The following is a 144,179-nucleotide window of genomic DNA, read 5'->3' as shown; positions in this document are numbered from 1 at the left end:
CCATTCTTCAGCATGTGCAAGACACCCTGGCTGTTCCAATATCGACCAGAAGACCAGAACAATTTCCCGTCGATTGGTTGAAGGAGGCCTGCACTCCCGGCGTCCGCTCAGAAGACTACCATTGACTCCACAGCATAGACGTGCACGCCTGGCATGGTGCCGGGCTAGAGCGACTTGGATGAGGGAATGGCGGAACATCGTGTTCTCCGATGAGTCACGCTTCTTTTCTGTCAGTGATAGTCACCGCAGACGAGTGTGGCGTCGGCGTGGAGAAAGGTCAAATCCGGCAGTAACTGTGGAGCGCCCTACCGCTAGACAACGCGGCATCATGGTTTGGGGCGCTATTGCGTATGATTCCACGTCACCTCTAGTGCGTATTCAAGGCACGTTAAATGCCCACCGCTACGTGCAGCATGTGCTGCGGCCGGTGGCACTCCCGTACATTCAGGGGCTGCCCAATGCTCTGTTTCAGCAGGATAATGCCCGCCCACACACTGCTCGCATCTCCCAACAGGCTCTACGAGGTGTACAGATGCTTTCGTGGCCAGCGTACTCTCCGGATCTCTCACCAATCGAACACGTGTGGGATCTCATTGGACGCCGTTTGCAAACTCTGCCCCAGCCTCGTACGGACGACCAACTGTGGCAAATGGTTGACAGAGAATGGAGAACCATCCCTCAGGACACCATCCGCACTCTTATTGACTCTGTACCTCGACGTGTTTCTGCGTGCATCGCCGCTCGCGGTGGTCCTACATCCTACTGAGTCGATGCCGTGCGCATTGTGTAACCTGCATATCGGTTTGAAATAAACATCAATTATTCATCCGTGCCGTCTCTGTTTTTTCCCCAACTTTCATCCCTTTCGAACCACTCCTCCTTGGTGTTGCATTTGCTCTGTCAGTCAGTGTATGTATGTATGTTTGTATGTATGTATGTATGTATGTATGTATGTATGTATGTATGTATGTATGTATGTATCGCATCTCCTCCTATACCACTCGAGCGATTTCAACCAAACTTGGTACACTTATGACTTAGTATCAGGAAAAAAAACATCGTGGGGGAAAGACATCACAAGCACCCTTAAAGGGAGGCCTTGGGGGACAAGTTAAAAAATAATCGAAAATAGTGTTGAAATCATAGTTTTCGGGGTCGCTGCGATAAATAGTGGCACTCCGGATTTTAAAGTCCAATTTCAGTCCCCTTCAGGGCGGGAGCGAGGGGGAGTGAGAAATAATAATAATAATAAGAAGAAGAAGAAGAAGAATAGAAAATAGAGGCGAATTCATCATTTTCAGGGTGGCTGAGATGAATAGTGATACTCCGGAATTTGTTGAAGTCCCAAGTTCATCAGCCTTTGGGGTGGTAGGGACGAGGGGGGAATGGTATATAAAAATAATCGGAAATAGTGACGAATCTATAGTGTTCGGCGTCGCTGAGATGTATAGTGACACTCCGGATTTTTAAAAGTGCAATACTGTTACAGTAACTGTCGAGTCATCGCTCTGTCATGGTATGCATTTAAAATATGAGATAATTTCGGAAGTTCTTACTTTGCTTGAGGCTATTTCATCACAGTCTGTAATACTTTGGAGCTGGGCGGAAGTGACATCATGGCGGTTTTTAACTGTGGCATGTGTGTTATACCATATGACAACTAGTGTGTATATATAGAGGAGTATCCTATAGTTGGGAGTCAGTTGGAAGGAGAGGTTTGCCATGAAGTATTGTAGTCAGATGGATGGAGCCTTGGTCGATGGATAGTCATTTGGAGACTGAGGCCACAGTTGGTCAGTCAGTCAGTTGAAGATAGAACAGTGACATGGATACATAGTCGTCAGTGACCAAATGGATTATATGTTCGGAATGTGTTTCGTGTATCTGTTCGGTCGAGTTCTTGTGTCAATTCGGTGACAGCAGAATATTGAGTCGTCGTAATGCAGAGTAACAGTTAATCAGTGAATTACTTGTAAAGTTGATTGTGAAGTGTGAATATAATTTTAAGCCATGCTATATCTCGTTTGTGAAACTAAAAGGATACATAACCAAATTAGGTTTGAGATACCTACAGCTGATACCATTTCAAAGGAATACGTCGTAATAACACTCCAAGGCCCGGTTTCATCAACACATGTTAAATATATACTAACAAGTAGTTAGTTAATACGGAGTTAGAAATTTAACATCTTGTTAGGTTTCTTGCGTTTCATCAAACTTTTCTTGTGAAATGTTAACTAATCGACTGTTAACTCTCCCAATATTGCGAACTGGTGCGAATCAAGGAGGCAGTGGTACGAACATGCTGTTTTACAGCGCGCTCCGATGCGCTTTTGTTTGAGCACAGCTGTAAAATATGGCGCGTGAACTGAAACGGAATCGTAGTTCTAATTTTTCCTCCTTCGAAAAAGAGTTGTTAATTGAATTAGTTAGTAAATATATATGTTATTGAGTGCAAGCGCACTGATGGCTTGACGATAAAAGGAAAGGACGAGGCGCGGGGAAAGTCCGCGAGGGTTTCAATGGGGTAAACAGACACTTTTTTAGCGGGTAACCGCTGTCACCTAACAAAATCACTTCGTTAATTGTCCCACTTCAAACTGTGCTCCGATATGGGAGTTATTAAATATTGTATTGTCGTGTGCAGAACCAGACCACCTAGCAAGTATATCCCTGATTTGGTGGTTAGGCTCACTAATCACCTGAACATTAACAGAGAAATATCCCTTTCGATTACGATATATTTCAGCCCGATTGCCTCCAGGTGTTTGGATTCTTACATGTGTGCAATCTATTGCACGTAGAACAAACACCAGGAAAACGACTTATTTCATAGAAGTCGCGGATAATTTGCTGACACTCTTCTACTGAAGGGAATGTTATATACCTCCTTCTCATGGATGCTATTGCTGCAGACACTCAACAAACAACTCTATTAACAGTGGCTTTAGAAATCCTAGCATTGTCTCCGGCCATTATGTGAAAATAACCTGTAGCAAAAACTCGTAATATTATCAGTACCTGCAACATTGGAGAAAGAGGTAAGTTTCTCTTCGTAGGATATTCTAACCTCACTTGAATTTCGTCAACAACCTTAGCAATGACTGTTTTCGATAACCTGTATCTATGAAGAAATTTCGGATCCGTCAAATTTTCAAAGTCATTACGTCGCTGAACTCTTCTTCGATCAGGATTGTTTTGTAAAAGATCTAAATAGAGCAAATCCGCCTCGAAAGCGAGATTCACAGCAGCCATTTTGGAACAGGTTGCTAAATGCTAATGTTAGCCATTTAACATTGGAAATGGCTGATGTTAACTTTAATACGCAGTTTAACATTTGTTAATGTTAACATTTGTTGATGAAACGCAAATTTTCTTAAATCGTATGTTAAAATGATTTAACACCATGTTAAGTACTAACATGTGTTGATGAAACCGGGCCCAAGTGTTGAAGGTACTGTAAAGTGAACCAGTGAGGGAAAACATTTCTTGTGAAACTTTTAAATGTCCGGTCATGAGGATTTAAAATTTTTTGCCTAGAGTTTCTTTCAGTTTTTATTTCAGAGTTTTATATTATCATTGATATTACCGCAGCAAATCTTATCATTTAAATTATAAATTTAAAGAATATATTTTATTTAGTATCAAATACAATTAATTGTTTTATTTCAATGGTAGATCAGATAACCTCAAATTTTAATTGGGAAACCAAACGACAAAGTCCTTTTCCCAGAACCTATATGTTATGATGTCAAAGTAAGCTTATTACTCTACACCCTAGAAATATTCAAGATTCTCATTCTATTAACGTTACATTTATTTGTAGCTGGCGCCCATCAACAGTTGTATGTGTAAGTAATCAGGTAAGTAGTAAGTGAGACTACATAGCTCGACGATTGAGTATTTTATTTCATCATCATCATCATCTCTTTACCCTCCAGGTTCGGTTTTTCCCTCGGACTTAGCGAGGGATCCCACCTCTACCGCCTAAAGGGCAGTGTCCTGGAGCTTCAGACTCTTGGTCGGGGGATACAACTGAGGAGTATGACCAGTACCTCGCCCAGGCGGCCTCACCTGCTATGCTGAACAGGGGCCTTGTGGAGGGATGGGAAGATTGGAAGGGATAGGCAAGGAAGAGGAAAGGAAGCGGCCGTGGCCTTAAGTGAGGTACCTTCCCGGCATTCGCCTGGAGGAGAAGTGGGAAACCACGGAAAACCACTTCCAGGATGGCTGAGGTGGGAATCGAACCCACCTCTACTCAGTTGACCTCCCGAGGCTGAGTGGACCCCGTTCCAACCCTCGTACCACTTTTCAAATTTCGTGGCAGAGCCGGGAATCGAACCCGAACCTCCGGGGGTGGCAGCTAATCACGCTAACCACTACACCACGGAGGCGGACGAGTATTTTATTTCATGAATTTTAATTCCGTTTCATTTGAAATAAGAGTACTAACCACACTGCGTAATTCCCATTGACAAAATGTTACTCTAGCATCAAAATCACGTCCGTGGAGGTGCCGGTGCAGCTGTAGATGGTATGGGTGAAATTTATTGTTATGCAGTATACGCATAAATGATGACCGACTGATTTTTGTCTGTTGTGTAAGTGCCCGTGTACTAATATGACGATTGTTCTGGACAGCGTGCAATCGCAATCTTCGTTCAAGGTTTCGGAACGTAGTGGTACGCGGTAGTCTTCTGTCAGGAAAACGTTCGTGATAGAGAGACTAGACTGCGTTCTGTCTTGTTTCCCCATAACCGAGGAACATATCAACGTACTCGTCGGCAGAATACATCATGAGTGAATGAATACGTGATGTGATGTGACTCGCTAAGTGAGCATAAACATTGTGTCCGTTAAAATGGGGCAAGATCTGTCGGTCAAAAAGAAAAAGAAAATGCATAAGGTTGGAATCGAACCACTACATTAAATGTATTCAAACACATTCTGTCAGCGGGCCTTAACCGACTTAGCCACAAAGACTACGATGGACTATAAGGATCCTAGAGGATTATTACTTAAGAATGGCCGTTCCGCATCAAAAGTTAATATCCGTGTCAAAGTCATCAATAAAGCTTTACAGTATTCATTTAACTTTTTACCATTACGGAGTACGTGGCATACATATTAATTCGACCGTACTTTCTCCATAAATTATCAACAATTCAACGTACTCTTCATACATGGTGAGGAAGTGAGTAAGTGCTGTGATATGACCTCGTAGATGTGGATTATTATTTGTGTGCGTTGGACTCGGGAGGTTTTGGATTCGAATCCCATGCTGGCCGTCCAGAAAATGGTTTCCCTCGGTTTCCCATTTTCACCACCAGGCAAATGCCGGGACGGTACGTTAATAAAAGACCAAGGCCGATTTCCTTCCTAATCCTTCCCCCACCTACCCTTAGGGAAAAGAAGCCAAATAAGAGCACACCCCTAAAAACCGATAACAAAGTAATATTGATTATTATTCTATCTCCGCTAAAATGGAGCACTTTTGTCGTTCAAAAAAATTGTCTCATGTTGTACTCCTACCATTACGCTGACGATATCCACACACACCTTGTGTTCCAGCCCTTAGCAGCCTTAGCCACGCAGTCAACACACAGAATAGTTGTTAGAGGTTTAGTACTTAAGTATGGCTGTTCCACCTCGAAAGTTAATATCCATGTTAAAGTCTTCAATTATGGTTTACCGTGTTCATTTAACTTCTTTACATTACAGAGTACGTGGCATAACCTATTAATTCGATCGTATTACGGGTGTCTGTGTTATTTCAAGGCGCAATAAATCACATGTTTTCAGAATGGTCCTTAGTATTTGGCGCGGAATTGTGCATGGTAGTTTTTCCTTTGCTAGGTCCATGGATCAATTTTCAGTGAGGACACTCGGTAGGGGAGAGCCTTATCGACCATAAGGAGAAATTTTGAGTTATTTGGTGATCATAAGACTAAATTATAAGTATCTTTAGGTTATACGACTTTATCTCCGATATAATAAGGGGCTGGTAAGCCCCGGTATGTATATGAAGTGTTCGTGCAATACCACCAGGAAGAAGTGCCTTTATATATGCAAAGCCCTTGAAGATTGTAAAGCTGGGAATATGCAGCGTGATTCAGCCGCTGCACTCATTCCGTCCTGAAAACATCTGCCCTGCCGGTATGCTCAGACAACACAACCGGATATCTTGGTGTATACCGCCTCACCATGATAGGACGCCGTGATGTTATACTTGTATTAAACACTGGAAGACATGCGCGTGCCTTCTAGATCATATGAACCTGACACGCCGACGAAACACTAAATTGATATTGTGACCGCCACCCCCTGGAGGCCCGGGTTCGATTCCCGGCTCTGCCACGAAATTTGAAAGTTGGTACGAGGGCTGGAACGGGGTCCACTCAGCCTAGGGAGGTCAACTGAGTAGAGGTGGGTTCGATTCCCACCTCAGACATCCTGGAAGTGGTTTTCCGTGGTTTCCCACTTCTACTCCAGGCAAATGTCGGGACGGTACTTAACTTAAGGCCGCGGCCGCTTCCTTCCCTCTTCCTTGTCTAGCCCTTCCAATCTTTCCATCCCCACGCAAGGCCCCTGCTCAGCATAGCAGGTGAGGTACTGGTCATCCTCTCCAGTTGTATCCCCGAACCAGTCTGAAGCTCCAGGACACTGCCCTTGAGGCTTTAGAGGTGGGATCCTTCGCTGAGTCCGAGGGAAAAACCGGCCCTGGAGGGTAAAAAGATAAAGAAGAAGACGAACTGGGGGTCATCCGACACCTTGTGTAAAGGAAATAGTGTATGTTACAAACTATGTGACGTAAGTGTAGGCTATGCCTTAAAGCTGGCGGTCATCTGAAATTAAGCAACCGTCCATATTTAAGATCATTTGATTTTCCCATAAGGAAATTAAGAGGCTGCCTGTCTGAGGCAGTAAAGGCGTGCTCGATTCTCGAAGTCGTAAAATTTAAGAAACGAGATTTCCACTTCGGGAGCTGCAGATGGCCCTAAGGTTCACTCAGCCTACACCAAAAATAAATACCAGGTTAGTTCCTGGGAGCAAAGGCAAAAGCTAACCACTCTAGCCCATCAAATGCCGAGGTTACGGTTTACCTTCCACACCTCCAAGGGCCTTCGTGGCCTGTACAGAGATGACTTTGCTTTGCTTTTATAGGGAAATTAAACACCATTTTATGGCTACATTCCTTCAACAGGCTAATTTATTTATCTCTATATATAAAAATATATATATATAATTGTATGTTGGTATGTTTGAAGCTAATAGACTCAAAAACTACTGGACCGATTTCGCTGAAATTTTCACAGTTTGTTCTTACTACATCTGAGAGGGATTATGAAGTGGTTTGAACGAAATCTGATTGGTAGTTCGGCACTAAGGGGTGAAAAATAAAATAAGGGAAGATAAGCAAAACGCAAGACAAGTCCGATCAGCAGTTTGCCTACCCAACAGTATGTGAAGATTATGATGTGTTCCTTAAAACTAACTTCTGCTTTTATCTGGAAAAATTACTGCAGGGGCAAGAAACCCATAGCACCCCTAAAGGAAGGGGGTGAAACTTAAAAATCCGAAAATGACGATATTAATGACGAATTCATAGTCTGTGGGGTAGCTGAGATGAACTGTGACACTCTGAATGCCGTTTAAGTCAAAGTTCGTTCCCAATCGGTATGGTAAACATATTATGACTTACTGTTTGGGAAAGAAAACTGTAGGGTAAGACACACATACGGGCGGGATCGTACAACTGAAGATGTTACAGACGTTAACATTGGTATTTGGAACCTTCTTTAAAAATAAACAATTTTTTTTATTTTTGGAAAATCCATAAACTATATTATCAGTATTAAATGTTCATAAAAGTATTGAAATGGGCAGGAAAAACAATATGACTACGACAGGCATATGAAGGTGAGTTATATGACCTATTTATGCTGTGGAGCAGTGCACGGGTCTACTAGTTTATCTATAATTAAATAAGAAAGCTTGTAGTTTTACGTAACTGTTGATATCGCGATCATAACTACGGGACATCCAACTCTACTGGAATGCGATCAGCAGGGAAATGAATTTGCATTTCGAAAGTTGCTTTACATTGGCTGATATTCAAACTTTCTTAGAGTTCACACTTTCTTAGAGTTTGTGTTAAAAATTAACATGGAATTTCACGAAACTTTGAAAATAAAAGAAACCTATGTCTTCGCTGTGTAAAAAGGTCTCCAACTGGGTATAACATTTTTACGTTTACATATGTTTTTTTTTATATTTTGAGCCTCAATTTCGAATCCCGACCAGCTCAACCCGCTCGGGAAGTTTTCGGTGTTTTCTATTTTTACAAGGTTGTTGGGGATTGATTGGTTTTTAAGGTGCCTGGAAGTGCCTCATTTATATACGTGCATAGCTACACTTTGAATTCCATTTATTAGTACGTATTAAAGGTGTATGTCTTTGCTGGCGAGATGTAGTGTTTACAGTGTACTGCGTCTTCTTGTATAGGCTAGAATCAATTTGTTACTTTCACTGACCTGTCTGAGTCTCATCATTGGCTTCGACAACATAAAAGTGACTGAGGTATGAACGATGCTAGTATTGTCCAGCTCCGTGGCTAAATGGGTAGCGTGCTGGCCTTTGGCTCAAGGAGCCCCGGGTTCGATTCCCGGCCGGGTCGGGGATTTTTAACCTTAATTGGTTATTTCCACTGGCCCGGGGACTGGGTGTTTGTGTCGTCCTTAAACAGAAAAATACAAGACAAACAAAGAGAGAATTAGAAAAATAAGAAAAATATGTCAGTAAAGAAAAGTCTAAAAAAAAAAAAAAGTAACACCATTCCTTATGCAGCCTGTCCCTATTATGAATTGTGCTAAAATATCGCTCATAGGGTCGGTTGGTGTGTGCATTTCAGTGGGATTGGCAGTCTGATATATAATAGCAACTTTTGGCTCGATGAGGAAAGCAACGGGAAACTACCTCACTCCTCATTTCCATTGACTTTCAATGACGCCTAGACTATCTATGACAGATGTTGTTGGAGCTTTGAAGGATCAAACCAGCCTTCGGGATGAATACCCAACATACATTAAGTGTGTATTCCTTTTCCTTCTTTTTACAGAGTTCCGTTGGTCATAACTTCCTCATGAAATAATCCGTCGTCTTTCTCGAGAGATTTCATAACGACACAAATACCCAGATCGTCGAATCTACGCGTAAAGTTTGCCCTCGACTTTTACAATCTGCTTTCCAGTTTAACTCGTTAAAAACGAAATAAATTATATAATAAGTGTTGTCATACCTCTACTTTCAAAAATTAGCTAAGGTGACATGACTTCGTATGCAAGCAAGCTTGTTGTTTTACGTGACTGTCGATATCATGATCATAGCCGCCGGACCTCCAATTTTACTTGGAATCCGAATCACAGGAACGTGACTTATCATTTAAAAAGTTCCTCGTGCATTGGCCGAGGTTCGGACCATGGTCTACTTGGTGAGAAGCGAAGCCAGTGACATTGCCACTCCGCTATCGCGCTCTCTAGGATTTCATATCCCAAACATAATCTCATATTCAATTCTTTCTCATGATGTACATTCTAAAATTCCTGCTGAGTCTAACCTTTTACAAACGGGAAATAATCCAGCCTGGCTAATGTGACTCATCGTCATCACCAAAAGAAACGGAAGAGACTCATCCGAACGGATGGAAATATCAGTTTTCATCCTGTCCTCTTCACTTTAGATTGACTTAGCGAAAAGTACGTCAGAGTGACAATTTCCTTTTCCCCTCAACTATTTCCATAGGACAGCACTTCCCAAGCGGTCGTGCGCGTGCCCCTAGAACTACGCGGTGAGCCGTTCAGGGGTACGCAAAAAAAAAAAAAATTATGGAAAAAATACAAACTCTACAAATCATATCCACGAAAATTAGAGGAAATTTGGAACAACAAAAGGGGAAGTAGCAACCAACATTTCGGAAACAGACTTACGTGTTAGCACTACATGGGAGTGAAGGTGAACATTTTTAGCATTTTCTTTGAAAGGTAAGAGATGTGTAGGTTAGATTTTAAAAATAAACATCTTATTTACTTTTGGATAGATTTTGGTGAGGAATACTAACAGCTCCGTGAGAAGGTATTCAATTATTCTTGCTGTTTACTAGTACTGAACTAAGTTAGTGGAGATACTTTTTTTCCTTACACTTTCATCTATAAGAATTGGCCCGACAAATTTACAGAGGTTGCATAGGAACTTTTTATAATGCCATTTTGCCCTGCGAGACTTGCTTAATGAGGATGAGAGTAGTCTAACAAATTTACTACATTACATATCATACATTTAATTTTCCTTTATATTAGGCCTACAATGCCTTTGCAGAAGAGGTTCAAAACCACCTCCATTAACCAGGAGATAAAGCTCACATCGCCGAATGAAGGACGTTCACCAAAGTAATGGCAAATGTTCGGCCATCAAGTGGCAAAACTGCATCTTCCACAGACACACAAAAAAGTTAACTTAAAAAGTTGTTAGTTTCATGTCCTATACAACATCTGCAAGTCTGTCGATCTATTTCGTATACACCTTGTATAAATAAAATAAGAGTTGCGTCTGTAGTTCGGTCAGAACTTTCAAAAGTTGATTTTTCACTGAGGGTCATGTTCAGAATCAGAAGAAAATGTAATTTTTGATTGCCTGCCTGCCTGCCTGCCTGCCTGCCTGCCTGCCTGTACGTGCATCACGAGGAAATGGCTGAACAAAATTTAATGAAAATCGTTAAAGTTCAGGAGAGAAACCACTACGATCAATGCTATAAATACTGTAATTGTATTCACTCTGGGTGAAATACGAGTTTAGCGGAAGGTCTAAAGTAAATGTTCATATTTATCCATCAATACTGGTGCTATCGATAAATGATACGTAAGAAAAGTTTTAGATAATAAAACGTCCTTGTGTCAGCATTCTTATAGGGCAGGACATATAAATATATATTTTTTACAATCTGCTTTATGTCGCACCGACACAGATAGGTCTGTCCGGCCTTTGGTCACAGGGATCCCGGATTCGATTCCCGGCAGGGTCGGGAATTTTAACCATCGTGGGTTAATTTCGCTGGCACAGGGCTGGGTGTATGTGTTGTCTTCATCATCATCTCATCCTCATCACGACACGCAGGTCTTCTACGGCGTCAAATCGAAAGACCTGCAGCTGGCGAGCCGAACTTGTCCTCGGACACTCCCGGCACCAAAAGCCATACGCCATTTCATTACAGATAGGTCTTATGGCGACGATGAGATAGGGAAGGACGAGGAGTGGGAAGGAAGCGGCCGTGGCGATAATTAAGGTACAGCCCGATCATTTGCCTGGTATGAAAATGGGAAACTACGGAAAACCATCTCCAGGGTTGCCGACAGTGGGATTCGAACCCACTATCTTCCGAATGCAAACTCACGGTTACGTGGCCCGAACTACACATCCACTTGCTCGGTGATAAATAAATACAATTCCATCTGCTACCATGTTCAGGAATTTTGATTGGATTCCATTTAGGCTGCCTCAGTGCTAATTCTGACGTTGGGATACTATGTTGGGCGACCTAGGCTGAGTTTCTAGATTATTTTTGGGGGGGGGGGTAAATAACGAATATGTCACCAAATATCTTTTACTTGGCGAATCGTACGACATGGACTGTCGAAAGGACATTTTTAAAACCCAACTACGTTCGCCGGTTTGAAGTCGAACACGTAATCCTGAGATCCGGAGGCCTACACTCTACCACTGCTCCAGAGAGGGAGCTAAAATTTCCAGTATGTGCAAGAACACAAAATACAATCGTGTCTTAATCATTTGGGATGATTTGTATCAGCATTTAGAATCATTCTGCACCTTCACAGGAACCAACCATTCCTTTTAATTTGAAGAATCTGCTACCGTCGTATCTGGCTCGCACAGTGTTGCCAAGAGGTGAAACCTATTGCTGCGGTATTTAAGAAATCAATATTTGTAGAGTTTGGTGGCTTAGGGCCATTCTCCCAATCCATGCGTTTTTAGTCGCTCCACCGTGCGTGTTACACCTGGTGTTCACGCATGACAACTCCGGAGTGTTTCCCTCCCCCGTAGGAATAATTCTCTCTTCCACTTGATCTTCTTGCAGAAACTTTCAGAATTACTGCATATGGCTAATTCTTTCTTATACGTAAATTCCTATTCCAACGTCAGCAAATACTAGTCTGTTTCTCTATATCCCTTGCGTGTGAATGATAGAGTGAAGATTAGTAATATGTCATATCTTTCTGTTGTTCGTTCGTGTTATTTTTATGCCAATGAATGAACAATAATTGATTGTAAATTACAGAAGACGCTCTAGCAGGCCTGTATGATATACACATTGCAATTACCAAAACCGATTTGAATGATTAAGATTAACGACAACTTATCATAATAAATATAGGGCCTACGTGGTATATTAGTAATTCCGTGATTGATAAAGGATTCGTATGTAAACTCAGTAGCGTAGCCAGGATCGACCGATAGGGGGGGGGGGGAATAGTTACAAAATTATGATAGAACATAATGAAGGTGCTTGTGCGTATGAGGTGCGTGCATTCATGAGTGCCATTATAAGGACACTGATAAAATACAGGTAAATTATGTTGATATTCACATTGCAGTACCGATACACTAGAAAGTCTTACATAAAGTCTTACATCAAGGTCGACAGTTTTACAGCGAACACAATGTTCAGATGACAATCTAAAATCCAACTTTCGAGGCTTCTTAGAAAATAGATTCAAGAGATCTGTTGGTTTTACAATTATGTTTCTGTGAATGTTCAAAAGAGCCAACCCATTGAGTAAACTTTCACTTGTTTATGGTCAGTTTATGCTTATTGTCTTTTGTAAAAGTTCCAGGTGGGGGGGGGGGGGATTCTAACCCCCTAGTAACTCCCCCAGTAACCCATATACCAGCCCTCCTGCCATTTTTAAATCTTTGGTAGTACCGCGAATCGAACCCGGGTCACCGAGGACGGAAGCTAATAACACTAAACGTTAAGCTACGGAGGCGGACTCTCAGATTAGGTGCAAATGTCGAAAGTGAATTCACTTCCATTTTTGTCTCTCTGTCCATCTCTAAATTCGTGTGAATATTACGAGAAAACGGCTCCGCCAGAATTCCTTGAAACTCTATATTAAAGTTCAGAAATATCCGAAGAGTGCACTAGGCTATAATGGTATACAGTGGCGTAGCAATATTATGGGGACCAAAATAGGAAAAGTAAAATATCTCCGTTAATGCTAGCTGTATCGGAAACACTGTACATTATAAAAGTTGGTGTACAATATTTTGTGTAATCTTACTTTACGAATGATAATAATAATAATAATAATAATAATAATAATAATAATAATAATAATAATAATAATAATAATAATACCGGGCGAGTTGGCCGTGCTGTTAGGGGCGCACAGATGTGTGGTCCGAGTGGGACCATGGCGCCCTACCTGAGTCTGACTCTGCTTTCACTTCTGCAAGTCTCTTCACTTTCCTTGACGGACTGAGTGCCTCAGACGGAAGTGCATTGTCTTCTGATCCGCAGTGGATGGGTGCAGTTTGAAATTCAAATACCGAGCGAGATGGGAGTGCGGATAAGGGGTGCAGCTGTGAGCTTGCATTCGTTAGATAGTGAGCTTGAACCCCGCTGTCGGCAGCCCTGAAGATGGTTTTCCGTGGTTTTCTATTCCCCCACCGGTCCTTCCCTATCCCATCGTCGTCGTAAGACCTACCTGTGTCAGTGCGACGTGAAAGCAAATTGCAAAAATTGCTTTCCACTTCTAGTCCTTTCCTATTCCATCGTCGCCATAAGACCTATCTGTGTCGGTGTGATATAAAGCAACTTATAAAAATCTTCTGACACCTCGGCATCTCCAAAATCTGTGTAAGTAGCTAGTAGAACGTAAGACCAATAAAATCATTACTTTCCAATCCCCAACCTTCCATGTGCAAATCTTTTGCCTTTCGAACACACCGGTATTAAGTTTGCAAATCCCACAGCGTATTTGTATTTTTCCTTCTTCTTCTCCTTCTTCTTTGAATCTGCTTGATCAGCTGTCGTCCCTCGCTAACTCGATCTAGCACATCTTCCTACCGAGCTCGCTTTCTCAAAATGACGCCAGCACTAAATCCCTGCCCTTTTCACAGTTATCTGGGGTCAGCAGTTATGTGATTAAGTCCAGTTTGTAATTTGTTGATCATAATAATAATAATAAATAAATAAAAATATATAAATAAAATTACTCAAAAACTTAATAAAATTAATAAGCATAATTAACCGAAATGTCCGTAGTATGGGCGCCAGAGTTCACCAGAATGGATCCCTCGAATTTAGATAAGAGCATGATAAACTTTATATCCCAGGGCGTGTACATAATGCTGCGTACTGGTACATCTGCTGCAGGCCTTACCTAACCTCCTGAAAACGACTAATCAGGTAGGAACTGCACCTAGGTTCATCAATAACACTGATTATAAAATAGCTAACTATATTCTGAACAAATTCCGTGCATGAGCACCTCATCAACATACAACATTATACATATAATACACACATAAAATATTGCTGGAAGACCCCATATTTACAACAACAACAATAATGAAAACCGTGGGAAAACGAAAGCGAGAACTAAGCTACCATTTGTAGATAGTCCGATGAACAAGGTACATGTATGAAGATAAATACCCTTCACTGTCTCTATATCAATTCGACTTACCGATTCTCATAATCGGCAGTTATCACATCACACAGATACTGTACCTTGTACTACTGTGTTCACATATTTTAACACTTGTTGTAAAGATATATACACACGTCTGTCGATCCTCAACATAAATTTATGGAAAGTCTGAGATAGCTTTCACCAACATATAATGCTAGGCCGCCACAAGTGCTACAATACATAATGCGCAAGCACTCTCCACAATCAGCCACTTTCCACGAACATAACACGACTAAGCTCCACGAACGTTTGAAGTCCAGTCCATTGCAGCCATGTCACTCCAGTACCGTGTATCAGCACCACTTCCTTCCCGTACAGTGCCTCAGTTGTAGTTGTAGTTGTAGTTATCTTCCTTCTCTTTCCTTTACAATCACCTCTACAATCACCCTTACAATGTTCCTTACAATGTCACTTAATGTTTCTCATAATGTCCTGGTTGCCGCCGTATGATCAACCTTTATAGACATCAACATCCCCCTCCTCTCAGATGAGACGTCTTGATTGGTGCTTGCCAGCCAATCATGGGTGAACCTCTTGTCAAGACATGCCCTGAACTTCTCCTTTCTCCCAAGAGATAAACAAACACTCGGGAGTTTTACATGAATCACCAAATTTTCCCTGGTACAACAACAAGCTTATCTCATCAGGCTGGGATATATACATGAGTAATGGAATTTCCTGACACAAGTACATCACAACAGACACTGGGGCAGCCATATGACTCATTCAAATTACCAGAGTAATTAAAGCAATGTTTTCCCACTCATGCAAAACATATTACTCATACCTACATATGTGGATGTCTTCCAGCTTACCAATATAAACGGCAAAATATACAAATGAAATACTGATAATAATAATAATAATAATAATAATAATAAAAAATCAAATACTGACAATAATATCTCTAACTTCTACATATAATTCGGGGGTGTGATATTTGTACTATCACAAGTTTTACGGCCGGATGCCGTTCCTGACGTCAAACCTATGAGGAGGGATGTGTTCACTATTGCGTGTTTCTGTGATGGTTAATAGTGTGATGTGTAATAAGATGCTCAGAAATACCCACCTTCGAGCTAGAGAAATTAACCAACCGTGTCTAAAATCGCCGGCCCGGCCAGTTATCGAACCCGGGACCTTATGACCGACAATATGGGTGTGAAAGTTGGAGGAACCATTATTCATCATAAAATTTACCGATGATCTCGCTTTGATGGCAGGACGTTCAAACGCTCTAAGAAAAATATTCATTGTCTGAATGGTGAAAATTACTTTTTCTTGTTGCCTTTGCCTCGCTTCTCTATATGCATGTTTCTGGTTTTGCTTCTCAATCTATTTCAGTTCACCTCCATATTTCCATCCATTTAGTAGCTTTGAAACTTTAATCAAAATACACTAATTACCTCTAATGTACCCAGTTTGTATTTAAAAATACTGAAATGCAAGCTGAATAAACTGCGTGACCTGCTTAATACACAATGCATGCGCTGATTGACTGCTAGACGCAAAATACTTCTAGCAGGAAAAAGCACGAGAGAATTCACCTAACACATATTACAAGTTGCTTTACGTTGCACCGGCACAGATAGGTCTTGTGGCGACGATGGGATAAGATAGGGCTAAGCGTGGGAAGGAAGCGGCCGTGGCCTTAAGGTACAGCCTCAGCATTTGCCTGGTGGGAAAACCATCTTCAAGGCTGCTGACAGTGGGGTTCGAACCCAATATCTACCGAATGCAAGCTTACAACTGGGCGCCCCTAACCGCACGGCCAACTCGCTTGATTCACCGAGCACACATCTCCGCATATGATGAGGTCATTCCTATCAGCGAACCCACATAAACGCAGTATATAGTTGGACTTGTACAGTGAAATGTGTTTATTCTTTATTTCATAATTGTTGGTCTCATTATCTGGCCAAACTTCCTACGCTATCAGGAGGATTTAAAAATCCCGTCTCCCCGGCCCTATACTTCAGTAAAAGAGTCCTTACGTTTGGCAACACTGTCACCAGTGGTTCTTGAGTTGTACAGTGGCACGTAATGAGGCGGATGGGTAAAATTTTAAAACAAGAATCAAATCTTGAAATGATACCAGAAAGAAGTTTTTATCGAGCTAATTTAAATACTTTACTGCCTATTTCTCTAAAAATATTGACTCTCATGATTGGAACAAGTGTCCATTTGCTGGTCGAGACGCTTTGCTAGCAGTGTTGACAGATCGAGAATTGAACTTTCATGCGATACTGCACTAAGAATGTCTTTTCTAAATATCCTCTCTCTGAATTTCGGGATTAAAGATGATGTGACTACATCGAACTTGCTGAGAGTGCAATCAAGTACTTTTTTTGTTTTTGTTTATACAAGGTTCTTTACGTCGCACCGACACAGATAGGGTCTTATGGCGGCGATGGGACAGGAAAGGGATAGGAGTGGGAAGGAAACGGTCGTGGCCTTAATTGAAATTAAGTACTTGGTGCCCTTTTCGACGACATACTTATCTGAACAAGGAATTTCAAAACTTATATGAATTCAAGACAAATACCGTAAAAGACTACATGTGGAAACCGGCCTAACGTCTACCCGTTATCCCCCGTTTTTCGATACGGTGTCGGAGATGAAGTGAGATGAATTTACATAGCGCGTTATTACGGCCGGGTGCCCTTCCTGTCGCCAACCTCAGTTGAAGAGCTAATGAGGATCAAATAAATGATGGTGAATGAAACTGGGTAAAGAGATGGAAGGAATCGGCTGTGGTCTATGAATAGGAATTGTCCCGACATTTGCCTTGAAGTGAAAATGGGAATCCACAGAAAACCATTCTCAAGACAGCTGACGGCGGGGGTCGAACCCACGCGTCACCCGAATACAGAGCTTGGCTTCATAGCCTTAGCGCGTTAATACGCTTGGCCACTCCGCTCGGCGCCGACCTAAAGCTAATACTGAGCAAAATTCAGCTTGATATAAGTAAACAGGTATTATTGAACCAAGCTCTAATATCTTATTAGTATTAGGCCTTCTGTGGTGTAGTGGTAAGCGTGATTAGCTGCCACCCCCGGATGGCCGGGTTCGATTCCCGGCTCTGCCACGAAATTTGAAAAGTGGTACGAGGGCTGGAACGGGGTCCACTCAGCCTCGGGAGGTCAACTGAGTAGAGGTGGGTTCGATTCCCACCTCAGCCATCCTTGAAGTGGTTTTCCGTGGTTTCCCACTTCTCCTTCAGGCAAATGCCGGGATGGTACCTAACTTAAGGCCACGGCCGCTTCCTTCCCTCTTCCTTGTCTATCCCTTCCAATCTTCCCATCCCCCACCAAGGTCCCTGTTCAGCATAGCAGGTGAGGCTGTCTGGGCGAGGTACTGGTCATCCTCCCCAGTTGTATCCCTGGCCCATGTCTCACGCTCCAGGACACTTCCCTTGAGGCGGTAGAGGTGGGATCCCTCGCTGAGTCCGAGGGAAAAACAAATCCTAGAGGGTAAACAGATTAAGAAAGAAAGTATTAGGCCTACTCTTTGCTCAACCTAATATACTCGCTTTTAGACATTACAGTGTTTGTTACTATTTACTTACATAGCCATTAACAAAGAATATATTAGTTTTCAGGATACTATTTTGTCTTATTGCCTTTAGAATAAATAATAATAATAATAATAATAATAATAATAATAATAATAATAATAATAATAATAATAATAATAATAATAATAATAATTTTTTACGTCCCACCATCTGCTTTTTGACGATTTTCAGAGACGCCGAGGTGCCGGAATTTAGTCCCGTGGGAGTGCTTGTACATGCCAGTAAATCTACAGACACGAGGCTGACGTATTTGAGCACCTTCAAATACCACTAGTGTGAGCCAGGATCGAACCTGCCGAGTTGGGGTCAGAAGGCCAGCGCCTCAACCGTCTGAACCACTCAGCCCGGCTGCCTTTAAAATTGAGGTATTCTTAATGGTGATGGTTAATGTTTGTTTTATATTATCTTCTATATAAATAAAATCGTAACGACCGTGTGTCTGTGCATTGACTATTTTGGCGAAATTTCCGCACAGTTATCCGTTTCAGGTGTAATAATGACCTTATGCATATTTTTTAGCTTTTGGTGTCTGTTTGTTTGTCGGTTTGTCTATAACTTGAAAACTACCGGATATATTTTTACCAAACTTCATATTTGGAATCCACCTGTGCTTGGGTAGGTTTTAAGGCCAATACTGGTTTTAAATCCCTGAACTGACTGGGAGTTTATACGAAACTGAAACCGTGATTTTGCACCCCCATGAAAAATACACAACCAAACATCATGGAAATCTACCTACCTTAATGGAAATCAATTTCTAAACCTTTTTTCTCATGTGCGTCATTTCGATACGAGAATTAATAAGAGAGATGTCATTAACGGACCGTTTTTCGGTACAAGTCCACCGGACTTAACTCAAGAGCGGGTGCGTGTAGAGCATATTTCTTATAACTTGAAAACTACTGAAAATATTTCAACCAAACTTTATATTTAGCATCCACCTGTTCAAAGGTAGGTTTGAAGGCCCATACCATTTTAAATTCCCGGAATTAACTGGGGGTTTATAGGGAATCGAAATAGTGATTTTACTCTCCCACAATGTATACAAGATTAACTTGACTGGACATCGACCAACCTCGATGGAAATCCATTTATAAAACTTGTTTTTCCTCATGTGCATTTTTTCGACAGGAAGATTAATAAGGGAGATATCATGAACGGTCGGTTTTGCAGGCTAAGTCCAGCCGACATAGCCCAAAAGGTGTTGTACGTGGGGCAGAGTCCTTATCTATACCTTCTTCTTCTATATAAATACAATCACAACGACCGTGTGTCTGTGCATTGACTATTTTGGCGAAATTTTCGTACAGCTATCCGTTTAAGGGGTAATAATGACCATTTGCATACTTTTTAGCTATAGTTTTCTGGAAGTCCTAAATTTGACCCCTATCCTATCACAAAACGGATGGCGCAATCTCCGTTCAATTTAGAGTGATCTACAACTTTGGTCATATGACTTCTTGCCGTCTCTCTCTCCCTTATACGTTAGATTTGGCTGTATTTCTCGATTGTTCGTAAATTTTGTGCTTTTTACACGTATATTACATAGTTTGACACACGTATAAGAAAGATAGAGTCATCATATTTGGTGCGCATATGGACACGATTGAAGGCCATATGTGATCAAAATTTCATGATTCTAGCTTATACATAAGTATGCAAAAAATAATGTAAAGCGTTAAAAAATGTACCCAAATTTCACCCTATTCAAATTTTCGAATTCAGTATAACCCATAAATATGAGAGATGTTTTAGAACAAAACATGTAGAGGGAGAAAGGGGGAGTCTGATTCTGCAAACCGTTTGTTGATATGATGTACTGTTTAGGAGTAGTAAATCTAGAAGTGGAGGTCTGCACTTTTAAACGTGCTCATGCTTATCTGTCATCTATATAAATATAAAAGCAAGTCGGTCTGGAGCGATCTATGTATAAAGGTATAACAATGAGAATAGACCTGAATTAATGAGGCACTTTTAGAAATCTCTGAAATTTGAAACTTTGTACCAGAGATCCCTAGAAAAATCGAAAATCTCAAAATTCTCCGAAGGGGGCACCGAGGGGTCTTCAAATTTTGGGCTTAGCATAAGAACGCAGTCACATAACTTATCCAAAGCGACAACTTTTAGGTTTCGTGGGCTTAAACAATTTTCAGGAATTTCCTAATTTTTATCCCCCTTACCCCCAAATCAAGATGGCGGCACTATCTGCCAGACGAGCTAGGAAATCGAAATTTTAGCCTGTAACCGATGGAAAAATTCCAAGATGTTCAAATTTTTCACTTTTTACCCCCTAAAAATATAGAAATATGGTGGCAGTTTTAATGACTGTTCATGGATTCCTTTTGAGGTATTTTTTTGGCTAAACGGTAAGTTGTATCACAAAACTGACGGCGCAAAACTCGTTCAATGTGGAGTGATCTACAACTTTGGTCCTATGACTTTTTGTCGTATCTCTCCCCCTTGCATTGTACGTTAGATTCGGCTGTATTTCTGGATTGTTCGTAAATTTGGTGATTTTTACACGTATATTTCATTGTTTGACACACTTATAGGAAAGATAGAGTCATCAAGTTTGGTCCACATATTATCACGATCGATTGCCATACGGGAACCAACTTTTATTATTCTAGCTTGCACATAAGTATTCGAAAAATAATGTATAGTGTTTAAAATGTACCCAAATTTCACCCTATTCAAACGCTCTAACTCATTCTAACCAGTAAATATGGAAGATACGAGAAAATGTTTTAGAACCAAACACGTAGAGCTATAAAAGCGGCATCTGATGACGCAAACCGCGATATGATGTACCCTGCTGTATTGTAAGTATGCATATACCTTCGTATATGGATTTACTGTAGGCTATATTCATTCAAGTCGATTTGTACCGATCTAGAAAGGTGTGGCTGTCATTAATATTAATACTTCAGAAATTGATAGTGACTGTCAGTAGGAGGGCGTCTCCTGTTGTAATCAATTCTCCCCATATCTACTTTGACTGGCAGTAGGAATGGGGTCCTTTTCCAACTCCTGTGTAACTGGCATTAGTAAGGAGGGCCTACCATTTTTTACTAACAGAAGGCAATGGAGCATGCAATTTTGTCCAAATCTCCCCTACCCGATTCTGCCTGGCAGTAGGCAAGGGTGCCCGCCATTATAAACAAGTTTACCCATTTCAAATGTGACTGGCATTAGGCAAAGTGGCCTGCTATTATAATCGAAACTCACCAACTCGAGTTTTACTGGCAGCGAGTTGACTGGCATTAGGAAAAAGGGCCTGTCATTATAATGATAACACCCCCCCCCCATGGCGCAACAGCCCCGAAGGACCATGGCCTACCAAGCGACCGCTGCTCAGCCCGAAGGCCTGCATATTACGAGGTGTCGTGTGGTCAGCACGATGAATCCTCTCGACCGTTATTCTTGGCTTTCTAGACCGGGGCCGCCATCTCACCGTCAGATAGCTCCTCAATTGTAATTACGTAAGCTGAGTGGACCTCGAACCAGCCCTCATATATAATGATAACAGCATAACTCAACTTTGACTGGCAGTCGCGAATGTGCCAGCCGTTATAATGATAGCTCCTCAACTGGAATGTGTCTGGAAGTAGCAAAGGTGGCCTGCCATTTTAAGGAAATCTCACCAAATCGATTTTGACCGGCAGTAGGCAAGGCAGGCTCACTTGCCGACTGAAATTCACAATCAAGTTGGGAGGTTTCATTAAAATGGCAGGCCTGCCGTTGTCATCACAGCTCTACAACTCGCACCTTACACGGGAAAGAATGTATGAGAACCTCGCCACGGTGTTTCTCCGATAACGCTAAGTGGTATGCAATTTAATAAAATCTCAATCACCACATGTAAAGTAATTTACGTAGAAATACGTATACGATGTAGAAAACCATTTGCTAGTCTTAACTACATCCGTATTAAACGACTCCTAAAATTTCATATAATTAGGACTTACATTACAGAAAATATTGCCGGGCTGAGTTGCTCAGACGGTTGAGGCACCGGCCTTCACCCCAAGTTGGCAGGTTCGATCCTGGCTCAGTACGGTAGTATTTGAAGGTCCTATGACATTTTGTCGTATCTTTCCCCCTTGTACTGTACGTTAGATTCGGCTGTATTTCTAGATTGTTCGTAAATTTGGTGATTTTTACACGTATATTTCATTGTTTGACACACTTATAGGTAGATTTACTGGCATGTAAAAGTACTCCTGCGGGACTAAATTCCGGCACCTTGGCGTCTCCGAAAACCGTAGTTAGTGGAACGTAAAGCCAATTACATTATTATTACAAAAAATATTAATGTCAGTGGGGTCTCCCCACAAAACGGGTTGCCTAAACGAGACAGTAAAGGCGTGTTCGGTTCACCCGGAAGGACATGGGTTAGACTGCCATAAGAAAGTTGAACAATTTAGAAACGAGGTTTCTATATTTGAATAGGCACTTGGCCCGCATGTTCACTCAGCCTACACCAAAAATGAGTGCCAGGTTTAATTTCTGGGAGCCAAGGTAGTCGGAGAATAGCATTAATCACTCCACTCCACTTAGCGGCGAGGTTACGTTTAGTGAAACCATTTACCTTTCATTCCTCCGCGGGCTTTCGTGGCCTGTATTGAGCTGACTTTGCTTTTCATTTGCTCCCCTAAACAGAAGAATCTAGGGAACACTGTGGGGTAGGAGTAAGCGAGGTTTGATAGTAGATGCTTGGAGACGAGTTCCTGGTGTAGAATTGGCCATTATTTTACTGTTATGGGGAAAATCAAAAGAATTTTAGGTTTTAAAAGACGACGCTTGAATTGAATTGAACTGAATTTAATTGAATTGAAACACTGTATTGACCTGGATTATTTAGTAAGAGCAGTTTGAATAACCATCTCCTTCGAGAACGATAGACGCTTAAAATCTTGAATCTCGGAGAGAAAAAAAAACCTGCAACTGTCTCTAGTTAAACAATTTACTGTCAGAAACGATCTCCATATCAATAAAACAGCCTGCAAGTGGGAATACAATAGTTGAGTTTTAATAAGATATATTTGCTAAACAAAGTTATTATAAAAGAGATACAATCACAATTCAGTTCATAACATTAGTGGTAAGAGAATTGTTCACATATTTTAGTAAAGAGTAAAGATTATTAACGGAAAAGAAACTGGTTTATTCGTATTCGTAAAACTGGGCCCAATCCACACGAATTGCTGACCGCAAGATATTTGGAGAACACAATGAAGAAGAAGAAGAAGAAGAAGAAGAAGAAGAAGAGATGAAATATAATTACTGAATAATTAATGAATAATTATTGAATGAAACTTACTTGAATTTAGTTTCAAACTGACACAGCAATTAGACAAACCATAATGATATTCAAACATAAGGTTGAGTAAGTTCTGTGATATTTGTAATCGTTGATCATACCTGGAGACTTTTGTTGAACAGGAAAATTCTGAAAAATTCTCCACTTTACAGTATAAAGTATTCAGGGTGGGGACACACACCTTCGTTCATTTGTAACTTCGAAAAATCAGTTACGTAGATACGGAGATTGAAGCCATGACCTTCATAAACGCAAAAGTCCATTTTTGGCACTGGGTCATACATCGTTTCATTCGTTTCACTGAAATCTATCGCACCGCACTCAAAACAACATATGTTTAGGGTTTTTTGTACTTACTATTGAGTTGGTGAGATTGAATTGTGTAGCTAGGGAACTCAAAAAGGCATCGTGCAGTAGATGAATATTGTTACTTGGGTAGTAAAATAACTAACGATGGCAGAAGTAAGGAGGACATAAAATGCAGACTAGCACAAGCAAGGAAGAGCTTTCTTAAGAAAAGAAATTTGCTCACTTCAAACATTGATATCGGAATTAGAAAGATGTTTTTGAAGACTTTCGTGTGGAGCGTGGCATTGTATGGAAGTGAAGCCTGGACGATAACTGGCTCAGAAAGAAAGAGAATAGAAGCTTTTGAAATGTGGTGTTACAGAAGAATGCTGAAGGTGAGATGGATAGATCGAATCACGAATGAAGAGATACTGAATCGAATTGGTGAGAGGAGATCGATTTGGCTAAATTTGACGAGAAGAAGAGATAGAATGATAGGACACATCTTAAGACACCCAGGACTTGTTCAGTTGGTTTTTGAAGGAAGTGTAGGGGGTAAGAACGGTAGGGGTAGACCAAGATATGAATATGACAAGCAGATTAGAGCAGATGTAGGATGCAATAGTTACGAAGAAATGAAAAGGTTAGCACATGATAGGGTGGCATGGAGAGCTGCATCAAACCAGTCTATGGACTGATGACTCAAACACATCCGGAATTACGTACAATAGGGTTACGGATAAGAATTTCAACTGTAGTTCCTGCGCTGATTTACAGTGGTGTGAACAATGAATGAAGGGGCAAGGAAGTCCTAAATATTGTTAATTGTTCCAGTCAAAAACTGAATTTAAAAGGTACCAGCCAACTCTATGAAAGGCTGGATTTATCGGTACAACATATAAAGCAGACTGAAGTCGGGAAACATATTGATACACCTACACGATCAATTTTTAGGTGCCGCAGTAGTGATAGCCTCCAGCTCCCGACAAGCAAGTGTAGAAATTGGGCTCGCTCGCTTAGCTGCTGCCGGTAGTACAAGCTTCTCCCACCAGAGAGGGTAACGTATCAATACGCGAAATCAGCACTGCTTGTCCCCGCTGGTGTTCCACTGTATGCAGTTCTGGCTGGTTCATGTTCCCTGCATATCGTTGAGAAAATGGCCCTGTTGCAGGAATAAAGGCACTTTCAATACAAATAGAAGCTTTAAACTCGAAGTAAAAATAGTTTAGTAGTAAATTATCCTGGCATGACTGATGAAAGAAATAAACGAGTATTTATGAGGTGAAGGGTAGTGGTGAAACTTTGCAAACTTCGTTGTGCATAGTTGTCGTTCTGCGACCGCTGCAGTAACAATATTCAGGTATGGCATATTACTGTTTAACTAACGACCCTTTTTTATTTTATAAAATTCTCATTTCATGGCCTTTTAACATTTACTAGTAATAATGAAAAGTACTTATTTTCCTTCTTGGCCTTTTTTCCTAATTGATTGGGTCTGCACCAATGTGGATTAAGCCCAGTTATACGACCGGTTACCCTACCTGATATATTCTCTATTGCGTGTGTCTGTGGTGGTAGGTAGTGTTGTGTATGTGAAGAAGAAAATTAGAAACTCCTAGCGCCATGCTAGAGGAATTAACCGGATGTGGCTAAAATCCCCGTCCCAGCCGGGAATCAAGCCCGAAGTCCTCTCGACTGAAGGCCGCTACATTGACCATCCAGCCAATGAGCCACCGACAGGAGGATACCTATCAAATTCTATTGCAGTTTGAAAAGAACAGAGAAGTGTATCCTATTTCACATTTATCAGTAGATGATTACACTAGAGGTAAATATTCTGCGTAAAGCATTATGACATTACCATTCAATACATTCTCTTTCTGTGTAAAAGAGTTATTTTATATTTCAATATCATGCGAAATATTTGAACCTGAAAAAGAAAGTGAAAGGCGTGTTGAGCACGTTTCTTCTGTAAATGATAAAATGCTCCAGTGTCTTGACTAACTCTGTGTTTTCTCAATATGAAAAATAAATTAAATATATTCCGCCATTTTATAAAGAAAATATTTTCGACACTTTTTCACTTATGTACTAATTCATCGCGTACCCAATTTCTTCCTTACCGGCGTCACATTATTCATAATGATGGAGTAATTTCTGAAGTGAGATTTCTGTCAAAATATTAAATGCTTACATGAAATAGGAACATTTAACTTTTTTATGTAAACCTTTAATGGTTGAAATCGCGCTAATAATAACTTGTTGATTACAAAACGTTCTATGGATAGATACAATAATAATAAGAACAACAACAGCAACAACAATACTTCATCATCATCATAACTACTTAAGTACTAGACAGTTTAATTTTATACTTAATTATTATATTGTGCAATTTATTTATATTTAAACTCGTCACCCTCATCGATGTTTCCAAGAACAACTCCCTCAGTTTTATTCTGGAGTTGCGATTTCTTTCTCTCATATATATATTATAATGCTGGATGAATGATTTAACCGATGTTATATTTCTTAATGCAGGAGGCTATAGCTATCCTTTATTCTTAGTGTTGCTGTCAGAAGTGTACGCATAAATTCGTCAAAGGGAAATGCGAGGGAGATGGATTACCTAACAAAACCATTCACTTTCACACTTGGCATTATTATTATTATTATTATTATTATTATTATTATTATTATTATTATTATTATTACAACCTACGTGTGTGTGTTTTTTACCTGTATTATCGAGCGTTCTATGGTAGCGCATGTTGATATAATAATTTTACCGTTTGATTTCAAGTCCCAAGGTCTTGAAATATGTACGATCCCATCATACTCCTGTTGTGAGTTTGGACAGAACTTTGGACCGGGGATCGAATCCTGGATTTCTTGTCTTCAGCAAACTTCAGTCACTCATCAATGATCTGCATTTAGGACTGTCGCCCAGGTGACAGATTCCCTATCAATTGTTTACCTAACCTTTTCTTAAATATTTTCAAAGAACTTGGAAATTCACCATTTACTTAGGATAATACGTTTTATTTCTGGCACGTTGCTCCAAAAGCTAGGTACAGTAGGCCTACAGTATCAACACTAAGTTCTGCCAGAATCTAGATTAATCATAGTTGTTATTCAAAGAACAAAATCGCCTGACTGACGAAACCCTTATGAACAGTCCTGTTGGTTCATGTTCGAAGATAATAAATAAATAAGTAAATAAATAAATAAATAAATAAATAAATAAATAAATAAATAAATAAATAAATAAAAGTAATGCTAATGTTATTCAACATCCTTTTAATTGCTATGGTATTTAAATCAATCCACTTTGTTGCAATTTTGTTCCATAGATCTTCCTTAAGGCGCTAGAAGTAGGCCTAGAAGTAGGCCTAGTTGAATTTAAGCACCCTTAAATTTCATTGACTTCACTCGGAATCGAACTCAATATCTTGGGAACAGAAGTACTACAACTGACTGCGCCACTTATTGCAGCTACAAGAGAGCATTGTTTGCTCAAGACTAGAAAGATGAAAATTACAGATCTTGTTCTAAATACAGCAGTTAGGGACTGCCCTTCCCGCCTTCACTAGCCATCCGATAGCGGCATTGGAACACCTAGTTTTACTTTTAGACAATATCGTGTTAGAAGATTCCGTTTTTCGTTCAATCCTCAAATCTAGGGGAAAATAGTAAAAAGATTTCTTCTCTTGCTATATAGTCTACGAATATTTGTTGATAGGATAATAAGATAATAATAATAATAATAATAATAATAATAATAATAATAATAATAATAATAATAATAATTGTTCATGGCGTAGAATAAGATATAACTTATATACCCTACTGTTATATTAACCAGATATGCGATACAATAGAAAAGGCGATCCGCTTTTGTAGCCACTGTTGTAGTATTTCAGAGGTAACTCCAAAGTCTTCAATAAGTAGATTTTCTGGAACGTTAAGGAATATCTTTTCCGATAATCTGATAATCCGGAGCTGTTAGGAAAGGATAAATGCCTATTTAGGGCGCACTTGGACAGTGGTTTGATCACTTGACTCCCAACCCGCGTGTCATGGGTTCGAATCCCAGTGATTTAAACCTGGTCAAGACCTAAACAGTGCCTGGGTGCTCCATCGACACTACAGGAATGTGGGATAGTGGCGCTGAAAGAAATACCGATTTCATAACATATATAAAATTTATTTTATAAGTAAGATATTCGTGGTATGAAAATAATCCTAGGTAGTCTGCTGTATAGAATAACGTTAATATCCATTAAAAACTCAATAATCCATCCCCATGTTTAACTCTTTATTTAAATGATAATAGAAACAGCGTACTTTTCCGATCTTCTCTAAACAAAGGAGTATACGATACCATTATACAGTCGGCTTGGGGAACCTGCCTCAACCCTTCATCTATTTCGTACTTAACCTCTTTTAAAGTTGATCTCTTTTGGTTTCGTTTGCATGGCCCAGAGAGGAGTTAGTGCCATAACTACGCATACACAGTTAATTAAAAATGTATCTTCTTCGGCTTCTTTTTAAGGCGCAGTCTATGAGGTATGTCCTGTTCACTTCCCTGCTTCAAGTGTACTATGTTCCATAGCAGATTCATAAATTTAACCAGTATAGAATAAATTAAAGATGAGAACATATTTTTATGAAGATTTATTGCATAAGAATAGAGGTCAAGAAAAGAAAGGAAGGACCCCTTTTTTTAACATTTTAAAATAGTATTTCATGTAATTTTACGTGGTTATTGGGTAGGATTGTTGTTAATAGCATTAAGCACTATATTGTGGTTCAACTATGAAGTTCTTCTTTGGAATAAGTCATCTTCCCCAGCCCCCACCCCCTTCCTCCCAAGTCACTTAGCACCATAAAATCTGAGCGTGTGAACAAATGAAAAATACTCATTGTCAACCTGACCCAAAACGCAGAGGATTTTGCCAAAGCCTCCATGCTGGCACCTTCACTATGTGCATGCATCTTTACCACCATCCTTCGCTACAACTGAGCACTGGAAGAAGGTATGTTCCATGAAGGGATTTGTAAAGCCGAAGTTGAATGATTCGTCGTCGGTTTTCTGTAGGCTTATTTTTCATCAGTGCTGTTTTCCTCATTTATTTCTACATTCACACCAGGGAAATGCTTAAATATTGCCTTACTTTGAGAGGTGGAGCTCCTAAACAAATCCCACATTCAAATAATTACAGTTATATCCCACTCGAGGCCCACCGCAATAGCTCAGATTTACCCGAGTCCCGCTCTCTCAAGTTCTCGGTTATCAATCATGGTGATAGTCCCCAAAGTTAACCAACAATTCTTGATTGGAAATGAACTTCGAAAGAGTGATGTTCATTAATGACGGCTTATGTGTAGGATAACAGCATTGGTATACCAGTCTGGCTACCTAATTCTCATTCTCTTTTCCATTAGTTGAATTTGAATGTTTTTTGAAGTTCATTATTTTAATAACATGTTTAGTTCATTTAGTATATTTGGAAAATTCAGTATCGTCACTTTGTTTAGTTCTAAATCGCAGAGCTTATTGCTATCTGTTGGGGTTTTAATAATCCTATAACTTAAATATTAGAAATCAGGCTATGAATATTTGTAATTGCGAAGGGTTAGGCGATGTAGGAGGACTTTTAGAACCCCACGTCCCCATTCGAAAAGTTATTTATTATCTCTTCTATAGTGACAAATATTTTGTAACGTCTTTCTAAAATACAATGTTTAACCATCAGTATTTTTTACAAGAATGTGTAGGCCTACGAAAGTACGAAAGCTTGTTTAGGAAATTCGCACCGCCACACACCATCGTCACAAGGGCACAGGAATCATTTAGTGAGACTGTTTTGTTATTAGAATTAATTCTTATTCTTGCCGAAAATGTAGCATATTTAATGTTTCCCCTAAACCTGTAGCAGAACAACTGTACCTACCCGGGACTCAAACTCACACCTATAGAGAAGCTTTCATTTACTTCGTAAAAAAAAAAAAAAAAAAGATATTCGCATCTCAAAATAATTGATAAATTCTAATTATTACTAAATATGGGGCGATTTGAATTCACAATCAAAAAAAAAAAAAAAAAAAAGGTTCATGTTGCTGGAAGAGAAACCAGGTATGGACAGTTAGGAAAAAAATATTATCCTAGTCAAGGACAGACATGAGTGTTCAATACACCTGACGGGAAAGAAATACTTCAGGTTTGTGCTTATGTAATGTTTTAGTACAAGGAAATAGATGCCTTATAAAAATAGATAAATTAGGGAAAATCTTAAGGTAATTTGTATCCAAGTTCTACTTGAAACTTACAGACCGCATGAGTTATCCTTTATAATAAAGTAAGACTAAATAAGACACGTGAAAAGATAAAATTTCGATTGCACTTTACAAAGTTCGACAAGTTTGTCACAGAACGCTCATATGTACACGTTAATGCGGGTTTGACGTTAGGTATAACTCAACAGTATCAGAAAGTAGTATGTCGACCTCAATAATCTGTAATGATTCAGGATAAATACAAAAATACGTACGTGTTTTGTTTTCCCAATAAATTCACAATGCAGCTTAACAAGAATACTCCCGAAAAACAGGTTTGGGCGTGGCGTTGCGAAATATTTTGTACTGCAATGTGGTGGTGAGTGTATGTGAGAGAGTGTGTATGTATGTGTGTGTGTGTGCACACTGTGTATAAAAAACAAAAATAATAAAATAAGTACAAAAAGTGTCAGGGTCAGATTCGATAGCATTCGGTTCCGGTGCTTGCAGCTCACTAGTTGTTCGCGGGCTGTCTCAGTAGCCTGACGGAGGGAGGCCCTCTCAAAGTCGGCCGGCTGCTTGCCACTTCTCTCACTCGGACAACTTCGGGCCGATCCGTTGCGCCCCGATCCATATCCGAAAAGGTCATTAGTGGAGTAGCGGAAGTGAATACAAGGGTAGGGCCTACAATATTTTTTGGTCGGGGAGGGGTGGTAGCGCTGTGGGTGGGGGGGAAAGTCGGAAGGGAGAGGGATTCAACCGGGTCGATCGTGGTGAAGAAGAAGGAGAAAAATCATCACCGCGAAGAGATTTGCTCTAAAATTCTTTACTCCAAATGTAAGTGTATTTGTGTTATTAGAAATACTTCTTCTTATGCGTGTGCGTATTCTGGTGATTGATTTCTTTTGATTATTAACGAATTAATTTGTTCATATTGGGGTGGGGAGGGGCGGCACAATATTCTCTCCCCACCAACCTCGAAATCCCCCCTTCGCGCTCTCTAGCCGTTCCGCTAAAGATCGCATCGAAGACGCGGCAAAAGGCGGTGCAACGTGTTGCGTCATGAGGGACGTGACGTCACACGAGTAGGGTGAAGGCAAAAATGGCGGAGTGCTCCTATGCTCGTTGCGTCCAGGAGCGCCGAGCAATCAAAAAAGAGCTGCAAAGATGGACGAAGAATATGGTTTTCGTTGTAGGTGAGTGAAATAAGTGTTGTAGAATCATATGAGGATTTGTCTGTTATATTATTCATGCAGTATTAGTGCGAAATAATTAACGTATTTGCGACCTGTTGCCAAAAAATCCCTAAAACAAGATTCAGTAATTCGGCAAGGGGTCATGATTGCAATTACTCGAACCCCCGGTGCATGAACTTATGTTATGAGTGGAATAGTTGTTCTGGTAAGGTGTACCAGGTAACTTCTGTGTTATAAATCGTAGATAACCGTGTTCTTTATCGATTTGTGCACGTGTATTGTGGAAATTGGTTAGTGTTTGTGCATGGCGACGAGTTAAATATCAGCTGGCATGGGGGGTTGAGCTTTCTACATGGAACAGCGGGGGCCTACTTGTCATCGACTTAGTACGTAACTGCCGCTGCCATGACCCACCACAATATTCGTGAGGTAAATACTAGGTGAAAATGGAAAAGTAGGTGAAGTTATTTTGGCAGTGTTTGATGTTCGAATTTATAAAAAGTGCTCTGTTATAGTGTGTTACGCTATATTATTAAAATTATTACTCTGAAAGAAGATATAATGAAACGTTATCATTGAAATACTCTGCACTGAAGTGTGGCTGGTTCACGGAATGCATTGCGGTTGCAGTTATCCGTGCATAGGAGTAGCCTGTGCAATTTTTCGCTGCATATTGCAGTTATTCGCGAAGGACACGAACGTTCTGTTTGCTTTTAAGAAGATTGATAGTTGATTTATCACGAAATACGAGAGAAGATACAATTAATATGTTTTGTTAAGAAGTTATATCATTTTAAAACAAAAATCGTGTGTTGATAATATTTATACGCTTGATGTTGATTAATGTTAAAATGAATATTAAGAACGAAGATTGAAACATGGATATTTATTTTTGTTAGAAAATTAAATTCTTCAAGTTTGCATGCGTTCAAGTGTGTTATATGTATGTGCATTTCGAATTCTGATGGTAAATAATGTCAGACTTATTGGACTTGCATCAGTGGTGACTGAAGGTAAGTCATTGTGTTTATTTAATACAGTATTGAAGAAAACATTGTAGGAAAGTAATCGTCGTCTATGCATCTTGTAATTATTGCAGTTCATGTTTTTATGATTACGGATACGCAAGAGTGTATTAGAATTAAATTAGGGTCGCGGAAATGAAGCGGAACAGTTAATATTTTTTGTTTCAGAATTAAGTTCTGTTATGACATCTTCTGTACCGTGTTACACCATCAGAATACCGTGAATAATGCCTTGCGACGTCAATTAGTGTTCGGTTGATCTTAAAATTTATTTGCAAAATTATACGAAAAGTGCAGGCGGAACTGAAAAATATTCATGGAGGGCAGTAACGTGGGAGCCTAGAGGGATACTGTATATCTGTTTCCTTTTTCTGGTATCACACATGCCCCAAAACAATACAGCTAGTTATGTTTTGTTCTGTTCCAGATTTATACTTATTTAATACTTGTCGTGGCTTTATCGTGGGCCCTTTGTGGTGTGTGATGAATTTTCTCAGTGATCCATAGGTTTGTTTTTCTGCACGCGGTGTTATTATTTTTGTTTTTCTGATAGAAACGTTACATTTCCATGAAATTATTTGGTCCACATTAGAGTAAACCGATTTATGTTTGTTGTCAATTTGTGTAGTCAATATTGAATGGCATCTGTTGCTCTTCTTTTTGGATAATTATTGTATTTCGCTTCTGTGTTATTAGTAGATACGTTGCTACAAAATACTTTCAACTTGTTGAGCAGTACCGGTAGTCTCATCTAAAATATTAAATCATTAAGTTAATGATATTCTGTATTTTTAATGCGAGATAGGGGGATTAGTTTTGGTTTTAAAATACTTATGTAGGCCTATGTATGTAAATGGGTCTCGTGTAGATATTATAATCTGTTAATGATCATGCTGGTAAAATTTATAGCAGGGTTACTTTTGATGTGAAATAACTACCTGTTAGGTCTAGCTAAAAAGTACTGTTAACTCTTGTTAGTTACTGCTTAATAACTTCTTTAAAATTAGACTTTCTTACTGTATTTGAATGCTTTGTGCACTTTTCAGTAGGTAATTTGTTGTGATGTTTCATTTGGAGTACATAAAATGCAGTCAATTTTTAAGATAGTTGCAGATGGATAGTTTTAGATAGCCATTGTAGTTTAGAGTCAGCGTTTAGGAAGGCTCTTTACAGTTAGGAGTCTAGTTTGTAAAGAAATGGAAGAGAAAAAAAGGGATTTTTTGAGAAGAGACTTGTGTACCAACATATTTTTATTTTGTTCTTGCAGCATCACTGATTTAAGGATCCATGTAAGACCATCTTTTGAATTTTGATCATTCATGAAGAATATTGGAGACCTCAAACTTGATATTCTTCTTGTGAAATATTTTTTTAAAAATTTATATGGATATTCTTTTTTTTATGATTGGTAATGTATATGGTAACTTAAGAGAAGGTATAGGGAAGTGCTGAAATTGTTATTGTATCTTAATAGTTCCCCCACTTCTGCAGGTTATAGAATGAAGTTTGATAATATACTATTTTTTGGCATATATGAGGTAGAATTATACTTTGATGAGAAGGGTTAATTCAAGTGCAGCTAAGGGCAGCTGTGTATGTCTACCAGGTTTGAAATTTCATCAGAAATAACTTCTACACCTGTTGCTTAATTAGGGCCCTGTTTTCATAATGGAAGCGAGTACATATTTTGTTATACTCTTTTTTCTTTTTTTTTCACTCGATACTGATCTGCATGTAGGGCAGTCACGCAGGTAGCAGATTCCCTATCTGTTGTTTACCTAGCCTTTTCTTAAATGATTTCAAAGAAATTGGAAATTTACTGAACATCTCTCTTGGTAAGTTATTCCAATCTGTAACTCCCCTTCCTATAAACAAATATTTGCCCCAATTTGTCCTCTTGAATTCCAACTTTTATTTTCATATTGTGATCTTTCCTACCTTTAAAGATACCACTCAAATTTATTTGCCTACTTATGTCATTCCACGCCATCTCTCAGTTGGCAGCTCGGAACATTTCAGGTTTCCAATGGGAATCAACATCTTTATCACATACCACTTATATAATAGAGTTTTAGGAATGTTCCACCATTCAACCCATTGTAAACTATTTAAAATTTTATCGAGTTAATTTTGCAGTGAATGTTTAGCGGTGGATAAGGTGCATGGAGATTTGTTGATGAGATTGTGTTTATACAATTTAAAGGCTTATTGCAGTTGGTTAATGATTGATATTGACACATTTACAGTAATTGCTAATCTGGGAGGTGAGGGTTGGGGTGATCTCCGTTGGTATGTGAATGTATTGAAGCTTACTTCTCCATGGACTGCATGAACGGTGTAAATAAGCTCATAGTATCAGTTTAGAATCTTAAAATTTTGTCAGAATGATCAGTGTACAGACAAATGACTTTTGGCCATTTTATTAATATAGGATTATTTTTGTGAGGGTGCCAACTGATTAGGCCTACCAATTACTCGCAAATGTAACAATTTGTGTGGGAGTGAGCAATATAATTTGTAAATGTAGTGCCATCAGATTGTACTATATGATACCATAATCATTTTTACTAAATTTGGGTATGCTGTGTCAAGTATAGTGGCACAGGTGTTTACATTCAGGAGGTACTATTGAACATTCGATTATAGTTCAGGGAGAGTAGTTTAGGTTGTTTAAATCTACCCATCTCATCTTAGTCAATGTGCTCTCAGATAAATAAACTCCTTTAAAATTAAATTCAGGTTTCTTGGCATCTCTACACTTAATGGAATATTGAGGCAACTTTTATCATTAAAGCATTACTGAATCTATGAACTTGTCTCTGGTAAGACCCCAACTAGAGTATGGTTCCAGTGTATGGGACCCTCACCAGGATTACTTGATTCAAGGACTGGAAAAAATCCAAAGAAAAGCAGTTCGATTTGTTCTGGGTGATTTCCGATAAAAGAGTAGCGTTACAAAAATGTTGCAAAGTCTGGGCTGGGAAGACTTGGGAGAAAAGAGACGAGCTGCTCGACTAAGTGGTATGTTAATTCAACAATGTTACAAAATTTTATTGAGATCCACCTATTCAATACACATTAGGTTCTTAAAAGTGAGATTTACATCTTGTCATCTTAATGTGTATTGAGTGAGTGGACCTCAATAAGCTTTTGTAATATTGTTGAATTAATGTACATTTCAATACAGACCAGTCATGATCTTTTTAACATGTAAGTGGTATGTTCCGAGCTGTCAGTGGGGAGATGGCATGGAATGACATCAGTGGAGTTTGAGTGCTGTATTTAAAAGTAGAAAAGATTACAGTATGAATTCAAGAGGACAAATTGGGGCAAATATTTGTTTGTAGGAAGGGGAGTTAGGGATTGGAATATTTTACCAAGCGAGATGTTCGATAAATTTCCAATTTCTTTGCGACCGTTTAAGAAAAGGCTAGGAAAACAACAGATAGGGAATCTGCCACCTGGGTGACTGCCCTAAATACAGATCAGTAGTGACTGATTGATTGTTTGTAATGTATTAATCTGATAAAGAAAGGTATTCTGACTCAAGTAATTCTTTGGATTGTATAGAAATAGCTCGACTATCTGTATAAATGGACAGAAAGACAATTTGGCTGTTGTTTAGGGTATAAGTGGCAAGAGGCTTAAGATTAAAATATGAAACCAAAGCAAAGGAAATATCCAGATGTGTATACTTACAAGAAGGGTTTGACTTGTATGAGTGAATAACTGGAGATTGCCTATCTGAAAGAATAACGACTGAGAGGATTCGTTGTGCTGACCACATGACACCTCGTAATCTGCAGGCCTTTGGGCTGAGCAGCGGTCGCTTGGTAGGCCAAGACCCTTCAAGGGCTGTAGTACCACGGGGTTTGGTTTGGTAGACCTACAGACTAACAATTCGTAGACTTAACAAGTAGCGACTGATAAGTAACGGAAGGTGTTTAATTTTGTGTACAAGTCTTGTAGATGTATTTACGGTGGACAATATTTTTCAAGAAATGACCTAAATATAATTTGTTTTTAACATAACAACTAGAGCAGTTTATTTCTACATAGTTTTTTAAGATAGGAAAGTTTATTCAGAAAACTGTAGTTGAGCAATGTTTTGGTATCAAAATATTAAAACACCCCCAGTTTTTTTTATGATGAGGGGCTGTTGTATGTATCAACCCATGCTATTGTTTGGAGAGAATGCTACCATTTATCTCTTGTTTACAAAAGGATGGTTGAAAGAGTAACAGGTGTTAAACTTTCTTATTCCTGTCGGTAAATGTCGGAAACTTCTTTCACAATAAATTATTCTATATTTTATTACTGAAAGAAATTTTAATCATTTCTGTGGAGTAATTTTTATTACTAAATTTTCAAGACCATTCATTTTAATGAATGGAGGTTTCTTTAAAGAATACTTTTTAAATTCTCCTCCGTTGATGTAGAGGCCAATGAATATAGGATAAACGGATGTGATAAATATGTATGATAAATAATTCAGTGACACACTAAGACAAACTTGGATATTCTTGTAACTTTTCCATGAACTAGAGCACTTTTAGTCGGGCAAATCCATCGATTGTTCCGTATTTTGAAACTCAGTTTACCTATCTCCATCACTTCAAATTGAAGAACAGAAGACTTATATGCAGTTAACAGAGAATCGGTATCAAATTGGTGTTTAAATTGAACTTCTCTATTATAAAAGTCTGACTTGCGTATCTTGTAGGTCTGTCTTTTTTCCTATTATTTCTTATGACGGTTTGACAGTCAGTGAGCTATCTCATAATAGTAGTCTAGTTTTATGGAGCCTGCCTGGTATCCATGATCGTTAAGGTATAAAGTCTATATGGTCTGACACCGTGGTTAGCCAGTCAGAGTCCCATTGGTTGAAAAAAATTTCTCCATCAGAATGTTGGCCGGCACGGTAGGAGAGATGTTGGTATAAAATTTCTAATCATTAGATTGCGTGCCTATAGCCTGAATTAAATTCCAAACCTCTCTGCTGTGTTCATATGGCGTGAGGGCATATGATGCTGTTTATGGTGATCCAACCGTCGGATGGAGACATAAAGCCTTAAGCGACCCCTTGGTGCTGTTCGACAAGAGTAGGCTATGTGCTGGCACCAGGTTTTACCCTCTCCCGTCTTGCTATCATCTATCACTTATTTCATTTCATCTCATTAACTCCTCTGATGAGGTTGGTGCCTGGAAGGGTATGCGATCATGAAACTTGCTACGAAGGTATATCTCACTTCATACCTGATTCCATAGACAAACAGGACAAGGGTTGAACATGCAATGGTCAAGTTTTATGGGTGGTATTGAGAACTTCTTGCTTAGAAGTAACTGGACCTTCCGTTTTCTCTGTCATCGCAGAACAGTATTAGAACAAGTATCATAATTTGCTCTATGATGGGAACCAAGAAAATTTACAGTGGCATGCTCTTTTCTTTCATTTCTTGATTACTTCTAATTAATTAACTCTGATTGCAAGATGTAATAATGTATTTTACATGTACCGGTACAGGTTTTCAAATTCTGTAATTAACTTGGAAGAAAATGAAATGCTTTAAAAGGTGACCAACCAGCATTGAAAGCATTAACGATGGGAAGATCTTTAGTTCCTTTAGTTGCTCAAAGAGTAGAGGAAGGAAAAGTTGAAGTGCTGAACTTCATCGCAAGGCTTGTGAACATTCCAACAACACACAGTTTGGTCAGATAGGTCTAGATAGGTCTAGTCCTTACCTAGCAGCTGTCACTTTGCTAGTTCAAATTCATGTATCTTATAAGACCACACTATAGCCTATGGACAGCTAGCTAGCCCTCGCTCGACTTGCAACTACCACTAATTATCAGAAGGTTCTGCTGTACAGAAACTATCTGAATCCACAGTAAAATAATTAACTTATGGTATTATGGTTAAAAATAGTGCCCATACAGGAGATGTTGCAAAGCATTGTTTCATTTTAGCAGGGTTGCCTAACCTTTTCATGTACCGGGGCGCACCTAATGCTTGGCTATGGAGGCGCAGGTGTCTTTTAATGATTACAGTAGTAGTTGTAATAGTAGAAAATAATAATACAGGAACATGTGGGCTAATATTTGACAAATTTAAAACATATTGTACTTAGATAATTAGTGTGAAATCTGGCACTGGATGTTTGCTGCAAATTGACAAAAATCAGGTGTGTAGCTGGAACAGGCTGCTCGTAATACATCATCCAGATGAGAGTCGGTCAAGCAGGAATTTAAAACAAATTTGTGATGATGTTCATTGATGAGGACGAGACTTTGCATAGATATATATTGAACCAAAGCACGAATATATTTTCAGAGCCACACTACGAATCTTATGATATCTATTTCTGTCCACTAAATCCCAGAAATTGAAACATGCAGTATAGGAGGATTTCAAAGCAGTCTCCTCTTTTCTCTTGGGAGATGTAAAATTTCTAGTTGTACTCCTTCATTATTAGGGTAGCCTACAAGTTCACTAACTTTGACAGCATTGAATGGATTTTTGATGAGCATTGCCACTGGTTCTGAATATGAAAAGTGGTTAGATCTTTTGTCAAATTCCATGAAAGGTGCTGGATGAATGGAAACAGATCACATTCATTGCTGCTGATAGTTTCCACAATTGATTGCAAGCATGGAAAGAGTGGAAGAAAACTCCTGTATAAATGTGCAATCCATACTTGAATTTTCTTTTGAAAAGCGTTTATTGTACTATCATTCCCTTGTGATTCGAGATTTAATTTCGAAGTGATACCTTCCAGGAAAGCTAAATCTAGCAGCCATGCTGTATTATCAAGTTCCTCGTAATACGGACCATGACATGATTTAAGAAGTTCTTTGAAATCATCTAGGGGACTGCAGGTCTTCCTAGTTTTTCCTCTGACAAGCCACCTCACTTCTTTAGAAACAATCTCTCTTTTTTTCATCTTGCTTGTTCAAAAGCTTCTTGATCAATCGATGACAAGTGGAGGATGATCTGCTGTAGGGTAGTTAAAAACGTGTGTGTGGCCACTTTCGCAATATGCTCAAGCTTCAACACCTTAGCGCATAAAGCTTCCTGGTGAATAATGCAATGGTGTGAAAGAAACTGTGGAAATGATTCATCTTTAGCACAAAGAGCAAGAAATCCATTGGTTTTGCCATTCATTGCAGGCACTCTAAGTTGTTGTACCAACAAGTATTGAAAGATGCAAGTTACTATCCTTCACAAATTTTAGGGATGAATGAAAAACACAATCTTGCCTAGCACTTTCTTGAAGGACAAATAGTTTAAGAAACTCTTTGTTCACTGTAAAATTAGAAAATACCATTGTAATACATATTACACAACCGTGCTACGTCTGACATGCCCATACTTTCATCGAACTGAAGTGAAAAATGTTCACATGACCATAAATCACTAACTTATATAACTGAGATTCCATATCATCAGAAGTATGCTGATTCCATCTATAAACAGTTTGGTGGGACAACTTAATATTTTTGATGGAAGAAACTAGTTCATATTTATCTTTGCGAACTTCAAACAGAGATTCACCAGCACCGATAATTGCTGCTTTAACTACTACACCATCGCTGAAAGGCTTCTTTCACTTAGCTTTTTTACAAAATTTGCTCTATTTGTGTTACTTGATTGCTGAATGGGCTTTATAAATTGTTGCAATGTTAATTTGGATGTAAGATTCTTCACTCTGTCTCTCCTCAGTTCTGAATTGATTGGGAATTCATTATCGAAGTTCTTATGTTTAGTTAAAAAATGTTGCTGTACATTACATTTTTTGGAATACAAACACTAGCATTATGAAGTAAACATGGGTACCGATTTGCCTTTGAACTAAACATAACAGTATTGCTCCTCTCATTCACTATTAACATTGTAGGTTCCTTAATGATTTACTCACAGTTAGAATCACTGCATAAAATATTGTGAATTAATAACTGATGTATACTTTTCACAGCCAATATAAATAAAAATTGAGGTTGTGAAAATTCAGTCTTAATTGAATATAATTAAAAGTTTAAATATATAAGTTGAAGTGAAGAGCAAATTAAAGCCATTTATAGATAACTAGCACACTGCTTGTTTTCACAGTACAGTCGAAATTCAACTGATGATCCTTGAAGCTACTTGTTCCACAGCCATGAATAGCAGATGCTTTGTAAGAATGGTGAGAAGGAAGGATTTAACTTATGAAACATTCTCAGTGTGATAGTTTCCTGGAAGGTGTTCTTACTACAAAATACCAAATGTTATCATCCTTCAGCCTGTCCACATTCATAGCGTAATGGTTAGTGTTATTGGCTGTCGTCCTTGGGGGCCAAGGTTCGATTCCCGGTACTGCCAGAAATTTAATATTGGCAGGAAGGCTGGTATGTGATTGAAATGGTACATGCAGCTCACCTCCACTGGGGGTATGCCTGAAAAGAGCTGCACCATGAGGACGCGAGTGTACTTTACTTTAGCCCCCAGCCTTTCTCTACAATGCCTGGCACTCAACAGGAAGCAAGGATTAAAATGTACAGAGGTATCACAGTACCTGGTGCACTTCAAAAGCACATGGTACCTGAGAGAATAAATATCAGAGGGGGTGGTGTGTAGAATGAGTACAGCCAAAACTAAGAAGAAAGAGGTGAATCATAATTCTGAGAATGTCAGGAGAAAATTTAACCATTACATGTTAAAAAATAATCCTAAACTCTTAGCTAATGTTAAAGTTGGCTGGTTTTTTGGGCACTGTAAAAAGTATCCACAGGTTCTGCAGTATATCATAAAAAGGAAACTCATTGCTGACCAGGCAAGGACCTTTCTTGGTTGAGGAGTAAAAGAATATCTTTCCAGCTCCGGTCTACCCATATAAACTACCTTTTCACAAAGAACTAGCTTTTGTCGTTTGAATGTTGGAAGTTATAACAAAAGATGCTTTAATTCTGTAGACTTTTTGAAGAAGAGCCTGTTGTTTTGTTTGTAGCAGTTTGTTCCCTCTGGGGATCATTCAGAATCTTACTTTTTTTTAAAATCATGTTTGCTATATCAAGTACTTTGTTACTTACACCAAGGGAGTTGGCCGTGCTGTTAGGGCCATACAGCAGTGAGCTTTCATTCGGGAGATAGTGGGTTCGAACCCCACTCTCGGCAGCCCTGAACATGGTTTTCTGTGGTTTCCCATTTTCACACCAGGCAAATGCTGGGGCTGTACCTTAATACCACAGCCGCTTCCTTCCCACTCCTTGACTTTTCCTATCATCGCCATAAGACCTATTGGTGCGATGTAAGGCAGATTGTAAGAACTAGTGTGATGCAAATACATAGCATAAAGCTCTGCTGTTAGTAAAAGATCAGTGGTCCTTGATTTGTATCTTGTTGATATTCTGTGAAAATGAAGAAGAATCTCTATGTTTATTATCTCCTTCTGGTTTCAGGAGTAATATTTCTTTCTTGAGTATTGTTGCTTTCAGTTAATGACCCATTTTAAGGAGCATTTGCTCGGTGGTCATCAACCTCATGACTGATAAATGAAGGAGAAGAGTTTGATTTTTTTTTAACTAGAGTTAATAAAGAACATGAAAGGCAGTAATCAGTGAGATAATATAACTAACTAGCTGGTACAAAAAATAACAAGGGTGGTGGGGAAGATCAGATCGTAAAATGCTTGGGAGTATATCCTGGGAAAAGCAGTTTGAAGGAATGCTGGGCTTTTGTAAAGGTCCGTGGTCACCAGATGCATTTCAGAAGTTGTCAGCTCCAGAACAAGGATAATATAACTTTTAAAAAATCATGTTTACTGTATCGAGTGCTTTATTACTTACCCCTCATTGAACTAGTGTAATGATAACTTAAGAACTGTTCGCTTTTAACTGGGATCTTGGCAGATTTTCTATCACTGAAACAAGGGTTCTGACCTGTTGGTTCATGCTTTGGTTTGAGAGATTTGCAAAATTCTTAAGAATATTGACTAATTGTCATATACAGTGAAAATGAAATAGTTATTGGTTGTGATATAAAAAAAACTTTTAGATATAGGCATCATTGATATTTTTTTCATTGGAATATTTGCTTTGTAAAACTTATGCTCAGTTAGTATACAGTTTAACTCCCAGGATTGGAGAAAATATATAGGACTAACAATGCCCTGGATGCATAAAAAACAGGCCATTAACACTCAATATATCTTTGGATCACGTGATTCTCTTGGAAAACTCATTCATTCCAAAAGTGCATTGTATTAAAGGGGCTTCTTATTCGGGAGATAGTGGGTTTGAACCCCACTGTCGGCAGCCCTGAAGATGGTTTTCCGTGGTTTCCCATTTTCACACCTGGCAAATGCTGGGGCTGTACCTTAATTATGGCCACGGCTGTTTCCTTCCCACTCCTAGCCCTTTCCTGTCCCATCGTCGCCATAAGACCTTCTGTGTCGGTGCGACGTGAAGCCAATAGCAAAAAAACAGCTTCTTATTCCTGATGATTCAAAGGTTTTGTTCCTCTTAAATGAATATAAACTCTTGATGTTCTGTTTTCTTTTTTAGACAACCATTGGTTATCTTTCACTGTAGCCTATCTCAGTCATAATACAATAATTTGAATTCTGAGTTGCCCTGTGAGCAGTATCATTTGCTAAATTTTCCACTCTTGTGGTTGGCACACGGCAAATGCTACTGCTGTAATATATTTCCATTTGAATTCTCTGATAAGGGTATGCAGATTTAAATAGCAGTCTGTGAATGTCTACAGCAGATTGTGTAATTTATCTTCAGAGATATGGTATTACCATCTGGTGGGCCCTTGCATATCAGTAGGCCTATGCACTAAACTGCATATTATATTAAAACCTGTAATACTGCTTTGTAAGAATGCATGGGTACTCTTTCTCTATACCTGTTGCAGCTTGTGTTGTATGCACCCCTGCTCTGTTATAATTCCCTGTAAGTTACCATCTGTATGCAGTTCAGTTTACTGCTGAAAGCAATAATCCTCTCGTTAGAAGCAACTTACTTTTTAATGCTTATTTCTTCTAGTAACATTATGACTATCAGTTTGGTGGATTGTCAGGAATATACTTTATTCAGGCAAAAATGAAGCAAAGGTATGTTAAATACAAGTCACTGTTGCAGTTCTTATGTTTAATTCATATCAGCCCCTCCAGAGTTTTATGACTGGCAAACCAGGAGACTTCGGTTGTACACTTATCCCAGACTTTCCTTCACTAACAGTTTCCCAGATCAACTCATGGTCTATTCTAACCCCAACGGTATTAGGTTAGTCTGGCTTAGGTGATCAATTCACAGTGTTGGTCCGACTCGTTGGCTGAATGGTGAGCGTACTGGCCTTCGGTTCAGAGGGTCCCAGGTTCGATTCCCGGCCGGGTCGGATATTTTAACCTTCATTGGTTAATTCCATTGGCCCGAGGGCTGGGTGTTTGTGCTGTCCCCAACATCCCTGCAACTCACACTCCACACATAATACTGTCCTTCACTACAATAACACATGGCAGATACCGCCCACCCTCATCGGAGCGTCTGCCTAGAAATAGCCACACGAAATTATTATTTACAGTGTTAAGTGTCACCAGAGGCTGATATTCCCTTTGTTTTGTTCCATAAAAACAATCGCGATCACTAACACAGGGTTCATCTCAAACAGCGGATATTGTATAATAACTTGGTGACTTGGAATCTAACTCACATAGCAAGGCGGCTGCAGTTCGAATCTGGACGTGCGCATGTTTAAACTTAGACGAGAAATCATGTTCTCGAAGCTTGCATACAACAGAGGTCCAAATACACTCACATTTTGTATTGTTTTATAAAATTAATTTTAAGTGCAAGTTTTGTATTTCATCCTTTTTCTTGTTTGCTTTCTCTGTAGTGATGAAGATTAAAGCGTGATATTTCAAGGAAGTTAATCGAGAAAATTGCATGGTTAGATCGCACTGGTAGAAACGGATACTTCTATAATCTGCTTTACGTCGTACTGACATAGATAGGTCTTTTGGCGACGATGGGATGGCAAAGAGCTAGGAGTGGGAAGGAAGCGACTGTGGCCTTAATTAAGGTACAGTGCCAGCATTTTCCTGGTGAGAAAATGGGAAGCCACGGAAAACCATCTTCAGGGCTGCCGGCAGTGGGGTTCGAACCTACTATCTCCCGAATGCAAGCTGATAACTGCGTGACCCTAACCGCACAGCCACTTGCTCGGTACGGATACCTCTAATCCAACGGTGTCCGAAAAATTAACTTTTCGAGCGGCTGCGAATTGGTGAAAGATTCTTTCGAAAACAAACCTTGCGAGATCGAGATAGTGTCAACAAGTGACGCGATTCAGACTCTGCGGATCCTGATTGAGAAACACCGTGAACTACGTAAAGACATCCGTATTTTTTGTATTCAACGATCCGGAGAAAACCTTTGATCGTGTTCATAGAGATACTGTCTGGCAGCACTACGACATCGTTAAGGCCCTGAGGTGTATGCGAAGATGATTCAAGACATACACCTACGTCCATCTACTAAGTGAAAACCACTGCAAGTGTTTCGGGCAGTTTTCATGTTGATTTCTGTGTCTCAACCACCTGACGGGAGTAGTTGATGACAGACCTGCCGTAGATCATATTTAGCGCAGACGACATTGTTTTGGTTGGTGAGGAGGTCTTGGAACGATGGCGAGCAATGTTAGAGGCAAATGGATTCAGAATAAGTCGTAAGATGACAGAGTACATGTTCGTCAGTTTTGTGCAGCCCGGGCAAGCGGGCCCACGAATTCTTTTTTGCTGGAGAACCGCTGATGATCGACAAGTTCAAGTATCTCGTATCAAGCAGCATCTCAGAGATATGTTACCTGCAGTGTCTTTCTTCCTAATCTTAGACCAACTTAATTGAAAAATGAAAGATTTTTAGTACAGTAGGCCCTTTCGATTGAAAAATATTCTCTTGAGACTAGCTCGTTACAAGGGATTTTTATTTCAGAGTATTTTTTAACTATACAGTAGGTGTTACTGACAAATTACCGTCATCATAAAGATTTTTTCTTTGTTAAAATAACAGCTCATAACCCCACGAATCGTCCAGTTGCTTACTAGTTCATAGTTCTATTTTTCCTAATATTCTTCGAACGATGTTTGATTCTTATGTCCATATTTGAATTTTAGAAAGTCTGTGGGGAACAAGGAAAGAATGTATTCTTACATTTCTGTGATTGAGAGTATTTGTAGAAGAGAGGCTAGGGAGTTGAGAGTAATTCATGTATTTTGGAGATGTGCGGTTGGGAAGGAGTCTTTTAATATGACTTGGAAGTTCTCGTAATGCAGAAATTACATAACTTTTCGAAGCCCCGCGTAGAAACGTGGGAGTAGTACCAATATTCTATATACACCAGAGAATAAATGTGAAAGTATAACCAGAAATTACTTTCTTGTTTTTAAGAAGAAATTCTGTTTGATCACGGTAATTTGACAATAATTTATTTTTGTCGTTCACATGAGCTTTTTTAGGAGCCCGCCTGGTGGCCATGATCGTTAAGGCGCTGAAGTCTAAAAACGGTCTAACACCGAGGTTAGCCGGTTCGAGTCCCGTTGGTCGAAAAAATTTTCACCATCAGAATGTTGGCCGGCAGGGTAGGGGAGGTGGTGGTATACAATTTCTAATCACTAGATTGCGTGCCAAAAGCCTGGATTAAATTCCAAAAACCTCTCCGCAGTGCTCATATGGAGTGAGGGCATATGACGCTGTTGATGGTGATTCGTCCGTCGGATGGGGACGTTAAGCCTTGAGCAGACCCCTTGGTGCTATTCGACAGGAGTAGGCTATGTGCCGGCACCGGGTTTCACCCTCTCCCTACTATCATATATCACGTCATTCATTTCATCTCTCATTAACTCCTCTGATGAGGTTGACGTCAGGAAGGGCATCCGGTCATAAAAAACCGCCACGACAAATTCATCTCACCTCATACCCGACCCCGTAGGGAAACGGGACAAGGGTTGGACAAAGGGTTGGACAAACATGAGCTTTTTTAGGACATTTGTAAGATTATACCCGTCTTCCATAATCGTGGAAATCATAGATCCTGGAGAGGGTATTGTTTATTGTAATCTCACATTTCGATGCATGCAATTTACAGGAGTTAATATCCTATAGCATAATTGGAAAACATCCAATAAAAGCACAAATAAAGAGTAAGGTGTCCGGAAAACATAATTACCCTACATTTGTTGTTGCTAGTTGCTTTTACGTCGCACCGACACAGATAGGTCTTATGGCGACGATGGAACAGGAAAGGCCTGGGAATGAGAAGGAAGCGGCCGTGGCCTTAATTAACGTACAGCCCCGGCATTTCCCTGGTGTGAAAATGGGAAACCACGAAAATCCATCTTCAGGGCTGCCGACAGTGGGGTTCGAACCCACTATCTCCCGAATGGGAACTCTCAGCTGCGCGCTCCTAACCGCACGGCCAACTCGCCCCGTTACCCTAAATTTAACGCTATCTTGTAAGTGGTTTAGAAATTGAACAAAGAAAGACTGGCCTGAAAGGAGATTTAGAAACATTATTGTAAGAAATGAAACTTCTCAGACATGCTATATAGGTCCATCAGATACTCTGGAAACATGATCCCACCAAAAAGGTCACCAGAGTAGTCATCTTCAGTCCCTCCTTACTATCTCCGACTCCTGAAGTAAATATTAGTATTGACTGTCAAAAAAAAAAAAAAAAAAAAACGTGCGGACTAATTAGACTACGACCGAGCTCGATAGCTGCAGTCGCTTAAGTGCGGCCAGTATCCAGTATTTGGGAGATAGTAGGTTCGAATCCAACCGTCGGCAGCCCTGAAAATGGTTTTCCGTGGTTTCCCATTTTCACACCAGGCAAATGCTGGGGCTGTACCTTAATTAAGGCCACGGCCGCTTCCTTCCCACTCCTAGTCCTTTCCTGTCCTATCGTCGCCATAAGACCTATCTGTGTCGGTGCGACGTAAAGCAACTAGCAAAAAAAAATTAGACTACGATGATAAATTAATGATATGCTGTAACTATAATCTACGTATGTAATTGCTCTAGACTTCAACGACGTTATATTGTCTAGGTTGCCTCAGGTACAATTCTGTTACTAACTAGCGCGTATCAATTTTTTTCCTTCCATCAGTTTACTACCCCCACATTCCCCTAATAATTATGAATAATTTTGCAGTTCTTCCCGGATGCATCCACTCTCTGTTTAATAATTGTATAGTTTTATGTAGTTCATTTTCGTTGTTAGTTTTTCTCGTATTCTCCTCTCTCTTATTTCCCTGGTCTCTAAACAGTCTTTTACAAGATGGGCCCATCCCATTTCTTTATTTTCATCCCTAGTTTGACTTATGCTTTATTTTTGTGTACCCCCCATGCCCCTCATTTTCCTTTTTGTAATATTACCTATATTCGTGCTTGTTCTCCCAATTACATTACAAAATTCCCCTTGTATCTTTATTTTTACACTGCGAGGCTAATTTTTGTTTTTCAATAAATATTCTTAACCATTAGAAATACTTTTTTATACATTATTTGCTGATCTAAGCAATACATTTCCGAGTAGTGTCCCCTTTCTACCGTTTCCAAAATGTTCCGTACCCCATCCACCCAAGATCATTGGTTCTGATATTTCATTTGGTATTGGTATTTTGCCACCTGATCTCACGTGCAGTCTCAGCCAATACTTGATTATTTTTTAACAGACTTACATCATTGCACATCATTCTCACTCAACAGTTAGCTGTACAACTGGTTAGTCCCTAAATATTGCCAGATTTAGTCTTGCATGCATAAAGTGTTGAAACTTTTCCTTCAACTCCCCAAACCTCTGCTTCGTACAATGCCGGTACCCTGCATTTGACTAATGCATTAAAAACAATTTTATACACTCTGTATCAGTGTTGGGCATATTTTTATCTAAAATATTAATAGCTAATGGGTTTGCCCATTGTATTTGTTCTGACCTTTTTCCATATTCACTTTATGTCGTACCCAAATACACTATTTTCTTAACAACTAATTTTGTCTCACCCGTATAACCTTTTTGGTTTTCTGTGCATTCATTTTTTAAATTCCAATATTTACAGTCATTTGCCACTTCATTTATACTACCCTGCATGCTCACGGGAGCCAGTTTGAGCATAAGGATGTCATCCGCAAAAATGAGAGAATATCCTGATGCTTAAGACTTGGGTAAACAGACTTGATTAAAAAATATAATTTTTGAACAGTAGAACATATGTGCGTACATCTGTCTTATGTGTACACTAAGGTGCCTTTCAGCGTTCAGTCCGCAAGTCACTGTGAATGAGCTAAGCAACTTCAGTAGCCCTCCAATTGCAGTCAACAATCTAGTGTCTCCTACGAGTATTTCTACACCGCATACCTTACAGTAATGTATGTCCGTCTTCTACTTCTCTTTCCCTCCATGATTGAGTCAATTTGTCCGGCTTCTCATTCCGGTCACTGCTCGTGCATTTAGGGCAATCGCCCAGATGACAGATTCCCTATCTGTTGTTTTCCTGGCCTTTTCTTAAATGATCGCAAATAATTTGGAAATTTATTGACCCTATGGTTCGCATTCCACCTAAAATTGGAGGTCCCGTGGCTGTGACCACGAGATCAGTAGTCGCGTAGAAATGTTTGCTTTTTTTATTTGTTTTTGTTTTGAAGATGATATAGACAGGCTTTTTGAGACTACATTGCTTTACGCAGTAGTCAGGGACACTAGTGAAGATAATATAGTGCTAACGGGGTGATTTTAGTGCAAATATGACTATGAATAGATGCTACGAGATGAATGGGCGCTTATGCGTATATTTCGCTGATGGTGGATGTCAGAGTACCAGTGGAAGAAAGTGGCCAAGGGTGGGTTTTATTACAGACAATCAAAGGCATTTATGTTGTCCAACAGCCTGCAGTGTTAATTGGCGGTAGAGTTACGGTGGCGAGGGAAAGTTCTAATCTTACACCTTTATTGTGCCTCGTTTGCGTGGATCTTTTACTGTTTGGTATAAAATAACTAGCCGGCCCCGTGGTGTAGGGGCAACGTGCCTGGTCAGGGATTTTTTACCTGGACCTGAGGGCTGGTTCGAGGTCCACTCAGCCTACGTGATTAGAATTGAGGAGCTATCTGACGGTGAGATAGCGGCCCCGGTCTAGAAAGCCAAGATAACGGCCGAGAGGATTCGTCGTGCTGACGACACGACACCTCGTAATCTGCAGGCCTTCGGGCTGAGCAGCGGTCGCTTAGTAGGCCAAGACCCTTCAGGGGCTGTAGTGCCATGGGGTTTTGGTTTGTATAAAATAATTGAGTGGAATTGGTTTGCGCTTACTACAAGTCAGTACTGTAGATATAGTTTAGTTTCTATTTTATGGTATAGTGTGTTGAAAACTTGCAATCTAATGTTTTGGACCGTCTTATGAAACACAGCGATTTGATATGAAAATTGGTATTTTGTGACTAAAGTGGTATCATTTAGGACGAAACCTAACAGGATGAATGCCAGGTAGGGAATTCGAAATTGGAATTTGTGGACCATTTTAGACAGTATGCTTAGGATGTGTATTCTCCTAGGATGGTAGTCTAGCAAGTGCCATCGAATCAAGGTTTAGCAGAGCTAATGCAGTGAGTTGCAGTTGCAGTCCAATATTTTGTAAGAAGGAAGCGAGTTCACTGATTAAATTACCCTTACATCGCTCTGTTTTCAGGGTGACCTTGCTGTACGAGAGTGAATGCATACTGTGCCATTCCTAAGCTGGAGGTAACAGTCATGAACATTGCTACAGTGACTGCTGATTCAAACAGATGGGAACAATGCCAGGAGGACCATTACATTGAGGACGCTTCCGGCCATCGGTACATTTGCCATTTTGTCTACTTGATGGCAACTTCGACAAAGGCAGAGATATCACTGATTATGTCTGTCACAGATGCAGCCAACGCATCCAGAAGTTTCTTTCGAACACGTTTCTACAGTCCAGAAGATTTTACCCCCATTATCACCGGCCGTTGAGACATTCTTTTATTGCTAAAGAAAATTAACGACTGTTAAGACTTACATTCTTTTATAAATTGCACTAAGGTAATTGTGAACGCGTGTTTATGTATAATTAATTTATATTGGTTAATGAAGATATTCCTAACTCATTACATGAACTTTGGAAAGTATGGGTAAATAAATATATTGTTTTGTAAATGTCGAAGTATGAATCTGTTTACCCACAAACCCAGAATTATGGATGAGAAACGTGTCTGATTCAGTTGTATTTGATTTTTAACTCTGTGCCGATTCCTCAGCACCTCGGAAAACCATAACCAGTTGATAGCATGTTAAACGGCCTGTAGTTATTGTGATTTTGTTGTTAAGAAAGTGAAACCATACAGAACTAGGGAATCAGTGTTAAGAAAAATTCGGTCTCTAAGGTACCCTGCAATCATTCCTAGTGATAGCTCCAGCTCTGAAAAACATTTTGAGGACGGAAATATGCCAGTCATTATAAAAAATTTAAGTCGTTGTAAACAGTCTTGATGGTTTGATATGCCTTCTAAAATTAAAAGCATCTCATACTCATTTGGACTCTGCCATTGGTTTTTGCGGTTTCCCTATAACTGCATGCGGGGCTGAGTGGCTCTGACGGTTAAGGCGCTGGCCTTCTAACCCCAACTTGGCAGGTTCGATCCTGGCTCAGTCCGGTGGTATTTGAAGGTGCTCAAATACGACAGCCTCGTGTCGGTAGATTTACAGGCACGTTAAAGAACTCCTGCGGGACTAAATTCCGGCACATCGGCGTTTCCGAAGACCGTAAAAGTAGTTAGTGGGACGTAAATCAAATAACATTATTATTATTCCTCCTAATGAGACCGCATTGATGCGCTGCATTTGCCACTTAAGTGGGTTTCTTCTTGTGCTTTCGCAATCCATCGTAATGATTGATGTCACCGAAGCGACAGTTTTGTGTGAGAACAAGTCTCAGGTAGACCCCAAGGCACCGGACTCCCCCAACTGCATAGCCTTTGGTGGTGCTATTTGAGGATCCAACCAGCCTCTAGGCTGATGACCTGACAGACAGATATCAGAAAACATTAAAATAATTTCATTCATAACCAGTTTTAGGAAATATAGTTCCGCCATCAGTCGAATTATTAAAATTCACATAATTGTGTCGTCTTTTAAAATGCAGAGGGCAGTTGTGCTTGTATTAAATAGGAATGACCTATCATACCGACTCAGCTGTTACAAGAATTTTATTTCATTTTAATGATTCACTGATGAAACCAAAATTCTGAAAGTCGGTTATGAATTAAATCATTTTAATGTGTGGTGATGTAGATCGTTTTTAATTTTAGTAAGTATAGTAAGGGTTGAAATATATATGTATGTTTAAAAACAACTAGCCAATATACTGTATAGGAGTTTTTCGAAGTCGTTCATATACATGATATTCTTAATGTATCTTCGAACCTTGTATCTTAAACCGTCAGTTTTCTTAATGAACGTGTTCGCTTATTACATCAGGACATCAAACGTTCTGAGGCATAACACTTACTAAAATGCACGAGAGTCAACAATTTATTGGTCGTTAATGCTTCGGTTCATAAGAGTTCACAGGCGATCCTTACTGGCCTCATTAAGGTTGCATCTAATAGGTGCATAATCTTCACGTATCGTTTTTGTACCTGACAAACCGTATGCGTTGTTTAGAAAGTTGTGTTAAGTATTATGTAATGGAACGATATAGTCTACAATAATAAAATCATATTGAATTGAACTCGATAGATTGTCACGCAGGACAGGGAGAGGTGGACTTGCGTTCTGAATTAATATCGATAAACCGGGAGAAGCTATAACATTTCACTCGTCGCTGGCCGTTTTAACGGGGAACAAGATTCGACCTCTGGTGATTGTTGGTTTGTTTTAAGTTGAACTTTATCTCATTGGATATCAGATGTAAATTTTGTTCATTCTAAAATAAATTTGAATATATAGCCGGGCTGATTAACTCTGACAGATGAGGCGCTGGCCTTTTGACTCTAACTTGGCAGGTTCGATCGTGGCTCTGTCCGGTGGTATTTGAAGGTGTTCAGATACGTCAGCCTCGTGTCGGTAGATTTACTGGCACGTAAAAGAACTGCGGAACTAAATTCCGGCACTTCGACGTCTCCGAAAACCGTAAAAGTAGTTAGTGGGATGTATAGCTATTATTATTATTATTATTATTATTATTATTATTATTATTTGAATACATCTAGTCCGCCTCTGTGGTGTAGTGGTTAGTGTGATTAGTTGCCAGCCCCAGAGGCCCGGGTTCGATTCCCGGCTCTGCCACGAAATTTGAAAAGTGGTACGAGGGCTGGAACGGGGTACACTCAGCCTCTGGAGGTCACCTGAGTAGAGGGGGGCTCGATTCCCTCCTCAGCCGTCCTGGAAGTGGTTTTCCGTGGTTTCCCACTACTCCTCCAGGCAAATGCCGGTATAGTACCTAACTTAAGGCCAAGGCCGCTTCCTTCCCTCTTCCTTCTCTATCCCTTCCAATCTTCCCATCCCTCCACAAGGCCCCTGTTCAGCATAGCAGGTAAGGCCGCCTGGGCGAGGTACTGGTCATCCTCCCCAGTTGTATCCCCAGAGTCTGAAGCTCCAGGACACTGCCCTTGAGGCGGTAGAGGTGGGATCCCTCGATGAGTCCGAGGGAAAAACCGACCCTGGCGGGAAAACAGATTACGAACGAATACATCTTGTTTGTAACATTCATATGTCCAAACTTGAGAATGACGTATACTCTGTATCAGACCACTATAGTTCGCTTGCAATAAGATAAACTAAACCCCATGGCACTACAGCTCTTGAAGGGCCTTGGCCTACCAAGCGACCGCTTCTCAGCCCGAAGGCCTGCAGGTTACGATGTGTCGTGTGGTCAGCACAACGAATCATCTCGGCCGTTATTCTTGTCTTTCTAGACCGGGGCCGCTATCTCACCGTCAGATAGCTCCTCAGTTATAATCACTAAGGCTGAGTGGACCTCGAACAAGCCCTCAGGTCCTGGTAAAAATCCCTGACCTGGCCGGGAATCGAACCCGGGGCCTCCGGTTGAGAGGCAGGCACGCTACCTTACCAAGCACGCTACCTTACACCACAGGGCCGACTTGAAAGAAGATAACGATGAAATATAATTATTTTCTTAAGACAGCAACAATTCCATTGTTGTGGTGCGGGATAGTTCCATGCTTTTGAGTTTTCTGGGAAATTTTTGTTGTTTTCTAAGGTGATGAAACAAATAAAATGCCTTAAAGAAATACTATTTTATTCGTGAAAGAATAGCCCTTTTAGTAGCTTTAAAATATTCACCAGGCCGAAGTGTACTGGCATCGATACAAAGTGGGCATCCACGTGCTCCTTGACAACTTTGATAACACTTAAGTCGTCAAAGAATTCTGCAAAGGTCAAAACAAGATGGGCCAAGCTGGTGAGTAAGGTATCTAAGCAAGGTCTCCTGTTGCTGCACTAGAAAATAGACGCATTTTGTTAACATTTTATGGCCTCTTCTTATGAATGATTATGGTGTAATTTCTCGTACTAGTGGTGTTCGCTTCGTTTTTGGGCGCTCGATTGCGTAGAATTAACCCATTGTAATGAATGGCTTTGAGATTCCAAAAGGGACAGTTCAGTTACCTTTTGGATGAATATTCCATGTTTTTATTAATTTTTATTTATACTTTATGTAACTGTTACGTTTTTCAGTCTGCCACAACTAATTTTGAATAAATAAATTTATAAACTACCTGAAAAAATATGGTAACAGAATTATACCTGAAAAAGTTAATTAAAATAGAAAGCCATGTTTCGTTATTGAAAGAACATCAGATTCTATCAAATCACACTCAAAATAAAATTTGTTTATTTCTGTTTAAACCTTTAAAAACCTTGAAATTTAGAACTTGTCTTAATGAAGACCTCGCTTTTTTCCACTGTCAACTTTAAATTGTTTCTTTTTCAGGTATAATTCTGTTGGCATAGTTTTTTTCAGGTAGTTTATAAATGTATTTATTCAAAATTCGTTCGGCAGACTGAAGAACCTAACAGTTATATATTAACTTAGTCGAAACTGAGAAGGGGTGGCTTCAGATTAATCCGTGTATCATCTCTGAACCGTTTGTTCTCATCAAATATATAATTTTCTTCATACACTTCCCATATGTTCTTGATGTAGTTTTGGAACTATACCTGAGCGCCAGTGAGCGATACAAAACCAGGGACGGAGCGAGTTGACCGTGCGGTTAGGGGCGCGCAGCTGTGAGCATGCATTCGGGAGATAGTGGTTTTGAACACCTCTGTCGGCACCCCTGAAGATGGTTTTGTGTGATTTCCCATTTTCACACCAGGCAAATGCCGGGGCTGTACCTTAATTAAGGCCACGGGCGCTTCCTTCCCACTCCTCGCCTTTCCTATCCCATCGTCGCCATAAGACCTATCTGTGTCGGTGCGACGTAAAGCCCCTAGCAAAAAAAAAAAAAAATATAGAGAGTCAAAATTCTTATCGAGTGTGTCTCAAATATAATGCTGTCGAGCGTCATTAGGCCAGCTACGCGCTGCTGGAGCCCAGTGGTGGAAAATGTTTGGAACTAATGGCCTTAGAGATGTGTAAATATATTTACAATTAAAAAGTAAAATGTAAAATATGTCATTTTGAAACTAATACTGATTAGGTACTTCATTTCGACAAAACTTATCGCGCTGTACGTATAGCCTACCACGTCAGAATTTGCGACCGTAACCACAACACAGGCCCCTTCGATTTTTTTACCCGGCTATGAAGTCCCCCCACTTCCTCATTTTATGGAAAATAACCAAATCGCATATCAACAATGCAACTTTTGGCAGTATATAATATAAAATTGGTTAAAGGAAAATTATTGCAATTGAATTGTTCCGAGATAGTAAAGCAACTTACTTCCGTGGGTAAAGCGACAGTGTACCACATGCCTTGAAACGTTATTACTGCAGTCAGATTGTTCCCCCAAGAGATCACAAGTTGAGACGTGGTGTTATGTTTTCTTGCCAGGCTTCTGTCTGGCCTCCCGTAGTCATATTTTGATTTCTTCCTATCCTTATGTTATTAGATTTCGAACGTCTAGGGCAGTGTTTCCCAAACTCTGAATCGCGACTCCAAGGAAGGGATGGTATTTAGGGGTCGGGATGGATATTTGAAATTATTACTTTTATATTCCATTATTACATTTAAACAGATCCATGCTTAACTTTTAACAAACATAACTGCTATTTCAGAGAAATGTACAGTATGTTTGTGAACAGTTTGCTTTCTTGGTGTTGGGTGATCGACTCGTGTCAATATTAATATTAAAAATTAATATTAATTAATATTATTATATTATATTATTAAATTAATATTAATATAAAAAAATTAATATTGACACGAGTCGATCACCCAACAGCGAGAAAGCAAACTGTCTGTAAGTAACTTTCAAAAGTTTTACGTGACTTCGCTTGAGAGCAGCTGTTGGAAGTTAATAACTTATGAACGTACGTTCTTAAGTGAGAATATGTAATTAACTAATTGTTGCATTATGATTATTTTGATCAGTTCTACAGCAATGCAACAATGGTTAGTGCGATAGAATAACGTTGTATTGGTTGTCGCATTGTTGAAATATGCGTGCGAACTTTCAAGTTAATGATTATTAATCAGCGCAGCGGAGATGAGTAAGAGTAGTTCACGAGAAGGTGTGGTGTCTGAACTGCTCAGTCCCTGAAATGAATAGTTCTTTTAGTTCCTACTCTTCTCGCTCGCAAGTCCCCAGGCGGCTGGGCTGCCGACAGTGGCCTGTGACCAGCACGTGGGTATGTTCCCTGCTCGCGCTTCACACCGCAGCAGCCGAATGCAACTCTAAAAATGATTGTTTTGAAGGCATAGCAATGAGATTCGGTGATTCCACGATATTCATATTTTGGCTATGATTTCAAACCCTCTATACAGCGCGTAACGTGCGTTTGAATTAGGCCTTATTAGCTTTGAGTACTTTACATCACGAACACAAAAATGAAAAAAAATTGTGTCGATAATTACATAAATTTAGGCCAAGTTTTATGATTTCCCTACTGGTGTTTCGTACTGCAATCAATCTGTACATGTATATTTGCATTTCACCAATTACTGTCCAGTCTTCCGTTCTGATTAGTATCACTCCTACTCTTAGTTCCACCACGTCCCGCTGATATCGCATGTAAGCGTCTCATTGGTCGGTTGGGACTTAAAAAAGAAATACAAGAAATACAACTCCGTACGTATTTTTCCTTGAAGAGTTAATCATCCCGAGGAGCAGTTCAGTCAGGAACGGCACATCTCTACAGCGCGGAAGGTGTCGTCAATAAAAGGGACGCGAAATCGGGAGGTTGTGGGTTCGGATCCCACTGGTGTCCGGTTGGCCATTTTTGTTCTGTACTTAACATCTTTTCAGTGTGTACTAAATGTACGGAACACGTCCTAATAGGTTGAAAGTCGGTTTTGATTACAATGCGGTCGTGAAAATTCAATATTCATTATAAACAATTTTATTGGGCCCTGGTTGAAATAGTAGTTTAGGGGTAGGCGCCTAAAATTTAATTTTTAAATACCTATGTTATTGGTCGTATAGAAAAGTACTAGATAACAGAAGTTATAGAGAATACATTTTCCGATCATTTATGTTTTATTTAGTTTTACCGTACCGACTATGATATGAATGGTATTTCAGAGTCGGAAGAAAACTAAATGTGAAGGCCTACTATATCGAAAGTGCATAACATTGAACAACAGTAACATTACATTGACCATTGTTGTGCCGGCCCCGTGGTGTAGGGGTTGCATGCCTGCCTCTTACCCGGAGGCCCCGGGTTCGATTCCCGGCCAGGTCAGGGATTTTTACCTGGTTCTGAGGACTGGTTCGAGGTCCTCTCAGCCTACGTGATTAGAATTGAGGAGCTACGGTGAGATAGCGGCCCCGGTATAGAAAGCCAAGAATAACGGCCGAGAGGATTCGTCGTGCTGACCACACGACACCTCGTAATCTGCAGGCCTTCGGGCTGAGCAGCGGTCGCTTGGTAGGCCAAGGCCCTTCAAGGGCTGTAGTGCCGTTGGGGTTGGGGAGATTGTTTGTTGTGATGTTCTTTGCCTCTTACGGTGCCCTCAACTCCTATAGATGGGATTACTGCTGCGTACCGAGTATAACAGCCTGACTGAATATTGGCGGGAAATAGCTGGGGAGTTGGAAAACTTTTTTCTTTAGCATGCCATTTCTCTGGTTCATACATTTTCTGATACCGTACTGCTGGTACGTAAAACAATGGTTCATCATAGTACTCTGACGCGCTGTTTTGAATGAGCAGAGTGCACATTTGGCAGAGGCTCACTTAGTAGTGGTAGTAGTAGTAATATGACCTGGTCTAGAATTACAATGTAGGCCTATTCCAAATTATAGCACCACAATTCACTAAATAATTCAAAATTCAACCCTGAAAAGAGCCGTTTTTTAAGAAAAGCGTCTTCTTCTTCACTTTTATGAAATTCTACATTCATATTCTTGGAAATTAGCAGTGAAGAGCGGCTTTCTCCTCTGGCTTGGAGATTTTTCCGCCGCCAGTGTAGTGAAATGAGATTTTCCGACTCAACCTGTACTCCTAGTAAACAGATTAGTAAAAGGGCATAGATTTGCCCTGGGACTCTCCACTAAACACCCCCCCCCCCCCCGATAAAGGACGAAGAGTGTTCACGGATCACGGCTGTCTGCGACTTGGTCATTCTGGAAGTTTGGGCTGTTAGATCGGCAGCGTAGTACTGTTCATTAAAAGTGAGAAAATGCGTGGTTTTTCATTTGATCGAGTATTTCATATTACTTTTGATCGCGCCATTCGTACTGACGTCATTGTAATGACTATGCTCATTTCACTTGGGAAAACCACTAAGACAGTCTTTCTGAGGATGTAAAAAAGTAGGTGGAAAGTGAGTATCCGCCATTATAATGAAAACTCCCCAACCTGATTGTGACTGATGGTAGGCCGGCCGGCCTACCATTACAATGAAAATTCCCTAACCCAGTCTTCATATGAGATAAGACGTTTGGTGAATTCCCCGTCGCGTTTCTAGGGTAACTTTTTTTTTTTTTGCTAGGGGCTTTACGTCGCTCCGACACAGATAGGTCTTGTGGCGACGATAGGGTAACGTTAAGAGCTATGCAATATAATACAATCTTGCTCGCAAGGTGTGCACTACTTAACCTAGAATTCTGTATACAATGTAGAATTCCGTAGCGAAGCACGGGTACATCAGCTAGTAATCAATAAATTTAGTTCTCTCCTTCCGACTTGGAATACTTTCTAGGGAAAACCGAATGAGTTGGCTGCGTGGTTCCGGTCGCATGGCTGTGAGCTTGCATTCGCGATGTGGTGGGTTTGAATTCCACCGTTGGTAGCCCTAAAAATGGTTTTCCGTGGTTTCCTGTTTTCATTCATGACAAATGCTGTGGTTGCACCTTAAGGCCACGACCCCTAACTTCCCATTATTAGCCTCCATCTCTTCCATGCGTCTTCAAAAACTTTGCGTTTTTGCGTTGTTAAACCGCTAGTGGAAAAATATAATGAAAACTAGATTATCTCACAGTCTAATAATGTTATTGATTTTACGTCCCACTAACTACTTTTGAGGGTTTTCGAAGACGCCGAGTTGCCGGAATTTTGTACCGCACGAGTTCTTGTACGTGCCAGTAAATTACTGACACAAGGCTGACGTATTTGAGCGCCTTCAAATACCACCGGACTGAGCCAGGATCGAACCTGCCAAGTTGGGGTCAGAAGGCCAGCGCCTTAGCCACCCAGTCACTCAGCCCGGCATCAGGCTTGAGATTGGTTCTCTCTTTTATAAGCACAAGAGAAAACTCAAGTAGATATCTTGAGCAAAGAACATAGACCGAGCGAGCTGACCGTGCGGTTAGGGGCGCTCAGCTGTGAGCTTGCATTCGGGAGATAGTGGGTACGAACCCCACTGTCGACAGCCCTGATGATGGTTTTCCGTTGTTTCCCATTTTCACACCGGGAAAATGCTGGGCCTGTACCTTCATTAAGGCCACGGACACTTCCGTTCCTATCCCGTCGTCGCGATAAGACTTACCTGTGTCGGTGCGACGTTAAACCAGTTGAAAAACAAACTGAGAATATATTGTAAAATAGGAGAGTCGTGACAGTCAGTTCACAGGCTGTGACTTCAGAAGGGTTCCTCAGAATCTCGAACCTGTTGATATAGATAGATGTAAAAACGAGAGAAAATCAATGTTTGTTTGCATTAGAAAGGATGCTCTGTTTATTTCTTTCCACTTAATTTGTTCAGAGATCAGTATGTGAAGGTGGTGGTTTTTTTTACGCAACTACCGGGCCGAGGTGCTTAGACGGTTAGTGCTGGCTCTCTGAGCCCAAGTTAGGCCTAGCTTATTCGACCCTGCTCACTCATGGCCATGGCTCACTCCGGTGGTATTTGAAGGTGCTCAGATACGTCAGCCCCGTGTCGGTACATTTACTGGCACGTATAAGAACTCCTGGACAAAATTCCGGCACCTCGGCGTCTCCGAAAACTGTAAATGTGGTTAGGGTGTATACAATTATTATTATTATTATTATTATTATTATTATTATTATTATTATTATAAGAAAATAACTCCTGCTGAAAAGAATAAAAAATTAATTACGCTTTGCGTCGGAGATTTGGAATACCGTATCTTAGCCTTCCTTGGCCTAATTGACTGCATCACGCAGGGGTTGATCAGTAGGCGGGGGGGGGGGGGGAGTTGTTGAGGGAGAGGATCTATAACAAAATAGAACAGGTTTTTATTAAACGTGGGATGAATGAAGAGAATCGCTTTGCGTTAGGTGTTGATCAGCCCCACCTCGTGTGGGGAATTGCTATACGTTAGGTGTTCTGGTCCACCCCTGTGTAAAAGCACGCTGTTTAGTGGTTGAACTCAGTGAGTTACAAAACGGCACTGAACCACAGGAGTCTCTCTCTCTCTCTCTCTCGTTGATAAAGCCCGCCCAACTTCTGATTAATCGCCTGAGATAACGCAACATCTGCGAGGTGTCGGGTTTTATCACCTTCACCAAAATTCGATTTAATCCATGAAACGATCTTGGTTTTGAAATGTCTGTGTTTAGCCAGGGCTGTGGGTGACAAAACGGCACAATAGCTGTATTTTATTTAAAGGAAAAATGAGTGAGTTATGAATGTTTGAGCGATTGAGTGGAAAAGTGGTAGATTTTTTAGGAAGTCCATTGAATTAATTTGTCTGATCTGTTTTATATGGTAGTTTATTCTTAATTGCAGTACGACGTAATATGCAGCATTAGTCGCTTATTTCGTCTGGGCCAATGCCAATTTGAGGTGTTTCTGTTCTTGTTTTTGTGTTTTACTTGCTTTCCATGTTTCGTCAAACGCCTTTTCTGATGCAGTAATTTTTAACGCTTCCTAAAGACAGTATAAGGGCTGGTAGGCCTAATTCGCTCAGTTTTACAGTGTTTAATCTGCCTGTGGTATTATATGGTACGTAATATCCATATGAAATGTATTTGCTGATCTTTCGATTCGATTTTTCTACTTTCAGATAATACAAGGTATTCAGAAAATTTGGAGGTTTTACTTCAATTAAAATCGTAGTTTTTGAAAGCGAAATTTCATCTTTGTACATCCTGCCACGTACTGTAAATAGAGAAATGGGAGATTCTACAATTTTGAATATGGAGTTAAGCGTGGCACTTACAATCACGATTGTTTAAATTATTTAATTCAAAACCCAAATGTCTCAGTGAACTTGAAAAATTGCTACAGACATTTCGAAATCTTGTAAGATTCCCTTGGCCATAGTATTTATTGTACCTATTTACTTTCGCTGGAACAGAGTCTTTGTCGACCTTGGTTGTCGGTATGAGAGGAATATGTTTGAAATACATCATTATTGATGGAAAAAACTGCATTTTTTGACTTTCATGGGGAATATTGATTTCACGAGTTTCGTATTTGCAAAGATTCCTATATTTAGTTTGTAAATGAGTGCCTATCTGTATGCTACTAAACTACATGTAGAGCAAGTTTGAAGTTTTACTAGACTGGCATCTCGTCTTCAGAAGCCAAAGTATTCGGTTCTTAGAATGCAAAGTATTATATTTTGATTTTCCATTTCGAACATTTTATATACATCGGACCAGGCTTCGAACCACAGCCGTAGGATTATGCCATTGAGATTTCACGTGCCAAGATATGTTTAATTGACTTGCTGTTGATTACGAGTGGTTCTTATTTTAAGATTTGAATGTTATGATTTCTATCGATCTTTTATATGACGACCTGGCTAAGTGGCTCATATGGTTGAGTCACGGGTCTCTTGACTCCTACTTGGCAGGTTCGATCCTGTCTCAGTCCGGTGGTATTTGAAGGTCCTCAAAACGTCAGCCTCGTGTAGGTAGATTTACTGACACGTAAAATAGCTCCTGCGGGGCTAAATTCCGGCATCTCGGCATCTCCGAAAAGCGTAAAAGTAATTAGTGGGACGTAAAGTCAATAACATCGTTGTTGTTGTTGTTGTTATTATTATTACTATTATTATTATTATTATTATTATTATTATTATTATCATCATTATTATTACTTTTATGTAAGTTCGTCCATTTAGAAATGTGGCCTCTTGATCAACTACTTTATTTCATAATTTGATAGATTTAACTGATAACAAGTAAGTAAAGTTTTACTAATATTAAAAAACCGTGGCGCAAAAGGCGATCAGGGCCCTGACCTGCCAAGGTGACTGCTACGCAGCCAGATGGCCTGCAGGTATTAGAGTACCACGTGGTTAGCGTGTCCTCAGCCGCATTGCTTGGCATTCTTGACCGGGTCCGTAATCGCTCGTGTCAGACAGCTCCTCAGTTGGTCTCATGAGGATAAATGAAACGTGTTCCAGTGTCAGTTCAGAACTGAAATCCCGCGACTAGCTGGAAAAAGAACTCGGGACATCTAGAAAAAAGAGGAATGCTCGCTGCGGCTACACCACAGTATTGGCTTTGGTAAGCTAAAGCTATTGTTGTATTACTTTCCTCTATTGTTGAAAAAGGTTATATGATTATAAACAATGTTATCACATTTGAATGATCAATCATTTACATGCATCTTTATTTTTCGAAATGTTAGGATTTGGTTGTCATACTTTATGTAGAGTGGATAATACGACTTAAATGCCTTTGCCCATGTAAAGAAATGCTTCGCTTTCAGATGTTTAAGGGGTGAAAATATGATGATTCTAACTGACTGCTGTTTCAAGAAATCAATGTGTAAATTTTATATTTGAGCAAAAAATTGTAGTTTTTACTGTATTTGACAAATATGTATACAAACTCAAATAATTAAGACCCTGTCACTGTTCGATATGTGCCTCTTTTGTTATTGTACTAATATCAACTCAAATCAAGTTCATTTCACACCCACTGCAACATGTCTGTCAGTTCTGGCGAAAATATTTGTTGTTGCTGAGTATCTATATTTGTAGGACGACCGAAGAATCATTCACGTGCCATTTAAACAAAATTACTAAATGGGGTTAAGTTAGGAGAACGTGGAAGCCAGGAAATGTTCTGTGATAGCTCCGTCCCTGGATCAATGGTAGTGTTTCGGCCTCCGGATCCGAAATTCATGGTTTCAAACCCGGCAGAGGTCGTCTGATTTTGGAAGGACGAAAAAAAAATTGTCCATTCGACACTACATGTCATACGATGTGGGCATGCAAAGGATCTCTGGTGATAGGCCTACCTTTATTTCTTACCCGACAAAATTAATTGTGACTTAGGCATTGACGCCAAGCGAGATCTGGTGTACTTTGCAATCTACACTAGTGTCCAAAAGTTAAGCATAATCACTCAACGAGGCCATACCGTCTGATAGGAATGTCAGACAGGTTGTTGAACAAACGGAAGCTGAATCACACACCATATGTCACACAACTTGTCCAAAAAAACTGTGTCAGAAAGGTTTTGACAGCTAAGGTACGCATTTGACAACAACTAACAAAACTTGGCAATTTCTTCCACAACAAAATACTCTGTTAATAGGGTGTATTGTTGCCCTTAATGGCCGCACATGCTTCGCAGCGACGTGGCAAGCTCTTGTGGCAGTCGATCCCATTCCTCCGAAAGGGCAATGCGAAGGTCTCGGTGGTCCTTGGTGGAGGCTGACGGGATGTAGTTCGCCTCCCTAATGCATCCCAGGCATGTTCTATAGGATTCAGTTCCGCAGACCTTGCCGGCCAGTCCATGCGATGAATTTCTTCCCCAGCCACAAATGCATCCACCAGAGCAGCGCGGTGTGGTCGGGCATTATCGTCCATTAAGAGGAAGTCTGGACCAACCGCACCTCTGATGAGTCGAACATGTGGTCTCAGTACATCATCCCTGCATCTCCGAGCGTTAACAGTGTTCCTCGGACCACCCATGAAGTTATGCAGGTCCATACGGCCATTCAGCATGATGCCGCTCCACATCATGATACCACCACCACCATACTGGTCCCGTTCCACGATGTTCCTGTGGTTGTATCGGCTACCCATATCTCTCCAGATTAATGTGAGACGAGAATCATTCTGCAAACTGAAGCGGGATTCATCTGTGAAGAGCACATGCCTGCATTCATTCATGGTCCAGTTTCGATGTTGACGGCTCCACAGTAAATGGGCCCGTCTCTGTGCTGGAGTGAGCGGGACGCACACCGCTGGACGTCGGGCAAACAGCCCTGCTGTTCTAAGCCTCCGGTACACAGTTTGCCGGGAAACGGCAATGCCTGAGACGGCTGCAGGCTCCGCCGACAAATTGTCTTGCAGGTGCACTCCGATTTCGTCGGGCGGTTAAGGCCAGATATCGGTCCTGCTGTGAGGTGGCTACCCTTGGTCGACCTGGTACTGGCCTACGACTAACATCTCCTGTGTCTCGAAATCGTCTCCAAAGCCTGGAAATGACACATTGTGGCACATTCAAGGATACGGCGACTTCGGTCTGGCCTGCTGTGCTACCCTGCAAAACGGGGTCCAAATGGCGTCGTCGTGCCATTATGCTGTTACGTTCACCGCGGGGCTACACTCCGCACACTATAACAGGGCAAACACGACTGAGGGAATATGGGGCGCAGGCACTGGCTGTGTTTACCTTGTGGTTACGCCGCCGTTGGTAGGTGCATATGTCGTGCGATTTGCTGTCTATTTCCTGTTGCCCTCCTTACTCGTAACTTATCCGTAATTTTTGGACACTAGTGTAGTAGGAACTTCCATGAACTATCATCATTGTGTACGATCATATTTCCCGACACGTCCAGTTGACCGGTTTGGTGTTCAAAGAGTCCCGGCGAAAATAAAGCATCATCCTGTTGATCGATCACATTCCAGCTGTTTATGAGCCGACTATATAGCATCTTTAGATAGGCACGTCTTGTTACTGTTTCTGCAGCGAAGCAAATTGGCGCCATTAACTCGCGATTTTTGAAATTTTACAAAGAAAACGAAGTACGAACACCGAGATGGGGCCTTTGGACTCCCTAAATTGAAACTGTATTTGTTCATAATGTTATAAAAACAAAGGTAGTCTCATCACGAAAAACTGACGTATTACGGAACTCTTACTTTTCCAAGAACTGCAAACATTGGAACAGTGTTCGTGGTCCTCAGATGTAGGTGCTTGCAGAATCTGCTGGCATAATACTTTAAGCTTAAGGCGCTTACGCAACACACCAAACTGTCGTTTGCATATAATTCATTTCTCGACTTCCTGGGGGTATGCTGGAAACTGCTGCGTGTATGTTGGACGACCTTTACATGGACAGGATGACGACCCGTTAATTTCCCTTTACATGTAGTTTATTTATATTCGTACAATCATATGGAGTGTGACATTCTGGCGCCTTGTGGATTATCATTCGAAAGTGTCACTGGACCGTTGTAACCAGTTGACCAGAGTGAAACTCAGTGAAGAAATACGCTTTCTCACTGTCTGCTATTTTAAAACTCTTACATCCTCTAACGGCACTAGGCTGAAGCTTCTGGACAAAACTTTAAGGGTGTAGTACGTTGTAAAATAATGCAAAACTTAAAATAGAGGCCTTAAACAAAGAAACGCAACTGTGGTTTCCGCTTAAGAATCTGATCATGCGTTTCGGAGATAAACTGTCGACAGTCAAACGTGGTGACGTCTCTTCCACTATTCACTAGCTCAGCAGCATCGCATGCTCAACCAGATTAATGCTGCTCCTAAAACATTTAGTGACAGTTGCAAGGTGTATGCCCAGGAGGGTTACCAGATGCTCTGAGGGAAATATACGACTAAATACTCTAAAATGTAGGACATTGGGAAATTATACCGTGAAAGCAAAAATATATGGAAAAAGTCATACTTAACGCATGTTATTCTCATACTAAATATACCACAACAACATCAGTTCTAGTTTTACTGTAAAACAGCATTCATATTTTAAGAGAGACACTGATTTGTTGCAAAATATCTGGCCTGTAACAATCAGAGCTGAGAGCAGTTTGAGTTTGAAGATAAGTAAAAGTATTTATTTCATAGAATCTACCAATAATCTGTTTCTCTCTATCTATTGAACGGAAATCAATTTAAAAATCCGCTCTATATTAACATTAAGTGCAGTAGTGAAAACATATTCTGCAATTTTCAAAAGCTCAGAATGGCAGGTTTCGTTCTTACTGGCCCTAAAGTATCTCATCCATTTGTCGTTGAATTATATCATTTCAAGGCTTGAGGTGTTTGGAACGGAAACTTAAGACTGGCACCGTTGGTCACTTTGACTTAAAGTTTACCACCTTAACCACAATAATCACCTCCAAAAGCTATTGTCCATGCAGTCAAGTTGCGCACACATTTATTCTTTCTTCCAAGACTCGAAAATACATTTTTAAACCACTGGATGTTTCTAAAATACGAAGTATATTTAGGAATTTTAAGAAATTTCTCTCGGAAGCCGGCATGTCGGAGATTTTTCGGACGTCTGGTAACCCTACCAGTGCCTTTAGTATTTCATGCACTTGTATTTGATTACTACGGATATTAGAGTTCAATGGAAACGCGTGTTTACGTCTCAGGAGCGGTAATACAGAGTTTATTCATTTAACCTATTTTTGCTAGATGGAAAATTCCATATTTATGAATATCCAAATGATATTTACGTTTATGAAGAAAAAAAAAAACTCTTTCACGTAACCATTGACTGGCAAGGAAGTACTTAGTACTTGCAGGCGGGAAAATTTATAACGTACACATGTTTTAGTTGCTGGAGATAGTGAAGTTTCTGACTTATCGTTATTCAACTCACTGGTAACCAGCGCCGAGCACATATTGCTGTAAAAACCGACAGCCAGTTTTATTGGGATTTTGGGATCATATGTGTATTTGGAAATATCTGGGCAGGAAATAGGGGTAGGTCCCGAAAAGTCTTGGAGGCAAAACCATACTCCGAACAAACACTGACAGAGGTTTACATTCGAATTGCGAATCTTCAGTCGGTACAGCTTCCCGGTCCTGACCTTTAAAACACGCATAGAAAGTCAGATGGCGGTGATATTGTTTTAAGAGGAAGTATATCTGGGCAACTATCCTCTATTAACACTAACTTGTAAAAGGGAAAAATGGAAGGGGTCCAGTACTTCGAAAAATGAAGGTGTCTGCAAAATAAAGACAAGTGCCACGAAGGGCGTGAAATGAAAGGTTCCCTAGGCCTCCCATACGTAATATCGTCGGGGTCTGTAAAGAACAATAGTTGACCAAGGAGATCGGATACGATACATGAAACTGAGGAGCCTGGCACAAGTAAATGGAAGCAATGCCAGGACTCAGCTAAGGGCGCCGTGGTCGCCAACCCACGCTCCCAAGTTAAGAGCCCTTGGGGCCCCTTTCAGTCCCTCCTTACCGGGCGAGTTGGCCGTGCGTGTAGAGGCGCGCGGCTGTGAGCTTGCATCCGGGAGATACTAGGTTCGATTCCCACTATCGGCAGCCCTGAAAATGGTTTTCCGTGGTTTCCCATTTTCACACCAGGCAAATGCTGGGGCTGTACCTTAATTAAGGCTACGGCCGCTTCCTTCCCATTCCTAGGCCTTTCCTATCCCATCGTCGCCATAAAACCTATCTGTGTCGGTGCGACGCAAAGCCCCTAGCAAAAAAAAAAAAATAGCAGTCCCTTCTTACAACAGGCAGGGGACACCGTGGATGTTATTCTACCGCTCCCATCCTTGGTGGGTACGGAAAGAATGTATATGATGCGTTGAACCCACAAGAACTTCACACAGTCAGATAGCGACGAGGAATTCCCATTCCCTAAAGAAATCGTTGATTTTTTTTTTTTTTTTTTTTTTTTTTACAACTTGCTTTACGTCGTACCGACACAGATAGGTCTTATGGAGACGATGGGATAGGACTGGGAAGGAAGCGGCCGTGGCCTTAATTAAGGTACAGCCCCAGCATTTGCCTGGTGTTAACATAGGAAACCAGGAAAACTATCTTCAGGGCTGCCGACAGTGGGATTTGAACCTACTATCGCCCGAATGCAAGGTTACAGCTGCGCGATCCTAACCGCTCGGTCACCTGCTCGGTCGTTGAAATTAGACAGTAGCAATGGTATATCATGGTGAAAATGTGAACATTGTATTCCTATGCGTATCTGTCAGAAGTTTCACAACATAGTCTAAGAGAGGTAAAGGGGCGTGTAACTGATGTTCGTTCATTCACTCTGTAACCTAATTCTTGATACTGAGGTGCTTAATATAATACTACTTAGCCGTAAAAACAAACATTAGAAGCATGACAACCCGGAATATCCCAGTTCCTTAACAGCGGAGGTCCGTAGCATATAAATAGTTTGAAATTTGGATTAGTTCATGAACTGCATTTGGTTGTAAAAAATGTTATATCTTTATGTAGGCTATTGTAGTGAATGAGATAGGAAACAAGTTCAATCATCAATGATCTGCCTTTAGGTCTGTCGCCCAGGTGGCAGATTTCCTATCAATTGGTTCCCTAGACTTTCCTTAAATATTTTCAAAGAACTTTGAAATGTATTGAGTATTTCCCTTGATAAATTGTTCCGTTCTTTTACTCCTCGTCCAGTAAATTAATATTTGCTCCAATGTGTCCTCTGGAATTCCAACTTTATTTTCATATTATGTTCTTTCCTACTTTTAAAAGCTCCGCTCAAGCTTATTCGTCTACTGATATCATTCCACGCCAACTCTCCACTGACAGCTCGGAACATACGGTACCACTTAGTCGAGCATCTCGTCTCCTTACTCCCAAGTTTTTCCAGCACAAAGTTTGCAACATTTTCGGAACATTGTTTCTTTCTCGGAACTCGCCCAGAACAAATCGTGCTGCTTTCCTTAGGATCTTTTCCATTTCTCGTAGTCCTAGTGTGGGTCCCTGCATCTGATGGAATTTGTCAAGGATTTAGGACTGCTGTGGATGTTTTTCGGTCTAAGTTGCTGCTTTTTTACAAAGCTGAGTAAGTAATACCGTATCAATCTATATATGTAAAATAAGAGTTTTGTCTGAACATTGCTCAGAATTTAAAAAGGATGGTATTTCTGTATCAGTCGTGTCCTCAGTAACAAGGAAGTGCACTTTTTACTTTTCCGTATGTATGTACACGCATCACGAGAAAACGGCTGAAGAGAATTTAATAAAAATGGGTATGCAAAGTCGGGTAATAAGTCGCTACAATCTAGGCCATAAATAATTTTTTTCACGCTGACTGAAATTGTAGTTTAGGAGAAGGCCTAAAATTTAATTCTCAAATATGTATGTTATTAGTGGCCATATCTTAATTAAAATCGGTATACAAAGTCGGGGAATAAGTCGCTATAACGTAGACCAAAAATAAGTTTTTCACGCTGAGTGAAATGGTAGTTTAGGGGAAGGCCTAAAATTTAATTCTCGAATATTTGTTATTAATTGTCGTATCTTAACGAAAATCGGTAGGGGAGGTCGAGGAATAAGTCGCTAAAATCTAGACTATAAATAATTGTATTCACGCTGAAAAACTGATAGTTTAGGGGAAGGCCTACAATGGAATTCTCAAATATTTATGTTATTAGTGGTCCTGTGCAAAGTCGGGGAACAAGTCGCTACAATCTAGGCTATAAATAGTTTTATTCACCCTGAATGAAATGGTAGTTTAGGGGTAGGCCTAACATTTAATTCCCAAATAATTACGTTATTAGTGGTCGTATCGATAAATACTACTTTAAGTTATGTAGTTATATTTCCGATTATTTATGTCTTATACATTGTTACCATACCGGCTATGATCAGAGATATTCATGAATTTGGATTTTTGTTACCAAGTCCTTATCAGCGCCGAGTCACGAGAAAATCGGTAAACAGGATTTAATAAAAATCGGTGTGTAAAGTTGGAGAATAAGGAATAAGAATAAGGAACTACAGTCTACGCTATAAATAATGTTATAAGACGCCCTAATATCACACAGTCTAAAGAAAACTAAATGTGAAGAACTACAATATAGAAAGCTCATAAAATTGATCAACACTAACATTACATTGACCATCGTTCGTTGTGATGTGCTTTGTCTTCTGTTGCCATTCATCTACGATAGATAGGATTACTGAGGCGTACCGAGTATTTTTTAAAATTTGCTTTACGTCGCACCGATACAGTTAGGTCTTATGGCGACGATGGGATAGGAAAGGACAATGAGTGTGAAGGAAGCAGCCTTGGCCTTAATTAAGGTACAGCCCTAGCATTTCCCTGGTGTGAAAATGGGAATCCACTATCTCCCGCATGCAAGCTGCGCGCCCCTAATCACAAGGCCAACTCGCCCAGTCGTACAAGTGCAACATTCTGCCTAAATATTGACGGGAAGTAGCTGGGGAGTTAGGTTTCTTCTTTAGCATGCCATTCCTCTGTTTTATAAATTTTCCGATACTACTGGTACATAGCACACTGGTTCATCATAGCATTCGAGTTATTCATATCCTACTCTGAGAAACTGATTGAAATGAGATGTGTGCATATTTAACGGAATAATGGCAGAGAAGCGTTTACGGCTGTCTGCGGCCTGGGCATTCCAGCTCTGGAACTTTGGACTGTTGGATCGGCACCGTAGTACTGTTCGTTAAAAGTGAGAAAATGTGAAGTTTTTCATTTGATCGAGAATTTTATGTGATAACATTGCTTTTAATCGCTACTTTCCTACTGACGTTTTTGTAATGACCTATGTTGACTTCAGTTAGGAAAACCACAGTCTTTCTGAGAATCCCGTAGCGAAGCACGGGTACATCAGCTAGTAGTATGTATATATTAGACTTTCATACGCCAGTTGTTATACTGGTATTTTTAACGCTCGAGTTTACAATATTAAATGTCTCTTAGTATGTCTTCAGTGTCATCTCATAAGCCTCTAAAAATTATTCAACAGTAACCGTACAATGGCTATTAATTTGATTTCTTCTGCTGCCAGCCGTCGCTGATAGATGACAGTACAGTTGCAGAATAACTAATCAGTCGACGACGGATATAACAGCTAATCTGTTATAATGCGCATGGTGATGATGATCGTATGGCCTCAGCAACTGTTTGCAGGCAATTTTAACGTCATTTAGGCTGCCTGTCCGTCAATTTCTACTTTATTTCTGTTGAGCTGTCTTAATTAATTTTGTCGGGTAAACACCAAAATGTATTTCCAGAGTGTTTTGATTTGCAGTCATCTTACGACATGGAGTGTCGAATGAAAGACCGCTCTTCAAAATTTTGAGTACCTATGCCGGGTTTGAACTCGCGATCATGGGATCAGAAGGTCGACACTCTACCACAGATTCTCCGGGGTAGCTATACGTTTGCTAACAATTTACGACGACCGGGCGAGTTGGCCGTGCGCGTAGAGGCGCGGGGCTGTGAGCTTGCATCCGGGAGATAGTAGGTTCGAATCCCACTATCGGCAGCCCTGAAGATGGTTTTCCGTGGTTTCCCATTTTCACACCAGGCAAATGCTGGGGCTGTACCTTAATTAAGGCCACGGCCGCTTCCCTCCAACTCCTAGGCCTTTCCCATCCCATCGTCGCCATAAGACCTATCTGTGTCGGTGCGACGTCAAGCCCATAGCCAAAAAAAAAAAAAAAAAAAAAAATTTACGAGGGCCGATGACCTTCGATGTTAGGCCCCTTTAAACAAGCAAGCATCAACAATTTACGAAGCCTCGGCAAACAATTGCAATTGCAATGAGATGGAAAATAGATTTATTTGATTTATATATCCTTATCTTAACCACTTAAAAGGCCATGGATCTTTTGAATTAAGGCAGATTTGCACCTACCTATTTCACTGTCTTGTATTGATTGTGGAATTAGAAGGTTGGACATACTTAACTCTGGTCTGATGTAGTACTGATAATAGCTGACGTAAGGTAATGTTACGGGCAGAAACTATTTCACGTCGATTAGAGACGGTTTAATTTTATATACAAGAAAACGCGTATGTAACGTGATCTATACGCCGGAAGAAGGCCTATTAGGAAGGCTGTTTTCTTGCCATAGCCAGCTCCATGGTGTGGAGGTGGAGCGTCTACCTATTACCCCGAAGTCTTGGGTTCGATGTCCTACCAGTCCTGGGGTTTTAATTCTGGAATGAGGGCTGGGATAGGGTTCAGTCAGCTTCGTGAGAAACTGTTTGCTACGAGAGGCAACGAGCCCGTTCAAGAAAGCCAAGCAGTACGTACCCTTGTGGATTTCGTTTCGCTGACCACGTAACACTCCCATATCCGTAGGCCATCTGGTTGAGTAGCAGTCGTCTTGACAAACCAAACACATAATGGGCTGTTGTGCCACGGGTTTTGTTTTGTTTCATTGCCCCTCTGTTGATTTGTGTGATGCTCTTCTCTATGCCAAACGTATCTTATAATTTGGCTTTACGTCGCATCAACATAGATAGGTCTTATGGTGACGATGGGATCGGAAAGGGTTAGGTGTGGGAAGGAAGCGGCGGTGGCCTTAAGGTACAGCCCCAGCATTTGCCTCGTGTGAAAACGAGAAACCACGGAAAAGCATCTTCAGGGCTGCCGACAGTGGTTCGAACTCACTATCTTCCGGATTCAAGCGCACAGTTGCGCGCCCCTAACCGCACGGCCAACTCGCTCGGTCCACTCGTATACTGTACCAGATGTTGCACAACGCATTTACTGCTCTATGTTGGTCTTGTTATTGCTTTAGTTTTCTACTGCCATTCTTACCCCCCTATTAAGACGTAAGTTATGGACGTCTCAAGATGTATCAATTTATATATTTTTTCCTGGCAAAGTTCTCACATCTGTCTCTCTCGGAAGATTCAATATCTCGCGATTTGGGATCCAGTCTTCGGATCACACCTTCAACATTCTTTTGCAGCACATTTCAAAACCTTTACGAAATTGAAATGGTTTCACGATAAACGACATATTTTGCTGATGAATGCGGTTTGATCGCATTGAAGCATCGAGCTACAGTATTCGAAGAAGGTAAAATTGTTTTGTTAGTCGGTGGTATGAGGACACGTATGTCTGCAGTATAAAGAGATACCGTGCGAGTTGGCTACGCGGTTTGGGTTACGTAGCTGTGGGCTTGCATTCGGGAAGTGGTGGGTAGGAATCCCACCGTCGATAGCTCTAAAGATCCTTTTTTATGGTTTCCCATTTTCATAGCAGGCAAATTCTGGTGATGTATCTTGGCCACGGCCGCTTCCTTCCCAATCCCATCCCCTTCCCATCCTTGCGTCGCCGAAAGCCTTCAATTATTAATACACCTTCTTCTGTTCTCCAGGCATTTATGCTCACTGATTCATTTTCATTATATCTGTCCGGCTCCATGGCTAAATGGTTAGCGTGCTGACCTTTGGTTACAGAGGTCCCGCGTTCGATTCCCGGCAGGGTCGGGAATTTTAAACATCATTGGTAATTCTGCTGGCAAGGGGGGCTGGGTGTATGTCGCAGGTCGCCTTCGGGTGTCAAATCAAAAGACCTGCACCTGGCGAGCCGAATCCCTCGGACACATCGCGGCACTAAAAACCATACGCCAGTTCATTTTATCTAGCTTATGAATGACACCAAAGGTTTTATTTTATCATGATATAGAATTTGGTGCATCATACTTACAGGAAAAATTCTTTCTTGAAATGTGTGGGTGTTTTATTTCATTACAACAAATTAAACAAACCTGTGGCACATGGAGTCCATTATATAATAATTTTGTGTGGCTATTTCTAGCCGAGTGCAGCCCTTGTAAGGCAGACCCTCCGATGAGGGTGGGCGGCATCTGCCATGTGTAGGTAACTGCGTGTTATTGTGATGGAGGATAGTGTAACGTGTTGTGTGTGAGTTGCAGGGATGTTGGAGACAGCACAAACACTCAGCTCCCGGGCCATTGGAATTAACCAATGAAGGTTAAAATCCCCGACCCAGCCGGGAATCGAACCCGGGACCCTCTGAACCGAAGGCCAGTACGCTGACAATTCAGCCAACGAGTCAGACATGGAGTCTATTAATGGACTTGGATTGTCAAGTCGATTGCTGGCTAGCCAGATGGTCTGCAAATATTGGAGGGCCACTTGGCCATTGTGTTGACATCCTCAGTCGAATTACTTAGCTTTTATTGCTGGGCTGTTTGCCTCCCATATGAGACATATCCTCAGTTGCTCTCACGAGGCTGTGTTCAGTCCCAATTTACAGTCTTTGGATTAGCTTGGAATTGAACCTGGAGCCTCAAGATAAGAGGCAGGCATGCTAGTCCTATGATACTCAGCGTTTATTTGAAAGTTGTAGGTTATGCATTTTGTTGCAATACTTTTTTTATTATCCATCTTTAGTATTATTACTATTATTTTTTTTGTAATATTCTCATAGCCTAAACTGAAATATATGAAGTAAGTCTTGATGAAATCACCAAATGAGGTTGCAACTTAAGTGTACATACATATTTACCTGGAAGTTTGTTGAGTGGTTTATCCAAATTTGCTGTTGTTTCTTTGTGGTCCTAAGGAATCTTACACAATTGCACCTCCATATAATCACGATTGAGCACACTAGAATAGCCATAGCATATTATGTATATCAAACAGTATTGCCAAACATTACTGTAATGATAATGGCTCTGATGACCACATTTCTCTTGTGCATTAGTTTACAAGATTAAGCAGGGTGCTGTGCACTTCCCAAAATGAATTAAAACTTTAAAGATGTTTCTGAGATTTTTGTAAATTAATGATATCACTCAAAAATTATTTTTGCATGCAAAAACAAAAAGGATTTGGAGGAACGGAAGGAAAACGTATTCATTTTGTGACCTCTGTGAGATGCAAAGGAAGAAAAGGTTATTAAAACAGCATTCTCACATAGAAATACTCCATGTTTAATTGGTACTAATGAAATAATTAATTGTAGTTAGAACTCCTGTCTTTCTTTTGTTTTAGGTTTGGAAAGGGTCGCTGAAGAATTGATGGGCAGACGAAAATGGAAACAATATCAAGACGTAATGTTAAGGAGTCCTCTCACGGTGGAGGTTGAAGACTGGGAGCCACAGGACAAGTGCTGCTTCTGTGATGGCAGAGCATTGTTAGGCCCTGCACCAGTAGTAAGTAGAAACTTGTTTATATCTTGTATCATATTATTGTATACTGTACTAGCTGTAGTACTCATCGTTGACAGGACAATCGCATAGCATGTGCATAATTACATATTTGTCCACTCCTCACATTGTTCCCCACATTCTGAGGCACTTAAGTGGGCATGCCCTCTCCCTGTCTGCAGTTTGTCGTGATGTACTCGCTTCCTTGCTCTGTTGGGCCCTGTGCAGTTTTCTTACTTTTTTTTTTTTTCAGTATCACAGATCTTGATTTGATCTCTTCCATCTGGTATAAAAGAAAGCCTAGTTTCAGGTTAATATTAAAAAATACTGACAGGTAGACAGACAAAGCCTTTAAAATGTTGCCAAAATGATCTCTATAGTGACTCTTTACAGTGTGTAGTGTTAGTTGTGGTTCCTGGACTTAAATATGACCGCCACTGATATTTACCTGATTTCTCACTGTATCGGAAAATGTTATAGGCCTAGTACAAAAGTTCGCCATGAGCTATTTTTGCGTAAAACCAACCGTAAGAGAGACACAGAGTTTTCTTTAGGCCCCTTCTGAAGCACACCCTTGTGGTGAAAGTTTTGGACAGCTTAGAGCTAAGATCATACTCGACTTGTAATACCAAGTTTCATTAAGAACTACCCATCCCCTGATGCTGTAACAGACAGACAAATATTGAACTAAACTCGACTTACGTAATTACAATGACGGCAATATTCTTGTCAGAATACAATAATAACCGACTGGGGTGCCGTGGGTAAAAGCAAAGCTGTTATATGAAATGCTTGATCAAATTAAAAACGGCAAATTTTCTCACTTTTAATGAACAGTATTACACTGCCGTTCTCGCAGTCCTAAAATCCAGAGCTGGAGTATTCTGTTCTGCTTATTCCAATCAGCGCCTCAGAGTAGGGATCGATTAATGGGAATACTATGATGAAACATTGGTCAATGTAATATTATTGTTCATCCATTTTTATGTACTTTTGATATTGTAGGCCTTCACATTTAATCTGTGATATTAGGGCATTTAATATGAAGGGAATCCTTCCTTCTTTCATGACTCCTTCTCTTATTCTTCAAGTGATCGTTCCTTCACAATTTTTTTCTCATTTTTATAATAATCATGGAAAAAAAGAAGAAACACGACTGAATACTATTTACATGTTAGCAATGTTTGGCATTGATATGGACAAAGCAACAACAGTCTAAATTCATGAATTCTGTTATAGTCTGTACATTAAAACTGTATAAGACATACGTGATTAGAAATTGTATTCTGTAACTTTTGTTATATAATACTTTAAGATAGGACCAATAACATAGGTATTTAAAAATTACATTTTAGTCACCTTCCCCTAAACTACGTTTCAAAATTATTTATAGCCTGGACTGTAGTGCTTTATTTCCTCACTTTACATACCGATTTTCATTAAATACTGCTCACCTAATTTCTTGTGGCTCTGTGATGATATGTACTTAGCAACAAAAATCAAAATTCATGAATATCTAGGCAGAGATGATGGTAAATTAAAAAGTGCATTTTCTTATTACTGCGAACACGACCAATACAGAAATACCATTCATTTTAAATTCTAAACAATGCACAGGCAAAACTCAACTAAATACTGTATATATATATTGATATCTTCCCACACCCAGATTTTAAAAATACTGTTAATTTATAAATTCAGAACTGAAAAATGGCAGATAGTTTTGAAGCTCAGGATTCTGTTTTTTCCCAGCGATATTGTGTATAAGTTCCTGGTTTTAATGTGTTAGAATTACAATCCTGTTCTGATTTCTTGAATTTTGCTGTGGATGGCTGCTTTGCCTGAACAAAATTCAATACACTCAAATTTCTTGTCATTTGTAACTGCTTATTCTTATACATGAAAAACAAAATCCTGTCGTTATTGTTCCTTCACCCAAATTGTAGTCTGATATGTCACATTTTTCTTTCTTACCTTCCAGTTATTTAATACAGAGATTATATTGTAGTTTGCAACTTTCTGTATTCATTCTTATATTATGTACCATGAAGTGTTGATGTGAGTATTTGGTGGAGGATAGAGATTATAATCATTTATTTTGGGTTTCAGCCTTAACTTAATTTTGACCAGGTGTACAATGTTATCTTATTTTTAGAACCCATTATGAATTACTGCACTGTTATATTTTTATTTCAATTTTTATTGCAGAGTCCCAGTTCCGACAGTGGCAGTAGTACTAACAGTCGTAGCAGTTTCCGAGAGACTCCTCCAGTCACGTTGTCCGAAGGTCACTCCGCAGCAGCTCATCATAATCCCTCCCCTTCGGTAACAGCAATGACTACATTGGAATCGGTCACGTCAATGGCCGCTTCCCTCGCGGCCGTTGCCGCCCTTAGCGTAAACTCGAATCATTCCGCAAACACAAATTCCTCATCAGGTGCTTTGCCACCTGGTGCTGGGGCCATGCCATTTTACCCACCTTCGCATCATCATAGTGGTCTCTTCCCTCCTTGGTACCTGTCTCCCTCACCTCCACACCTAACACCTGGCGGGCGGAACGTACTCCCTTCAGCCCTGGCGGACGGACTCAGACTGGAGAGTGTACCTTCTGCCAAACAAGATACACCAGTGCCACCTATTGTGATGTCTCTCCCTGCATCAGCCAGTACAGAGCAACCCTTGGATCTCAGTGCCAAGGCAAGCAGCTGCCCTCCATCTGGGGAGAGTAGTAGTGGATTGTGCAGCAGGATACCTACACCGGATCAATCTCTCAAGGTGCCCAGCCTCGATCCCAAACACATTTTTAAGTAAGTACTGAAGTATTTTTACTCTTTTCAGATTTCAGATGGTTTTGTGGTGGAGATGATATGTATGTGATCTGGAAGATTTTTTATTGTTTGCTTGCTCCTGAAATAGTTTTGTTTCTAATAACAGGCCTTTTTCTGTCTCTGTAGGACTATTGTAAGCTTTCATACAGTGAGAATTTGAAGTAAATTCAGAACTTCAAGAAGATGGTTGGAGGTATTATTCTCTTAAAATAGGGACATTTCCTAGTTTGAGTTATAGTTTTTGAGTAATTGGTCCTATGTTAAAAGTGGTCTTGCATACGTACCTTCTTCTTACAAAGATGCTTTGCTCACTCAGACGTTTCTTTGTGCCAGTACAGAGAATTACTTATAAATTAATTTTCTGCTACTGGCCATATTCAGACCTTCACTTTGAAACACTTTCAGAATATCAGTTCCTGAATGCCTTGACCTGGCTGGAGCTGGAAAAGAGAAATTGAGAATCAGAATGCATCTTGCCTTTGTAGATACTTTAAAGTTTTATCCTCGGTGGAGAGTCCTCATAAATGTCAGTATCACTACACAGCATGTGAGGCTCTTGAAACATATTTATGAGCAGGCAGTATTAACCATCAAAATTGGTAGCTCATATCTGTATCGTTTTCAGTTTGTTGATGATATTGTGATATTATACTTATAACTGAAGACTTGCAAGAACTGAAGGTTATAGCCCAAGAGCTATAGGCTGCTTCTGCGGTGTTTGACTTGGAAGTAAATAGTGGAGTAACTAAAAGTCTTCAGGTCGAAAGATCAACAAATTTGCTAACCAAACGATTGAAACTGTTGAAGAGAAATTGCTAGATGACATCAAGCTGGCAGTTGGAACAGGATTGTATCACTTGCTGACGACAGGAGTGCTTGGAAAATTATGGAAGTGTTCTACATTCAGCTTCAAAATCCAGTCTAGGAAGAACAAGCAAATCACCGAAATTTCTCGCTAAAATAGGGCTGAGCATTATAGCTTAGATATATATCTACAAGTAGATTCCATTTACAGTAGAACCTCGATAATTCAAAATCGGTTAATTCAAAATCTCGCCTAATTCGAAGCAGCTCCCATTCCCCGAAACATGAGGTACGGTTTTGCATGTTATTTAATTCGAAATATGGATAGTTCGTAATTCAAAGAACAATGTCGGTCACCTTAGCGAAATTCAGACTTTTAATTTGAAACTGTCTTTACATTTTGAAAAAAAAATTGTATTTTACAGAGTAATTTAAAATCAAAATTTCTCCGTGTTATGAAAGAACACGTCTTCTGGAACAAGCAGGGGTAACTTTGCACACTTTCACCTACTTCCGCGTGTCTACAGTGTGTTTCACATCTGCTATGTTAGGGCGGAATCATAATTATTTTTTATTCGCCGTTTTAAGTAACGCCAAAATATCGTGTAGCAGGCAGTGTGCAGAGAGGTAGAATCCGCGAACACTGGCACTGCCGATAGTTGGCGAAAAAGCGTGGCTTATAGCCTATATTCAATTTGTACGCATCAAAAATTATTGTCAATGCCGATGAAACAGTATTGTTTGTTGCATTTTTTAAAATGCTGAGGCCAAACGGACATATGGTTTTAAAGGAGAGAATTGCCAGCCGGGACATGTACTGTGTTGCTATGCAGTGCACACGGAAGCGAGAGACTTCTTCGCCCAACATAGGAAAGTTCGAAAAGCCACTATGTTTTAAGGGCGCCAGGCACTTTCCTTGCCAGTACAAGGCATCTAAAAATGCAAACAGTGTAGTAATCCAAGAGAAAGCGTTTGCACAGGGGAGCCAGCATAATTTTTCCTTGTCTTTGTATCGTGTTTTTCTTCTTTTCGTTGTGTGAGGTTATGTTTGCCATTGTTTTATACAAGTGCATTATTTGAATAATGTAAATGCACCTTGTTAGATACATTTCTGAAATGGTTCTTTTCACGGCCTTTGAAAAGTTTAAACTGAGATTGAAGGTGATTGTATGCATTAATGGTTCTTAGAAGTGCCATGGCGGGAAATCGCACAAATATAGTAGAAGTACTGTTGTTGTAATGTGGATAGAAGCGAGAGACCTTCTCCCATCGCCATAGGAAAATTCGATAAGCCGCAATGTTTAACACTATGAGCCCGGACGTTTCAAGACGACGTCCCTACCTTGTGCCGGCGTAATTTAGACTCTCAGAAAAAAATCACAGTTTTGTCAGTTTTCGCATTATAAATTAACAAATGTATATACATATTGTACAAAGAGTGGGCTATCCCACGAAATTAAATAAAAATGCTTACCTTCAGCATTGGAAAGAAACTTAAGCTACAATATTGGTCCATTCTGATGTCCTTGTTCACGCACTTGAATTTCTAATTCACTAGAAAAGTTCAATAATTTTTGGTCACTGAATAACAGAATTACACATTGTTATTCCCAATATTTAGCTTTGGTATGGTAACACTCAAAACATTCTACTATGCGAAGACCTACGTCACATTTAAGACAATATTTGGTTGTCATTTTCTTCACAGCACGACCGGTGTTATATTTGGACATGTCGTAGCAAACCTTGCACGTACGCTGCGCGTGTCCTTTCTTCGCGCCTACTGCAGGTATTCTGTGTGGAAAATGATCTCTGCCTACTAGCCTTCCCGTAGGCCTGTTCACAGGAGTAATATCTTGTTTCCATTGTGTTCCCGTGCTTCTCACATCCCTTCGTCTTTTTGCGACTGGTTCTTCTAGTGATGAATCTAATGATTCAGCATCCTGAGGGACTTGTATATTTTCATTTTCTTCTTCATGATCACTTTCATACAGATCAGAATCTGAATTGTTCACAAGTTCCGTAATAATCTGTTCACTTATCCGTGGGCTGTATGCGCGCGTAGGATTTATTTTACTTGTACAAGGTCTGGGATCCATATCTCAATAATTATATAGTATAAATCGACTACTTGAGAGATGATTGCAGACTGTTGCCTCACTACACTTTCATTCTAAATCTGTGAAGTTATATAATCTATCATTAGAACACATGCACATAAATTTGAGCTTATCTAACCGGAGCGTGCAAGGAGTACGTATGTCAGCAATTACGTAAGATCTGAGCACACGTGGCTACGAAGCATCGTCCCTAAGTTGCATCACCAATCACTATTGATCGACAACACCACCTAACGATAGTAAAGGAAATTGACAACACGTCAAAGCAAAAACTAATTCGATAACTTGAATAGCTTTCGAGTGGCTGAATTTCAAAGATCGTGGTAGTAGTATTACTAACAGCGGCACTTAGGCGCACGCTGCATGGTAGTAATATTACTACTGGCGGGCGCATAGTGTTAAGGGCATCGAGTACTTTCCGTGCAAGCACAAGGCATCTAGAATGCATACAGTACAGTAATCCAATGAATAAAGCACTTGCACAGGGGAGCCAGTATAGATTTCTCATTGTCTTTGAATCATGTTTTCTTTCTTTTGATTTCATTGTGTGAGGTTATGTTTGCCGGTGAGTAGTCCAGGTGCATTATTTGAATACTGTAAATGCACCTTTTGGATACATTTTGGAAGTAGTTTTTTTCCGTGGTATTTGAGAGCTTTAAACTGTGAATCAAGGGTAATTGCATGCAGTAAGGGATCTTAGAATATATTGTGACGCCGCAAGGGTTGGCATTTCCGAACTATGTGTTGGCGGTTAATTCAAAATCACGTAATTTGAAGTCTGATTTTTGTGTCCCAAGGATTTCAAATTAATGAGGTTTTACTGTATTTTATTGGCCAAGTTATACAACATGTCCATTCTTCCAGTAAAATTTTATGGCCTAAAAACTGAAATCTAATGTAGGCTAGTGCTCATAACTGCTATCCACACGACAAGCAACAGAGAGACGCATGTTGGGTATTAGCCTCTGAAACAAGATCTGGTTAGAACAGACATGAAAAAGACCACACATGATAGACATTCTGGGGAGAGCTGCCAAATAACATTACAGTGAGTTGTAATGTGGCCCGACAAGACCCTTGAAACAGATGCCCCTCCCCTTAGGATTTTTTGCTATAGAATCTGGAAGTGTCAGAGGAATTTTGTAAGGCCCCAGAACAGATGGCTGGATGACATCAAGCAGCCAATTAGAACACAATGGTTTCAATTGCTTGGAAAGATGTGGAAGAGGGCTATGTTTGGTAGTCGATTGATAAATATAGTGGTGGTGGTGGATAGTGTGTAAGAAAAATAATTATAAATGCTGGTACACAAATATTTTAAATGTACTTAATTTCAAATGTAAGACACACTTTACTGGTATTCTTTTCTCAAACTTTTGCTGATATTGGGAGAGTCTGTATACTTTATCAAAGGAATAACATCTCCAACCACCTTCTGAAAAGCTTGGTGGTCACCTTAACGGCATTGAACATTTATACACCTCAAGTGTAACAATTGCCTAGATTGGTGAGAATTAGTGAATCTACTTCATATCTAGTTGAATAAATCCTGAGGATAATATCCTGCTTTCTGTAGGAAGAAATGGTGACATGTTGTGTGATATTCTGTCATGCAATTAGCCATGGAATGTCCAATTAGTGAACATTTATGCTGAAGATTTCTTGAGAGATATGACAGAAAATGAAATTTTGGTTTATTATTTGATTGAACCTCCACGGCTACTGCCCTACAACTTGTCCTGAATAGTCAACATACTGGATCCCTCATCTATTAATATTGTATTTTCAACCTTGGGTGCTACATTTCATGTTGTACAACTTCTCAGATTGTCTTCACGAGACTGGATCAACACCATTCCAGACCATCTACAATACTTAAATCAGGACTCAGTCCAGGAATAAAATCTGGGATCACCAGGACAACAACCGGCAGAATTAGCTGCCCCATCTACTTGACCATGATGACAGATTTCAATGAAATAACTGTAAATATTTAGGGGTCTGTTTATGCATGAAAATATTCACAAGTAATGGGAAAATCATGTTATGATTTGCTTCATCAAGAAACAAATTTTGCTGTAAAGTAGGGTTGGGCACTGTGTCCCTGTTTCGGCACACTGTGCCGGTGCACAGTTATGTTCCGCTGTTCCAGATCACAGTGTGTCAATTGTTCCGAAACATTCTCAAGCGATTACAAGTTGTCCATTTCATGACCGTATCGATGTTTAATCAAGAAGTAAGTATAAATAACCACCTAATCGATACTTTATTAATGCCTCAGGCAAAATTGAATAAAATTAAAACTTACAGGACATGTTTCGACCACTTAGTGGTCCTCTTCAGCTGTATAAATAAAGAACTGAAAAGGAAAACATTGACAATAAGCACAAATAAAAGTTCTTTGGAGACTCCTTTTATTTGTGCTTATTGTCAATGTTTTTCTTTTCAGTTCTTTATTTATACAGCTGAAGAGGACCACTAAGTGGTCGAAACATGTCCTGTAAGTTTTAATTTTATTCAATTTTGCCTGAGGCATTAATAAAGTATCGATTAGGTGGTTATTTATACTTACTTCTTGATTCTCAAGCGAGACGGAAACACTGACTTGCTGTCCTGTCATAAGCGCCACTATGCACTCTCCTTCGCCTACTAGCTGAACTGTGCAGTGGGCGCACCGGACACGGGACTGTAACTGCACAGTGTAGAGAGAACTTCGAAAGGCAACATTACATGCTCCGCGCCAGCGGGAATGTGCCTGTACGGAATGTGCTGTGTGGAGAGTGCCAGTGTGTAGTTATGGACATGTCCATCATAAAGCTGCACGGAACGTGAACGAACAGTCGGAACACTGAAATTCGCGCCCGATAATCATGTTTAAAGGCTGCTTTTAGGTTAAGATTTTTCCGGTCAGTATGAAATACACGTAACATGGTTATAATGGCAGTGCAGCAAGTAACTAATTCAAGAATATTTTCACCAGTTGAATGTATTGGCCTGTATTGTGAGTAATTAGGGCCAGGATAAAACTTCATGGCATGTGAGAAAGCAGTCAGAACTCTGAATGAAATACTCACCCAAACAATCATGTCTTAATTTTCTTTTTAGGATGAGAATATTTTCATTCATTCTGAAATACACCTGTCATGATTCACTGGCAGTACAGGTGTTTACAAATGTCACAATGTTATTTTCACCAGTTAAAAGTATACTCGCACAGTTGAAGAAACATTCGTCAGTGCTCTATTCACATACGCAATATACAAGCGGAACACGAAAATAAAAACTGTGGGATGTTTAAGTTTGAAATGTCTTGTCATTGTGCCGGTTGAAGGTCCCTTTGCAGACAAAATAGAACATAAATTGCATTTCACTCTGTCCGGTTTTCTTCTAGTAAAAAAGTCCTGAACAGGACTCCGATGCGACATTATGCAAAGTTTACAATCTTTCGTACAGTTTAATTACTTTTGTGCTCTTTGCACTTCGAATTTCTACCCTCTCAACTTCCATTTACTTTCTTTAATATCTCAAAAATTTCCCTCAACACCTTCTTGGGGATTGACATTAAAAAATTAATTTGGATTTTAAGGAAACTTTTAAGCCCAAGAAAAATATAGGTCATCGCTTTGGAATTAAAGATATAACTGGATGAAAAAATGTTTACACTCCAGCACAGGGCGGCACACAGCCAGTATTGACAGTCACACAGCCAAGGCCAACTAATCTATCTAGTGCGGCCTTGACACAGCACGTTCGGTACAGGCACATTTCAGCTGACGCGGAGCATGTCATGTTGCCTCTCGAAGTTCTTTCTACGACGCAGTCACAGTCCTGTGTCCCATGTCCCGGCACTCTGTACCGAAACACTCCGCCTCAAGCTCCTAATGTTGCGGAACAACTGAATGTTCTGGTCTGCCCAACCCTACTGTAAAGTGAATGGTTCCAAATTATTATTGTTTGTTGATATCTTCCATGAATCAACACAAGAATTCAAGGAATTTTTAATTTAGGGAAATTTGCATTTACTATTATTTTGATCTGAAGGGCATATTTTTTAAAAATTTCTATATAGCAAGCCAGGACAGGCCATATTAGTATTCTCTTTAGTAAAACATAAATTATTACTGTTCTGGTGTGGTATGACATTCAGTTCACTGTTTTCTGAAGTGTTATATATACTGATGATTTGAAAATAATTATTTTAATCTTTCTATATATTTTGTTTACATAGATTTGAAATGCTTTGTGAAAACAGATTTTTGTTGGGAGTCAAAACCTTCAGTAAAATTTGACAATTGCTATAAAAGTAGAAATTACTTCCTCGTTTTTTGCTTATGATAACATTGAGAGATTTTAGTCATGACTATTACATTTTAAATATATGAATTGCCGTGTATTAGTCTTAGTTAATTTTTAAGGTAGTATGATGACAGGTGTTTGTAAAATATTATTACAATACGGCTTCTTGGCTGTATAGTCAGTGTTGAGGCCTTTGGTTCAGAGGACCCTAAATTCGATTCCTGACCAGGAAGGGGATTTTAGTGGTGCCTAGTTAATTCCTCTAGTTAGAGGATTGGGTGTTTGTCCCAGTACACTACTTCTTACCGAGCTCGATAGCTGCAGTCGCTCAAGTGTGGCCAGTATTCGGGAGATAGTAGGTTTGAACCCCACTGTCGGCAGCCCTGAAAATGGTTTTCCGTTGTTTCCCATTTTCACACCAGGCAAATGCTGGGACTGTACCTTAATTAAGGCCATGGCCACTTCCTTCCCACTCCTAGCCCTTCCCTGTCCCATTGTCGCCATAAGACCTATCTGTGTCGGTGCGACGTAAAGCAAGTAGCAAAAAAATACTTCTTCATATAAATACAATGCAACTCAATCCAACACTCTCCTAACCATAGGGATATAGTGAATACCTCCCTCTACGTTCTGGTGGTATTAGAATGGGCATCTGGCCATAAACAAGCCAGGCACACGTGTGACATAGTTTGCATCTGATATTCCACCAGAATGTGGGGAAAGCAGTGGACGATGAATAGAATACAATCATACATCATAGATAAGAACACTTTGACCAGTACAAAATGAAAACAAACATTTTAGTTTTATGAACTGCAAATTATTATAGTTACAATTTACCCATATGATATCAAGAAACTTAATGTTTACTTTTTTGTTGATTCCTTTGTAGTACAATACACAAATGTTGTGATTGCAAAAGATGTTGTATTGGTCTTACAAATTTGTTTTATTTGTATTTCTTCTTGTGACAGCTGATCATAAAACTGTTGGGAATTCATTCAGCATTGAGACCAAGGACCATACATACAAAGTGATGAGCAATCGAATTATAGATAGCTGGCTAGCAGCATGTAGCATCACATTTTGCCCTGATGACAGTAATGATCCGGCACAGCATGGACTTTTTTTTTTTTTTTGCTAGTGCCTTTACGTCGCACCAACACATATAGGTCTTATGGCGACGATGGGATAGGAAAGGCCTTGGAGTTGGAAGGAAACAGCCGTGGCCTTAATTAAGGTACAGCCCCAGCATTTGCCTGGTGTGAAAATGGGAAACCACGGAAAACCATCTTCAGGGCTGCCGACAGAGGGATTCGAACCCACTCTCTTCCGAATGCAAGCTCACAGCCTTGCGCCTCTAACTCGACCGGTGGCATGGACTTCAAGATACTGGAAGCATTGGGAGCCATACTGATCTATGACCAATGCATATCCTCTGATAATGCACTGAGATTGGTCGGAGCACGATCCAGGATGCTCACATCCCGAGATATGATCAACAGGATTGAGTTCAGGGAGCCGAATATGCATTCTCCTGTCCGTGGAGTGTCTATAAAAACAGTCTCTGTTCGAGAGTTATCGGCCAGTGCATTTTGTTGCTGTAGGTACAGGTTTTCTGTAAGGTGTTGGAGGCGAATAGTTAGGTGTAAGTGATCTGATAGGAAGTACTGTATTGTTCGCCGTTGAGGGACTTTGACAGATGTACCAGGGATCCCATTTTATCCCATGTGACCAGTTTCTGTACGAGGATACCACCAACAACAGCCTGAACTGTAGCCTGCTGACAAGAGGGATCAATTGCCTCATGCACATGGTGATTCACCTGTACCCTGCCATAGTTGTTACCTCAGTTAATTCATCTGCACAGGGGACCTCTTTCCATACCTCGAGAAACTAATCGCTGTCTTTCTTTCTTTCTTTCTTTCTTTCTTTCTTTTTCTTTCTTTCTTTCTTTCTTTCTTTCTTTCTTTCTTTCTTTCTTTCTTTCTTTGTGCTTGGCATGTACGGTGAGCTGCAGTACGCTGGTAGGGTGATGGCTTCTGTACCCCATCAGAAGGAGTTGGTTCTGGATGATATGGTTTCTCACACTTCATTTTCATCTAGCCTTGAATTTGAAAGTAATCTCCTGCATTGTGGGATGTCTATCTGTTCTTACCATCTGAGCTAGCCTGCCTATTTTGCACTGTAAATAGATGAGTTGCCCTGAATCCACATACTCAGGGTACACTCTTGACACTACGACATGGGGAAAGTCCAGTTCCTGCATGACTTTGGAGATGGAATTGCATGTACATTTGGCACTGACAATCTGGTCGTGATCAGATGTGCTAAGATCTCTTCTTACCCATCCTGTGTACAAGTATCACTCACGTGGCCAGTAAGATATCTGATAACATCCCAGCCACGTACCGCACCATACTACTACGTTTGCTGGGCCGACCACATTGCCATTCACCAAAACGGCAGCTTCTGTAATTCAATTGCTCATCAGTGTACATACATACATACATACATACATACATACATACATACATACATACATACCGGTACCATACATACATAAAAGTAACTAGTAAGAGAGATTTGATTTTCTAAAATAGCCGTTGATTGATATTGCATTGTACCTTCAACATACAAATAAATTGTCCACAACCTTGCCACTTCTCAGAGTTTAATGACTATCTGCTGTTGCAATTTTGCAATGTTAGAGGTTTTGTACATTTTTTAATTAGTTGCAGCAATATCACTTCTAAATCCCCATAATTTTTTTTTACTCTTCTTTCTGTTACCTGAAATATTTGTTTCTTCTTGTTCCCCTTCTTTGCCTTTGCAAAACCCACTTTGGATGGTTTTATGTGATTCTGAAACTATAGTTGTGCACATAGAAAGTTGACTTGACATTTACAAAGATAAGTACACAAGAACCTCATTTATCTAAATTAAGAGGGACCGACACTGATCCGGATTATAAAAAATCCGGATAATCTGAAAAACTAAAAAACAAGTACAGTACATGTTATATAATCTATTAACATATGTTGTTCGGTAATTCCTTTTTCCAATTGTACAAAAAAAATATAAGATCCCTTTTCTTACATTTATGACTGTTTTATGCACTAAAATAATGTATGAGTTTTTTTCTGTTTTACATTTGTGTAGCGTTTGTGCAGAGCACGATTACAAAGACGTTTTACTGACAATAGTTCTGCGAATGTGGTTTCAGTCAAGGATTCTAAATAGGCCATCAGTTTGTCCAGCTGCATTGTTGCCTCTCCACGAGTCATTGTTTCTTCTGATGGAGTGCCAGTTTCATTTCCGAATTCACCATCAGTGAATTAATAGTGTGTTGCATTCAGAAGAGCGTGGGTTTGAATTCCACCTCGAACGTCCTGGAAATGGTTTTCCGTGTTTTCCCATTCTCAATTCCAGGCAAACGCCAGGACGGTACCTTTGATATACCGTGGCCGAATTACTTCCAGTTCCTGTCCTCAACTAAGAAATTCTGTGCAAGTAAAAATATATTTTTATTATTTTCGATCCGGATAAACCGGAGATCCGGATGAATGAGGGCCGGATAAAGAAGGTTCATGTGTACGATATTTCTTCTCTTAAGACATTTCTTGAATTTTTAGCTTTTTTATTTGTCAAATACCTTGAATAGCAGAAAGGAAAGTTTAGTTTTGGCAATTTTTTGAACCATTAATTCTTTCTCATGAATGTACGGAGATATCCGTGGGAAACTGTGGAAACAATAATTGAACAGTATGAATTAGATTTCAGTGACAGTCAAGCCACTGGTATTTGAGAAGACAACTTAATCTTACATTTGAGTTAATACTGTTGGGTATCTTGCTGTCCATTTTTCTTCTTCTTCTTCTCCTCCTGAAACGTTTCTGCTTATGCTGGTCATTCATGCTGCCATTAACTACTGGGCATAAATTTCATTCAGAACTCTTAAGAATATTCATTTTTAGTTCATACTAGCTGATGTACCCGTGCTTCGCTACAGAATTCTAAATTTTATACAGAATTCTAGGTTAGGTAGTGTAAACATTGTGAGCAAGATTGTATTAAGTTGCATAGCTCTTAACGTTGCCCTGAAACACGACGGGGAAGTCACCAACATCTTTTCTCATATAAAGACTGGGTTAAGGAATTTTCATTGTAATGGTAGGCCAGGTTTACTACCGTCAGTCACGATCAGGTTGGGGAGTTTTCATTATAATGGCAGACACTCGCTCTCCGTCTGCCTTTATAGATTCTCAGAAGGAATCTTTTAGTGGTTTTCCCAACTGAAATGAACATGGGTCATTACAATGACGTCAGTAGGAATGACGCGATTAAAAGCAATGCTTTCATATGAAATACTCGATCAAATGAGAAACCACACATTTTCTCACTTTTAACGAACAGTACTATGCTGCCGAACTAACAGTCCAAAGCTACAGAGGTGGAATGACCAAGACGCAGACATCCGTGAACAATATTCATCCTTTTTTCGGCGGGGGGGTTTGAATAGTGAATGGTCCCAGGGCAAAAACTATGCCCGTTTACTTATCTGTTTCCTGGGAGTACCCGATTAGTCGGAAAATCTCAATTCACTACACTGGCGGGGGAAAGAACTATCTGACGTGGAGGCAATTTTTTCTCCAAGCCAGTGAAGAAACCACATCTTAGCTGCTAATTTGGAATAAAATTAATGTAGATTTAATAAAAGTGAAGAGGAAGAAGCATTTCTTAAGAAACAGCTCTTTTCAGGGTTGAATTTTGAGGTATTTAGTGAATTGTGGTACTGTAATTTGGAATAGGCCTAAATTGTAATTCTAGACCAGCTCATACTACTTCTCCTACTACTAACTGAGCGTCTGACTTAAGTGCGCACACTGCTCATTCAAATCAGCACGTCAGAGTAGGTATCGAATAGCTGGCATACTATGATGAACCAGTGTGTTACGTACCAGCAGTGTCAGAAAATGCATGAACCAAAGGAATGGCATGCTAAAGAAGAAAGTTATCTAACTCCTCAGCTATTTCCCGCCAATATTCAGTTAGGCTGTTATACTCGGTACACAGCAGTAATCCCATCTATCGGAGTTGAATGTCAGCATAAGAGACAAAGAACATTATAACAAACAACGGTCAGTGTAATGTTTTTGTTAATCAATGTTACACGCTTTCGATATTGTAGGCCTTTACATTATTAATTGTCTTCCGGTTCTGAAATACCACTCTTATCATAGTCGGTACGGTAAAACTGAATAAAACATCAATGATCGGAAATTGTTTTCTCTATAACTTTTGTTATGTAGTACTTTTCCATAGGACCAGGTATTTAAAAATTAAATTTTAGGTGCCTTCCCCTAAACTACCATTTCACCCATGATGAATAACATTGTTTATAGCTCAAACTGTAGTTTCTTATTCCCCTACTCTATATAGCGATTTTCATTAAATTCTGTTTACCCATTTTGTCGGGGCTCGGCGTTGATATGGACTTAGCAACAAAAATCCAAATTCATGAATATCTGTGTTATCATAGCCGGTACGGTAAAAATGCATAAGACGTAAATGATCAGAAATTTAATTTTATATATCTTTAGTTATGTAATATTTATCGATATGACGACTAATAATATAAATATTTGAGAATTGAATGTTAGGCCTCCCCCTAAACTACCATTTCACTCAGCGTGAATAAAATTATTTATAGCCTAGATTGTAGCGGCTCACCCCCCGACTTCACATATCGATTTTTATTAAATTCTCTTCAGCCGTTTTCTCGTGATGCATGTACATACATACATACAGACAGACATTAAGATAGAAATTACGGAAAAGTAATAACTGCATTTTCTTATTACTGCGGACATGATTGATACAGAAACACCATTCTTTTCAAATTCTGAGCAATGTACAGACAAAACTCTTATTTTATATATATAGATTATAGATATTTTGCAAATATCCCTGAATAAACAACCTTCACAATGTCTTTATTTGTTGCCATCTTTGAAGTTATTCGTTTAATGTTCCTCTCTGCCTGATATAATTAAAATTGCTTCATTCTCCCCCTCCTTATACCCTAATGTCATCTACTTTTGATCGTACTGTATATTCACTGAAATCTCCTATTGATGTATTATAAAGTGTGTGTCAGCCCCATCCTTACATTTGTAGTTTGTTGCTTTTGGCCATTTCCCTTTCATAGGGCACATTCTTATTGGGGATTGCCAATTCTTCACTGTCTATTAGATGCGTTGTTTTGTATTCAATCAAGGTTTTTCATATCGTTGACCACAGAACTATCATTATTACATATCTTGTTAGTTAACTGTTGTGGAATTAGATATGTGTGATTTTTATTTCATTTTACCCATCTTCTATCTATAAGTAGAACCCTGCTTAACCGAAACCCGGCTTAACCGAAATGCTCTGGCAAAATTGTATTTTAATATTTTGTTCTTAGCGGTCGATATTCGTAATTCTCTTGCTATATGTGCTGAGAGGTACTAGGCAAACCCTTTTTTATATCAGACTTATACCAGAATGCATGTGTAGCATAAATCACTTACCATCCACTTCGTTCCATGATACAATTTTTCTTGAACAAGCAGGAATTATTAGTAGTATTATTACTATATTATTTGTATAGACTGTGGTTAACGTTGCTTCAGTTGTGGGAGTTTCATCTAGTTTACTGCTCGGGCTATACTATAGCTTCTGTTAGGAAACTAGGGAAGTCCAGCGACTCTTCTCGATTCATATTTTTCTTTCACCCAAGGTCGTTCCACTGGCCTTGTGTTTTATACTGTAGTTCCAGTGCTTTCCTTACCCCATTGCAAAAGAAATTTTCATTATTTCAGATTGCTTTGTGCTTTGTTGAACAAAGCAATGAATCTATACCAGCTGATGTATTGTTGATTAAACTCTGGCGCGACATAGCTCCATGACAGCGCTGCACCGAGAAAATTCAGAAGAAAATCACTCATTTTATACAATGACTGACATTATGTAAACATTTTATTAATATACAGTATGCACCTTTGCTTAACAGAGTGTATGCATTTTTATTTCGATATTTAACTTCCGAAAATATTTACCATGTGTCATCCGTAAAAACCCCGTCAACCGAAGTGGCTCCGCCCCCTTTATTTTGGATAAATGGGGTTCTACTGTATATAAAATAAGAGTTTTGTCTGTACATTGATCAGAATTTGAAAAGAATGGTATTTCTGTATCGGTCATGTCCACAGTAACATGGAAATGCACTTTTTACTTTTCCGTGATGTATGTACAGTATGTATGTATGTATATACACGCATCACAACGAAACGGCTGAAGAGAATTTAATGAAAATCAGTACAGTATGTAAAGTCATGCGGTGGGCCACTACAATCTAGGCTATAAATAATTTTATTCACGCTGAGCGAAATGGTAGTTTAGGGGAAGGCCTAAAATTAAATTCTCAAATATTTATATTATTAATGGCCTTATTGATAAATAGTACATAACTAAAGTTATATAGAATTAAATTTTCTGATTATTTATGTCTTATATATTTTTACCATATTGGCTATGATAAGACGATTATTCATGAATTTGTATTTTTGTAAGTCCGTATCACTGCTGAGCCACGAGAAAATGGGTTAACAGAATTTAATGAAAATCGGTATATAGATTCGGGGAATAAGAAACTACAGTCTAAGCTATAAACAATTTTATTCACCCTGGATGAAATTGTAGTTTACAGGATGGTGCTTAGAATTTAATTTTTAAATACTTATGTTATTGGTCCTATTGAAAAGTACTATATAACAAATGATATTGATCATTTATATTTTATTCCATTTTACCGTACCGACTATGATAACAGTGGTACAGTGAAACCTCGGAATGCGAGTAACTTGGTCTACGAGTGTTTTGCAAGACGGGTATTTAAAATAAACTGTAACTTGATAAGCGTGTGAGGTTCCGCAATACGAGCGTCACATGTGCCTACGTTTTCCACTCCCCTGTTCGTTTGTTGATTAGATGAACGAGGTCTTTGGTCCTGTAGTGAAGAAATACCTTTCAGAAAATAATCTGCCACTCAAAGTCTTGCTGGTTATGGACAATGCTCCTGCTCATCCTCCAGGCCTTGAGGACGACTTACTGGAGGAATTCAAGTTCGTTAAGGTTAAGTTCCTTCCTCCCAACACTACTTCACCACTCCAGCCTATGAATCAGCAAGTAATTTCGAACTTCAAGAAGCTATACACCAAAGCGATGCTTCGAAGTGAGCAAAGGAACAAACCTTACCATCCGAGAGTTTGGGAGAAAGCATTTTCCCATCGTGAACTGCCTGAAGATCATCGATAAAGCCTGGGATGGAGTCGCCAAGAGAACTCTCACTTCTGCTTGTGGAATTGTGTCCTTAGGGAAGACTATGGGGTTGGAGGTGAATGACGTGGACATTCGAGAGCTGTTGGAAGAACATTGCCAGGAACTATCTACCAATGAACTGATAGACCTGCATCGCAAACAATAGGAGGAGGTTATGGAGGAGATCTCGCACGGGAAAGTGGAGGAGGAAAAGTCAATGGAATCTCTCACTTGAACTGAGATTCGGAAGAAGTGCAAAATGTGGGAACGGTGCAATATTTTGTAGAAAAACATCACCAGAATAAGGCTGTAGCAGTACGAGCGATGAATCAGGTCAAGGACAATGCAATGTTATATTTTCATGAAATCCTCAAAAAGAGGCAAAAGCAAGTCATTGGACATGTTCCTCGTTCAAGTTGCACAAAAAGAAAACAATTCCAGTGAGCCAAGAGATAGCAGTGATTCCGTTAGTAAAATTCGTGCTACACAGTAACTCTTCGCGTGTCTTCTCTCACCTCCCTCACACCAACAATGATTCTATTGTAAGGCAGAGTGCAGTTTAATTTGTTTTAAGTTATATTTCTTTTCATAAATGGTATGCGAATACATATTTTTGTGTTGTGGACAAATCATCCGCGTTTCAGTTGTTTCTTATGGGAAAACTTGCTTTGATATGCGAGCGCTTTGGATTACAAACATGTTGCCGGAACGAATTATGCTCGCAAACCAAGGTTCCACTGTATTTCAGAGTTGGAAGAAAACTAAATATGAAGGCCTACTATATCGAAAGTGCATAACATTGATCAACAATAACATTACATTGACCATTGTTTGTTGTTATGTTCTTTGTCTCTTATGCTGCCACTCAACTCCGACAGATGGGATTACTGCTGCATACAGAGTTTAACAGCCTGACTGAATATTGGCGGGAAATAGCTGGGGAGTTAGAAAACTTTTCTTTTTCGTTCATACAATTTCTGATACTGCTGGTACGTAACACACTGGTTAATCTAGTATTCTAGCTATTCGATCCCTACTCTGACGGGCTGTTTTGAAAGAGCAGTGGGCACACTTAAGGCAGAGGCTAACTTAGTAGTATGACCTGATTTAAGCCTATTCCAGATTATAGCACCACAATTCATTAAATAAAATTCAACCCTGAAAAGAGCAGTTCTTTAAGAGAAACTTCTTCCTCTTCACTTTTATTAAATTCTACATTTATTTTGTTCCAAATTAGCAGTCCTCTCAAAAATTTGCCTCCAAGTGATTTTTCCGCTGCCAGTGTAATGAATTGAGATTTCACGACTCATCGGGTACTCCTAGGAACAGATTAATAAAAGTGCATAGTGTTTGACCTGGGACTCTCCACTATTTGATACCCCCGCCGCCGCCAAAAAAAGACTAAGAGTGTTCACGGATCACAGCTCTGCGGATTGGTCATTCCAGCTCTGGAACTTGGGACTGTTAGATCGGCAGCATAATACTGTTCGTTAAAAGTGAGAATGTGTGTGGTTTTCCATTTGATCGAGTATTTCATATGAAAGCATTGCTTTTAATCGTGCCATTCCTTCATTTCATTTGGGAGAACCACTAAGCCAGTCTTTCTGAGGATGTAAAAAAGGCAGGGGGAGAGTGAGTGTCTGTCATTATAATGAAAACTTCCTAACCTGATTGTGACTGATGGTAGGCAAGCAGGGCTACCATTAGCTTACCTATCATTACAATGAAAACTCCCTAACCCAGTCTCCACAAAGAAAAGACGTTTGGTGACTTCTCCATCGCGTTTCTAGGATAACATTTGAACTATGCAATTTAATACAATCTTGCTCACAACGTATACACTACCTAACCTGGAATTCTGTACACAATGTAGAATTCCGTAGCGAAGCATGGGTACATCAGCTAGTTATACTCAAACGAAAGGCTTAGTACATATAATCAATTGATTAATCAAAACTTGTACACATTAAGAGACTCTCCTCCCCTGTGAACCATGTAACCTTGCTATGTGGGGAGGCTTGCGGTCTCAGTGAAGCAGATAGCCAAGCCATAGGTGCAGCCATGTCGGATGGGCGTCTGTCGAGAGACTACACTAATGAATGGTTCATGGATAGACAGAGAGAGAATGAGTGATTGCTTGGGGGGGGGGGGGGGTAGCAGCCTTTCAGATGTTGCAAGGGCGGCAGTCTGGATGATTCACTTGTATGGCTTTGTAATAATATTTAACATGGCTTAGCTGTGTTGATACAGCTACACAGCTGAAAGCAACAGGAAGCTGCAGCCGTAACTAACTCCCGAGGACATGCAACTCTCTCTGTATGTATGCATGAATGAATAATTCAACGCTGAAAAGAGCAGTTCTTTAAGAAAAGCTTCTTCCTCTTCACTTTTATTAAATTCTACATTTATTTTATTCCAAATTAGCAGTGAAGAGGGTGTTTCTCCTCTGGCTTGGAGGAGAGATGATGATGGCTTCCTCCTGGGTAAAATATTCTGGAGGTAAAATAGTCCCCCATTCGGATCTCTGGGTGGGGACTACACAAGAGGGTGCATTATCAAGAAGGTGAATACTGACATTATGCGAGTCAGAGCATGAATATTAGAAATTTGAATCATTGTGGTGGGTTAGAGAATCTGTAAAGGGAAATGGATAGACTAAAGTTAGATGTAGTTGGTATAAGTGAAGTTCGTTGGCAGGATGAAAAGGATTTTTGGTCTGGTGACTACAGAATTATCAACACAAAATCAAACATGGGACATGCAGGAGTTGGTTTAATAAGAATAAGAAAATAGAGCAGCGGGTAAGCTTCTATGACCAGCATAATGAATGGATTATTGTTGTCAAGATAGACACCAAACCAATGCCCACCACAATAGTGTCTATAGTCTATATGCCTACTAATTCAGAAGAAATTGGAAGACAATAAGGATACAAGTATATAGATGGTTTAATACATTATGTGAAAGGAGATGAGAATCTAATTAGAATCGAATTATGATGGGAGGCTGGAATGCAGTGGTAGGGCAAGGAAGAGGAGGTAATACCATAGGAGAATTCAGACAGGGACAAAAGAATGAAAGAGGAAGCCTGCTGGTTGAATTCTGTACCAATCCTTGCTAATAATAATTGGTTCACACCACTAATGACACCTGTATACATGGACAAGACCTGGAGACATAGGAAGGCTTAGATTGCAAGACCTTCTTAGGAGCAGATGTGGCCTCTAACCCCAACCTGGTGGTCATGAAATGCCATCTGAAGTTAAAGAAATTGAAGAAAGGAAGAAATGCAAGAAGATGGGATCTAGATAAGTTGAAAGAAAAGTGTGTGTTTGATTGTTTCAAGGAACATGTTGCTTACGGACCAAAGGAAAAGACTGAGGGGGAAACAGAATAGATGAAGTGTGGACAGTTGTGAGGAATGAGATCAGTAGGACTGCTGAAGACAAATTAGGAAGAAAGGTAAAATCAAGTAGGTATTAGGTATTAGACCTGATTGACATGGCAAAAATACAAGAATGCAAAAAATGGGGAGGGCAGTAAAGAATACTGGGTGATTAAAGAATAAAGTAGAAGTGCAAGACAGGTAAGTAAGCATGACTGAAGGAGAAGTGCAAGGATGTTGAAGGTTGCATGGTTGTAGGAAAGGTAGATGCTGCATACAGGAAAGTCAAGAAAACCTTTGGAGAAAGGAAAACAAGGTGTATGAATATTAAGAGCTCAGATGGAAGGCCACTTGTAGGACAGAAAGATGGCAGGAATATAGTATATAATGTTACCAAAGGAAAGAAGCAGGTGACAAGGTTCTGGAACAAGAAGAGGCTGTTGATGCTGAGCAAATGGGACCCAATTTTGAGGTCAGAAATCAACAGGGCTTCAAGAGACCTAAATAGGAACAAGGCACCTGGAATTGATGACTCTCTCAGAATTACTGACTGCTCGATCAGAAACCAGCGTGGTGATATTATTCCATTTAGTGTGCAAGTGTATGATACAGGAGAAGTGCCTTCAGATTTTAGACAGAATGTTGTTATACCTATTTCCAAGAAAGCCGGTGCTGACAATTGTGAAAACTAGCGCAATATTAGTTTAATATCTCACGCTTGCAAAATTTTAACTCTTTATCATTTACAGAAGAATGGGAAGAAAAGTTGAAACTGAGTTGGGAGAAGATGAGTTTGATTTCAGAAGAAATGTAGGAACACATGAAGCAATCCTGACTTTACGTGTTATCTTTGAGGATCGAATTAAGAAAAACAAGCCCACGTACATAGTATTCATAGATCTAGAAAAGGCATTCAATGATGTTCATTGAACCAAGTTATTTGAGATTCTGAAGGTGATCAGGATCAGATACCGAGGAAGAATAATTATCTACAATCTGCCCAAAAATAATTCTACAGTGATAAGAATCAAAGACTATAAAAAAGAAGTAGCAATCCAGAAAGGAGTAAGACTGCAATTTGTCCATTCCCCTTTTCAAATTTTTATATAGAACAGGCAGTAAAGGAAATCGAAGAGGAATTTGGAAAAAGGATCAGAATTCCAGGAGAGAAATCAAAACTCTGAGATTTGCTGATGATATTGCTATTTTATGTGAGTCTGTTCCAAGATCTGGAGAAATTGCTGAATGGTTTGGGGAAGTACAAGATGAAAGTAAACAAATCCAAAAGAAAAGTAACAGAATGCAGTCAAACGAAGTCAGAAAGTAGGCCTACGTGAATATTATTGCTTGGGTAGTAGAAGAACTAATGATGGCAGAAGTATGGAGGGCATAAAATGCAGACTAGCACAATCAAGGAAGGCCTTTCTTAAGAAAAGAAATTTGCTCACTTCGAACATTGATACATGAATTAGAAAGACATTTTTGAAGTCTTGTCTTGAGTATGGCTTTGTATGGAAGTAAAACATGGATGATAACTAGCTCAGAAAGAAAGAGAATAGAAACTTTTGAAATGTTATATTACAGAAGAATGCTGAAGGTGGGATGGATAGATTGAATTATGAATAAAGAGAATGTCCTACTGAATTGCATTGGTGAGAGGAGAACGATGTGGCAAAATTTTACCAGAAAAAGAGAGAGAGAAAGATAGAACACATCTTAAGACACCCAGGATGTGTTCTTTGGTTGTTGAGTGAAGTGCATATGTTAAAAACGGTGGGAGTAGACCAAGGGATGAATATGACAAGCAGATTAGAGTAGATGTAGGATTTAGTAGTTACATAGAAATGAAAAGGTTAGCACAGGATAGGTTGTATCAGACCAGTCTGTGGACTGATGACCCTAACACCAACAACAGAATAACATCAAAAACAAAGTTCAAATGCCTGGTAGAAAAAGGTGAGTTTTTTTGCTCATAGTTGTGGCTCTTTGGATCACTTTGCTTAAGAATGACAAATGTTTAGGGTAATTTCATCTCGGTTAGTTTATTTTGATTCCAAATTGCAATATTTTTTCCATTCTCGTTCCTTTTTTTATTTATCTTTGTTTATCTTTAATAGGGTTGTAGTGTTAATTGATAGTAATTATTTGTTTTTTGTCAAAAGCATCAAATTTGATAATTGTAATTTAATTAGTTTTGTGTGTAAGTGCTCTAGGAAGTTAGTAGATGAGACTAGGAGTACTGAAAAGTATGATGTTGAAATATTTTATGCACACACACACACACACACACTGGAAAAGTTATATTCTTCTTCCTTGTCATTTCCCAATTACTTGGGGGTCAGCACTACATGTTTATCTGGCCCTGTTTGGTGGCTGGATGCCCTTCTTGAGGTGGAGGGATGTATTCACTATTGCTTTTTTTCTATAGTAGTTGGTAGTAGGGTGTATGATATGAAGTTTTGTGTAGTTAAGACTAACACAAACACCCAGTCCCTGAGCCAGACGTGGCTAAAATAAATTGCTTGACAAAGAATTGTACTTGGAACCCTGTGAATCACTGGCCAGTGCAGTGACATTTCAGTCTAGTAGGCGGACTGCAGGGTATGATTTATCTGAGTCGTAAGAATATATTATCAGGTGCCAGTATGTCTAAAGCAGTACATTTTGAATTCTGCTATGGTGAAAGTGTATCATGAGTGGACAAATTGCACCATAGCAAATGCTGATGCAAAAATGGCAGAACACCATAAGTGAATGGCTACAAATTTGCTCTAGGACTGATCAACATGCTACAGTGGAGCAACTCATGTATGGTACTACAAAACAATTGGGTAGTTACTGCACTTATATTAACAAAGGTTCTCTAGCCAGAATGGGCTACAATTTGCACGGCAGTATCGGAATCGGACCTTCACTAATTGGCGGGTGAATCATTTTCTGCTTCATTAAACAGGTGGATGTTGACTTGTTAGACGAGAAACAGAGAACAAATGTCCTGTAGCTATTGTTGGAAGAACATAACCGTGTGGCAGCAGCAGTGTGATCTACAGAATGTTTTCATAGCATTCGCTAGGATCACTCGTCCAAATGAGACACTTGACCAGTTTGGTTATGAATTCATCCTTGCAGACCATCTATACCTATATGTGCTGATCATGTTTGCTGGTGTGAATGGAATCTTCCAGTTAGACAGTGTGACATTACACATGGATAGAAATATGTGATAGTGACTGGAGGAGCCCAGCCAAGACTTCCAAATATTTTCTTGGCTTACTAATTCTTTGGAATTGAACCCAATTGAGCAGCTGTGCTTCTTATTGGATCTGAGATATATTTGCAGTGGGCACAGTAGCAAAGAAACAAAAATCTCCACCAAGACCTTGATTTGCCACTCTTATCCTTCCTATTCTACCTTATGGTTTGGAAACATGGTCCAAACTTAAATATGAGCTGGCCAAACTCAGTCTTCCAGATGCAATGTCTGTGCCAAATTGTGAAATCTCACTTTGGGACCAAAAAAATAGGGTCATTTGAAGTAGACTTGAACAGCAAGAGCTGATCACCAGACTCGACTACTTTGCCTGTTTGGATATATATGCCAAATGGATGTTTCTAGTCTACCTTACAGGATTGTACAGAGAAACAGACCTGCTTTGTAGACAGTCCAGCAAATGGCACCGAAGAAAACATGGGCCAAACAAGTTGCAGACTGACAACTTGAGGAACCACAGGCTCAACCTCGACAATGCTAGAATTTATAATACCAATATAAATGGTCCGTTATTGGACATTATAAATTTTCCAGCTAACTCATTCTTGGTTGCCAGCGTTTCGCCCTCGTGTGCTAGGGTGGGCTCATCAGTTGGTACCTAGCACACCTACCAATACGCTGGCTAGTGCATACCGTGGAGGCCACTGCGTAGGCTAACTGGAGCCACCGGCAGTGCCAATGCACTAAGAGACTTTGTCTCATTACCAAAAATTGATGCCTGCTTGGCCATCAGATGATATAGATGTTGATTCCCATAGGGAATCTGAAATATTTGTCCTGAATGAGTAAATTTATAATACCAATATAAATGGTCCGTTATTGGACTCATCTGATGGCCAAGCAGACATCAATTTTTGGTAATGAGACAAAGTCTCTTAGTGCATTGGCACTGCCGGTGGCTCCAGTTAGCCTACGCAGTGGCCTCCACGGTATGCACTAGCCAGCGTATTGGTAGGTGTGCTAGGTACCAACTGATGAGCCCACCCTAGCACACGAGGGCGAAGCGCTGGCAACCAAGAATGAGTTAGCTGGAAAATTTATAATATCCAATAACGGACCATTTATATTGGTATTATAAATTTACTCATTCAGGACAAATATTTCAGATTCCCTATGGGAATCAACATCTATATCATCTGATGGCCAAGCAGGCATCAATTTTTGGTAATGAGACAAAGTCTCTTAGTGCATTGGCACTGCCGGTGGCTCCAGTTAGCCTACGCAGTGGCCTCCACGGTATGCACTAGCCAGCGTATTGGTAGGTGTGCTAGGTACCAACTGATGAGCCCACCCTAGCACACGAGGGCGAAACGCTGGCAACCAAGAATGAGTTAGCTGGAAAATTTATAATGTCCAATAACGGACCATTTATATTGGTATTATAAATTTACTCATTCAGGACAAATATTTCAGATTCCCTATGGGAATCAACATCTATATCAAATGCTAGAATTTGTCATGGATCTTAGGACATAGAAAAAGCTCATGAACAAAATCTGATGTGCATTAGTACCCACAGAAGTGTATGGGCTTAGGAGTTGATTCAGAAAAAATGCCAGCTAGGTATAGATGATGATGATGATGATGATGATGAAAATAGGTAGAGGGTGTTTAGTAAATCTCTTTTACCTTCTTACATGGATAATGCATAATATGGGGGATTCGGTTGCAAGCTTGTCAAATATGAATTGTGTAACTATTTCACCGGATTAGGAAAAATGAAGTTGTGACACTTGCACGGAGTGACACTTGCACGGAAAGCCAAAATTCCCGGAAATTACTAAGCATGGCTATTTCAAACAGTGACACTTACACGGAGGCCCAAGGAGTGTTTCAAAAACCAGAAACAGGGGAGGGGAAGGCCCACCCGGTAAGTGGAATTCATTGCTACAGTTGATACCTGTGTGACAACTAGTGTTCCGTGTTGAACTGGTGATAATTGCTCTGCAGCTATGGAGTTCACTGAGACCGCCTTTGTTGATTTACGACGGACATCAGTATATTGTGGACTATACCAATAAAAATCAAATTACTTATTGGCGGTGCGTATATTTCAAGAAAAGTAAATGAAAAGGAAGAATAACATCGAAAGATAATACAGTTTTAGGCGAGACAAGTCATGTTTGCATTCCGGACGACGCGGCGAATGAAGTGAAAAAAAAGTGTAGTAAATGCAAAAACAAAAAAAACAACAAACAAACACGTGCAAGGGAAACAGACAGTATGATTTCAACAGTTTACTCCGAAGAAGGAGGCCAGCTCTTCAATAGAGGCTATGACCTTGTGACATCGCTGCCATCACATAGAAGTACCAAACAATCATGACATCGTATCCGACGGAAAAGAATGGGACCTACAAAAGACCCGATCGATTCTGGAGGTGTAATAATACAGGAAAGACACATAGCAATGAACGACGGTGGAAAATTCCTACTTGAAGACGACAACAGGGGGCTTAAAGTCAGGATATTAGTGTTTGCCAGCGAGAAAGGAAAATCTGCTTTATCAAGTTGCTCTTCCTTCTTTGTCGATGGGACCTTCAAAAGTTCAAGCAAGCAGTTTGGGCTGTTACTTAAGATCCACGCCGATCTTGGAAGTTCTTGGGAAGAAACCAACACGATACCAGCTGTCTACGCGCTGTTACCAAACAAGAAACGGGAAACCTTATGCTCGTTTCTTCGAAGCTGTTAAAAACAACGCACTAGGATGGAACCCTGTGACACGTATTATGGACTTCGAAATTGCCATCGTCCAATCAGCTAAAACGCTGTTTCCTCAAGCTGAGATTTTTGGTTGCAACTATCATTTTAATCAATGTATATGGAAGACAGTACAAGATTGTGGCCTTGTTACTGTGTACAGGGAAAATGAAGGAATTAGACTTCATATTCGAATGTGTTCAGCACTAGCGCTCATTTCCCTAGAAATGATTGATAATGGTTAGCTATTGAAATTATAACATTAAGTTATTTATTAGACCACCTAATCAATACAAAATCGTCTTGGATGATTTACATAAATTTGTTAGCTAATAGTGGGACATGTTTCGCCTTCTCTGAAGGCATCATCAGCCATAGTCTTAACCTTAAATTAAAAATAAGCGTCTAAATAACATGTAGTGATGAAATGAATTTTAAAATCTTGAAGAGATTTGAAGTAAAATAACATTAAAAATAACAATGATGGTTTGAAAATACAATGTGATGAGATACAATAGTGGAAGTATTAACAAAATTAACCTTAGAAGGCTGCTAAAATAATTACAATGGAATAAAACAACAGATTGTTATACAACAAGTAGTAAGATTGCATAAAAGTAAAGTTGATAGTAATGGCGGTTATAATTAGACGATGGCGAAAAATCTTATGTAATCAAAGTAAAGAGGAGAGAGTAAAAGTCAAAGTTAGTCGAGAGATCCGAAGTTCATTATGATCTTGAAGATAAAGGATGAAAGTCAGATGCATATGGTGAAGTTGTAGAACACGTTGAGGATATGAAGTTGGTGAATAGAAGTTGAAGAACAGTTTCAAATAGGATCACTATGGACCATCTCAAAATTTGAAGTGATGTTCAAATGTTGTAAATTGTGAGTTTGTAGATATTCTAGTTGAAAAAGCATATACAAGTGGAATCTGTAAATGGAAGCAAGAAACGTAGAGTTAATTGTGTGAAAAGATATTTGAAAAATCTTGAAGTAGAATCGTATGCACTTACCACTTGACGGTGACAAAGATAGCTTGTAATATTATGAGTAAGAAGTATTTGCAACAGTAGACTTCTTGCTACGTGTGTTATAACTGAAGTTTTGTGTTGGAGGGGGATCTGTTTGCGTTGACGTAACTATTAGAGGGGGGCTGCTATTGGTGGGAGGGAAGGAAGAGAGTGTATTACTGCGCGTGTTGTAACGGTGTAAGGCTATTGGAGGGAGCGATGTTCCGGTGGGTGTGGCTATGGGTTTATTGGTTGTATTTGAATTAGAGGTACTAGCGGTGGGGGGAAGGGAGGGGGGTATATTAGCTGTAGGGGAGGTGGGAACTCTAATTGATGTGAGGTTGAAGATTTTTAAGAATTTGTTGGTGAGGGAAGTTGATTCTCGTAATAAAATAAGAATCTGTTCATACAAGGGGCTTTTTTTATCAATAGTGTCATTTAGATTTTTATCTTTATTAAAATGTTGGTCGAGGAAAATAAATAAGTTTTCATATTCTGTCATGAGTTTGCTTTTATCAACTCTTTTTAGGATATGGAGGTCTTGTTCTATTGTGGTGAATTTATGCCCGGTGTCCCTCATATGGTTGGCCATTGCGGAGAATTTGTTGTGTTTTTGGGCATTGTAATGCTCGGCGTATCTGGTAGAGAAGCTGCGGCCAGTTTGGCCAACATAAGAAAAATTACATGTAGAGCATTTCAATCTGTATATTCCTGATCCAGAGTAACTATTGTCTGTGATGTTGATAGAGTTGTGATTGAAGAATAAATTGCGATTAGTGTTTTTTGTTGTGTAGGCTATTTTTATTTCGTGCTTCATTAATGAATTGGTTATCGGGTAAATGCTATGGTTAGTGAACGTGAATTTAGCGTATTTTGGTTTGACGGGTTTTAATGGAGTTAAATTGGTAGCTAGTTTTAGTTTGGTTTTATTGATGATTTTATCAATCATATTCGTGTTAAATCCATTGAATTTAGCTATTTCCTTGATGAATAGTAATTCTTTCTTTAAATTAGTAGAGGACATAGGGATCTTTAATGCTCTATATATTAAACTGTGATAAGTGGCTTTTTTATGTGAGTTGGGATGTAAAGAATCATTTTTTATGGTTGTTGGAGAAAAGGTGGGTTTTCTGTATATTTGGAAGTCGAATTTGTTCAATGCTCGTGTGATTTTGATATCTAAGAAGTTCAGAGAGTTATTGAACTCATCTTCTTTAGTGAATTTAATATTATTATCTAAGTTGTTGAGGAATGATAGTATGTTATTGCTGTTGTTGATTTGTTTATCAATGATAGCTATGGTATCATCAACATAGCGATGCCAAAGACAGAGTCCGTTGATGTTATTAATAATCTTACTATGTTCGAGATTATCTAAGTATATGTCGGCTAGTATTCCAGATAACGGGTCTCCCATCGTTAGACCTTCTTGTTTGTAAATTTTCTTATTGAAGGTAAAATAGTTGTTGTCTAAAACGAAATTAAGTAATTTTAACCATTCATCAATTTCGATTTTACTCAATGTGCTATGTTTCAACAGATTGTTTTTTATGATGTTAATAGTATTGTTGATAGGGATATTAGTATACATGTTGGTGATGTCAAAAGAACATAAAACGTGGTTTGGTTGTAGACTGAACTTATTTAGGGAATTACAGAGTTCGATCGAGTTCTTTATGGGGTTGGAGTTGTGAAATTTGAAGTGTTTTTTTAGGAATTTGTGTAGGAATTGAGAGGTTTTATAGGTAGGACTATTGATACTATTAATTATAGGTCGAATGGGGACATCTTTTTTATGAATTTTGGGCAGTGATCTGACTGTAGGTAATTTTGGGTTCATTACAGTTAATTTCTGATAATCTTGATTATTTAAAATGAAGTTAGAATTTTTCAGAAGGTTCTTTAAGTTACGCTGTATTTTGTTTGTAGGATCTTTGTTAATTAAGGTATAGGTATTGTCTGAAAAAAAGGTTTCAGTTTTATTGATGTAATCTTGTTTGTTCATTATTACTATGGTGTTGCCCTTATCTGCTTTTGTAATTACTACGTTGTTGCTATGGATTTTGGATTTCAGGTTTAGAATTTGTTTCGAGACATTGTGGTTATTATTAGATGTTATCTCATTAATCAAAGTTGGGAGTTTCTTTTTTACTTCATATCGTACGTCATTCTGTTTATCAATTGGGATTTGTTTATCGATATTAGTTTCGGTTTCAGCGATGGTAGTGATGATGTCTTCTGCCTTTTTGTGATTAGGCCAATTATGTTTGATGCCTTTATCTAATAGATTTAATTCTTGGTTAGAGAAGGTTGCATTAGATAGGTTGATTGTAGTGGGAATGTTAGTCAAATGGGAAGGGGACACTTTGTTGTTTGTATTTTGGTCAGGAGTTTTACATTTGTTTTCTTGAAGACTAAGTAATTTATGGTTTAGGGTTTTCTGTTTCTTGTCTAATACGTAAGATAGTTTGAGGTCAGTGTACCTTAAAAATGAGCTCCATTCAAGTGGGGGTAATTTCTGAGAGATGGTCAAATGAGTCCTATATAATTGTAAATTTAGTGAAGATTTCTTCTTGTATAATAGTTTAATTTCATTTTTCAACCATATGTTGTTTACTTTCTTTTGAGTGGCATTAGATTTTGAATAGGGATGACTTTTTCTTTGTAAAGATTTGAGAAATTTAGGTACCAACTCTAATTTCAAGCAATCTTTAAGAAACTTGATATCTCTAGAAATCTTGCCTATTTTAATTTTTAGGTTTAAGTACTTGTTAGGTTTTACTATTGCCTGGTTGGCATTGACATTACATGTAATAAATATCATTTTTGGTCCGTATTGATGATGTAGATTGAAATTATAACATTAAGTTATTTATTAGACCACCTAATCAATACAAAATCGTCTTGGATGATTTACATAAATTTGTTAGCTAATAGTGGGACATGTTTCGCCTTCTCTGAAGGCATCATCAGCCATAGTCTTAACCTTAAATTAAAAATAAGCGTCTAAATAACATGTAGTGATGAAATGAATTTTAAAATCTTGAAGAGATTTGAAGTAAAATAACATTAAAAATAACAATGATGGTTTGAAAATATAATGTGATGAGATACAATAGTGGAAGTATTAACAAAATTAACCTTAGAAGGCTGCTAAAATAATTACAATGGAATAAAACAACAGATTGTTATACAACAAGTAGTAAGATTGCATAAAAGTAAAGTTGATAGTAATGGCGGTTATAATTAGACGATGGCGAAAAATCTTATGTAATCAAAGTAAAGAGGAGAGAGTAAAAGTCAAAGTTAGTCGAGAGATCCGAAGTTCATTATGATCTTGAAGATAAAGGATGAAAGTCAGATGCATATGGTGAAGTTGTAGAACACGTTGAGGATATGAAGTTGGTGAATAGAAGTTGAAGAACAGTTTCAAATAGGATCACTATGGACTATCTCAAAATTTGAAGTGATGTTCAAATGTTGTAAATTGTGAGTTTGTAGATATTCTAGTTGAAAAAGCATATACAAGTGGAATCTGTAAATGGAAGCAAGAAACGTAGAGTTAATTGTGTGAAAAGATATTTGAAAAATCTTGAAGTAGAATCGTATGCACTTACCACTTGACGGTGACAAAGATAGCTTGTAATATTATGAGTAAGAAGTATTTGCAACAGTAGACTTCTTGCTACGTGTGTTATAACTGAAGTTTTGTGTTGGAGGGGGATCTGTTTGCGTTGACGTAACTATTAGAGGGGGGCTGCTATTGGTGGGAGGGAAGGAAGAGAGTGTATTACTGCGCGTGTTGTAACGGTGTAAGGCTATTGGAGGGAGCGATGTTCCGGTGGGTGTGGCTATGGGTTTATTGGTTGTATTTGAATTAGAGGTACTAGCGGTGGGGGGAAGGGAGGGGGGTATATTAGCTGTAGGGGAGGTGGGAACTCTAATTGATGTGAGGTTGAAGATTTTTAAGAATTTGTTGGTGAGGGAAGTTGATTCTCGTAATAAAATAAGAATCTGTTCATACAAGGGGCTTTTTTTATCAATAGTGTCATTTAGATTTTTATCTTTATTAAAATGTTGGTCGAGGAAAATAAATAAGTTTTCATATTCTGTCATGAGTTTGCTTTTATCAACTCTTTTTAGGATATGGAGGTCTTGTTCTATTGTGGTGAATTTATGCCCGGTGTCCCTCATATGGTTGGCCATTGCGGAGAATTTGTTGTGTTTTTGGGCATTGTAATGCTCGGCGTATCTGGTAGAGAAGCTGCGGCCAGTTTGGCCAACATAAGAAAAATTACATGTAGAGCATTTCAATCTGTATATTCCTGATCCAGAGTAACTATTGTCTGTGATGTTGATAGAGTTGTGATTGAAGAATAAATTGCGATTAGTGTTTTTTGTTGTGTAGGCTATTTTTATTTCGTGCTTCATTAATGAATTGGTTATCGGGTAAATGCTATGGTTAGTGAACGTGAATTTAGCGTATTTTGGTTTGACGGGTTTTAATGGAGTTAAATTGGTAGCTAGTTTTAGTTTGGTTTTATTGATGATTTTATCAATCATATTCGTGTTAAATCCATTGAATTTAGCTATTTCCTTGATGAATAGTAATTCTTTCTTTAAATTAGTAGAGGACATAGGGATCTTTAATGCTCTATATATTAAACTGTGATAAGTGGCTTTTTTATGTGAGTTGGGATGTAAAGAATCATTTTTTATGGTTGTTGGAGAAAAGGTGGGTTTTCTGTATATTTGGAAGTCGAATTTGTTCAATGCTCGTGTGATTTTGATATCTAAGAAGTTCAGAGAGTTATTGAACTCATCTTCTTTAGTGAATTTAATATTATTATCTAAGTTGTTGAGGAATGATAGTATGTTATTGCTGTTGTTGATTTGTTTATCAATGATAGCTATGGTATCATCAACATAGCGATGCCAAAGACAGAGTCCGTTGATGTTATTAATAATCTTACTATGTTCGAGATTATCTAAGTATATGTCGGCTAGTATTCCAGATAACGGGTCTCCCATCGTTAGACCTTCTTGTTTGTAAATTTTCTTATTGAAGGTAAAATAGTTGTTGTCTAAAACGAAATTAAGTAATTTTAACCATTCATCAATTTCGATTTTACTCAATGTGCTATGTTTCAACAGATTGTTTTTTATGATGTTAATAGTATTGTTGATAGGGATATTAGTATACATGTTGGTGATGTCAAAAGAACATAAAACGTGGTTTGGTTGTAGACTGAACTTATTTAGGGAATTACAGAGTTCGATCGAGTTCTTTATGGGGTTGGAGTTGTGAAATTTGAAGTGTTTTTTTAGGAATTTGTGTAGGAATTGAGAGGTTTTATAGGTAGGACTATTGATACTATTAATTATAGGTCGAATGGGGACATCTTTTTTATGAATTTTGGGCAGTGATCTGACTGTAGGTAATTTTGGGTTCATTACAGTTAATTTCTGATAATCTTGATCATTTAAAATGAAGTTAGAATTTTTCAGAAGGTTCTTTAAGTTACGCTGTATTTTGTTTGTAGGATCTTTGTTAATTAAGGTATAGGTATTGTCTGAAAAAAAGGTTTCAGTTTTATTGATGTAATCTTGTTTGTTCATTATTACTATGGTGTTGCCCTTATCTGCTTTTGTAATTACTACGTTGTTGCTATGGATTTTGGATTTCAGGTTTAGAATTTGTTTCGAGACATTGTGGTTATTATTAGATGTTATCTCATTAAATAAAAAATGATTCTTTACATCCCAACTCACATAAAAAAGCCACTTATCACAGTTTAATATATAGAGCATTAAAGATCCCTATGTCCTCTACTAATTTAAAGAAAGAATTACTATTCATCAAGGAAATAGCTAAATTCAATGGATTTAACACGAATATGATTGATAAAATCATCAATAAAACCAAACTAAAACTAGCTACCAATTTAACTCCATTAAAACCCGTCAAACCAAAATACGCTAAATTCACGTTCACTAACCATAGCATTTACCCGATAACCAATTCATTAATGAAGCACGAAATAAAAATAGCCTACACAACAAAAAACACTAATCGCAATTTATTCTTCAATCACAACTCTATCAACATCACAGACAATAGTTACTCTGGATCAGGAATATACAGATTGAAATGCTCTACATGTAATTTTTCTTATGTTGGCCAAACTGGCCGCAGCTTCTCTACCAGATACGCCGAGCATTACAATGCCCAAAAACACAACAAATTCTCCGCAATGGCCAACCATATGAGGGACACCGGGCATAAATTCACCACAATAGAACAAGACCTCCATATCCTAAAAAGAGTTGATAAAAGCAAACTCATGACAGAATATGAAAACTTATTTATTTTCCTCGACCAACATTTTAATAAAGATAAAAATCTAAATGACACTATTGATAAAAAAAGCCCCTTGTATGAACAGATTCTTATTTTATTACGAGAATCAACTTCCCTCACCAACAAATTCTTAAAAATCTTCAACCTCACATCAATTAGAGTTCCCACCTCCCCTACAGCTAATATACCCCCCTCCCTTCCCCCCACCGCTAGTACCTCTAATTCAAATACAACCAATAAACCCATAGCCACACCCACCGGAACATCGCTCCCTCCAATAGCCTTACACCGTTACAACACGCGCAGTAATACACTCTCTTCCTTCCCTCCCACCAATAGCAGCCCCCCTCTAATAGTTACGTCAACGCAAACAGATCCCCCTCCAACACAAAACTTCAGTTATAACACACGTAGCAAGAAGTCTACTGTTGCAAATACTTCTTACTCATAATATTACAAGCTATCTTTGTCACCGTCAAGTGGTAAGTGCATACGATTCTACTTCAAGATTTTTCAAATATCTTTTCACACAATTAACTCTACGTTTCTTGCTTCCATTTACAGATTCCACTTGTATATGCTTTTTCAACTAGAATATCTACAAACTCACAATTTACAACATTTGAACATCACTTCAAATTTTGAGATGGTCCATAGTGATCCTATTTGAAACTGTTCTTCAACTTCTATTCACCAACTTCATATCCTCAACGTGTTCTACAACTTCACCATATGCATCTGACTTTCATCCTTTATCTTCAAGATCATAATGAACTTCGGATCTCTCGACTAACTTTGACTTTTACTCTCTCCTCTTTACTTTGATTACATAAGATTTTTCGCCATCGTCTAATTATAACCGCCATTACTATCAACTTTACTTTTATGCAATCTTACTACTTGTTGTATAACAATCTGTTGTTTTATTCCATTGTAATTATTTTAGCAGCCTTCTAAGGTTAATTTTGTTAATACTTCCACTATTGTATCTCATCACATTGTATTTTCAAACCATCATTGTTATTTTTAATGTTATTTTACTTCAAATCTCTTCAAGATTTTAAAATTCATTTCATCACTACATGTTATTTAGACGCTTATTTTTAATTTAAGGTTAAGACTATGGCTGATGATGCCTTCAGAGAAGGCGAAACATGTCCCACTATTAGCTAACAAATTTATGTAAATCATCCAAGACGATTTTGTATTGATTAGGTGGTCTAATAAATAACTTAATGTTATAATTTCAATCTACATCATCAATACGGACCAAAAATGATATTTATTACATGTAATGTAATGGTTAGCTATGTATTCAGGAGAGCTCGCCTGAAAATCAGAATCTACAGGTGTTTTAGACTATGTCGTTGGTCAATGGCTGGATAACGAGCACATGCCAAGGAATATGTGGAACTTGTGGAAGGCGGCATCGGACCAATAACGTTTCTGAAGGCTGGAACCAAAGAATAAACAGTTTAATTTCGAGTGTGCACCCGAATGTATATTCGCTGATCAAGATTCTTCAAGATGACGCAGAGTACTACGGTCACCAATTTGTCAGGGTAGTTTTGAATATCAACGGGAAGAGAAGGAAGAAATCAGCAGTGAAGATCGATGAGGGTATTTCAAAGGTCTTAAAAATACTTGAAGTTGATGGCAAACTAAGATCATTCCTAGTTTGTGTTGCTTACGCTCAGAAACTGCAGTGAAACTACCCTGGAATATTACAGGATTTGTAAATCATGCAAATATTGTAAATATAGAAATATTCTGAATTATAATTAATAAAGAGAAAACGTGACAATGAAATATCACTGCATAACCATGCAAATATCTTGAATCAGCACTTAAAAATTAAAAAAAACTTGACGAACTTCCATAAAGTGAAAAAAAAATATATTTGAGGAACGCAAAGAGACTACCTCACAATTAAGTATTTATTTATTTTCCACCTAGTCGATACAATGATTGCTTAAGGCAACTTTTAATGGTCAAAAGTGGTACATGTTTCGTATATTATCAACATCTTCAGCCACATAACACTGTTTAGATGAAAAATATATAAAATTGACAAAGTAATGCTTTAGATGAAGTGTCTTTAAAATTAACATAAGATTGTCAATTTTATATATTTTTCATCTAAACAGTGTTATGTGGCTGAAGATGTTGATAATATACGAAACATGTACCACTTTTGACCATTAAAAGTTGCCTTAAGCAATCATTGTGTCGACTAGGTGGAAAATAAATAAATACTTAATTGTGAATCTATTGAAGTGCGATACGGACCATGAAGCTGATTTTATGTGAGACTACCTCCTCGTGGTGTTCCCTGGAAACGGCGCTAAGTCAGCTAAATGTCTCTTACAATGTATAAAATTAACCAGAAAAACAAACCCCATGGTGCAACAGCCTTTGAAGGGCCTTGGTCTACCAAGTGACCGATGCTCAGCGCGAAGGCCTGCAGATTACGAGGTGAGGTGTGGTCAGTACGACGAATCCTCACGGTAGTTATTCTTGGCTCTCTACACTAGCGCCAGTAGCTCCTCAATTCTAATCTAATCACCTCGAACCAGCCCTCAGATTCAGGTAAACATTCCTGACCTGGCCGGGAAACGAATCCGGGGCTTCCGGGTAAGAGGCTGGCACGCTACTCCTACACCATGGGGCTGGCATTTATAAAAGTAACGGTTACTTATAAATTGCATCTAAATTCACCGTGATTACCAGAGCTAGGATTTTTGGTGACATGTCATTTTTTAATTGGTTCTAAATAGACATTGCTAACTTGTATAGAAATCCTTATCATAGTTCTCACATTGTAGAAATGCTAATTACCGAGAAAGTGGCCGTGCTGTTAGAGTCGCCCAGCTGTGAGCTTGCATTCGGGAGATAGTGGTTTCGAACCCCACTGTCGGCAGCCCTGAAGATGGTTTTCCGTTGTTTCCCATTTTCACACTAGGTAAATGCTGGGGCTGTACCTTAATGAAGGCCACGGCGGCTACCTTCCAAATCTCCCACCCTTCCGTCGCCGAAAACCTTCGACGTCTTAGTGCGACCCTAAACAAATAGCAAAAAAAATGCTAATTTATTGTCATTTTTGTCATTTTTTATTATGTCATTTTATAAAGTTGTAAGTCATTATGCGGTCATTTTATGGAATTTATTGTCCGGCTCCATGGCTAAATGGTTAGCGTGCTGGCCTCTGGTCACAGGGGTCCCGGGTTCAATTCCCGGCAGGGTCGGGATGTTTAACCATAATGGGTTCTGGGTTCGTTCCGCTGGCACGGGGGCTGGGTGTACGACCCGCAGGTCGCCTACGGGAGTCAAACCAAAAAGACCTGCACCTAGCGAGCCGAATACTATTTTATACTTTTTGAGTCACTTTCTTACATGTTGAAGCATTTACGCATGTGGTATTGGATTTCCAGGAGAGGCCAGTATTTATGTGCATTTTCGTCGAAGTACCTATCAAATTAGATTAGGTATCCAAAATTTATGTTAGTATGACCATTCTACTTCTGAATCATCAGGTAGAGTGAAAACTCCGTGCAAGTGTCACCATCCTACTTCTGACTCATCAAGTAGAGTGAAAGGCTCCGTGCAACTGTCACTCCGTGCAAGTGTCACTCCATGCAAGTGTTCCAACCCCAGGAAAAATTACTTTGTACTAGTTGGCTAATAGCATAGAGTTCAGGCAGAATGATGTGGCACTAAAATGCTAGGCTAGCAAGGAATAAAACGAGAAGGGTGGGTTCACCAAAATGTTGATGTGATTCCTATAGTGAGGAAGGTGTCTCTTTAGTACTGAGACAAGTGAACAAAAAAAAAAAATCCTACTTCATAGCACTACAGCCTACCAAATGGCAACTAATCAGCCCCAAAGACTTCTGGATTATGAATTGATGTGTGTTCAGCACAACAAATCCTTTTGACTGTTAATCTTGGTATCCTAGAATGGGGCTGCCATCTCACCATCAAGTAGTTCCTAAATTGTCCTCATTTAGGCTCAGTGGGCCTCGAACCAGCCCCCATATCCAGGTAAATACCTGGCCAGAAATCGAACCCACAGCCTCTGGGGCCACTGCAGGGCCAGCTTGAGGCTTGAGCCTTGTGACCAATAATTTATACGAGGTGAATCTGTAGAAATAAATGACTAAATTTTCTTGAACATATGCTGAAGAGGAATTTGCATCAAAATCTTGGGAATGTGTTACATTGTATATAATGTTCCCCAGTGTAAAAGACTAAAAGGCATAGGAAAGGTAAGGGTGAATTCTGCCCGAAGGCAGGTCTGAACCTCCTCAGAGGTGTGTCTGAGCCAGATTTTACGTACAGTAGGGTGGCCAGTTCCTTTCCACTCCTCCATTCCCTTACCCCCCACCAACACCGCGTGGCAAGTCATCCCCTTCTTGACCATGCCCAATGTTGCTTAATTTCAGAGATCTCACGGGATCCAGTGTGTCAACACGGCTACGACTGTTTGCTTCAAAGGCATAGAAGGGACTTGTTTAAGGATACTTACTTACTTACTTACTTACTGGTCGGCGCTACAGTCCTTGTAGGTCCTTGGCCTCCTTTATCACCAGCCTCCATTCATCTTGGTCCTCAGCTTTTCTTCTCCAACGTTTAACTCCTAACTTTCTAAGGTCATCCTCAACATCATCAATCCATCTTTTCCTGGGTCTTCCTCTCCTCCTCCTTCCATCAAGTTTCCCTATAAACACCTTTTTTACGGTGCAAGTTTCTGCCATTCTCTGAACATAACCGGCCCACCTAATTCTTCCCTGCTTAATTTTAGCAACAATATCTGGCTGGCCAAACAGTCCTTGCAGCTCTACATTTGTCCTCATTCTCCACCCATCCTGCTCTCTTACTGCACCGAATATCTTTCTCAATATCTTCCTTTCCCACCGTAACAGCCACTGTTCTTCTCTGGAGGTCATCACCCAGCATTCTGAGCCATACATAACTATTGGTCTTAGTACTGTTGTGTATATTTTAATTTTTGTATTCCTGCTGACATTCCTGGATTTAAACATATTTTGCAAGGCGTAAAAGCATCGGTTTCCACTTGTTATCCTCTCCTGTATTTCCACAGAGGTTTTATTGTCCTCTGTTATTGTAGAGCCTAGATATTTGAAAGATGTGACTCTTTGATATTCCTTCCCATTTAATCTTACTGGGGTCCTTCCTCTTACTCCCTCTGTATCTCCCATCTTCATATATTTTGTTTTGTTTATATTCACTTCTAGTCCTAGGTCCCGTGCTTTCCCTTCTAATACTGAGTAGCTCTCTTCAAGAGCTCTTTCATTTCTTGCAATTATTGCTACATCATCAGCATATGCTATCACTTGTACTAATCTGTTCAAAATGGTTCCCCCTGGATTGATGGGCAATTCACGGATTACTTTTTCCAATGCTAGGTTAAAAAGCAGTGTGGAAAGTACATCTCCCTGTCTTAGTCCTCTCTCCACTAAAAACTCCTCTGACAGATCTTGCTCCACTCTCACCTTGCATACCGTTGTTTTCAAAGTCATTTCTGTTAAACTAATCAATTTCCTTGGGATTCCAAATTCTTTCATAATCTTGTAAATTTTACCCCTATCTAGACTGTCATATGCCTGTTTAAAATCAACATACAGCTGATGTAGCTGTTTGTCATATTCATAAAATTTCTCTAGCACTTGTCGTAATATAAATATCTGATCCAGAGTAGAGCGATGTTTTCTAAAACCTGCTTGGTAATCCCCTAATATTCTTTCCATCCATAATTCCAATCTTAAGGCTAGTACCTTACCAAAAACCTTGTACGTTCCATCCAGCAAGGTGATCCCTCGATAATTTCCACATACTGCCTTATCTCCCTTTTTATGTAATGGGTAAATTATACCCAATGTCCAATCCTTGGGTATTTCCTCCTTTGTCCAAACCTCCTTAATCAGTTCATAAACAGCCATTTCTATTCCCTCTCCCCCATATCTCAACAGCTCTGACTCCATTCCATCTTCACCTGGGGCTCTATTATTCTTTAATGCATTAATTGCAGCTTTGACCTCTTCTAAGTCTGGCTCTTTTACTGATTCCTCTTCCAATTCTCTTTCTTCCCCATCAACATTTATATTTTCCTCCTCTCTATCATCTTCATTATTTCCATTGAGTAACTCGTAAAAATACTCCTGCCATCTTCCAAGCAGTTTGCTTTTATCACCCAGAAGGTTTCCATCTTTATCCTTGAAGAAAACAGCTTTTGGTTGAAACCCTCTCTTAATGTCTTTTGTTCTTTCATAGAACTTTCGTACCTCGTTTCTATCCTTCATTTCATCCAGTTCTTCGATTCTCTTTCTTTCAAAAGCTCTTTTCTTATATCTACATATCTTATCTGCTCTTCTTCGTTTCTCTCTATACTCTTCTACTGTTTGTCTTGTTCTCCTTTGAAGCATTCTGTTCCTAGCATCATTCCTCTCTTGGATTAATGTTGAACATTCCTCATCAAATCATTCTGCTCTCTTTACCAATTTCTTCTTTCCCAGGGTACTATCTGCAACTTCACTGATAGTTGTTTTCAGTATCTCCCATTTATCTTCCACTTCTCCTTTCTCCCATAATTCCCTTTTTTTTTGCCAAAGATTCAGCTATTTTCTTTTTGTATTTCTCTTGCAATTCCTCATTTTTTAGTCCTTCAATATTGTGCTTTGCCTTTCTTGTTACTTTTTCCGTTCTTGCCAAATCTATTTTTGTCTGTACTTGACTCTAACAAGATAGTGGTCTGTATCTGCATCAGCACCTCTGCAGCTTCTAACATCCATAATATCTGATGCATGTCGCCTGTCTATGATAACATGGTCTATTTGATTTCTTGTTACACCATCTGGTGAAATCCAGGTCTCCTTGTGAATGTTTTTCCTAGGTTGCCAAGTACTTTTAATTATCATCTGCTTTCCACTCACAAAATCAATCAATCTCAATCCGTTATCATTACTTACTTCATGCAGGCTTTCTTTCCCTACTAAGTGTTTGTACACTTCTTCTCTTCCAATTTTTGCATTTAAATCTCCAAGGATAATTTTCACATCATGCCTTTGAACTTTATTAATTTCTTCCTCCAGTTTGGTATAAAATGCATCTTTCTTCTCATCTTCTGCCTCCTCAGTAGGGGCATACACACAAAACACAGTTACGTTGAAGAATTTTGCCCTAATTCTCACAGAGCACATCCTATCATTGATTGGAGTAAAGTTGATCACGCTTTGCTTTACTGACTTATGTATGAGGAATCCTGTGCCATTACTGCCTGCTTTTTGTCCACTGTACATCAAAATATGTTGTCCAGACATCATCATCCCTTGCCCTTTCCATCTTAGTTCCTGTAGAGCTGCTATTTTCACTTCATACTTATCCATTTCATTCCTTAATTCTTTCAACTTGCCAGGTCTCTTCAATGTCTTAACATTCCACGTTGTTAATATAATATCCTTTTTCCTTCTCTTTAGCCGTTTCTCTCGCCGGTTCGTCACCAAGTTTTCCAGTCCTGCATTATTCATTCTTAAGGTATCCGTAACAGTTGGTTTTTTACGAGGTAGGGGAGTTAACCCTACGCTCAACCCCCAACCTGGAGGACCAGGGTATCACTCTTAGTCTGGATCATCACCTTAGACCTCTCCGGCTTGGGTGGCCCTACCAGGAGCAGATGCTCCCGCCGGCATAGCTCTAAGGATCATTTGACCACGCAAGCCTCCAATAAACACCCGGCATAATATATTTTGCCTTCGTCAAGGTGGTGATACCTTCGGGAGGTTGTTTAAGGATGTTCGTGGTTAAAAATGTCAATACCAAAATAGTCTTCTTTCATTCTCAACCAATGATGTTCAATGAATTATAATGTAAGAAGCTCCTTTGAATATGTTGAGAACATGGAACTGTCAGTTTAGGGCACCTTCTTAAGTATTTCATTGTTGTTGTTTTTTTGTCACTTGTTCCATTTTTCTATTTAGTACTGAATTTCATTTGAAAGATGAAGCATTAACTAGCTGAATATGTGTTTTCAGTGACTTTTATAGTTTTCTCCCAGTTGTCTTAATCATGGTCTTCCTGTTAATACGGATAGTTCATCAGAGTAAAAGTACTGTTATGTGCCAGCCCTGCCATTAGTCCTCTCAGTGTTTTTTAGAAGGGATTAGTAAGTCAAACAGAGGAGCTCCCAGCTGGCCTGGAGGGCATGTCCAGCCTTGCCATGCCTAGTGCTTTCATCTGGTTCCCTTGTGGGCCTTCTGGAATGGGAAACAAGATCCTTCCCTCTGTAGCTGGACTGCAAAGGTTCTAGTACTCCATCATGAGGATATTAAAAGGAGGCTAGTTGCAAACAGGTAGTTCAGTAGCTTGACTGGGGCAGCGTTAGTGCTTGTCTGTCGTCATTGTCCAACCGGAATCGGTGTTGGAGTTCAGTAGTTGGATTGGACTGGAGTGGGAGTAGTGCTGGCTGTCGTCAGTGTTACACCTGAGTCGGTGCTGGAGTTCAGTAGGTGGACTGGGGCGGCATTAGTGTTGGTTTAGATGTTGATTCCCATAGGGAATCTGAAATATTTGTCCTGAATGAGTAAATTTATAATACCAATGTAAATGGTCCGTTATTGGACACGAGGGCGAAACGCTGGCAACCAAGAATGAGTTAGCTGGAAAATTTATAATGTCCAATAACGGACCATTTATATTGGTATTATTAGTGTTGGTTGCCGTCAGTGTCCCACCAGTGTTACAGTAACATCGTGTACTGAGTGGAATACTGTCTGTGTGCTGCATTGGAGTACTGTGTGTGTACTGTTGTGGACTGTAGACAGATTTGGACTCTGTGTGTGGAACAGTTAATGTGAATAGAATTGTGCAGTTACATTGTTGTGAGGAATATTGTCCTGCTGGTTTGCGCTGTTGAGATGTTGCTGTTTAGTCGTCAGTGTTAAGTAACGGCCATGTGAATTGTCTGTGTGAGAAAGGCAGGCTTTCTCTGTAGTCAAGCCAAGGAACAGTAGTCATGTGTTGTGATGGCCAGAAACTTTTATTCGTACCTGTCTGCATGCAACTGCTGTGTGGGGTCACTGGATTTGCACAACAAAGTGAAAGTAGGGACAGCTGTCAGTTAGGATTACTGCCTTCCAGGTAATATTGGCAAGCCGGATTACCTACTGTGAGGAGGACAGAGAGAGACGTAAATAGACAGCAATTAGTGGAGTGTGGTCATGCATGGTTGAATATAATTATAATTGTGTGTATGTGTATTAATTGGGTTATCCTAAATTAAATTCGATCAATAAAATGGACAGTGTTTTATTTGTAACAGTACATTTTATAATGCCTACCATAGCGTACTTGTTGCTGACATTTCAGTATATAATACAATATTGCACATTCAGTTTATACATCTTAAGATTAATTACAATAAATCATTCAACACTATAAAGATTGATCAAGAAATAAAATGACCATACCAATTTTTTTCACAACTCTTTTTGAGTTAAGATAGTTTGCACTACCATTTTGAGTAGGCCTGATCAAGTATCTCAAATAGTGCACGTTGAATGAGAAAGCTCTGTAGAAGTGGATGATCAGAGTTTCGGTTTCATGATTGCAGATTGTGGGAAGACTCATGAATGAATTGTTCACTAATGCGGCCTATATAGACTTTTCACTATCATTAGTAATGGAAAGAAAGTAACACTACGTTGTCTGACCTGAGATGCAATCGGTGCATGCGGGATTCAACACGACACAACAGCAGGTTGATGCATTATCAGTGCTAATGGAAGGCATTTTGAACATTTCATATAAGATAGTTTCATGTGGTTTGCTGGTATGTTCTGTTCCTGTGTGTTTTTGAGATTTGTAGAAAATGAGTTGTAACATGAAAATAGTTTCCAGACACATGTCCATATAACATTTTCTTCTTCTACGCCATAAAGAAAAGAGTGGCCTGCCTTGTTATTACACCCTATATAACTGAGATGTGTTGGGGACTGATTACATATTATTACAAATGTACAGAAGCAAATTGTAGGGTAGTACTTTTCATCCTAGAGTGATTCTGTTGCTTTTTATTCAAGTATTTTTTTGCAATATTACTTTGGTAACACAGACCAGAGTTTATTTATTTAACCTCTTTACATATTTGGGATTTTATATATTTGTATATACTCTGGAATGTTGCTTACTGATTGGTACCTAATTTGAAAGCCTGACTATACTTGTTTTTTTTTTTTTTTTTTTTTTTCTGCCAGATGTGTATGAAATCATTTCTTTAGTTCTTATTTTTGCCAATATATGTCTCTGACTCAACTGTAGTGGATGTCTGTGACTCAGCTAGCTCGTTTTTTTACAGCTTTTCCTTATTTATTGCCGAATCTGATAGTTCTAAAGAAGATTGTGAGGACAGTACGGGAGAAGAGTTATTCCTCAAGTTCATCTGATTATATTGCAAGTGCCAGACAGTGGTGTGAAATTGATACTTGTGGAACACTTCCACCTGTCCCACCAAGTTCTCCTTTCAAGGCTAATCCTGAAGTAAATTTCCAGCCGTTGTAGTGAAGATGTTATGCACTATATTAGTCAGTTCTTTGATGATGATTTTATATATATTTTGGTAACTGAGACGTACGCATATCCAGGACAGACTAATGCGCCGGAATGGAAGGACACAATAATTGACGAGATGTATGTTTTTATTGCGCTGACATTACTGCAAAGCATTGTAAAGAACCTAAATATCATATGTACTGGTCCAAGACATCTATATCAGCTACACCAATTTTTTGAAAACTTGTACCTTTCCGAAAATTTGTGGACTTAGTACACTTTTCAGACAATAGTACATTTGTTGCTGAAAATCATCCAAAACCTAAACCCCCCCACGGCACTTACGCCCTTGAAAGGGCTTTGGCCTGCAGATTACGAGGAGCCGTGTGGTCAGCACGACGCATCCTCTCGGTCGTTATTCTGGGCTTTGGAGAGCGGGGCCGCCATCTCACCGTCAGATAGCTCCTCAATTCTAATCACGTAGGCTGAGTGCACCTCGGAACAGCCCTCAGGTCGAGAGAAAAATCCCTGACCTGGCCGGGAATCAAACCCAGGACCTCCAGGCGAGAGGCAGGCACGCTACCCCTAAACCACGGGGCCAGCTATCCACAACCTAAACTAAATAAAATATGGCCTAACCTGAATCACATGGCTTCTATATTTAGAACCGTGTATGCCCTAGAAAGGGTGTGACAATAGACAAAATCTTACCGTTATATCCGTGAGTGGGCTGGGTCCAATATCTACCTCTTAGGAGAGCCAAGTTTGGTATCAAAACATTCGTACTGTGTGAGTCAGCTACAGGTTATGCTTCGTCCCTAATTATATACACAGGCAAGGGCTCTAAATTTGATGAGGACTGTAAACATCTACCCATGTCATCACAAGTTGTTACCGCTCTGTTGAAATCCCCGCTGAATAAGGGGGTACTGTCTAACTGCATTACTGTTACATTTCTCCCCAATTGGCTGGAATTCTGATTCCCAATCACACATATATTTGGCACTGCGTGTTCCGATAGAGCAGATATACCTCCAATTTTCTGGAACAGGAAACTCAAGAAGGGGGGAGATTGTATTATTCCAGAAAGGTAAACTGAGTGCAGTAAAATGGAAATAAGAGGCGTCTGCATCCTATCTTACATAACACAGAAATAGAAAGACATGGAGGGAGGAAAAAAAAGTTCTGAAACCAAAATCTTTGTTTGCATATAACGAGACAATGCAGGGAGTGATGATAAAATAAATCAACACAAATGCTATTAACCCACTGTCATGGAAGAGAGGTAAAAAAAGTTTAATAAGAAGATATTTTTTCATTTCCTGGAGCTAAGTTTAATAAGAAGACATTTTTTACATCTCCTGAAGCTATCAGGATAGAATATGGAATACTTTTGTCCTCTTCAGAAAACATGTAACAAATAATAATAATAATAATAATAATACTGCTATTGGCATTACATCCCACTAACTACTCTTTTATGGTTTTCGGAGACGCCGAGGTGCCGGAATTTAGTCCCCCAGGAGTTTTTACATGCCAGTAAATGTAGCAACACGAGGCTGACGTATTTGAACACCTTCAAATACCACCGGACTGAACCAGGATCGAACCTGCCAATTTGGGGTCAGAAAGCCAGCGCCTCAACCGTCTGAGCCACTCAGCCCGGCTAGAGCAAAGAAGAAGGTTCTTGACTTTTATGCTGCTGTCATTGAGAAAAAGTCCGACTCGTTGGCTGAACGGTCAGGGTACTGGCCTTCAGTTCAGAGGATCCCGGGTTCGATTCCCGGCCGGGTCGGGGATTTTAACCTTAATTGGTTAATTCCAGTGGCACGGGGGCCGGGTGTATATGTTGTCCTCATCATCATTTCATCCTCATCACGATGCGCAGGTCGCCTACGAGAGTCAAATAGAAAGACCTGCACCTGGCGAGCCGAACCCGTCCTGGGATATCCCGGCACTAAAAGCCATACGACATTTCATTTCATTGAGGAAAAGATTGCACAGCATCACAGATAGGAAATTTTTCGAAAACAGCAGGTCGTCCATCAGCAAAAGCAACCGTAATGTGACTTACTGGCTGCCATTTTCCTTTGGTGATTCCTCCGTCTGATAAGGAAAAGCCTACGAGGATGTGCAGGATGTGTAGCCGTGTGCACGATAGTAGAGGGAAGAAGGCATGAAGGGAATACAAATACTGTAAATGTGTAAGGAGTGCAATGTAGCATTGTGCTTTGATCCTTCTTTCAGGGCATTTTGTACAGTCGTGTTCAATATTGCATGCCATAATGTCATACTAATAATAATAATGTTATTTGTTTTACGTCCCACTAACTACTTTTTTTACGGTTTTCGGAGACGCCGTGGTGCCGGAATTTAGTCCCGCAGGAGTTCTTTTACGTGCCAGTAAATCTACCGACACGAGGCTGACGTATTAGAGCACCTTCAAATACCACCGGACTGAGCCAGGATCGAACCTGCCAAGTTGGGGTCAGAAGGCCAGCGCCTTAACCGTCTGAGCCACTCAGCCCGGCTAATGTCATACTTGCCAACTGTTTGGTATTGGAATGTTATGTCTCTATTTATTTTACATGCGAGTTAAAGAAGAACCCATGAACCATATCATGAGTATACTTGGGATTTTAAAGCAGGGACTTTGGCTTAAATTTCATAGTTAACAACAACAACAACAACAACAAAATCATAATTTTTTAAATAATCAATATGTTAAGAGGTTAATTGAAATAGTGAAGGTCAAGAGAAAATGACTTCAGCCTCTATTCAATATCTTCCCTCCGGTCCAGGTGCCATATGTAAATGAATAATTTCTTGTGTAGATAGGTGTGCCCCTTGCCCAGGATTCCCTTACCTGCTTATGATCCATGAAGCAGCTGTGGTTCAGAGGTACACAGTTTTCATGAACATTTCTTGCATAGGTCTCTTTTTAGATGGTTCATGTCTTCTCAAATTCACCTGCATGAAGAACAAGCAACAAGAATTTTTAACACAAAAACAAATAATGTGTATAAAATGACTTACATGGTGTTTGTAAGAAAGCACCTCAATTTCATATACACAGTATAGTTTTATTCAAAGGATGCACATACGAGTATTTTTGTGATGAAAAAAATACAAAAATGATACAATAAATTAACAATCAGTCCAGATAAACCAGACATTCGGATTAGTGAGACCAGATAAATGAGGTGGGTGTGTATTTGAGGGTGCTCAAATACGCCACCCTCATGTTGGTAGAGTTACATGCACGAAAATAACTCTTGCAGGACACAATTACAGCACCTCTGTATGTCCGAAAACTGTATAAGTAGTTAGTGGGATGTAAAACCAATATTATTATTATTATTATTATTATTATTATTATTATTATTATTATTATTATTATTATTATTATTATTATTATTATTATTATTATTATTATTGCTTTGTACTTTACCTGATGAACATCCATCTCCTTCATTCAAATAATTAGAATGAACCAATGTCACAGACCCCACAAAAATACAGGATATTAGACTGTTTCTATATTCATGTGCACAAGTATAGCAAATCCCTCATATGAATTATCAGCTCTTTTCTTTCAAACATTCTTGTCCCAGTTCAGATTGTGATGGTGTTAATGAAGAATTGTTGATTCTGATGTGAAAAGTTAATTTAAATATTAAAAGGTGCTTTGCTCATTTTTAAAAAAATTGTCTTTTACAGCATACTTCATTTATTGCAACCAAATCACCCAAGTTCGTTTTATATGTTTACTTCTGTTCATATTTTTGTATCTAGTTGTCTAGAATATTTTATATTATTTATAGATATCCTTTTGAAATTGCTGTGGAACAGACTTCTTGAAGGAGAACTGCATTTCTTTTGGGCTTTTTAGTTTTTTAGACTTGTGTAATATTGGACCGATAATTTAATGCAGGGTTATTCTTAATTAGTTACCTGAAAGTATTATCATATAATTTCAAAACTACCACCTGGAATTACCTTGCAAGTGACTGCGGGGTTTGTGTCACGTAGCTATCACTTCATGTTCGGGAGATAATGGGTTCGAACCCCACTGTCGGCAGCCCTGATGATGGTTTTCCATTTTCACGCCAGCATATGCTGGGGTGTACCTTAATTTAGGCCAAGTCTAGCTGGCAGTTTTCCCTCCACACATTCTTCTTATGCATCTGGCGGAATACGTGAAGCATTACACGTTATAATTCTCATGTTAGGTCCGTATTGAAATGTACGTAAATACAAACTATGTTACAAGTGTTGTTATTTTTTTAATATCCACCTATTCAATACAAAGAGATCTTTTTTAGAAATTAAATATTATTATAAAATGTTAAGGGACATGTTTCGCCCATATTAAGGGCATCATCAGCCTCAAGATAAATACGTCTATAGACAACCGAATGTTTTTTCCTTGCTCCCACAACTACTTAAGGAAGACTGTTATCTTATCGTAACGCATTTGACTTTCACTCCTTCACCCAGTTAAATAGACTATAGGCAGCTGAACAGCCACTTAAGAGGGCTGTTGTCTTAACACACAAAATTGGCATCTTTAACAGTCTATCAGCTTTACTTTTTCTTATCCTCTAACAGGAGTATTCAAGGAGGCACATTTTTGTTTCATTATAAAGATTGAGCTGTTATTCCTCTACCCCCAACAAGTTTTTTGGGCGCATTGACTCAACGCTCCTGAAAGTATAATCATGTGAACTTTTGACATGCAGCTTGATACTGCGATTTTAGCCAAGGACATTCTAATAATGTTTATGTTTGGACAGACACCTACATTAATATCTTCTTTTTATAACTTGTAAGAGCAATCAGGATCCTGATTTTTCACCATACAGGTTTGAGTTTGAGGCTGATGATGCCCTTAATATGGGCAAAACATGTCCCTTAACATTTTATAATAATATTTAATTTCTAAAAAAGATCTCTTTGTATTAAATAGGTGGATATTAAAAAATAATAACACTTGTAACATACTTTGTATACGTGAAGCAGTCGCTAAGTTGGTGTATATTGGTGTGGAGCATGTGCGTTGTTGTCTGTGGTACCATGAAATGGAATCGCATATTAGCGTACGAAGAAATTTCAGAGCAAAGTATCAGAAAGTTCCGTCATAGGTAAGGACTACCAAAGCAGGGTATGATAGATTCGTGGAAACATGCTGTGGAAGCCCTAAGATATGTACATACAAAGCCCAAAGAAGTCTTAACTGGAACGAGTTTGGAGCTGGCCTTTTCACGGCGCATGGTATGGGCAATTTTTATTATGATTGCAATGTAAGGGATACTGTTTGTAACTGACTTGGGTGTTAAGTGATAATGATGAGCAGAGACAGTTTGAATTTATTACAGGAACTACATTAAACGTTTGAAAACATATCTTTAAGTTATCTCAATTTGCTTTTTGGAAATAAATTACATAAAATAATTATATATATGGAATTATCTAATGTTACTTTCAGATAACTAGTTTAAAAAACCTTGTATTTTAAAATTTTCATTTCATATCACTGTTGCCAAATTATTCAAAAGGATATCTGATAGTGAACTATTATTGTATAAATTTTCATAAGAATATTCTCTAATCATCCTAGGGCTAAACCTCGCATGAGCACTGTTGCTGGGAGACGAACGTATACCGAAGAAGAACTCCAAGCAGCATTGAGAGATATTCAGAGTGGCAAGCTGGGAACTCGGAGAGCTGCAGTCATATATGGTATTCCTCGTTCTACTCTTCGCAATAAAGTGTACAAACTAGCCATGGAGCGAGATCGTGACTCGCATTTAGGACTAAGTGCTGGCACTCCTTTGGCAGTTGTGCAGGGAGACAAAGGTCTCTTGTCGCCAGTAACTGGCATTAAAGTGGAAGTTGAAGATGAGAAAGAACTTTCTGGTGCTGAAGATGAACGTGAGGTTGAAAAAGCACTACGCAAACCCCTACTTTCTATGGAAGATCTTGTGAGGTTTTCTATGCTTGAAGGAAGCGGTCTTGCAACAGCAGAATCCTTACGAACTTTGCTTCAGCATGGAAAATTTCAGGAGGAGAGACAGCGGGGACAATCTGGTTTGGATAGTGAAGATGGTACGTCACCACCTGTTTTTCCTGGACTTCCTCATCCAGATCTCTGGCGTAATGTAGAACACAGTGCTTTGGGTCCCTTTATATCTCAACTTCTAGCTGCTGGACAGAGAGAATTTGCATCTGGTGTTGGGAGTAAGAATCCAAGTGGGGGTGTTTCTGTTACACCTGGAGAGAACAGTCCTACAGACGTTGCCTCTGATTTCCTTCCCAAATTTCCTTCTCCTCTCTTGCCAGAACTTGTTCGTCGAATGATGGCAGAAGAGGAACAGTTGAGGATAGAGCGAAGTGGTGCTCATCAACCTGATGGCAGTTCGCTCTTAAATGGTGCTGCTCCTGACGAGAACTTCAAGTCGGAAGGAAAATTGGTGAGGCCTGCTGGGCTTCAGTCATCTGTGATAACAAGACCTGATACTTCTAAAGTCAAAACAGAAGAGCCTATGGATGCAGAAGCAGCAGCGACTTCATCCGGAATGGCCACTCCACCCAATGTGATACTGAAAATTCCGTCCTTCAAACCAACTTCAAAGAATGGAGTGGCCTCCGGTGGTGGAATTAATACATCTGGTAGCACTGGTTCACAGGATAGTCCATTCTCAACTCTTGGTTCATTTTCACAGCTTAGTAGCAACAGGAGCCCAAGTGCTGGGCCAGAGTCTAGTCAACAGTCAGCCATATCTAATTTGGCTGGTGCTGGAGCAAGAAGTAACCACAGTGATTCTTGTTCACCCCCAGTTGCAAGTCTTGTAGGGAAAGGTATTGGTGTTAGTCTTAGAGATGTTATTGCAAAGAGCATCAGTCAGAAATTTCAGCAGGGAAGTGATATGTCTCACTTACCTCTTTCACAGAAGTTGTTGCTCCAGCCGGATAGTACCGATCAGTCTCTATACAAACGTGGCCAGTTTAATTCATCACTTAGTTCATCAGTTGTAAAGCATAACAACAACAATAACCATCTTGATGATCGAAATGCTCAGAAGACATCAGCCACATCCAAACAAGGAACAGGTTCTTCAAATAGTGGAAATAGTTCCTCTGGTGGTAAAGGAACTCGCCCAAAACGTGGCAAATATCGGAACTATGATCGTGATAGTTTAGTTGAGGCTGTGCGAGCTGTTCAGAGGGGAGAGATGAGTGTTCACCGAGCTGGCTCCTACTATGGTGTTCCACATTCTACCCTGGAATACAAAGTGAAAGAGAGGCATCTGATGAGACCAAGGAAACGTGAACCTAAGACGCAGGCAGAGGATGCCAAACGGAAAGAAGAAAGTAATGTGTTGAGAACCCAGCCTGCTGAAAAGCTCAAAATGCCATCCAAACCTCCAAAAGTACCATTCACTCCAAATTCCCCCATGCCTAATGCTCCAAATGGACTAAAAATTCCACCCTTATTTGATCCTAGTATACCTTCTTTGGCTTATGCTACTCCTCCACCATTTCCATTTTGGCCCCCTAATCCTTTCCATCATTCTCTCCCAATGCCAGATTTTTCACGTGGTAGCAGTGGCGGTGCTGCAAGTAGCTTTAGTCCAAGTACAGAACAATTTTTCGCTTCACAGATGATGCAGCGGCTTCAAGAGGAATCTTCACGTATTCATAGCAACACTAGCCCTGGCATTTCGGCAGTTCGGAGTCCATGTAGTACACTAGGTAAAACTGCAAGAGAAATGGCAGAGAGCTTGTATGATGGCACTGGAGCAAATGGAAGCTTTTTGGATGGTATCATTCGTTCCAGCCTGGAAATGGGCCTTCCATCTGGGGGGGTGAAAGAAAGTAGCAATGGTTCCAATAGTGAAAAAGTAACTGCTCCAGAAAATATGTCCAATAAAGCTTTACTAGATCAGTTGTGCCGGAATAGTTGCTTGACACCTCTTCCTCGTGCTACTCTAACTGCTCATGACAATGGTGGTTGTGATGATGATTCTCGGAAGCAGTCATCCCTAACCACCCCAGTAGAGGCAGAATCAGAAACAAGTATATCAGCTGTTGATCTATCACCGTTGTCTAATGGGTCAACTGAGCACGATAAGGCTGCTGCTCATACTGAGGGTGAGGAGGAAGTGAAGTCTCCGAGAGTAAACACCAAGGATACATCTGCCAAAGATGGTTCATTTTTGAAAGAAACAAACGGCTTAAGTAACGCAAATGATGATCCAACTGACAATGTAAGTGCCTGTGATAGTAAGACTAATTTAACGAGAGTTGGTGATATTGATGCTGCCAAAGACTTAACACAAGAAGAGGGATCTGAAGACCCAGCCACACAGGAGGATACCAAATCAAGGAAGATCAACTCATAAAGAGACTGATTAATTCTGTTCTAGCCACTATCGATTAGCATGTTATATACATAGTAGAAATTCAAAGAATTACGTGACAGAATTTTATTATTATATTATAACTATTATTATATTTAAGGTGTACCTTATTTTAAATCACCTTGCTGTACTGATTTTGTAGATGTTGAATGTTGTAATTTTGTCAACTGGGTTGTTTCTCCCTTTTCTTGTATACATATTGAACTATTTTTAATTATTCCTTTCTGGTAAAAATTGTGAATCTTTACCTCTTTCTCTCTCTCTTGTCTCTTCCCATCTCTATGGGAGCTGTGTTTTTATCTTCCTTCTGACTTTTATATTATATTCTCTCTTTCTCTCTGTACTCTTTTTGAGGTTGACAATCGTCATGTTGCCAAAGCTATGTAAAAAGGAATGCCCTTATATTTATGAAATTCGATAATAATTTATCCCTTTTATATCACATATATATATATAGTAAGGGTGTTTTAAAAAGAAATTGTTGGAAAACTTAACTGTATACATTCGTGGTCACTTTTTTAAAAAAATATATATATTATTTTTTTTAAATCCAACCAAAAATGTTCTGTGGAGTTTTCCCAAGATATTTGTCAAAGCAGTTCCTTTTTTTTGTTGTCTGAGCTATTCTTGTCAAAAAAATTATATATATACTTGTGTATATGTCTTTTCCAAAATTGTGTGTGTTTTTAAAAGGTGTGTATGATTTTTCGTGATAATTGTTGATGTTGGTTGATGTGAATGCATTCATGGTATAATTTTTTTTTAAGAACTTGGTTGCTTGTGTGTTTGCATCTCTTTATGTTCATGGATTTGAACATTTAATCGTATTTGAATTTACAGAATATTGTAAAAATAGAGTAAAAGTGTTCAAGTGAAAACCCACAATGCTGTCTATGTATATAATATTTATATAATTGATTCTGAGGAGCAGAATTATGTATATTCAATCTTGATATTCTATCCTGATCATGTTTTGAAGCAAAATGATACGTGTTACAAATATTTTATGAACATAGCCCACAGTTTAGTGTAACATCCACGTGCTAGATATGGAAGACCCAAGTTTAAAAATACTTCCCTTAAATTTTGTAGTGTGAAGTTAAATCTTCAGTCTTATTACTTATTAAAAAATATTAGGTTGATCTATATCTTCGAGCATTTTACTTTGTAATTCAGATTGAGGTACTGGGAGAAGCTTCCTGTATGATGGTTTTAAATCTAGTAAGATGTTTCTACTGTTGAAACTTTTTAGAGTGATTCAGCAATCTGATTGGTCATCTAAAGTTTTTCATCTTTTATACTGAATCATGTGGTATAGGAAATTGATGTCTTTCATCATAGTTTAAAAATAATATTTTTGCGTGAATTATCTAGTCATCAAATTCTGTGCTAATGTCTTCATATTAAAATAGATCCAGGATCTGTTGTTTTATTTCTGAGGTAAAAACCTTCAATATTTTTCATGATTTATTTGTCCTTTATATAATTCATACTCTTTTCTGTCTAGTCATCTTCATTCTGGAATTATTTTCCTTATTTTCTGTATGATTGTCTTTGAGGATGGATTTACACTTTGAATAGCCTAAATATCGGTTGTGAGCCTTATTAAAGGTGATTTTATATGGTGCAATGGATGAAGGGAAATTGTGTTTCTTATGATGGTAGATCTTTTTTCCAACTTCCCTTTGGTTGTTTGTAACTTTAGATGATAGAATTATTGTTGACTGATAAGTCGCAGTATTCTGGAAGTTAATTTATTTTGTGCTGATATTGAAAGTTAATGTAAATTATTGAAAATGAATAAGGTCGAAATTCTTTTTTTTTTTTTACATGAGAGCACCATATTGTTAAAACCTGGAAGGTTTGAAATACTAACATTTCTTCGAGCATTTACGATGAATGTTTCATTTAAAACTTGCGTCTTAGTTGTTTTTCATTACAAGTAGTTTCCTTTTTTTAATCTATCTGTTTTGTTCTCATTTTCACAGGTGTCTCTGAAATGATGTTTATCATTGACATTGTAAATGATAGAAACATCAAAGAATTCCACCAAAGATTCAAAATTAGATATTTTATGTTTGTAAATTTTATTTTTTTTGTTTCATTTGTAACTGGAAGGAATATTTGGTAGGCCAATTAGGATCGTTTCAGGTTTATTTCAGGTATGTTGTTTTGAAAATATTGTTCATAAACTGTAGTCTGACGAAGAAAAAAATTTGCAGGATGTTACAAGATAAGTTTTTAAACGGTCGGAATGGTTAAAAGACACTGTGTAAAAGTAATGTATGGTGCTTGTTTTGTTGAAGAATTGTATGTATCTTAATACATTCCATAATGTAGCTTTGAAAAGTCTAGTGTCATTAATGTTAGGCTTTGACTATATTTGGATATTCATTAAAATGTGATGCAATCTTTATAAAATTAATGAAATATATTAATTGAGAAATTATAAAATAGAGCCTCTTTTTAATGTCGCTCTTGTATCATTTTTTAATTATTTTGACAGTGTGTTATCAATATTTAATTAGTTTTTTAGAAATACATCTTCTGCTCAAACTCTGTGAAGCAGCATTTTTATCCTGTGTTTATACAGTTTGGGTAGTGTTTTCACTTGAACTACTTTTGCTATAATTATGAATATTACTAAACGTGTCTTTCTTAAAAATATACATTAGATATATATATATATATAAGGCAGACTGCTTTGATGTTCAATAAAAAGTTTTAAAAAATTTAAAAATGTATAAAAAAATACAATCTTGGGATTCTCCAAGAATTTTACTTGTCTGTGATGAAGCCAAATTTTGAATGTATATTTTCTCTATCAATATCTTATATATACTAGACTAGTTTATATATTGATGAAAAACTTGGATTTTTTTGTTTGACAATTGAAGTGCAATTAGAAATGGTACGACCTTAATATATACATACCATATGTGTATATGTATATATTTACAGTTTACGTATGTTCAGCGTATGGAGTTATTTAAAAATATAATAGATGAAGTGGTTATTGAATGAAGGTGCATCATCAGCAACAAAATCAACAGATAGATTCCGACCACAAACTTTTTATTAAATTGTGCTTCAAGTACCGTATACCAACAGTTGACAACTTTCACAACTGAAAGTTCCCGAACAGATATTCACATGTACACAGGTGTAATATTTCTTTTGCAAGAAAATAAGACTTAAGAAGTATTTCAGTGCTCCATACAAATTTGTGTTACTTAAGTTTTAAAGTACTTCTAATCTGAGATAGGCTACAACGTTTTCAATGTGTTTATTAAGTTCTTTGTCAGAGTGCACTGAACACTGAGTTGTTAATTACTGGACACTTTGTAGTCACTGAATGATCTGTTGTGAGAGCTAAAATACACTCCTACCGGGCGAGTTGGCCGTGCGCGTAGAGGCGCGCGGCTATGAGTTTGCATCCGGGAGATAGTAGGTTCGAATCCCACTGTCGGCAGCCCTGAAGATGGTTTTCCGTGGTTTCCCATTTTCACACCAGGCAAATGCTGGGGCTGTACCTTAATTAAGGCCACGGCCGCTTCCTTCCAACTCCTAGGCCTTTCCTATCCCATCGTCGCCATAAGACCTATCTGTGTTGGTGCGACGTAAAGCCCCTAGCAAAAAAAAAAAAGAAATACACTCCTATCCTTGAGTATTTTTGCATCTTCCTATGGTACTACTGTATATCCATTTCTTCTGTGTAGACTTCCAGTTTTGAAAAAAAAAAAATCCTGTTTGTAATGGGGGACAATTTATCTTCCCCTTGGTAATTGAAATTATAATACAAATTTAAGAAGGGAGATGATGTATTATGGAGTGCAGTTTGCTGGCAAGAGAAAGTGCATTATATCACGTCATTAAAATATGATGTAAATGCATTCTATTTATCATTTATGACATCTCTTATTTTTCATAAGAAGTATTTTTCAGAAAAAGAGAGGTTTGCTTGTCATAGTCTTGTGAATCTTCAGTATTTTTTAAAATGGAAACTGTTCCAGTATTCTTAGTTTTATTTTCTTGCTTAAAGTATTACACTGTAAGGTTATTTAGTTCTGTAAGCTACTTTTTGTTGTAAGTTCAGTACCAACACCAAGAAGGCTCTTCTTTGGTTTTGAACCCAGCTTTCCTCATCGAACAGTATGAAACTGACAAACTGAAGCTATCCCCATTGTGCCCTCCTTCCTCTACACATGCAGACAAATGCAGTCTTTAACATTCCAACCGATTATGTGCCAGAGTTTTTTCGAAGAGAAGAAGAAATAAAGCGATCTCAAGCCAGTAATTTTAAATGATGCGATATTTGAAATAAAAGCAAAAAATGAACAATTTAGAAACAGGCAAATGATCCAACGCAAGTGAAGTGTAATGTACTGTTTTAGTAATTAATATATAAAACGGAAGCAGAGCTTCCTTTAAGCTTTATTATAATAATACGCGGATGAGCATTTCTGAAATGTTCCAGATGTTTTTTTAAATATATATATATGAGACGAACTATTATCTTTTGTGTGGTCGCATACTATAGTGCAATGCTAAGAAAGTGATGAAATTATTTTCCTTTTTTGTTGTGGTGTACAGAATATTTGCTTTCTTCGTTTTTGTGTTGATATTGTGATATTTTTCATGTAAGAAAACATTTTTAAAAAGTGAATTTACAGTACATTCGTGTGAAGTATGCATTTTCCAGAGTGGAATTTGAGTTCTCTCGAATGATTTCGTTTATCAGAATGTAGATTTTTATTTACTTCCTGTGGAAATAAGATTTTGTTGTTTATGTGTATCATTACCAAAATTTTAAATCAGAACGAAGAAATTTTCTTCTTTGGTTCTTAGATTTAATGTTGTTTTTTAAGTAACTCAACAGCAGCTAAAACCAAACTGAACATTTTTGCAAAATCTTGTTTATTTAACTTACAAAGCTGACAGAGAGCAGAGTCTCTAAGATAATGAGATCGAGGGCGTATGGAGGGCTGTGATTATTTTGATAGAAGATGTGTTTATCATTCTGAGATGATAGTAAGTACACTTTTTGACTGGTACCTATTATAATAACATTCTTGCAATTTCTGCTGTTCATTTGAGTTTTGTACCCTGTCAAGTTTTGAATAACTGTTTCTCTGTACATAAGTTTGCAAATCATAATTCCATTGATACATAGTTGGAACCACCAGTTACACTATAGACACATTGTACACAAAGTAAGACATTGAGATAGTTTATTGTACCTAGTTCTCGATACTTGGTTTATGATACATATCTGCACATCTAACAGTGGCTTTTTCCATCCTATTCAATTGCTGTTACTACAGTTTCAAGTCCAGAGCTTACTGGACATTAATTTGTACATAATGACATACACCCTACAGTTCATAACCATTTTATTTCATAGATGTACCTTAGGAACCGTTGATGAGAAATAGTATATTTGTTAAACTTTGTACAGAGCTAAGCTACATTAATATTAAGATTTAGAATTTAAGGGAATACCACTTTTTTTTCTTTTGTTTCATGTACATCTGATTTTAAACCATTACATAAATGTTATGGTCATTTAATTATTAGATTTATATTGTAGCTGCTGTTGGGGTTAGATATTTTAGTGTTAACATGTTTTATTTTTCCCACTCCCTTATCTTTTTGTCATTTATATCCCCCACTCCCTTCCTAACAGGTCCATTGTTTACACTTATGAATACAGTACATGAATTAATCTTGTAAAAGGAAATCAAACAAAATACTTGTGTTCAAGCCCTCTTTTAGTTATAAAAGGAGGTGCTTTTTAGATGTATAAACGGATTACAGGAAGAAGTCCATTGTACTATAAAAGAGCATTATTTTTTTGTGTTATTTCTATATCACCTAGAGAAGTGCTCTTTAGTTTACATATTACATTAAACATGTTCTGAAGAATCCAGTGTAGGAACTCATATAATATACTATTTTTACCGTTTCTCATTATTCAACTCCGATAATTTACATGAAATCGTTATGTTCACATCCAATGCCTTAGGAAACTGTTTTCACTGTCCTGTTTTTGGTTATAGCTATTTCATCATAATCAAGTTTAATATAATGCATTGTAATAGTACTCATCTAAACTGTTTGTTATTTTCTCACTCCCTCTGGGGGAATATTGAAATGGTTGTTTTATGCATGTAATGTTTGCTCTATGAAAGAGGATCTCCATACCTCTTAATTCCAAGCATTTTGGTATAGTGTTGCTTGAACTGTTGATTGCTTGTGCATGATGCTGATCAGATTTTACTTTTGAAATAGAATAACTGGCATTTGTTGTAATCCACATTCCAAAATTCACAACTTTTTATCAAACATTTTTCAGTTTTCCCCCATAAAGGTGTTATTCTCAGTATGGAAAATAAAACATTTTTGTATTTGACCTTGTCAATATTAAGGATGTTATATTGAATACTCTCCTGGGTTGCAGCATTTTATCCTTTCGTTATCCTGGAGAAATCTGGTCAATGCAAGGTTTTATTCTCCATTCTGATTCTCTATTTTTTTACATCCATATAATATTCAGTTACAGCTCTTTGCCTTGTAGATGTATTTTATAATGATTTCATTATTATTATTATTATTATTATTATTATTATTATTATTATTATTATTATTATTATTATAAAATACAACTTGTAAATATGATTCTGCACTTGACTGTTGTGTGCATGTACTCCATTGTTACAAATTTTTAAGAATTCTCAATTTTTTAATAAGAAAGATTTTTACTACAGACAGTTGCAAGATCATTCAAGTCTGATAAATGATTCCCCCTTCCGTATGACACACATACCAAGGATATTTTCAATCCATCATTTGTTGCAGTAAGAGAAAAGATGAGTTGAACTGGTGTAGGGACCAAACAGGGACTTAATATTCAGACGGGAATTACTGTTACCTTTTTCTTGTACATTCCATGAAGCACAAATTTTGTTTTTGAGAAGAACAGTGACTTATCTTCAAGAAGTGTTTATAGTGTTGTTTGTTTCATATCTAACTTCCAAAGTTAATTTTAGAAACTCTTATTAAATAAAGTTATGTAATGTGTTTGAAGTGCTAAAAAGATCAGTCCTACATTCTGGTGTGATTTCTGTTCTTAATGAATTAAACTCATATAATACTCTTAATATTATTCCTTTACATAATTCACATTCAAACATACAGTGCATGAAAGCCAACCTAATTATAAAATAAACTTTCCTGTTAAAAATGTTTTTGTCTTACAACATAAATAATTCAGATATTTGAATAATCTGTAAACAAAAATTCTGGCAGTACTTTGCTTGATAACTTTGTCATATATTCGATATTTCATTTGACTATTTCATTGGACTAGTTTTGACTTCCTAAGAAGATGTATCATTTAAGAATTTTTTTAAAGTATGTAATTTATGTATATAAAATCCAAAAATCTCTCTAACCATCTTTCTCTTGGGAGGAAATAAAACTCAAAGTAACTTGTCAAATTTTATCAGTATTTAAAAGGTGCTTTGTGGCATCTGTCCTTAGGCCTTTTGTTGGGTAATTTCTCTTCCCAAGAAGCCTTGCCTTAAATTGACACAAAGCATTACACCTTTGCCTTAAGGTCATCTTGATATAGATGTACATTCCTACAGCTGGTTTTACCATCTACTACCTGTTGCCTTGCTTAATATTTGAGCTGACCGGTGATATTTGATATTTTTATTTACCTAATCTGTCCCAAGTGGGTTTACCAAAGAGTACAGAATAACTGAATGGATTTGATTAAAAACATCATTTACATTTCGTACTAGTACGAATGAAAAAATGTAATGATTGCCATGCAATCCATACAAATTTCTGAGTATGACTACAGAGTATTTGATAATTGTGATCACAATGTTATCTTGAGTACCGGTATGTTTTTCCTCATTTATGGAATTTGTAACTGCTATTCTCGGGCCAAAAAATAGACCAGCCACCTTAACAGCTTTGATTTGAAATTTATCTGAAATGTGCAATATAATTGGCTCATAAATCATTCTTTGCCAATATCTTCTGGTTGAGGGCCCAACATTTCAAAGCAAACTGTAAGATAAATGATATTTCCAACATTTGATGGTGTTACCTATTCAACGAATGCTTCCACTGTCAGCCATACAGAGTACCTCTTCATTGACTTCTAATCGCTTACTGCGAAGAGCATTGGCCAGTATCGCACATAAGGTGTACCTTTTAATTATAACTATTTCTCACCTAAAACAGCTCCCCAGCGCATGGGGAAGTGTTTTATACTCACTACAATATTTGCAGTGGCTTGTAACACTGAAGCATCCAGGAAGAGATCATACAGGTGTGACTATGGCATTTTTTAATTTTTTTTTTAATATCCTTCCATCGAGAGGTGAAAAATTTAAACTCAAACTCAGCCAAAGGAGTTACAAGAGCAGATTATTTACCACATGGTGAAACAGTGGTGGGACATGTGCTTGTGTAACTTTGGAGATTACTTTTGAATTAAACTTTGTTGATTTCATTTTGTGTGACCCCTGTTCCATTTTCATTTGATTCTGCCCTTATAGTTCTACACCTCTCCCATGTTGGGGATAAACAGACTATATTATGTACCGTACTCTTTCTCTCAGATAGCTTCATATTTGTTGAACTGTTCTGTCTGCCTAGCTGCATTGAATCCTCAGTGTGTAAATAACAGAAAGTAAATGGATAATTTATAGTAAAATTGAGTAGATCTTAAGATTTAACTTCGTAGTTGTGTTGAATGATTGTAAAATAATTTTATCTACCAAACTCAGACTCCCAGGCAATTTATGTAAACAGAAGTTCATGGAATGAATATCATGAGATTTATAATAGTGTATTTTCCCAAAACTGATTAAAAATACAATAACACCATCAGCAGAACATTCAGTTATAGCATTGAGTCATGGTTAATTTTTATTCAGCAAGGAATTCTTATCGTTTGGTATTCTTATACATTGCTATTTTAAACTTATTTTACTTAAAATGTAATAATTCACAAACAAAATATTGTAGAATGAATTATCCAAGTTTTGAAATAAGAGGCTAGCAAAGTGGCACAGTTAATTTAAGGTTTCACCAACCATTTCTAGCCAACAATCAGCCTTTCTGAGTGTTTAAATGTGAAAGGCCTGTGTCAGTAGACACACACACACATGTGTGTGTGTGTGTGTGTGATTTTTTAACCTTATTTTGTTGAAGTGGAAGCCATTGCCTTTTCGGTTTCAACTTGTTTAACCTGGAAAATTAAATCATAATATTTAATTTGGAAGTTCCAAACTTGCGTTTCTTAATCTTGCATTAGTTTTGACAGACTGGAAAAATTATGTATTTATTAAATTCAGTAAACTTCCACGTCTTCTTATGTTCTGGCATCTATTATCATACTTTGCATATAAGCACCTTCATCAGTATTCATAGGCCTTCATATAAAATGAACAGAAACAGGCAATTTTGCCAGAACAATCACAAATTCAGCAGTGAAGGGGTTCAAGTTCAATAAATTAAAATAGTGAATGGTTTGGAAGAGAAAATGACAAAAAAGGAGAGGAATATTGTGTCATTTGATTTTTGCAGTGCTTCCATATAGGCTAAATGTTTGCTCCTCCAGCTGGTTGTATGGTGAACATACAACTCCTGACTACAAAATTCTTCAGTTTATACTCGTTAAGACCTTGTTGAGGGTTTTTTGACTTGCAATAGCAGTGGAAGAACTGTGGTTCTCTCTCTTGGGACTTATTTTTTTATAAAAGCCAGAGAGGCATTTTATAGCAAATAAAGGTACACATCTCCTCTAGTACACCTTCTCTGCATGTGGTTCGGAGCCTTGTAATGGCGTCCCACTGGTGCACTAAATGCTAGCGTCTCTGGAGAGCATTCCAACTAATGAGTCCACTGCCATACTGGGGCGAAATGCTGATAATTTCATGAATGAAAAAGCCCAGTGAGCTTGAATATTTTCAGTTCTTGTTAACATTATATTTGCAATTGAAAAATTAAATTTTTCTTCTCTGGTGGGAACTTAATTTTTGACATTAATAATATTGCATACATGGTTAGCATGTGTAATACACAGGGATTACAAATGCCTTTGGAGCTAGCAGTCATTTTCTACCATTACTCTGAGAATCTAATGAGTTTTACATATATATATGTCATAATGATTATTTTGTCACCATCTATTTTAAAGATAAAAATTTCATAATGTTCCATATTGAAATGGATCACAATTAAATTGAAATAATAAATAAGGTAGTTCAGCCTATTCAATACAAATAAATACGAAATGTAGTGTTACATTCCTATTTAATTATAAGTGAAATGCATTGTTTTTTGCGTTGTATTCGGCTGATGATGACCCGGATTGGGGTCGAAACCGGTACCGATTCCACTTATAATTAAATAGGAATGTAACACTACATTTTGTATTTATTTGTATTGAATAGGTTGAACTACCTTATTTATTATTTCAATTTAACCATCTATCTTGTCAAATTGGAATTATGTTTTCAGTTATAACTAACAAAATTCTTATCTGAATATTACAAATATCGTGCATTTAGTATGCATTACCCAGAATTTTTGTACAGTTCATGTCAAACAGTTTGCACGTAGTGTTAAATCATTTCTTAGAACACATTCTAATCCTGGCTTTTTCCCTGAAACAGGCACTTACCATATTTACTCTTCAATATTAAAATTGATTGTTTTCTAATCTGCATCATTCTTCCCATCGTATTTTCTTTTTTCAAGTGATACAAATGGATTTTCTATTTACTAAACTTTCTTTTTTGTATGATGGGTTGTGTTAAAGGAAAACATATTCTGCACTTTATACTTTATAAGTGATTTGACTCACCATTGCTTAAGTTCAAAGCTCTCTTAAATTCTTGCCAGGAAATTAATTGTTACTCTTACTATCACAGAAATTTTTTTTGACCTTGGTATTCAATTTTTTAATATTTCTGTCTGCTTTTAATTTTATTCAGTAGGTAGGGTATAGTATTTGATGACTGATTATTGATGACTGCCTAATGATCGTGGGGAAAAAATATTCATTGGTATGTGTTGTTTAGCATTATGTTAACTTTTTGTATCCATTCCAACCACAGAAATTGCAAGGTATATAAAGATAAAACAGATATGGGCAATTATTAATAGTATAATGTATAATATTTAAAAATATGTTGTCTATTTTTCTAAATGTTATAAATGTTAACATTGAAAGCCAACTATTCTAAGACTTTAAAAGTTTTAAGTTAAAAGCTTGTGTGCATGTGTGCTTGTTAGTGTGTTTGCATATATTATTTTATCTCATAACAATTGGTCTCTGAAGAAATTCTTCTACGTGTAAGAAGTTTTCTTAATGAAAGCTGTTGTGTGATTGTAAAGATAAAAATTGACATAGTGTCTCATTACTCTATAAGATAATCGTGTTAATAATAAGATCATTAACCTTGGACATTGTACTGTTATCCTTCAGTTTTATGTAATGGAAAAAAGTTATTGTACAGTACCTTCTTCATAAGCAGCTCTTTCAGTTAATATTTCTGTTTATAGTGGATTTGTTATTTTTTGTTCCAGGAAACCAATTTGAAGTTATAGTGTTAGTGTAACTTGAATGAAAACAGTTAGTTGCAGTGCATATTCACTATAAGGTACATGTGGTTTACACAATATGATGAAATGTATTACATTTCAGAAGGAGATTAATTGGTCTGCTCTCCATTTTTTAAGTATCTTGTTTTGAATTTAGGAAATACCTACACTATCTGCACATTTTTCTTAATCAAAAATGTTACCAAAGATGTTGTTGTATGGTAAGTGATCAAAATATTATTTTGTGCTGCATGAGGGAATTTATATATTAAGTCTCTCGTTTAAAATTACATTATAATTTGAAGATCCAAACCATTGCATATCATGGAATCAAACTTCAAATATCTACAGTACTTATAATCTATCGTTAAAGAAGAGGTTAAAATATCTATCTGTCTTCTAAAAATTGGTTTCTTTGCATGGAAAATTCTGCCTTACAACAGCAATATTCTGGCAATATGTTATGTTGGAAATTAATTTTGTCTTCCAATTTTATATCAGGAAGAATTTGACACTGTTCTAAATAATTCCTTTCTGAATCAGGAGGAAAATATAGAAATTCTGTACTCCTAAGTGAGTTATTGAAATGCTGTGGAACTTCTTTTGTTCCTTGTAAGTGCACTCGTTTTATGCTTCTTGATGAAAATTACACAGATAATTTTGCTAGAGGTTGTAGTCCATTGGTATATATTGAATTACTATATGGTTTAAAATGTTGAAAAGTGGAATTACAAGGAATAGAAAATTAAGAATTTAAATCTAAAAATAAATTCAATGATATCCACATTTCTTTGCTTGAATGATCAGCATCATTACCAGTATATTCTTGATTCCAAGTGAATGCATCAACTTAAATATTTAGAAGGTTATGTAAAACTTTGCAAGTTTTTAAACAAATAGGTTACAGTCTTCTCTTTATACATATGATTAACGAGAAAAATGTTGTGGGTTGTAAAACTTAGTTGTATTGTTGAGAATTTTGTAGAATATAATTTTGTTTTTAGTATGTTGCCTTATTGTGTATGTTGAGTGCTCAGCCCTGATGTTGCTTTGGACCACAACAGCACCGCCATCAGCTTTCATAGGTGGCCCAGGTGTCATTTAAGAGGTGTACTAGGGAAATGAGGAGTGAGGTAGTTTGCCATTACTTTCCTCACTGAACCAGAAATTGCTATTACATATCAGTCTGCTAAGCTCACTAAAATTCCTGCACTAACTGACCCTATGAGCAACATTTTCGCACCATTCATAACAGGGACTGGCCGCATAAGGAATGGCATTATTAGCATTGCGCCTACCTTGGTCACTTTCATGTTGTCAAAGCCGAGGATAAGGCTGAGACAGGTGAATAAAATTAACAAATTTGTTCTAGCCCACACCAGAAGACATAGTGCAGTGTAAACACTAGGTCTTGCCAGCAAAGGCATTTTGGCCTATTAACATCAATTATTGAAAGAATTAAAAAGAACTAAAAGAAATTATCCTTTATATTTTGGACTTCATGAAATGGTTGCACCTCATTGTAAATTAACTTGAGTTTAAAATTGGCATCCTTTTATAACTGTGTTCATACTTAGATTGCCATTCCTGAGTTTTCCCTTGTACACACACTCAAGGCAAATGTTGAGATAGACATATTTTTAGGTCTAGGGTGTCTTTTCCAATTGCAACTGTCATTATGTGCATACACATGCATCAGTGCGGACACTTCCGAACGATCAGACAGGATTTGCACGCTCTTCTACATGGGACTAATAATTACAGTATACCTTATCCCTTGATAGAGCAAGAATCATTTTTGTGTAAAGATGTCTGGAGTTCTTTTTTTTTTTTACAGAGTACAGTATGAGTCTACTCATTTCTTCTTGATTTTCTTTTCCAGGAAACTGAAAATTCAAAGGGGCTGTGTTGGGAATGTTTTATATGCTTGTAATATATTTTTATAATTGTATTCTATGTGTACCTTATTGAGTGAATTTTACACTGGATACTGCTTTAATAACTGGTGAACTAGTGATTAACACTGAATGGAATAAACTGCAATTTATTTTAATTACCAGGATATAGCCTTCTCATTCATACTTCCATTCAATATTCTTCAGGAAATTAGTATTGTCATCTCGAATTAAAATGTTTGTCCGATTTGAACACACACATGCCTGGGTCAAATTCCTTCACAGATGATGATGATGATGATGATGATATTTAATTTACTGGTCATCTTCTTTGTAGTGGGGTATACACCAAAAAAAATTTCTAATACTGGAACCACTGGAGGTTAACTGATTTCATTTGAATATTAATTCTGCTAACTATATCAGGATCGTTTCAAGATTTCCTGAATTTGGCATATCATTTTACCTTTCCTGTAATAAAGTATGTGTATTTTTTTAGTGTGAAGGTTTCAATCATAGAGGAAAGATAAAGAGAAAAGGTATCAATATTGAGCCCCCAATAATATTACTCACTGCTGTATCAAAGAATAATTTGGGTGAAAATACAAGTTTTTTTAATAATGAGGACTATAGTTAATGATCAGAGCATAGATATTCATTGTTGGCACTGCTACTTTCGAACATGCACATCGGTGTATTAAAACTCTGTGGTTCCCATGTATTTTAAAATTGCATGTGAAGGATTAGTAAGAATAGTATACAAAGAAAGATGGCTTGAAAGTCTGTCGCTGTGGGTTGGCAATCCTGGAACATTTAGTGACAGCTGTTACTGGCAAATTCTATTACCTGTTGCTTTTATTTCTGATTAATCTGTCCTATGCTGTATGGACACCAATATCTTTTACATAAAAAATACTTGCAGATCTACTTTTAAATTTGTTTCAGTACACAAGTTAAGATCATGGTAGCATTGTTGCAGACTCCATGACAGCTGTTATAAGCAAGAAGTGATCTTCTGTAGCTTCAAAGCTCCTGTTACTAAGAGAGTAACAAGAAATGCATAATATTTACAAATAGTTTTGTCCCCATTTTGACCTCTGTCAATGCACAAAATCAACTGAAATTTTTATGCTGTGTAAAGTAAGTCATAGCAAAGTGTAATGGAAACAAGACTGTCTGAATTTACTCAACATTTGAGTGAAGAAGTTTTGAGAATAATATTGATGTAGCCCAACTGCCTTTAAGGAGCGAACAGTAAATGGATAATTTAAGTAATGTCATTAAAATGGAAAAGGTGCTTTTGCACTGTAGTTATCAATACAATTGGGGATATTAACTTTCGACAAATTATCCATTACCTGTTGCAGTTTCTATGTACATGTAT

The 144,179-nt window shown here is 38.7% G+C and overlaps 1 protein-coding gene and 1 long non-coding RNA gene across 2 annotated transcripts; both read left to right on the top strand.

Annotated features, from left to right (window-relative positions):
• The first annotated feature begins 30,989 nt into the window (after nt 1–30,989).
• On the top strand, nt 30,990–129,840 carry Eip93F (Ecdysone-induced protein 93F). The gene is made up of 4 exons (XM_067151229.2): nt 30,990–31,072; nt 74,988–75,148; nt 77,351–77,949; nt 126,467–129,840. The coding sequence occupies exons 2-4, from the start codon at nt 75,014–75,016 to the stop codon at nt 129,249–129,251; spliced, it is 3,519 nt and encodes a 1,172-aa protein (XP_067007330.2). The 5' UTR covers nt 30,990–31,072; nt 74,988–75,013; the 3' UTR covers nt 129,252–129,840.
• On the top strand, nt 31,079–50,668 carry LOC136877300 (uncharacterized). Its single transcript, XR_010860750.2, has 2 exons — nt 31,079–31,431; nt 50,181–50,668. It is a non-coding gene; the product is annotated as an uncharacterized lncRNA (long non-coding RNA).
• Nucleotides 129,841–144,179: the final 14,339 nt, after the last annotated feature.

The sequence above is a fragment of the Anabrus simplex genome, chromosome 7 (genome assembly GCF_040414725.1).
Source record: "Anabrus simplex isolate iqAnaSimp1 chromosome 7, ASM4041472v1, whole genome shotgun sequence".
Lineage (NCBI taxonomy): Eukaryota > Metazoa > Arthropoda > Insecta > Orthoptera > Tettigoniidae > Anabrus > Anabrus simplex.
This window is presented reverse-complemented; position numbering and strand designations above follow the sequence as displayed.

What these genes read in the sequence shown, in the direction of transcription:
- Eip93F (XM_067151229.2), top strand. Translation starts at nt 75,014, where the DNA reads ATGGGCAGACGAAAATGGAAACAATATCAAGACGTAATGTTAAGGAGT. An exon ending in TGTTAGGCCCTGCACCAGTA is followed by an intron (nt 75,149 to 77,350) that starts GTAAGTAGAAAC and finishes TTTTTATTGCAG; the next exon opens with AGTCCCAGTTCCGACAGTGG. An exon ending in GATCCCAAACACATTTTTAA is followed by an intron (nt 77,950 to 126,466) that starts GTAAGTACTGAA and finishes TAATCATCCTAG; the next exon opens with GGCTAAACCTCGCATGAGCA.